Below are 143,580 nucleotides of genomic sequence, written 5' to 3'. Positions count from 1 at the left end.
CAAGACGGCACCCACTGGGCCCAGCGCTTTGATTGCCTAACCGACCCTTGGACGACCTTCCCTGTCCCCACCCTGCCCCCATCACCACACTCTTCCTCCCCTTCCTGGGAAGATTTGGGATTCTGTCCCTCTCTCGCACCACCTACCCACCACTCACCTATTTCACAGCGTTTCCCTGAAAACCCTTCAGGACACTCGCAGACAAAATCTGAGAAATATAGAGCCTGCCGGCACGTCCCCCCATTGAAGCACCTCGGTTCGCTGCAACCTGCCAAGTACAAACAAGGAATTACTTCAAAGCAGTTCCAAGGATAAAGGAGTTAAAATTTTAAGAATGCGCTCTACCTGCCAGACACTGTTCTAGGCAGTTTACAAAAATAACTCATTTAATACTCACTGCGCCCCATGAAGTAGGTACTACTTTCTCCCCATTTGACAGACAAGGAAGCTGAGGCCGGGTGAGTGAAGGCAGAGCCCCAGGCCCCAGGCTTGCTTGTTTGCTCAGCACGTTCACATTTGCCCAAGGCAAGAGGAGGTCTGGACAAGCCAGGGACGTGAAATACAGGATTTGGGCCCAGGAAATTGGACCCAAAGCTCAAAGCTTCCACTGGCAGTCCATATGTACATTTTTAAAAAATATACTTTTAAAGTTTATTTATTTATTTTGAGAGAGGGAGAGAGTGTGTGTGTGGGAGTGGAAGAGCAGCAGAGGAGAGAGGGAGAGTGAGAATCCCAAGCAGGCTCTGCACTGTCAGCCCTCGAACCCAGAAATCGCAAGATCATGACGGAGTCAGGATCGAGAGTCAGAGGCTAGCTGACTGAGCCACCCAGGGGCCCCATACGTACTTCTGACGGGCACCGAGTGGCACAGCGAGCGACCGCTGTTGCACCAGCAGTATTCCAGCCGGTTGCTTCTGAGTACGGGGCGCAGCCACGACTCATTCTGCAGGTACAGCATCTGTGTTTTTTCATCCCTGCAGGTCACTGTAACGAAAGACAGGCTGGCCTCTTGAGGGCACAACTCACCAAACACTGACATCCCGTCCCTGGTTCCACTGAGAAAATCCCTCAGTTTTGTTTTGTTTTTTGTTTTTTGTTTTTTTAATTTAAATTCAAGCTGGTTAACGTACAGTGTAGTATGGGTTTCAGGAGTAGAACCCGGTGATTCATCTCTTACATAACACACTCAGTGATCAACCCAACAGGTGCCCTCCTTAATCCCCATCACCCATTTAGCCCATCCCCCACTCCCCTCCCCTCCAGCAGCCCTCAGTTTGTCCTCTGTCTTTTAAGAGCCTCTTCTGGTTTGCCTCCCTCTCTCTTTTTATCTTATTTTTCCTTCCCTTCCCCTGTGTTCATCTGTTTTGTTTCTTAAATTCCACATATGAACCTCACTCACTTTTAATACAACCCATCCTTCATGCCTTTTTTGCCCTCGGCCGGAAGATAGCAGATACCTAAGAATTTGTCACCAAAGACCACTTTAATTACTTTTCTTCTGATGGGCCTTCATCTTGGAAGAATTTATCGATCAAAATACATTTACAAAGTAAGACTTTAATTTTTCATATTAATTCATCTAAAATATGCACATGTATACGTATAAATTGCCTGCAGTTTTTGATCCACATGAGTATGACTGCACTGAAATGATGCATTGCTAGCCCAAGAGAAAGAAAATCCACATTTTAGTCTGTGTGGGAAATGTGCTACTCCTGCCAGTATTTTTTGTATAAATGAAAACAGTCTAAGTGCTCGCATTGATATTCTCACCCTTTGTCTCTGTTCGCAAACCAGAAAGCCAACTTCACAAATCTTTAACTTTTCATTAATTAAAGACGTGACAAGCACTCATTGTACATAATTTTTCTGTTGTTTCTTTGGAGGGTCCCCTGGGGCCAGGACACCCTTGTCAGAAACGCTTATCCAATAGCAAAGGCATTAAGAGTAACTGCCATGACTCACTCTGAGGAAACTTCCACTTCAAAAGAGGTGTTGCAAAGCCTCCCAGACCCGAAGGAAGTAGGTCATGAAGGACAGAGATGAAGTGCATTTCAGTGCAGTCATACTCATGTGGATCAAAAACTCTGCAGGCAATTTATACGTATACATGTGCATATTTTAGATGAATTAATATGAAAAATTAAAGTCTTACTTTGTAAATGTATTTTGATCGGTAAATTCTTCCAAGATGAAGGCCCCAGGTTGGTGGCTTCAGACTTGAAGCTGGGCCCAGAGTTCTTCCAACAAGAGTCAAGACAATCCGGCTGCTGGCATATTTTATTTTTGGAATCCTACCTAATGCTCATGGGGATGTTCCTCAGGTTTCTAGAGTCGACTCTAGACTCGGTCTTATAGAGAGAGTCTTTCCACAGCTGTGGAACTCCTGTGAGACCACCCAGCTTAGTTACCCCATTTTTACCAGACAGAAGAAATGGAAGCACAGAGATGGCAGTTGACAAAGATGCCACATGGACTCAGGTGGGAAGGGGATTGCAGCCCAGGAAAAAGACCCTGGAGGACCAGCACAGCTGCAGCTGGCCACGGGGTGACCTTAGGCAGGTCACCGCTCCATCTCCAGCTCGGTTTTCTCACCTGTGTCACAGGGTTTCAGGCCACTGAGCTGGCAGGTTCCCACCAGCTCTGTGACTCCCTGAGGGCCACCTGCTCTGGCCTCTCAAACCTGGCCTCAGCTAACTGGGTGGATGGCTGAGTGATGGGCGGGGGGGGGGGGGGGGGACACAGGCGCCTTTGCAGAATCACCCTGTGAAATCTCACCTTCACACAGCTCAGGTAAGCTGGGTGTGGTGGCAGATAAATTCCCCGACAGAGCGCCCGGAGCCCCTAAGCCCTGACTCTGCCTCCCGCCTCCACTGACCCCCTCCACTGATCTCAGCGTCATCTTACCTCTGTAAGATCTGGCTCCTCTTCTGAATCGTGGGTGGATTTCCTGCAAAGCCACCAGAGGTGGAGGAAGGGTCAGCACATATTGGGTATCTTAAGAACAATGGTGGTTGATCCAGAGACCACCGGCGCACCTGCCAATCAGATGCCACCTGCCCCAGGAGCCCCCCCTCAGGTAACTGGCCCCAGGTGCAGTGTCCACTTCTTGCCTTCTTTTCTAATTCTTCCTCCCCTTCTAGACCAGTGTCGCCAGAATAACTTTCTGAATGATGAAAATCTTTAATACCTGTGCTGTCTAATACCATAGCCTGAACCGGATTTTTAAATTTTATTTAATTCTGAATTTAAATAGCCACAAGGGGCGAGTGGAATTGTAGTCACACACACACACATACACACACACACACCCGCCGATTCCCTCCATGTAGCCATCCCCAACTCTCTCTCCTCTAAAATCTCGCTGGGCCTTCCATGATGGTGCTCTTGTTTGCTGGGCATTTTTAGACAGTATGTCTTCAGGACAGCTCCCATCCCAGTTAGATGGCGAGTGGCACTGGTGGCTTCCCAGCTTCCACGGCTCACTGCGTAGGCACTATCTTTCCCAAATACTTTATGGATTAATTCAAGCACATTCTTTAAAAACAGCTCCAGGGGCGCCTGGGTGGCGCAGTCGGTTAAGCGTCCGACTTCAGCCAGGTCACGATCTCGCGGTCCGTGAGTTCGAGCCCCGCCTCAGGCTCTGGGCTGATGGCTCAGAGCCTGGAGCCTGTTTCCGATTCTGTGTCTCCCTCTCTCTCTGCCCCTCCCCCGTTCATGCTCTGTCTCTCTCTGTCCCCAAAAAAATAAATAAACGTTGAAAAAAACATTGTTTTTTAAAAACAGCTCCAAAGAAGGCAGTCAGAGGCAGGGGGGTAGAATTAAGAACTGTTTACTGAGGTCAGCAGAACTGCCTAGAGTTCTGCCCCCTGGAACCCTGAATCCCAAGCATCCCACACAGAGAGGAGTATGTGCACTATACTCTGCGAATGCTGGCCTCTGCCTCTCCACTCTGACGTTAGCCCACCCTGGGCTCCCGAGGGCCTTGAGGGTCCATAGGCCCGTGGAGGAGGGCACAGACCTGAACCGCACACCCACCTGGCTGGGCAAGGTGAGGGCTGCCCCACAAAACAGCAGGGTGAACACCAGCTCTTTCCTCAGGTTATTCATCGTTCCTTTGGAGCGTCCCTTAAATTCTGGAAGAAGAAGGGAAAAAAGCTCAATAGTGTGATTGAAAGATGAAAGAATATGACAAAACTCAAGAACCCATGACTTTATCATGGCGTCTCCCCCTCCAGCATCCGCTCCCACAGAGAGAAATGCCACAAATATCTGGAAGATTCCTTTAATTGTGCATATTTACCATCTTAACCATTGATATATGTGTATAGTTCAGTGGCATTAAGCACATTCATCCCCACCACCCATCTGCAGAACTTTAGCATCTTCCCAAACTGAATCTCTGCACCCACGACCCACTAACTCCCCACTCCCCCGGCAACCACCATTGTACTCTCTGTCTTTATGAATATGACGACTCTCAAGTTTCCTCACATAAGTAGAATCCTACGACACACATTCGTTTGTGACTGGCTTATTTCATTAGCATAATGTTCTCAAGGTTCATCCATGTGGTGGCCGTGTGTCAGATTCTCCTCCCTTTTTAAAGCTGAAGAAAATTCCATTGTGTGTATAGACCACAACTTGTTTATCCGTTAGTCCATCAATGGACATGGGTTGCTAGAAGATCATGTTGCCCAGGGATGTCTGTGGGCTGAATAGCGTAGGCCATCCCTGGCACTTCTTGGTAGCCTGGGTACCCCAGGCCCTGGCTTGATTTTCCTAGAAGTGAATTCCTGCCCTGGGAGATGGAACCACAGAAATGTCCCCTCTCTGACTTTCTTGGAGGACACCGTAGGGATTCTATTGCGGGCACGTTACAGAGCCAGCCTACCTCAGATTACCTGGGTTCTTAACTGGCATGCCTCCTGGTCCAGCACAGGAAATGCTCCCCTGCACCAGCTCGCACCCTCCCCACCGCTCCCTCTGATTTTACAGACGGGCCCGGCAAAGTGTAGGTTGGCAGAAAGGAACAGAAGCATCTGCTTTTTGGTTATTACACTCAGATCTTCCTGGACCCAAAATTCCCAGTTTCCATGTGCTGTTCCCCAGTGATCTTGCCCTCAGCAGCTTAAAGTAGGTTAGTTGGTCGGGGTGTTATTTTGTGGTCTGGCAGACCCGCTCGCTCCTTTGTCCACAAGAATTAAATCAGGGCATTTCTTCCCTTGACTCATTTCCTTTCAGTCACAACAACTTTTGGTCCCACCCCTCCCCCCCATCCCCAGGGTCCTCAGGGCCCTGTCAGATCAGGGGCTTCCAGGACTTTCATCCTGGGCTGGCTCTGGCTCCTTCTTTGTTTCTTTGCAAAAAGCTTCCCTGTTGGAAGTGCTCTTCCCCTCACTGGCCACAGGCCCCCTTCAGAGCAAGGATGACAAAGAAAGAGCGAGTGGGGCGGTGGGAGGACTCTTTCTGCCCCACTACTTCTTCTGGGGCTGCCGGGACAGGCAGAGGAGGGAGAGGGAGTGAGACGGCAGCGGGGGCTGGTCCACGAGATTCCCACACCCAGGCTCAGAGGGCGTCTGCCAACCAGCACGGCCCTTCCCCAGCCCCTCCCCCACTGGGAAGGAAGCCAAAAGAAGGCAGGATCTGGGCCTTTGTTCTAATCTGGTGTGTCAAGCAAGGCCCCCCTCCCGGGCAGGGTAGGGCAGGGTAGGGCAGGGTAGGGCAGGGTAGGGTGTGCTCTTGGAGGAGGGGGGCGGCTTTCTCACTCTGAGGAGGAAGCTCTCTACTGTTCACAGGTTTCCCGAAGTTTGAAGTTTCGGAAGAGAGCAGTTAGGGAGTTGAGGCCATCAGAAACAAGAACACTCAGTATAATCTTCTGACCACAAGGATCTGCTCCGGACTTTCCTTCTCAGCTTTCCTTACCTTTCCCCTTTCTTAAAATGGCCCAAAACCCCTCTTAAATTTCCCTTCTTCATTTCATCCCATTTCTTTATAACCTTTTAAAATGGATCTTCTTGGGGCGCCTGGGTGGCTCAGTCGGTTAAGCGGCCGACTTCGGCTCAGGGCATGTTCTCGCGCTCCGTGAGTTCGATCCCTGCTTCGGGCTCTGTGCTGACAGCTCAGAGCCTGGAGCCTGTTTCAGATTCTGTGTCTCCCTCTCTCTCTGACCCTACCCCGTTCAGGCTGTCTCTCCCTGTCTCAAAAATAAATAAATGTTAAAAAAAAAAAAGTTAAAATGCATCTTCTTACATGCATCCCCCCTCTTTCTTCCTGATGTTAGTCCTGATTCTTGTAGTGTATAGATTGTCCCATACTTTATTATCTGGGCCAGGCCTTGAGGTTAGGGGGACCTCTAAACTCTTGGGACTTTATGAAGAACCGTTGAATGAAACAATGCATGAATTAGTAAACGAGTCACCAATCAACAAAGAACTTAACCCTTCTTAGTGTTGCATGTCAAACCAACCAGCCCTTTGAATAAACTCATTAGCCTAAGCCCAGGGCGTTGGATGCCCACCGGGATACAGGGATACCGTTTTACTTCAAGAACTCAGGGGCCTAACAACAACCACAAACTCTGGTTCCTCCTAAATGGAAAACCATTCTAGATGTCAGAAAGTTGCGAAGTGAGAAATGGAATATTAACACATTTGCATTCTCTGGACAAATGGGAGAGGGGGACCAGATCAGGGAGGCACAGCGCAACTCAGGGCTGGAGTGGCGGCTCCCACAGCTGCATCATGTTAAAACCCTTTTGGCGACTAAGGGGCGTAAGGGGCAAAGGGGTCTACTTTTGTCTTCCGTTCCTGGGAGAGTTCGAGACCATCTCTGTTCTATCTGTCCTTATCTTCCTCCACTCTTCTGGGCCTTGCCGGGCCTTGAGCTGACCCAGTGACAGTCTCCAACGAGGCAACAGCTCCATCTCGCTGCACAGAGGCAATGAGAGCAGCTGGACAGGCTGAACGGGGTAAGAGGATGACAAAGAAGTGAGTCATCCTGCAAGCAGACCAGGAGTGTAGTCCAAAGACAAGGGAGAAAGAGGAGAGGAGGAAAAAATGTGTCCTTGTTTTGCCTTCATTAAAGAGGTGGCTGTAGCGATCTGGGGGCAGTGCCTGGACAAAGAACCAAGTGAATACCAGAAACGGGGGCTCAGACTCTGGGTGCATGGGGCCTCTGCCAGGGCAGACTTCAGCAACATGAACCACAGGCTGCCACCAAAGGCAGAAGCACCATGTGGCAGTCAGATGCGAGGTGTAAAGGTAAGAAGTCCTTTGGGGTTCATTTTATAAATACAAAGACTTGTCATTTTTTTTCCTGTGTTCTCTTCCTTTTGCTATATTTAAGTTTCCCAGAGTCAGAAAACTAAAAAAGCAAGGAAGTAAGAGGAAGGAAGGAAGGAGGGAGGGAAGAGGGAGAGAGGGATGGAAGAAAGGAAGGAAGGAGAAGGAAAAAGAAAAAAGACAAACCACTAGGATGTCTCACTTTGGTTGGACTGGAATCCCTGAATCCCTGAAAGCATCACTGTATGAGAGTAATGGTAGAATGGCCATAAGGCCCGTGGTCCCCGGGGTCCTAAGGACCCAGCCCCTGCAGGTCCACCCTAGCATACAAAGTTGATTTTGGCAGATTTGCAAAAGGCACCCTCTCTGGTGGATGGACTTCAATAGACATGGAGCTTGGCAAGTTGACAAAGAATCTGTGCAAACTAAAAAACAAGCACACAAAAAAACAGGACCCATGGCCTGGCAAATAAAGCATGGCCTGCATTTCAAGGATGTGTGTGGATGGGCACCCTTGTGTGGGACTCAGCCTGCACATCTGTGTGCAGCAGCCTCATCTGCTCCTAGAGCATCTCTGACCTCCCTGCCTCAAAGCTGCATTGGGTCCTGCCGGCTACAACAACAGAGTTAACTCTGTTCACTGGCCCTTCTGAACAACAGTGAATGATGACTGTTCCAGGGGAAAAATGGGAACAGTGGACTGGTAACCAGGGAGGGGGTTACTCTCCTAGAGGCAAGGAAGTGTGCCATTGTGGCTGAGAAATCAATGATCCTGCCAGCCAGAAACTCAAGTGTTCATTTCTGCAGTGGTAACATGGCAGAGTGCTGACTGATAGGCACCCAGCCAGAGGAAGGGCCTGGGGGTCATTCCTGAGGGTGACCTGTTGTCCTCAGTGCCTTTGCATTTCCCTTTGCACTCTCCTCCACTGTCCTACCTTCTCCATGCTAACCTCTGAAAAATCTGTCCTCCGGAAAGGAACCACTATCCTCATTCACAGAAGGTTAGAGTGACTGAATAAAAATTGATACGCTGCCCTTCGCAAAAGCATCTATATTTTGAGACATAAAATCTGCTCCCTGGGATGCAAATCCAAGTGGTCTGGACTCTGGAGGTTTCCTCCAGGGCTAACACTCTGTGGTCTTCACTGTTGTCAGAACAAATGACGTAATGGGTGTAAACTAACACACTTATAAATGAGTATAAGTATTTTATTTAAACACAACCACATGCTTGGAGGTGACCGGCAATAAAAGAGCTGCATAAATACAGTCGATCAAGTTCTGGGGTTCTAGGAGCAAACAATGCAATTGCTCCAGCAGGTATAGAACTGGGGGACTTGTAGTTGCTACTCTTGCAAGAAAAAGGCAGAAATATGAGCAAGCTAGACAGAAGATGGAAATTGCAAGGGAAAGACAAAAGTAAGTTGATACTATGATCAAATTTTACACTGTGTGCAAGGTTTGCTACCTTAATCTTTGGTAGAGGAGATTCCTGAGTTATTATTGCTTTGCAAAGCTTCTCTCTGGAAACCTTAGTAAGAGAGAGTCAGTCTCCAAGAATACCAATACTCTAAAATGACTCATGGCTTTAAAACAAATAACACCCTCCCTCCACCCCCCAACCATCACGGCCCGGAATGGAGGCCAAAAAATTAGAAAAAAAAGTAGTCCAAGGAAGAACTCCTTGGAACAGCAAAGGCACGTCTGTAGGGTCAGGGCAAGAGAGGGGGTGCGATGGCGGGAGGACCCGGACACAGGAAAGGTGGTGGGGCCCCCACAAAAGCTCACCTTTGCAAGTTCCAGAGGGAGCACAGAACAGGGGGCAAGTAGCCTGGTAACCCTGGTCCCGCGTATACAGGTCCTGCTTTTTACAAAGGCCCTGCTCTCAGAATAAAAGCCATTTTCAAAAACTGACAACATGTAAACAATTCTTAACTTTTCAATTCTTCATTTTCTGTGTGTCCACGTTTTTCTCTCTTCTTGAATAGAGCTCTTTTACAACTGGGGGACAAGAGAGGAAGGGTTTGTTTCTTATCACCTTGATCCATTCCAATGAGGCGATAGAATAGAATCCTCTCCTATCTCTCACCCATCTCACTAGTCACTCAAGAGCAGCATTCTTTCCAACCATCTTCAAAATATAGGCATATGACCTGGGTCTAAGTTAACCTGGCAACTCAGAAAAATCTACACTGAGCACTGTCATCTGCTTCGCGTCCCATGCTTTGCCAGGTAATTCTAGATATTTGGAAGGAATGAGGACGTGTTGGATGTGGGTCTTGGAAAACAGAAGTCCATCCTGCCTCCTTTTACCATAAAAATACAAGAAACCCTTCCCTAATAAACTTATAATCTTGTGAAGAAAAAACAAGCATCTGCTGGCAAAAGCTGACTCCATTAGTCAGTGCAATAAAATGTTAACCTCGAAGTCTGAATCTAAACAATCTGATGTTAATCTAAAACAGTATCTCATTTTAAGCACGAAGGTAATTCCTCGTATCCCTTCCACTCCCTAAAGCCATCATCACTGCAAGGCAATTAAATATGCGATACCTTGATAATTCTTCATTTTACCTCCAGAATTCAACACACATGAATGAGAAAAATGATCGGAAGCTTTCACTGTATCATTACTGAGTTTGTCCACATTTCACTGGGCTCACCTGAAAGGGATGTTCTAGTATATTTTTGAGAACTGCATGTGGATTCATGCCACTTGCTCCACAGGCACTTGAGTATCTCCCACTTGCCAGGCAGAGGGTTTACAAACTTTACAACCCTTTTATAACCGTTGAATCATTTAAGGCAATATTATTGTCTTGTTTTTACAGGCAAGAGAATCTGACTTCAAAAAGGTACAAGGGCTGGGGCACCGGGGTGGCTCAGTTAGTTGAGCATACAACTTCGGCTCAGGTCATGATCTCTCGGTTTGTGGGTTAGAGCCCCGCGTCGGGCTCACCGCTGTCAGCGCAGAGTCTGCTTGGGATCCTCTGTCCCCATCTCTCTCGGCCCCTCCCCTGCTTGCACTGTCTCTCTCTCTCAAAAATAAATAATAACGTTTAAAAGTTAATAAAAAAGGTACAAAAGCCTTGGCCCTAAGGTGAGACACTTTGTGAGAAGTGGTGTCAGGACTCAAATTCGACATGCTTTCCACCACTCCTTACTGTGTCCTGATGCTGGACTGTAATGTTTTTTAAACCTTAAAAAAAAAAAGTTTATTTATTTTTGAGAGGAAGAGAGAGGAGAGTGTGTGTAAGAGCGAGTGGGGAAGGGGTAAAGAGAAGGGGGTACAGAGGATCCAAAACGGGTTCTGCACTGACAGCAGTGAGCCCGATGCGGGGTTTGAACTCACAAACTGTGAGATCATGGCCTGAGCCAAACTCGGACGCTCAATGGACCGAGCCAACCAGGAGCCCCTGGACTGTAATGTTTTTAATGTGCTCAGAGTTGATATATGAGAAGGGTAGCATGTAAATGCAAGGAGCGTAGCATTTACTGGAGCAAGACTGGAGTCTTTTTTTTTTTTTAATTTTTTTTTTAATGTATTTATTTTTGAGACAGAGCATGAACGGGGGAGGGTCAGAGAGAGGGAGACACAGAATCTGAAACAGGCTCCAGGCTCTGAGCTGTCAGCACAGAGCCCGACGTGGGGCTCGAACTCACGGACCGCGAAATCATGACCTGAGCCGAAGTCAGCCGCTTAACCAACTAAGCCACCCAGGCGCCCCGCAAGACTGGAGTCTTGACTTCAGATTCCTACTACCACTTACAGGTTGTGTGTGGTTTCCTGGATTTTCTAACGGGCGAATCGTTCCTGCCTTGCTGAATTGTTACAGCAATTAGAGAAGAAGCAGGCAGAGGCCCTCTGAATGGCCAGTGGGCAGTAAAGTCAGCTATGCTTACTGTCACAAGTGTCCTTCAACAATGGGAGCACCAAAGTCTCCAACTTCTTCCTGGAAAAACAACTGAAAACTACCAAGGCAGGAAAGATGCCACCCTCTGTGGGGTTCCCAGTGTGGTCAAGCATTAATACCGAAATCCTGTTCCCTGGATCATGTGGGCATCTTGTGAGAAGCTGCAACCAAATTCCTTACGACTGGAAGAAAAGTTCACACCTTTCATGTACGTGTGCACAGAACAGTATTAACGGGAGCCCTTATTTCCTGGATATGAGGTGGTATCTTTTATGCTATTTTTAATCTGTGTTTTAATTTGCCTTTCCCAGACCTATTTACACCACACAAGCCAGGACTGCTGTGGACTCTCAGAGGAAGCAGGAACTGGTGCCCAAGACAGCTGGAAGATCTGGGCTGTTGCTCCTGATAAGGGCTGTCTGATGCCGACCACATGAGATGTTCAAAAACCAGAGACATTATGTGATAAAAATAAGGAAACTGGAGCTTCCCAGAAAAAGGAAAACAAAACAAAACAAAACCTTCCCTTTTTCTCTGCATCCCAGGTGGCAGACACCAGCTCTTGCTACAAGAAGGCAAAATAAAACCAGTTTCTCTTTTCTATGAATGTGACAAAAGATCTAGTTGACCAGTAGTCTTTCTCTTTTAGATTATTCATGGTAGGCTACTAGGTTTAGTTTCCCTACGTCCTGTCCTCTACCTGCAAAAAATTCAGCTGACATCAAACTGTTCATGCAAAGATCTCTAACAAAGGGACTTGAGAACCTCTTTGAGTGTCATCCTCGAATGCCATCTGTCAGATCCCCCACCCACCCATCTCTCCCTCAAGCCCCAGCTCAGTCTCATTTCCTCCTTTCTTGAATTCACAGGTGAAGATTTACCAACTGTATGTATTTACCATCATACATTTCTTGAGCGCCAACCATGTACCAGGCACAGGCTCCGTGGTATAAAGACATATATACTGTATCCTCAGAAACTCATAGTTTAGGAACGGGACAGACAAGTAATTAGGTAATCACAGTACAGTGTGATCAGCACTGTGATACGCAGGGATGTAGGGATAGAAGGTGGAAATGCAGAGGAAGAAAGGGTCTTGCTGGAATGTGGAGGAAGGAGATCTAGTTCAATCTCATTGAGGTAGGGGGCTGGTCAAGGTAGGCTCCTGGAATTGATACTATAGAAGCTGTTTGTTGAACAAAATCAAGGGGCGTTCCTGACACAGCATATCCCCAAGATGACACCACTGTGCGGGGTCCAGGATAACAGCAGCAAGCAGCCAGAGTTGCTTACTCTTCAGCACAAATACCTTCCATTGGGTAAAAGAAGGTGATTCACAAACCCCGGCCTCTGCCTTCAAGGGCATCCCTAGGAGGAAGTGTGGTTTGGAAAGCCCAAGAGTTCCAAGGACATAAAAGCCTTTGGGGCATGTTCAGTTTCAATTCCCTAATGTCTAGTTGTAAATTAATGGAATATTTGGGACCATATAATAAACAGAAAAGGCTTTGAATACAAAGGTATCCCAGTATCTGGGTTCAGCCTGACCTTGAAGTGGTTATTTCAGAGACTCAAGTTGGAATCAGATCTTATAGATCAATCCCCAACCGACCTCTCCAAGCCACTGATGCATGCATCTGGAGCACCAAATAGCCAAACCGTCCTTTGCAACTCAGCTGGGTGTGCCAGCCAAGAGTCGCCCTCTGGGTCATGGTTGTTTGCACAGATAGTGCTAGGCAGCTGCTAAGGACACTCCGTTGCATTAGCTTTAGAGAAAGACCATCTAGTTAGCATCTTCTGGGTAATCATGATAAGTACCAGAACCTGCCCAAGGTTCATAGCCTGAAGCTACAGACAGAATTTTTCTCCATGCAAAGCTAATGACCCAAGAAGGAATGGATGGAATATTCTGGTCACCCGTTGTCCATTCTAACCATCTTACCAGAGCAGTGCTGCAATTCACTCACAGAGAATAAAAATATTATTCTGAGGCTGCAGGTGCACAATGCCAGATAATCAAGTGAAATTGAACATTTCAACCCAAAACCCCAATTTTTCCTCACCACCAGATACTCAGTATCTCTGAGAAGTGTATGGACTTTGTATTTTGACTAGAGGTAAATTCACTACCATTGCTATGAACCATGTTGCCCCCTCATCTGGCTGATAGAAAATAACCTGCATACATACTAGAAGCTTTGGAAGTCCTGAAGCTAGATCTTAGCCAAAGGGCCCCTTCAGTTGCTATAAAACCCCATAACCAGAAAAGCTGTTGCTTGCAGATTTAGTAATAGGCCTCCCTCGGAAAGTAAGTTTCCCCAAATGTTCTGTGGTCCCAGCCACTCATTTACAAAAGCCTTAGATGGGTATGGTCACTAGGTGTGGCTGGGATGTTGGCTGCAATAGTTGGAAAGGTACTGAGCATAGTCTGCTCAACATGTTAGGACCCAAGGAAATAAAAGCCAAGTCCCAGAGCCCATCCTCAATGAGGACAAAAAAACAGCAACACTGCTGTCCCTCAGCTACTCCCTGGCTGCAGGAGCTGTTCCGGTGAAGCTACTGAGGAGTAGCACAGATGCCAGGAGTATCTGATAAGAGGCATCACAAAATACACTGAGTTGGTCTTAGGGAGTCTGGACAGAGACTGAGCTATTGGGCAGTGGGGAGCTACTTTTGCTCTTGATGAGATCCAGAGCTTTGAGACTGGTGTCTCTGAGAATATTCTAGGTAGAATAAATTGATGGGTGGAATGGAGCTATTTCTGTTTCAATATTTACAAATCCCTGCTGGTGCCTCGAGTCTGGCTCTGTGCTTACAGGAAGCACTCACACTGACTGTCATATATTGATTCCGGACAAGTCAGTGTTGAGATCCCAGGATGAGTCCTCCTGCCCCCACAGGCAAGAATTGCTAGGAAGTTACTTTTGAGGGGACTCCCCATAATAGTTGTATTTGCAGAATATCTTCATGGAATTGCAAACATACACACACAGAGACACACACACAATTTTTTTCTGTCGTCAATCCACTGCAGGAGACAACCATTATTATTCCAGCTTGGTCACCGGCTCAGCTCAATCATTGGTACCACAGTTCTTTGCATTTGAGTTTGTCACTAGTTACCTGGGAGCTCAGCATGTTTTTCTGCTTTCCTGGCTCTCTCCTGTCCTCCCTCCCAGTGAGGTTAAGAAAATAAAGATAATAACAGTGAAAATCTAGAAAGCTTTGATATGCTTCCTGCAGAATGCTCTTGAAAGAAAAGCCATTGATGTTATCCCCCCCTGTAATTGAGAATCCTTAAAGAGGACCTCACACTTGCACACTGGGCAAAACGCCAGAGGACAAACTGACCAGTGGAGATGGGGAGGGGTCGTGGGGGGAGATCAGAGGCCTTTCTCTGACGCGTCCTTCTCTTTCCCAGCACTTCCCACCTAATTAATCATGCTCGGAGGCAAGTTGACCATCCCGCATCCCTAGCCCCGGTTCCTTAAAGTTCTTGATGGGCTCTGTTGGGTGCAGGGAGGGGGGGGGGGGAGTAGGGAGGGCAGCCCGACATGGCCAGGGACCCTCCAGGCTCAGATAGCCCCAAATCCCGGAGGCAGCTCAGTTCATTCACATTTCTTGCCCGTTAGTCATGAGGTGCTCCCATTGTCTATTCACAACATTTCTCTACAATTCTTTTCACTTTCCCCTTTACTCTGCAAGCAGAGATTTCTTCTCCAAGACATAATCCCTCCTATTCTCTCTTCCCCTGACCACCTCGCCCTTCAAAACAGCTTCAGCCTATCCCAATGAAATGCAGACACAGAACGAAGGCTCTGTTTGGGCACTGATTCTAACTAATCCTCTTTTTGCCTGCATTACAAAGTCAGTCCCTCATTAAGGTATTCCTCTAGTGGCTCGGCTTGCCAGAAAGACTTTTAAGAGAGAGAAGAGGAGATGGGCAGACAGAGAGTCACAGAATTCGACCTACCGTCACTGTCTTCCTTCCCTCCCTGGGAGAGGCTTTCTCTTCAGCCCTGGGCTCCTGCAGGACCTCAGCTCCAATCTCCCTGCACAGCTCCGGCCTCCTTTAAATTTCAAGGCAGGGGGTGGGGTCGGTGGCCCTGGGTGGGCGGGTTTCTCTGCAGCAGCAGGATGCCCAGTGGACAGGGCCACGAGGGAGCCAAACGGGGCGGGCCTGTTTTTATAAAGAGGGGGAGGAAGTTTATGATGGAAGCAGCACAGCCCAGCCTGGCTTCGGGCCAGCCTGATTATTCACAATCCTGATGTCACCGAATCACAGGAATTTGGGAGTTGGACAGAACCTTGACGATCATCTTCCTTTAAAGCGCTAGTCTATGACCTAAAAGAGACCCTCGGGGTCAGCTGGCTGCAAACCTATAATGGAAAGAGGAGTTTGCTATTCTTAGAAAATATACACTGCCGAGGCTGACTGGTTCTTCAGGAATGTCCAGCAATGACTCTGCCCCTCTGGACACAAGACATTGGAAGGACTGGACAGGTGGACCAGTTGCCTCCAGGCATAGAAGTGCCAAAATTGGAGCACTTGGGAAAAGCGGGGCAGTAAACAAAGGCGGGCAGGGCTCCTCTACAGTGGAAAGTAATTTCCAGCCTGGAATATGCGTCAGGTACCTGTCCTGCCACTCATTTCTCTTCTCTGCAAAGAGATGGCTGAGGTCTTTTCGGCTCCAGCATTCCCTGAGTGGGGCTGTGGAATAAAGGCAGGGGGTGGGGGGTGGGGTGGGCCTGAGCCAATGGTCTGTCTAAACACTTTTTCTGCACAGCCTTGCCTTGAAATTCTATCACTAGCCATCCATCTCTTAAACGAAGGGAAGCTTTCCCATGTTCTGGAGTTTGCTCTTAAATGTGAATGCTCCTGGAAATAGACAGCCTGTTTGACTTGTTAACACCTGCAGATGACTGATAAAGCAAAGCAGCAGGTGTGAGGGAAACGCTTAGGCTTGAATCAGTTGTACCAGTAATGAGGGATGTGACCTCAGTCAGGGTTTGCAATTATGCTGAGCTCTCCCATCAGAGGTCACGTGCGCAGATTAGAGAGCGACAGTGTACATAAGATCCCTGGCACGGCACAGGGCTCGATGCGTAGTATCTGTATTATTGGCTGGTATCTGGCTAGACAAGGCAGTGTGGAAGAAAGAGAAGGAAGAGGGATGCCAGGAGAGGGACCAGAAGGCTGAGGTTGGCAGAGGAAATTGAAGGATGACCAATTCTTCTGGGAGAGGCCAGGTTGCATATATTCCGATCCTAAATGTGCTCACATTTGTCAAGCGATGAGAGCTGATTTTGAGGTTGGAAAATAAGGCAGTTGTGCTCAAAGTCAAGCTGTTTTTCCATATTTTTATCAGGCTGTAGCTCTGCCAATGGCCATTATAGGAAAGGGGAAATACGAGGGCCAGGTTAGCTACAAAGGAATGGAACTAGGACATCAGCTAAGCTGTAGCAAAGCGTGGCCCTGTCCCATGGAGACGTGTCTACTTCCCTGTAACATGGGAAGCCTTGATAAGGATCGGAGGCTTTTTCTGGCATTTTGGTTCAGCAGGGATGGAGGGGTGGTATAAAGAATCTTTAATCTGAACTCCTGTAGAGGATGATTTGCTCCCAAATGATTACATTTAAATCCTTAGCTCACATACAGTCTGCGGTCTGGGTATTGGGTCCTTAAGCCTGAGCGGTGGGGCAGGATATATGTGCCAGGATCTATATACCAGGGTGTGATCTGGCAGTGGGGAGGGAGAGTCCTTTCCCACCACACATCAGGACACCTACAATTCCACCTTTAGAAATGCATTCTTTTAGATTTTTAGCCCCCAGTTAAAATGCAAATTTAATTACAACCTTCGAGGTAGTCTCTGGTGGGAGGAGTTGTCTCTTGGCCCCTAGGGTGCTGCAGACCTGGGGTCTTGAGGGAGGGAGGGGTAGACCAAGAGCAGGAAATTGAGAGGAGAGGGTTTCTGGTCACCAACAGGTGCCCCTGAGCTTTGCTGAAATATACCCAAATGACTTAGACCTGATAATACCCTGCTAATAACCTAGGAACAGGGGCCTTTGTGTTCCTATTAAATATGAGATTGTTTTCCTTTTCACAGACTCTCGGGAAGCCTAAGGAGGAGGTGGGTATAGGGAAGCTGATACAGCAACAAGGAGGGCTTTGATTTTAATGAAAGGACTGCTGCAGACTTGTAGGGAGCAGGGAGGCAGGCAGTAAAGAAAACTCTTGGTGAAATCACTTCCTGGGAAAATTGTATCAAAACCCTCTGCTTCCAAGGAAGAGAATAAAATGCAGTCCCAGATAACACGGAGACACAGTGGGCACAGAGAAGCTGGAAGGAAGTATTCATAGAGCGCTTTCCCAGCCTGGCGCTATTTCTGCAGCGTGGCACCCTCCCCTGCAGAATGGGTGAGTCACCAGCAGGGACCCCTTATCGCTGGAGTGGGCGCAGGGATGGCCTAGGAGAACAAGGACCCCGCCGAGACCCCAATCGGCTGACTAAGAAATGACGTGGTATCTGTGGAAACTCCAAGAAGAGAGGGATGGACAAGAGCCAGAGGATGAGACGGTCTGGGGCCAGAAGACAGAGATGTTGTGTAGTCGAAGGAGGTTTGGTTCTGTTAGCTGTCGGACTTTGTAGGGAGTGGGCTAAATACCATAATGGATGTTAGGTGGCACTCATGGTGGAGGCCTTCATCTCAACTAGAGACTCTCATATCGCTCAGCCGTATCAGGAGCCTGAATTCCACACAGACACCGCAAAACATCACATGGTCAGGCTGAATACCTGGGAAGTCCCCTTAAATGTGGCTGCTTTTGTTAAGAATCATTCACCAGGCGGCACAGGAGTTCTTTGTACTGTGTTGGCAACTCTTCTGTAAGTTTGAAATTACTTCAAAATAAAAAGGTAAAAACTAGGTTATTCTATTCGAGAAGTAATTTTACTTCTGAATAGGGGTGCCAATCCCCACGCTGTTGAAAATCCATGTATACTTTTTGACTCTCCCCCCTCCCCCCACCAAACTTAACTACTAATAGCCTACGGCTGACTGAAAGCCTTATGGATAACATAGACAGTTGATTAACACATATGGTGCGTGTTATATGTATTATATACTGTATTTGTACAATAAAGTAAGCTAAAGAAATGTTATTAAGAAAATCATAAGGAAGAGAAAAAACATTTACAGTACTGTATTTATAAAAAAAAATCCACATGTAAGTGGACTCATGCAGTTCAGACATGTGTTGTTCAAGGGGCGCCTGGGTGGCTCAGTCAGTTAAGCATCCAGCTTCGGCTCAGTTCGTGATCTCAAGGTTCATGGGTCTGAGCCCTGTGTCCGGCTCTGTGCTGATAGGTTAGAACCTGGAGCTGCTTCAGATTCTGCGTTCCCATCTCTCTCTGCCTGCGCCCCACCCCCAACGCCCCAATCGCACTCTGTCTCCATCTCTCTCTCTCAAAAAATGAATAAACATTAAAAAAAACCTTTTTAATGTGTTGTTCAAGAGTCAGCTGTATTTAGAGCAATGAAATGAATTTTTTTAATTGCCATACAAGAAAACACAGGTGTAAAACATTATTTTGGCTGTCTAAAACCTGAAAATAACATATGTCCAAAAATAGGGGGATAGTATTATAAAGCATGTTAGTATATAATGCAATATTACATAGCCATTATGATGATTGATAATATAATTACATAAAATATCAAAACTGATCATAAATTACCTTACCCAAAAGACATAGAAAACAAATATGTATATGTGTATGGATAAAGATTGGAAGGGGAAATCAAGTGTTGGAGTGCTGTACTTTTTGGTGAAATTTTTTTCAATTGCTTTTGCAATACTTTTAAATTGTTTTCATAAAAAGAGACTTACTGACTCCACTGCGGATCCAGGCTTGTGTGAGTATGTCTAGCAGTTTGTCTCTGACACAGGCACCAGAAGGGCAGGCTTGTCTATGACAGTGTGTTGGAAGATTAGAAATTTTCCTTAACCTGTTATAAAATTATCCATGTGTTTATTCAAACTCTTCTTGAATACATCTCACTTTCAATCAACTCCTTCTTGGAGGGAATCGAGTTTCTCCCTCCCGATTCTCTAAAACAACTTCCTGTCCTTGGTTCTAAGCTACCCCTTTGACCTCTGAGGCGTGACCTATGGTTTCAATCTTCTAGAATGGGTAAACACAACCTTTTCCACCTGTGCTCGCTCCCTGGTGAGCCTAGAGGCTGCTGGAGAGAGCCTGCGGCTCTAAATCAGGAAGTTTGTCTTTTTTCCCCGAAATTCGTTGGAGGACTCTAGGCCAGTTTACTTTGTGCTGTTAGCTTCCTTGTGCTTCAGATGAGAGCAATAAACCCACAGGATTATTATTTGGCCCAAATAGGATAACACAGGAAAGAAAACACTTTCAGGCAGATGACATACCACTGGAGAGTTAATAAACCGTCTTGTAAACGTTATTTTTCAGCTCTGTGCCGTTCCCATGTCTCTGGTCAACTGGAAAGCCCTTTGTGGGAGAAAACTTCTCACTCTGTTTGGAGATGCCAAAAGGGACCTTAAAGAGCATCCACCTCAAATTTTCTCAAACTGTCTTCTAAGCAATATTAGTGTCATGCTTGTGAAAAAAAAAAGTCAATGCTAATAATCTTTTTTCTGTGAAAAACAATTTTACCGCACTAAACACAAATTCATGATGGGGGAAACTGGGGCGGGTGGGGAAGAGAGGGGTATATGGGGAAATTCCATACTTCCCGCTCAATTTTTCTGTAAACCTAAAACTTCTCTAAAAAACAGTGTTTATTAATTTAAAAAAGATTTACTTGAACATGCAAAATACAGGCATTTCCGATATTATAAAGTTGTATTAATATTACATTTATGTATACATAAGAATCTAGTTTTCATGGGGCTTATTTTGCAGAGATCAGTTAGTCTGTGACACCATCCCCTGCCATTTGCTTATATGTAGGCATATCTTACTTAATCAATATCTATTAAGTAGTCTACCAACATCCTATGATTTCAAAGGTGTCTGTGATCAGTTATATTTAGGTGAATTGGGCTGTTCAAATCCCTTACTTTGCACTTGAGGACACTGAGAAGTGACTGCCCCGGGTCACAGTGTGGGTGCGGCCAGGTCAGTGACGGAACGCTGGTTTCCTCCGCGTCCTATGTCCTTGTCCTACTGTATCTGGTGCCACCAAACCTGGTAGCCTCCTTCAAGTATTTGATTTGTCTCCTTTCAGCCTTTCTGGTCATTTCTTTTTGTTTTAAAACAGCGACAGCAGCAATAACCAAAACCAAATGGGCACAGAACACTCAATCAGTTCTGACCTCGTGCTGACCCCAAAGTGTTAGTTAGGTCCTTGCCGGGTGGGGGGCAGGCTCCTTGGAGACAGCCACCGAGACCTCTTCACCTCTGCATCATCGCTGATCGGGGAGGTGTGCTGACTTGCGCAAGGTAGGTCCTGCATCAGTTCTGGTCACCAGCTGGGGATTGGCACGTGTTCGGGGCGACAGGAACATACTGTTTACACTGGATCCACCTTCCCACTGCGGCATCACCGGACTGTGCTCTGGTGGCCCTTCTTCCTGAGTCAAGCATTTTTGCCCAGTGAATACAGTTCTGATGTAGCTTTTCACAGTTCCCTGCTCCTCCAAACTCCACCCCGGGGAAATGATGCATATTTTACGAGATGCCCTTTTAACTCTTCCTGACTGAAATGTACTTTTTTTTTTCCCGTGAGGGGTTTGCACCAGTCTGAGCCACTCTGAGATCAAAAATTTTTCCCTATCTTTCCTTTATCTATGGGGCACAGGGTTTCCTGTTTGATTTTAGATTGATAGCTGTAATCACATTCCAAATGTCACTCGTCCTATCTCACTGTGTTGGTTCAGGGGTGGGGTGGCTCTGTCCACAGCTTTTATTAGAAATTAAGGGAGGGGCACCTGGCTGGCTCAGTCTGCTGAGCATCTGGCTCTTGATTTTAGCTCAGGTCATGATCCCAGGCTGACCCTGATGTTGGGCTCTGAGCTTAACACAGAGACTGCTTGGGATTCTCTGTCTCTGTCCCTCTGCCCCTCTCCCCCACTTGCATGCCCTCTCTCTTTCTCTCTCTCAAATAAAAAATTAAAAAAAAAAAAAAGGAATTGGGAGAAGTTGCCAGACCTCAGAGCACTGAACAAGCTCTTCTTGATTTGAATATGCTGACATGATCTCCAATTTAAAAAAAAGTCTTTGTGAACCCTACTTACCTACCTGACGTGATCATCACAATTGTAACAGGTCAAGGTCACAGACCCACTCGTCTCAAGTCAAGTTGCTATTTTGGGGCTAATATAGAAATTACCTTAGAATGTGAAGAGCTACATCAGGTTACAAAACACTGTGATGCTGACTTATAACAAAACATGCTCCCCAAAGCGTTAACAACATAGGAGAGGTTGTAGCTAAAGATTTGAGAAGCAATTGCTCTGAAATCATATTTGAAACCAAGGAAGTAGGTGAGCCTCTCAGGAGAGACAGCCAACGTCTGAACCTTGGATTCAGAATAAAATTTTCTAGCATGAGAATTTCTAGCACATAATGGTCCCTATGTCCAGGCTGGTGACAGCAAGGAGGGTCGGGGACAGGGAGTAGGGTGCTGGTGCTGAAGAGCAGTGGGGATCCGAGGACCAGGAGGTGGGCAACCGCAAGGCTATGGGGGCAGGTAACACGAAACTGAGAAGGAAGGCAGTCATTGGGGAAGTGAAAGGCAATCTGAGTCATAAAGGAAAGTAGAAATTATTTCTGAAGAGTGATGTTGATCACGCGGCCCTCCTTGTTACCATGGCACAGCTATGGTACCCATGGATGGTGTCTGTTTGGAGAGAAGATAGAGAGAGGACGGATACTTCAAACAAGGAGAAGCCAGAATCTTCCAAGTGAGCCTGCCTTGACCCGCCATGTGGCTGTGGCTAATAGCTGATTTTTCGTAGTGCTTGGTCCTTTACGAAGCTCTTTCATATATCCCTCACATCTTTTCTTCACAAATGCGATGTCCTATGAGAGGGACAGAGAAGGTGTTCTACCCAATTCACAGGCAAGAAACTGAGCCCAGAGAGGACTTCCCTCTGGCCACAGAACGGCTCACTCATAATGAAGGGGCCCAACGAGTTCAACCAACATAAAACCAGAGCTCCATCCCTGACCCCACGCGCAGAGCTGCTGTCATCCTTTCAGTCACCTGTCAGTGGCCAAATAGGGAACCTAACATCAGCCTCCCATAGGAGGCAACTCAAGTGACCACTGAGTTTGTTGATGTTTTTGTCTGTCCTGCAACCAGGAGAACCCACGCCACATCAGAAACAGGCTCTCATGGCATGTTGGCCAGAGGGATCCTGTTGTGGTAGGTTTGCATGCCAAGTGGCTTCCTGTAGCACACACCACCCCTAAGCTCTTCATGTCCTCGAGGCAGAGCCTTCTAGCAGGCTCTTGTCTCCACCGAATGTCCCTGAGACTGTCTGTTCCATTTCCTCCTGCTTGTCTCCCTCACTAATGGGTATGACTGCTCCACATCTCCTCTGGGTATCTCAGATCCCAACCCCTAGTCGGGTACCCCCGGGAAACCACTGATCTGAACCCGCCACAGCCTCCTGGTCAGGGGGAGGGCATCAACACCCAGAAGCACCGCAGGGGTGCTTTGCCCTTCCCACCTGCCTCCGCCCTGTCGAGCCTGGGACAGATCACTCTTTTTCCATCCCTAGAGAAGCCAAAGCCATGCCCTTGCCAGAGTCATTAAAGTTGTCCCTGAAGATGTGACCTCCCATTGGGCACAAGCCTCACCATGGTGGTGAGGCTCCTCCTGGCCTGTACTCAGCGAGCAGCCAGAATGCGGGAGCCAGAGGATGCTGTGTTCTGTCTGCCTGCTGCCTTGGGGCCAGGCCGGGGAAGCTGCTCTCTAGCTGAGCGAGGCAACAGGAAACGAGTGGGATGAACGGGCTCACATCTGGAACATATCCGCCCAATGGCTCGTACAGCCTGTAATAGCACCAACACGGTGCAGAGGACAAGCGCCTAAGTTCTCAGAGCCAGTTTCCTCATCTGTAAAATGGGAACGAAATCCAACACTGCCTACTTTTTAGAGAATTTTTGGAAGATCAAATGATAATTGGTGAGACATTGCTGCGTAAACACAAGTCAATTTTTTTTTCTTAAGTAAGCTCTATCGTCAACATGTGACTTGAACTCATGACCCTGAGATCAAGAGCTGCATGCTCTACCAATTGAGTCAGCCAGGTGCCCCAATAAGTCAAATTATTATTCCCTATGAAGTACTTTCATAAAGGGTACAGACCAAAAAGGATGGTAGGGGGCAGGGAAGGTGGGGAAGGAAGTTCAGCTACCTTTGCACACTCCACCTGCCAACCCTGGTGCATGGGACCCGCTTCAGGCCACCCTGTCACCCTGGTAGCTATGTAGGTGGGGTTGTCTGTCCTGGGGGGCAACAGTACAGGGAGCAGAGGATTAGAAAGGCCACCTGGCACCGTTTCCTTTAAGCACTCTGCTTGTCCTAAACAGGAAATGATGCCTGAATGCTGAGTTCATATAAATAATTCAAGGTGAAACTATAAGCAAAAATACATCTGAAGTGGTTCTATCCGGCTGGGAGCTGGACAAAAAGTTAAACACAATTGTTTACTAACGTACTCACGCCCTCCATGCTGAAGGGAGACCATGTATCAGTCGATGGTCTAACTTTTCTCAGCTGTGGCAGAGGCAGCAAGGGCTCATGACCCCCAGCAGCACCCATCAGCACACCTCGCTGGAAAGGACGCTTCAGAAACCCAGGAACCTGCATTTTTATGTTCCAGTGGTTTTAGACCATGGCACGACTCTGCCATTCGCAAATGCACAGCTCTGTGATTCTGTATGATCTGTTGTGTCCCCGCTTGATGATGTGATGAGGAAAGACTGCCTCTGGGGTCCTGCCGCTTGCTAGACCCAACAGAGTGACTACTGATGTTCCTGCTGTCAAAGTTTCAAACATTTTGCCACCTCTGGCTCCTTTGATCTGACCATAACTTTAAAAACTGTTTTTACAGGTTTATTAAAAGGAGGATCGGGGGCTGCCTGGGTGGCTCAGTCGGTTAAAGCGTCGACTTCAGCTCAGGTCATGATTTCGTGGTTTGTGAGTTCAAGCCCCGTGTCGGGCTCTCTGCTATCTCTGCCTGCTTTGGAGTCTCTGACTTTCTGTGTGTCTGTCTCCCTCTCTCAAAAGTAAATAAACATTAAAAAAATTTTTTTTTGCAAAAGGAGGATCCGGTTACTATGGAGAATATTAATCACTACCTCTTATATAACACTTTCCATCTTCAGGCACTTCACAGGTATTTAATTCTGTGAGATTGGTGCCGGATTGCCCCCATTTTGCAGACAAGAAAACCAAAGCACTGAGAGCTGCAGTCTCTTGTCCAATGTTATACAACTAGTAAGCGACAGAACCAGGATTTAATCCAGCCTGACTCCAGAATCTGCCTGTGCAACCACAGTGCAACACAGCCCAGTAAAGACAGGAGCTCCCAGTTGAGACCTGCCCAGAGAGAAGGGAAAGGCCACTAAAAAGGCAGCAAGCACCAAGCACTTTGCGCCTACGGTAGACAGATGCCTGGCGGGCTGTGGGAAGGCCAGGACTCTGCCAGGTGCTGGTGAGGTCTGGTTCCCCTGAGCTATCTTGAGCAGCACAGGGAATTTACCCTCAGGGGCAACCAGTAAGCGGGCTTGATGGGCAACACACCCTGGGTTTTTGCTCACCATCTCTCTCTGTATGACAGCTCCTCTCGGGCCAGCTCCAGGGGACACAGATGTGACAGCTAACTCAAATTCTTACAATCCATTACCTAAGAAAGATTCTGGGGACTGGCTCAGCCTGGGTCCTATGTCTGTGTCTGCTCAGGGAGTGGGGTCTGTAACCAGAAGAAGCAGAATGGGGTGGGAGAAGACTAAGACAGTAGACACAACATACTACCGCTTGAGACTGTCGGTGCTCAACCAGTTGGAGGTAGAACAGGGATGTCAGTTGCCTTGACCCAGCCCCTCTCTCCAGAACACCATGAACCAAACCTCACTGCCCCAAAGAAATGAAATTAGATGAAGTTAAATATGGCCACTGGCTAAGAGCTGCTGTCTATCTGAGCAAAGGCTCAGTTATGACCCTCCACAAAAATAGGTAGAAAAAGCCCCAGTTTAATACATGAAGCCACTATCACTTCATGAGCACCTGATTTGATCATTTGCTTTCTCTCTTTATAAAATCTGATGATATAACTCTTCCTCAGACAGAAGAGACAGGAGAAGGTGCCCACAAGTGCCGGTCACCCTCCTGTCCTTCTGTCTGTAGAGTCTGTTTTACACTTCTGGGGTATCCTAGGAGCTATCTTCAGGAGCACTTTGCAGAGAGTGAATCTCTTTTATGTGCTTGAGCTTTCTGTGATCCAGATAAACAAAGCTATTTTATTTCATCATTTCATTCTGATATACATACTGAATCTGGGAAACCTCAGGTCAAACAAGCCCTGTGACTCTAAATTCAAGCCATGCAGTGGGTCCTCACTAAACCTAGGGATCAGGAAGACAGAAGAAGTCCTGTGCATTCTTTTTTTTTTTTTTTTTTTAACATTTATTTATTTTTGAGAGACAGATAGAGACAAAGCATGAGCAGGGAAGGAACGGAGAGAGAGGGAGACACAGAATCCAAAGCAGGCTCCAGGTTCTGAGCTGTCAGCACAGAGCCCGACGCGGGGCCCAAATCCATGAATCGCGAGATCATGACCTGAGCCGAAATCGAGTTGGACGCTTAACCGACTGAGCCACCCAGGCGTCCCTGTGCATTCATTATTTTAAGTGTTCAGTCTTTCACCTCTCGAACATTTACTGGATTCTTTGCTCTGTGCCAGGCGGTGTGCTGCATGCTGGGGTTATAGAGGTGAGTGACACTCACTCTGCCGTCAGGGAGCTACCAGTCTAGGGACAGGAGACGAGTTTGTATGGTTGACTCTTGCACAACACTGGTTTGAACTGTGTGGGTCTACTTAGACTCGGGATTTTTGTTTTTTTGTTTTGATAAATAACAGTACAGGACTGTAAATGTATTTTCTCCTTCTTACAATTTACTTATTTATGTATTGAACAATGTTTTAAATGTTTTTTTTAATTAAAAACATTTTTATTTTTTTATTCATTATTTATTTATTTATTTATTTTTAAACGTTTATTTATTTTTGGGACAGAGAGAGACAGAGCATGAACGGGGGAGGGGCAGAGAGAGAGGGAGACACAGAATCGGAAACAGGCTCCAGGCTCTGAGCCATCAGCCCAGAGCCTGAGGCGGGGCTCGAACTCACGGACCGCGAGATCGTGACCTGGCTGAAGTCGGACGCTTAACCGACTGCGCCACCCAGGCGCCCCTAAAAACATTTTTAAATGTTTATTGTTGAGAGACAGCAAGAGAGAGAGACAGAGCACTAGTCAGGGAGGGGTACAGAGAAAGGGAGACACAGAATCTGAAGCAGGCTCCAGGCTTTGAGCTGTCAACACAGAGCCTGACATGCGACTCAAGCCCACAAACCTTGAGATCATGACCCGAGCTGAAGTTGGGCTCTCAGCCAACTGAGCCACCCAGGCTCCCCAATTTTTAAGTAATCTCCACACCCAACATGGGGCTCAAACTCACAACCCTGAGATCAAGAGTCGCATGCTCCACCGACAGACCAGCCAGATGCCCAATCTTCTGACTTTCTTAACAACATTTTTTTTTCTAGCTTACTCTATTGTAAGAACACAGCATGTGATAATATAGCATGCAAGATATGTGTTAATCAACCGTCATGTTATGGGTAAGGCTTCTAGTCAGCAGTAGGCTATTGCATGTTACATTTTTGGGAAGTCAAAAGTTATGCTCAGATTTTCAGTTGCATGGGAGGTCAGCGCCCCTAACTATACTATGCCATTATCATTTTATGGTATGCTAGAGAAGTCGGCAGAATTTTTCTGTAAAGGGCCAGGTGGTAAATACTGTAGGCATTACAGGCCAAACAATCTCTGTCATAATACACAATGTTGTCACTACAGCATGAGAGCAGCCAGAGACAATAGGTAAGCACAGATTTAGCTGTGTTCTGGTAAGACTTTATTTACAAAATCAGGCGGTGGGCTGGATTTGGCCTGAGGGCTGTGGTCTGCCGATGGCTGGACAAAAACAACGTTGTACAGGATAGAAGGAAGTCCCTGGCACAGCGTGGCTCACAGGAGGGAGTTGTCACTTTCACTGAGGAGACATCAGCATTGAACAAGGCCTCGTGAGAGAGGCGTTGCACAGGAGGAGTATGGGTTTGCCATATGGGCTGGGGCGAGGGGCAGCGTTGGTGGAAAGGGTAGCACACAGTAAAGCAAAGAGTAGGCAGCCACAACCAATTAGTGTGACTGGGGGGAAATGGGGAGCCAGCGATGAGGCTAGAGAAGGAGTTGGGGCCAGCTCGGAGAGGCTCCTGAGCCACACTGGGGACTTTGGTCTCTGTCTTCAGGGCAGAGGTAGAAGAGGAGCAAACGTGTGGGAAGCTTCTTTCAACTGCTCTTCTAGATAGTTTACATAAATGATTTCGTTTCATCCTCACAAAACACAGTGAGGTCTGTATTATATTATCAGCCTGGTATTATTAATTATTAATAATCCAGTATTACTTATTAATTTGTGATAGGAATATTTGTCCCAAGTTCACTGCTCCCCTGAAGCAGCAGAGTCAGGATTCAAACCCAGATCGATTTGGTGCCACACTCTTGGCTGTCTCCACACGCTGCCCCTTGGGGGACCCAAGCACGGAGGAGCCTTTCCTCCCTTGCTTCACTGCCGGGGGCCTCCCCCTGTCTGCAGGAAGGGTTTAGAGAATGCCACTGGTGTCTCAGAGTGGGACAGGACTTTATGGGAAAAAAAGTTAAACCCTAGGTGGTGGAGGAAATCTCTTGGGTGTGGAAAATAAAACGGATCTCGAGAAGGGGAGGCGTTGGCCAGTCATCCCGACAGGCAGGGACTGCAGCAGGTTCCTCCTGGCACTGAAGGCTGGCTGGGAGCCAAGGAAAGCCTGGGTCCCTGGGGAGAGAAGGGAGTGCCTTCATGCAGAGTGTCTGAGCCCTGGTAGGGACGCAGCTCCAAAGGCTCTTCAGCGCCTGAGGTCATGAAGTGAGAGGGATTCCAGAGATTCCTGCTGAGGCATCATCCCTGGCTAGTCTCCTGCTCCTGCCGTTTACTTGGTTGCTTAGTTGCTGAACATTTTGGTTCTTTGATTCCACCCTCTGAAAGTTAGGGTAATTCAGCAGAACAGATCCCTTTTTCCCTACCATACAAGCCAAGCAACAAAATAAATATTTGTATTTCATTTCTACAAATGTCTTTTATTTAATTTTTCACGCTTGCTCCACACCAAGACCTTCTGAAGCCATTTTGCAGAGGGTTGTCCTTTATGGAAGTCTGGCTTCTTGCTACCCCAAGAAGCATGGACACCAGCTGGGAGGGTCCCAGGCTAAATCAGAATCTTTAGCCTAATGAGATCCCCAGGTGGTTCATATGTGTAGTTCAGTTTAAGAAACAACAGTACTTGATTTTGCCACTGTACCTAAAAATGGTCTCTCACCCATACTTTGACCTCAAAAGCAATATTCTTTGTATATTCGGAATCCAGCTATAGTCTGAGTCCTCTGAGTCCAGAAGACATATTAACCCCCACAAATTTGTCCCCCTTCATGATTTTTTCCCTTGCATGTATCTGCCCCCTCCCTGCTTCTGGTGGCAGTGATAGGTGGCTAGGTAAGAAGGAAGTGAGAGTAGAAAAATTTTTAAGTGACACATTTGAGGGGCAGAGCCAAATACCACACCTCTGAAATTCCCATCTTACATAGCTGCGGATATCCTGTGTTCTGTTTCTTCATTCCTTCGCCAAGCCTTTAAAGGTTTAGAGTGAAAAGTGAGGTGACTTTTCCAATGTCACACAGCTAATAAAGTGACAAAGGCTGGACAGGAGGAAGAGAATCCTCTAGTCACAGCACTGTCCCTGGAAAGACAGCAGAAATCCTATGGCCCTTGGGCCTCTACTCAGCTGGCGGGCTTCTATGCACAAAAGGCGGGGTCTCTTCATGGCCATTGCCTGGGGTAGAGGAAAGAATATCAATCTCAAAGTCAACACACTTGTTTCGAACTTAGTTTCACAATTTGCCAGTAGTGCAGCCTTTGGTGAGATACATGCTCTCTGAGCTTGTTCCTCATTTGTAAAACAGGGACGATGTTCACTTTACAGAATAGCTGTGAGGCTCAGAGAAAGAACATGCACCTGGCCTGCAGAGAGCCTGGCACATGTAGGATGCCCCAAATTAGCTGTTATCATTTCTTCAGACACTTGTTCCCACTCATCTCCCAATGATGCCTTCTTCAGATTGTCACCATGCTCCAGAACATTCACTGTCTCCCTGCTACCTATGGAATAATGTGCAAACTCTTTACAACTCAAGCCCCCCACTCCCCCTGCCTGCTCCCCACCTCACCTTTCCAGCCTTCTATTCTACTTCTCCTTTAAAGTTTTGTGGTTTTTTAATGTTTATTTATTTATTTTGAGAATGAGAGAGCATGATCAGAGGAGGGGCAGAGAGAGAGGGAGAGAGAGAATCCCAAGCAGGCTCTGTGTCCCCATGTAGGGCTCAAACCCACAAATTTCAAGATAATCACCTGAGCTGAAATCAAGAGTCAGACACTCAACCAACTGAGCCCCCCACACGTCTCTATCCCACTCCTTTAAATGAAGGTTGCTTAAAAATCCGATTTTCTTATTTCTAACTTATATAAGTATTATTTCTTCTTTAAAAAAATTTTTTTAAGTTTATTTCTTTATTTTGAGACAGACAGAGAGAACACAAGCAGGGGAGGGGTAGAGAGAAGGGGGGGCAGACAGAGGATCCCAAGAAAGCTCTGTGCTGACAGCAGAGAGCTGGATGCAGGGCTCAAACCCATGAACCATGAGTTCACCGCCTGAGCCGAAGTCAAATGCTTAACTGCCTGAGCCACCCAGGCACCCCTAGTATTATTTCTTCTACAAATGTGTCCAGTAGTTTGTTAAAGAGGGCTGGTTGATTATCAGAATTAAGCCACTTCATTGATGCCTGCTATTAGGTCTACCAGGAGTTTGGGGCAGTTTTATTTACTTAAAAATAATATTTCCTATTTCAAAAGACCTATACCTTCTTTTTCTATCAATTTAGACTTGAGGTTATTATTGCTGAAAGTGCATTTAAAGTTTAACCTGAATACCATTTTGGACAGTTGACTATCTCCAGGCGGAGTTGGCCTCTCCCCCTTACTAATAACCCCTCTCACTATATTGCGACATAGATGACTTCACTGTATTAATTGTTAATGAGTTGTTCATTTAGTTACGGGATTTCAAACCGGTGAGATTTGGGGTATATGGTTCTGGTTAATGTTTTATGCCGAAGATGTAAGTTTTAGCTTTTTCTAACTTTCACAATCCCTTTGCTTATCATTTTCTTACAGCTCTTTCTTAAAATCCTTGATTTTTTTCATTTGTATAAGCAAACGTGAATGTTCGAGGAAGTGCTAAGCACACTTTCATTTACTTAGGAGAGGACTAGGGTGAGTTCAGAGTAATTAGGGGTCCCCTAGATAAATATGGTTTTTGGATTGAGCTTACAATTGGATTCATTTAAAGGTACTTTCAGTCTGCTTACCATGCTCTGACTCGACTCCTCTCCAAGTCCCAATCAAATACATGATATTATAAATTATACATTTTTCATTGAGGACAGAGTGAAGTGGTGTATGAGTGCTTTATACAGTTTTTATTAATTATTATATCCTCCTTTGGACTGTTTAACCATGGAGACTTTCATAAGTACTGTGCTCTAGAGAATGTAGTTTATTTATTCTTTTTTTAGTTTTTAATATTTGAGAGAGAGAGAGCACCAGTGGGGGAGAGGGGCAGAGGAAAAGAGAGAGAATCTTAAGCAGGCTCCACATTCAGTGCACAGCCTGATGCGGGGCTCGATCCCATGACGCCGGTGTTAATGACCTGAGCTGAAATCAAGAGTCGATGCTTAATCAACTGATCCACTCAGGTGTCGCAGTAGCATTTGATTTTTAAAGAACACATTAATTTTATAGTTGACCTCCTTCCCAAAAAAACGAGGGGACTTAACCCAAATGCTGCACCTTTTCCTGCTGGTTTTATGACTCTGCATAAGTACAGCCTGCTTACTCTTCTACTGAACAAAGGCTTTGCTGATATAGGGGTAAGAAAAGCCGAGGTGAAGGACACTACCAGTTACAGAACAGACTCTCACAGACCTATAAGAAGCACACATTATTTGAGTTTTAAGCCATTACTAGCAGTTCTTTAGCAAAAAATGCTTTGTGTTAGTTTAGGATAAAGCATGGTAAAGTATCTAATTCTAATCAGGGCCTTGGCTTATGTATTCTCTAATACTAAAGTCATTTTCTTAAATCACCAATTTATACCCCCAAATGTAATAATTTATTCAGTCAATGATCATCAATAGACTCTGAAACCATTAGGTGGAAGATTATTAATGAACAGAATACTTTCATCATCCCAAAATCCCATCCCCAGATTAGTTATGAATTGCAAAGAGAAAATGTAGCTTTATTATGGAGAGATCTGGTGGTCACCACTTTGTTTTTCTTAAAAGATTTTTCTTTAAGTAATCTCTACACCCAATGTGGGGTGTGAATTTACAACCCCAAGATCAGGAGCCACGTGCTCTACAGACTGAGTCAGCCAGGCGCCCCTGGTGATTACCATTTTATTCTTTTTTTCTCTTATTATTTTTTTAATGTTTATTTATTTTTGAGAAAGAGAGAGACAGAGTGAGAGTGGGGGAGGGGCGGAGAGAGAGGGAGACACGGAATCTGAAGCAGGCTCCAGGCCTGATGTGGGGCTTGAACTCAAGAATCACAAGATCATGACCTGAGCCAAAGTTGGAAACTTAACTGACCCAGGCACTCCTGGTGACCACCACTTTAATCAAGTGATCAAAATCAGCCTCACAAATTGTGTGACAATCTGGGTATGTGTCTCCTAACATAATGCAAAAAGCACACAAAATCGACACAAAGTACTGCCTAGAATATTCATCCTGAGTCTAATCAAGGCTGTGAGCCTAACTTCCAGTTCACAGGAAGTACAGGGGAGGGGGAAAGGTTAAAAAACATCCAGAAGTCAATTAGACAAATCCAGGCAAATCCTGACTATGGAACATTCCACAAGACAATTGTCCTGGACTCATCAAAAGGTCAAGGCCGCTGAGGCAAAAAAAAAAGGGGGTGGGAGAGCTGCTGGGTGGAAAGAGATCAAAGAACATGTGACAAGTAAGTACAAGGCAACAAAAGCTATAAAAATATTCTTGGGACAATTTGGAAATTCGAATATGGATTGTATAGAGATGCCATTATGGAATTATTTCTAGTTTTTCAGGTGTGATAAAAGTACTTGTAGTTATGTAGGAGATTGTCTTTATTCTTAGAAGACTCATCTTGGAATATTTAGGGTTGACCTGTCATCCTGCCATAATGTCTACAACTTACTTTCAAATGACATAGCAAAATATAAACATACGTTATGTAATTGTACATCTATCTATGGATGTACTGATCAATCTAACTATCTGTCTTTGGATCTATCAGTTGATCTGCCCCTCTATCTAGAGAGGCAGAGGCAGAGATTGAGACAGAAACAGAGGGCACACAAATGTGGCAGGCAAAATGCTAGCAGTTGTTTGATCTGGGTGGAAGGGATGAGGATTTTCACTGCACCGCGCTTTCAACTTTTCTGAGTGTTTGAAATCCACCCCCTTCTCCCCTAAAAAAAAAAGGGAGAAAATGAAGTATCTTCTTTTATATTTTAGCTGGAACTATCCACAGTAGTTCAATTTTAACTTCACTTTTAAATCTTAGACACGCTTCACACAAGGAAGTATCGGTTTAGTTTAATTACAGGAACCCAATTGCTAGCATAAAATCGATCATTTTTTTTAATGTTTATTTATTCTTGAGAGAGAGAGAGACAGACAGACAGAGCGTGAGCAGGGGAGGGGCAGATAGAGAGAGAGGGAGACAGAATCTGAAGCAGGCTCCAGGCTCTGCGCTGTCCGCACAAAGCCGGATGTAGGGCTTGAACTCACAGACTGTGAGATCATGACCTGAGCTCAAGTTGGATGCTTAACCGACCGAGCCACCCAGGCGCCCCATAAAATTGGTCATTTTAATGACAGCTTAGTCAAACTCTCATTTACTGTTTGTTTTCTTTTTAAAACTCACTGCTGGTTCCCTGGGGACATGGTCAAGCATGGTGTGGTGAGCTGCCTTGTGGTGTTCTGGGTGCTACGGACTCTCAGTGACCAGTGAACTAGATGCGCTTCGCATTGGCGTGCTGGTGTTTGCACGCGCAGTCCTAATGGTGAACAACTGACAATGAAGCCAGGCCTGCCCTCTATGTTTATGAGCCTATGAAAGCCCATCTGTGCATTTCCCTTGCCCAGCTTTAATATAAGCTAAATTAACTCAGGGGGCTTTTGCCTTCCGTGCCCACAGTGAAGCATAAAATCAGGTGATTTACATAAATGTCAAAACAATGTTTTAATTTTCTACTTACTTCTGTTTTTTTGAGAGAGAGAGAGAGAGAGAGAGAGAGCATGAGAGTAGGAGAAAGGGGCAGAGGGAGAGAGAGAAACTTAAGAGGCTCCACTCTCAGCGTGGAGCCCTATGCAGGGGCCAAATCCCATGACCCTGGGGACATGACCTGAGCTAAAATCAAGAGTCAGACACTCAACTGACTGAGTCATGCAGGTGCCCCATTTTTTTAAAATGCAGAATCTGAGGTTTCACCCCAATATTGAGACTCTGCATTTTTAAAATATTTATTTATTTTTGAGAGGGGCAGAGAGAAAGGGGGACAGAGGATCCCAAGCAGGCTCTGCGCTGACAGCAGAGAGCCCAATGTGGGGCTTGAACCCACAAACCATGAGCTCATGACCTGAGCTGAAGTCGGATGCTTAACTGACTGAGCCACTCAGGTGCCCCAATTTTACACTTGGGTATATATGGGTGCCTCAATTTTAAACTTACTTCTAAGTATAAACTATTTCTAGTTTATATTTAACTAACTCATATGCATTTATGCCCATATCTTCATTACACATTAATTTTCACAAAATAAGGATTTATTTTATTTTACCTCACAAGCATTCAGTAAATAGCATTTATAGATTACATGTTGCAAGTTCTTAGATTCTATTTAGGTTTTTATGAACATAGCTGGATTATAGCATCTCCCTCATTTAATAAGATCCCATGTGATCTGAGTGATGTCAAGCTGTCCTCTTATAATTTATGTGCTTTTCTATATGTGTATTAAGGTTACCTTAAAACAAAATAAAACAAAAGATGAAAACACTGTTATGTGTGACTGTGAACCAATTAGTCATGAATTCATTGTCATGATGTTTTATTTAAGAGGAATTAAGGGCAGTTTTAAGTTGTATGATCTTGAAAAAAAGCTATGCATAGCTCAGCTTAGAAACTGCTTTGAAGGGCTCCTTGCTGGTTCAGTCAGTAAGTAGAGCATGTGACTCTTGATTATGGGGTTTTGAGTTCAAGCCCCATGTTGAGTAGAGAGCTAACTTTAAAAAAGGAAATTAATTGGATTTGATACAGTTAAAGAAAAAAGTCTATGGTGTTGAAAGGTGCCTGGCTAGCTCAGTCGCTGGAGCATGCAACTCTTGATCTTGGGGTTACGAGTTGGAGCCCCACGTTGGGTGTAGAGATTACTAGAAGAAGAAGAAGAAGAAGAAGAAGAAGAAGAAGAAGAAGAAGAAGAGGAGGAGGAGGAGGAGGGAGAAAGGGGGAAAGGGGGAGGAGGGAGAAGGAAGAAACTGCTCTGAACAATGGGCCAGGACCAAGAAGAAAGATCTTCTCCAACAGGGTTGCTGTTTTTTTTTTTGTTTTTTTGTTTTTGTTTTTTTGTTTTGTTTTTTTTATGAGTTTACTGATTACAGAAAGAATGTAGAGATGATATGCATGGTGATAGTATGCGATAGGACCCATCAAAAGAGTAATCATACTTTGCCTTTAAAAAAAAGCTAATGCAGGGGTGCCTGGGTGGCTCAGTAGGTTAAGCATCCAACTTTGGCTCAGGTCATGATCTCACAGTTCTTGAGCCATGATCTCACGGTTCGTGAGTTTGACCCCTACATCGGGCTCTCTGCTGTCAGCACAGAGCCCACTTCAGATCCCCTCTCTCTCTGCCTGTACCTCTCCACCAAAATAAATAAGCATTAAAAAATATATAATTAAAAAAATAATTAAAAATGCTAATGCAACAAATATGGCAAAATGTTAACATTTGTGTTTAAACTAGTAGTGGATATACAGCTGTCATATTATTTTCTCTACTTTCTGAAGGTTAATATATGTTACAATTTATCGTTTAAAAATTATACTAGAAAAAGCATTCCACTAAAGTGAGGTACTAAAGATGAGCAATAAAGAGGAAGGATGAGATTAGGCTTCCCGTCTTACAAACGTCTTGTTGATCATTAAAAGCTGTGATTAATAGAGCTCAGGTATATGAATAAAATTGCTTTAACATAAGCATTGTTTAGATGTAAAAGATTTTTAAGTACTTTGCTTAATTCCAGTTGGTATTATTATTACTTCTAGCAGGTACAAAGTTGAAATAGGAACAATTTAAGAAAAATGTTTTAAAAACAGACTTTACTTTTAGGTTCATAGCAAAATTTAAAGGAAGATATAGAAAGGTCCCACACACCCCCTGCTCCCCCATCTAGTACAGTCTCCCTCTACCATCAACATCCCCTACCAGAGTGCTACTTTTGTTACAATTGACAAAAGTACACTGACATGCCATTATTGCCCAAAGTCTATTGTTTTCATTAGGGTTCACTCTTGACTGTTATACATTCTATGGATTTGGACAAATGTATCCAACATTATTCACATACAAAATAGTTTCACTTCTCTAAAAATCCTATGTGCTCCACCTTTTCATCCCTCCCTGCCCCCTAACTCCTGGCAACCACTGATGTTTTTATTGTCTCCATAGTTTTGCCTTTTCCAGAATTTCATGTAGTTGGAATCATATAGTCTATAGCATTTTCAGGTTGCCTTCTTTCATTTAGTAATATGCATTTTAATTTTCTCCATGTCTTATCGTGGCTTGATAGCTCATATCTTTTTATTTTATTTATTTTATTTTTTTAAAAAAGATTTTTTTTCAACGTTTTATTTATTTTGGGGACAGAGAGAGACAGAGCATGAAGAGGGGAGGGGCAGAGAGAGAGGGAGACACAGAATCGGAAACAGGCTCCAGGCTCTGAGCCATCAGCCCAGAGCCCGACGCGGGGCTCGAACTCCCGGACTGCGAGATCGTGACCTGGCCGAAGTCGGATGCCCAACCGACTGCGCCACCCAGGCGCTCCGCTCATATCTTTTTAGTGCTGATGTTAGGGAAGGTCATCAAAAAGCATGACTGCCAATTGACCTACGAGCTGCAGGTGGTTATCAGAGTTTCCTTACCCCCTTCCCTGTCCTAGAAATGTGAGTTCCTCTCGCCTTTATTGATCTCAGAGCCTGCTCCAAGGACAGAGCATTGAGATAGTGATGTGGTGTTGAAAATACCTGCACAGTGTACATGGCTGAACCCAGTTATAAAAAGATATGAACTTTTAAGATTCAGCGGGGCGGTAGTGGGGAGTGGTACAGGGATCCTTCTGTCTTGCTGCCACCCAAGCCTTGTGTGTAAGTTCCCTCTCTTATTAAAACTCCCACCTCCCAACCTGGAGAGGACTGCCTCTTTCCTCGTTCTCTCCCTGCCCTCTGACTAGAGGGGCCAGTCTCAGGTTGTACCCAGAAAGCTCCCAGGAGGGCTGCAAACCAACAGCTGAATACATTTCCATTGTTTGGATGTACCACAGGTTATTTGTCCCTTCATCTACTGAAGGACATCTTGGTTGCTTCCAAGTTCTGGCAATTATAAATAAAGCTGCTATAAACATCCGGGTGTGGATTTTTGCGTAGACATATGTTTTCAACTCATCTGGGTAAATACCAAGGAGCAGGATTGTGGGATCATATGTAGAGTATGTTTCCTTTTGTAATAGATGAAATAAATAAACTGTCTTCTAAAATGGCTGTGCCTTTGCATTCCCACTAGCAGTGAATGAGAGATTTCTTGTTGCCCCACATCTTTGCCAACATTTGATATGGTCAGTATTCTGGATTTTGGCCATTCTAATAGGTGTGTAGTGGTACCCCGTTGTTTTGATTTGTAATTCCTTAATGACATATGATGAGGAGCACCTTTTCATATGCTTATTTACCATCTGTATATCTTCTTTCTAAGTAGGTTTGATTAATTCCAGTTGGCATCATTGTTACTCCTAATAGGTCAAAAGTTGAAAAAGGAACTATTTTTAAAATACAGTTTTTTTTTTTCAACGTTTATTTATTTTTGGGACAGAGAGAGACAGAGCATGAACGGGGGAGGGGCAGAGAGAGAGGGAGACACAGAATCGGAAACAGGCTCCAGGCTCTGAGCCATCAGCCCAGAGCCCGACACGGGGCTCGAACTCACGGACCGCGAGATCGTGACCTGGCTGAAGTCGGATGCTTAACCGACTGAGCCACCCAGGCGCCCCTAAAATACAGTTTTTTAATAGATTGCTGTAAGTAGTATTGTCTGGGCTCATAAACAGAGGATTATGGTTTAATGTTTTGTTTTGATTTGTTTCCTTTTGTTTTACTTTCCTTAGGGGATATTAGATTCAGATAGTGTAAATAAACCCTGTTCCTACTTTTTTCTGGGAATGAGGTAAGGTTGTTAAGAGTGGAGAATTCTACAGTAGAAGGCAGTCATGACCAGAGGCCATACTGGGGTGATTTCTTAGGTGCTTCAGGTAATCCCGAAATGGGTCCCCAAATAGTGTTGATTCTAAAAATTAGCTAGGGGCGCCTGGGTGGCTCATTCGGTCAAGGGTCCGACTTTGGCTCAGGTCATGGTCTCGAGGTCTGTGAGTGTCAGACTGTGTGCTGGCAGCTTGGAGCTTGGAGCTCAGAGCCTGCTTTGGATTCTGTCTTCTGCTCTCTCTGTCCCTCCCCCACTCATGATGTGTCTGTCTCTCAAAAAATAAACGTTAAAAAAAAATTAGCTAAAAGCTTATGAAGTAGAGTTGGTTATAAATTTTTCAAAACATTCAAAGCTGACTTCTTCAACATAGTTACAGAGAACTTCTTGGAGGAGATGCTGTGTTTGCATCTGTTTGACCATAATCATTAACCAGTTAATAACATGACATAATTTCTATGCTTTCTTAGTCCATAAAAAGTCTGATAATATTGTTAAGAACAATTATATACAGTGATTATAAATAAGGGTAAATGTTTAAAGTAATTGATTAATACTTAAATAAGTATGTACTAATTTTTGAAAATTTCAGAATTGACCATGTTATTAAAGGGGAAGGAATAAAGGTTACTGAAATAGAATTAAACTTAACACTTATGATTAGCTTAAATACTTGGATTATTGATTGATACAGGTTTGAAATAGAAGTCATCTGTTCTGCATTACTAAATATAAGACCAGGGACAAGACTGGTTATAAAGGCATGGGGGAATATATATTTAAAGGTAATGTGAATATTAATATAACTTATTCAAACGTGTGGATAATGTAGAAAAAGCAGTCATCAGGTTATTACAATTAAAATGGTAAATATAATAATACTTTTTAATTTGGAGTAGCACCTAAAATCAAAAAATAACTACCATTATCTAAAATCTGAAGGACCCCCCCCCAACCCCGCCACAGTTATACAAGTAAAAGGAATTGGAAATTCTTAAAAATCTTTCTTAGAAGTAATAAACTTCTCTTAGTGAATCATAATCCAAGGTTTAATTTAAATTGTATTTGTAGTACTTGAACCCGAGAATAGTTTTAGGATTAAGTTACAGGAGTACAAGAGAGATTACATGTAAATTTATGTATGTTTATATATAAAAGATGGGTTAGTACAATTAAAATGGTATATAGATGTGCTACATTCTATTTTTTTTTCAACGTTTATTTATTTTTGGGACAGAGAGAGACAGAGCATGAACGGGGGAGGGGCAGAAAGAGAGGGAGACACAGAATCGGAAGCAGGCTCCAGGGTCTGAGCCATCAGCCCAGAGCCCGACAAGGGGCTCGAACTCACGGACCGCGAGATCGTGACCTGGCTGAAGTCGGATGCTTAACCTACTGCGCCACGCAGGAGCCCCTGCTACATTCTATTTTAATGACGCTGTACAATTGTAAAGAGTTCTAATAACTAAATTTGGACCTATCAGTAAAGCAGTAATGTTTAGTTTAAAAAAAAAAAAAAAGAAGAAGCATTAGTTACAAATTTGCTCCAGTTAGATTAACAGGAGGAAAGAAGCTAGCTTATTAATTCAGCTGATTGTAATGTTCATAGTCCTCAAATAAATACATAGTACTCCAATGAGTTTTCTCATGATTTCAATTACCAAATAAGTAATATAGAAGTTCAACCATGAGAGGGTATAAGAGTTTTTGAGCCTATAAACTTTCATATGCTTGAATTAGTGCTGCAGCTAGTATTACTGATGAAAAAGCCATTTGTGATTTTAAATCTTGTTATAAATACATCCCTTACAGGAAATAGTAAAAATGGGTAAGTTCTTCTGCTTCTGGGAAGATGGTGTAGATATGCTCTTCTCTATTCCTCCTGCTAAGTACAACTAGAAACCGTGGACATTACATATAAAATAAACTTAAGATGGTGCCTGGGTGGCTAACTTGGTTAAGTGGTCAACTCGGGTCATGATCTCATGGTTCGTGAGATTGAGCCCTGTGTCGGTCTCTGTGCTGGCAGCATGAAGCCTGCTTGGGATTCTCTGTCTCCTAGCTCTCTGTTTCCCCCCCACTCACAAAGTCTCGGTCTCTCTCAAAATAAATAAATAAACTGAAAAAAACCTTAAGACTCTGAAAGGTGGAGAGAAGACAGATTGTCAGGAGCCGTAAGACCCAAGAAACAACATGGTGGTATTTTTCCTGGGCTTTCTTTGTGCCTCACATATCCCACACGTGGAGCTGAAGAAGTGAGCCACTTAGAAATGCCAGTGGGGTGCAGACACACACACAAAGTCCTTAAGAAAAGCCTGCTTTCTGTAGCCAAAGGATCAAGGAAGGGGCAGCCTAGCAAAACAGAAAACTTGTAGACAATAGCTCTACCCTCTCCAAACATTGCAGAAAAACTGGACCACACTCACCCACACCAGAGAGACTGAGCAGGGAGCCTAGACCATCACTCTCTCCCAGCTGGAATGAAGTGTTCCTGCCATCCGTCCTCCTTGGAGCCTAGTGAAGAACAAGGACTTTCTCCACCACTAGCAGTAACAAGGTTCCCCCCCCACACACTGGGTGTCAGTGGAGACAAGATGGGGGGCTGGAACTCCTACAGGGCTCTGCAGTAAAGAGGAGCCCCCACCCCATATCAACATTGGCTCAGTGGGAAAAAATTATAACTACGTGTGAGGATGAATGTTAACTAGACTTGACCCTTGAACAACACTAGGTTAGGGACGCTGACCCCCACACAGCCAAAAATCCATGTATAACTTTTGACACCCCCCAAATTTAACTACTAATAGCCTAATGTTGGACAGAAGACTTACCAATAACATAGTCACTTAACGCATATTTTGTATGTCATACATATTGCATACTGTATTCTTAAGGTAAAGCTAGAAAAGCTAGTAAGCTAGAAAGTAAGCTAGAAAAAAGAAAATGTGATTTAGAAAATCATAAGAAGACAACACATTTACAGTACTGGAGTGAATTTATTTTTAAAAATCCACACGTAGTCAGCATTACCTTGATTCCAAAACCAGAAAAAGACCCCGCTAAAAAGGAGAACTACAGAACAATTTCCCTGATGAACATGGATGCAAAAATTCTCAACAAGATATAGCCAACCAGATCCAACAATACATTAAAAGAATTATTTGCCATGATAAGTGGGATTTATACCTGGAACGCACAGCTGGTTCAATATCTGCAATCAATCAATGTGATACATTGTATTAACAAAAGAAAGAATAAGAACCACGTGATCCTCTGAATAGATGCAGAGAAAGAATTTGACAAAATAAAGCATCCTTTCTTCATAAAAACCCTCAATAGGGGGGCACCTGAGTGGCTCATTTGGTTGAGTGCCCAACTTTGGCTCAGGTCATGATCTCGTGGTTCATGAGTTCTAGCCCCACATCAGGCTCTGCACTGACATCGCAGAGCCTGGAGCCTGTTTCAGATTCTGTGTCTCCCTCTCTCTCTCTCTGCCCCTCCCTTGCTTGCTCTCTGTCTCTCTCTCAAAAATAAATAAACATTTTTTAAAAACCCTCAATAAAGTAGGGATGGAAGGATCATACCTCAAGATCATAAAAGCCATATACTAAAGACCCACCGCAAATATCATCCTCAATGGGGAAAAATTAAGAGCTTTCCCCCTAAGGTCAGGAACACAACAAGGAACACTCTCACCACTGTTATTCAACATAGTGTTAGAAGTCTTAGATTCATCAACCAGACAACACAAAGAAATAAAAGGCATCCAAAGTGGCAAGGAGAAATTCAAACTTTCACTCTTCGCAGATGACATTATACTCTATGTGGAAAACCCAAAGATTCCACCAAAAAACTGCCAGAACTGAGCCATGAATTCAACAAAGTCACAGGATATAAAATCAATGCACAGAAATCGGTTACATTTCTATACACCAACAGTGAAGCACCAGAAATAGAAATCAAGAAATCAATCCCTTGGGGCATCTGGGTGGCTCAGTCGGTTAAGCATCCGACTTCCGCTCAGGTCATGATCTCACGGTTCGTGAGTTCGAGCCCGGCATCAGGCTCTGTGCTGACAGCTCAGAGCCTGGAGCCTGCTTCGGATTCTGTGTTTCCCTCTCTCTCTGCCCTTCCCCTGTTCATGCTCTGTCTCTCTCTGTCTCAAAAATAAATAAAAACATTAAAAAAAATTAAAAAGAAAAAGAAAAAGAAATCAATCCCATTTACAATTGCACCAAAAAACATAAAATATATAGGAATAAACCTAACCAAAGAGGTGAAAAATCTATACACTGCAAAGTATAGAAAGCTTATGAAAGAAATTGAAGAAGACACACACACACAAAAAGGAAAAATATTCCACACTCATGGATTGGAAGAACAAATATTGTTAAAATGTCGATACTACCCAAAGCAATCTATATATTCAATGCAATCCCTATCAAAATAACACCAGCATTCTTTACAGAGCTAGAACAAACAATCCTAAAATTTGTATGGAACAACAAAAGAAGTCAAATAGCCAAAGCAATCCTGAAAAAGAAAACCAAAGCTATAGGCATCACAATTCCAGTCTTCATGTATTATAAAGCTGTAATCATCAAGACAGTATGGCATTGGCACAAAAACAGACACTCAGATCAATGGAACAGAATAGAGAACCCAGAAATGGGTCGACAAATGTATGGCCAACTAATCTTTGACAAAGCAGGAATAAATATCCAATGGAATAAAGACAGTAAGACAGTCTTTGGGGGGGGGGGGGTGCAAAAAAGGTGATTTTATTTAATTAATTAATTAATTAATTTATTTATTTATAAATTTACATCCAAGTTAGTATATAGTGCAACAATGATTTCAGGAGTAAATTCCTTAATGCCCCTTACCCATTTAGCCCATCCCCCCACCCACAACCCCACTAGCAACCCTCTGTTTGTTCTCCATATTTAAGTCTTTTATGTTTTGTCCCCCTTTCTGTTTTTATATTATTTTTGCTTCCCTTCCCTTATGTTCATCTGTTTTGTATCTTAAATTCCACATATGAGTGAAGTCACGTGATATTTGTCTTTCTCCGACTAATTTCACTTACCATAATACACTCTAGTTCCATCCAAATAGTTGGAAATGGCAAGATTTCATTCTTTTGTGTATATATATATATATATATATATATATATATATATATATATCTCATGTCTTCCTTATCCATTCATTCATTGATGGACATTTGGGTTCTTTCCATACTCTGGCTATTGTCGATAGCACTGCTATAAACATTGGGGCACGTGTGCCCCTTCGAAACAGCACACCTGTATCCCTTGGATAAATACCTAGTAGTGCAATTGCTGGGTCATAGGGTAGTTCTATTTTTAATTTTTTGAAGAACCTCCATACTGTTTTCCAGAGTGGCTGTACCAGTTTGCATTCCCACCAGCAATGCAAAATCCTCTTTTCCACATCCTTGCCAACATCTGTTGTTGCCTGAGTTGTTAATTTTAGCCATTCTGACAGGTGTATGGTGGTATCTCATTGTGGTTTTTTTATTTGTATTTCCCTGATGACGAGTGATGTTGAGCATTTTTTCATGTGTCGGTTGGCCATCTGGATGTCTTCTTTGGAGAAGTGTCTATTCATGTCTTTTGCCCATGTCTTCACCGCATTATTTGTTTTTTGGGTGTTGAGTTTGATAAGTTCTTTATAGAGTTTGGATACTAACCCTTTATCTGATATGTCATTTGCAAATATCTTCTCCCATTCCGTCAGTTGCCTTTTAGTTTTGCTGATTGTTTCCTTTGCCGTGCAGAAGTTTTTATATTGATGAGGTCCCAATAGTTCATTTTTGCTTTTGTTCTGCTTGCCTCCAGAGATGTGTTGAGTAAGAAGTTGCTGTGGCCGAAGTCAAAGAAGTTTTTGCCTGCTTTCTCCTTGAAGATTTTGATGGCTTCCTGTCTTACATTTAGAGTTTTGAGTTTATTTTTGTGTATGGTGTAAGAAAGTGGCCCAGGTTCATTCTTCTGCATGTTGTTGTCCAGTTTTCCCAGCACCACTTGCTGAAGAGACTGTCTTTATTCCATTGGATATTCTTTCCTGCTTTGTCAAAGATTAGTTGACCATTAGTTTGTGAGTCCATTTCTGGGTTCTCTATTCTGTTCTATTGATCTGAGTGTCTGTTTTTGTGCCAAAAACAGTCTTTTCAGCAAATGGTGCTGGGAAAACTGGACAGTGACATGCAAAAAAATGAACCTGAACCACTTTCTTACACCACACACAAAAATAAACTCAAAATGCATGAAAGACCTAAATGTCTTTCATGAGAGAGCTGGGGAGGGGCAGAGACAGAATTCCAAGTAGGCTCCATGCCGCCAGTGTAGAGCCCAACATGGGACTTGAACTCCCAAACTGTGAGATCATGACCTGAGCCGAAGTCGGACGTTTAACTGACTGAGCCACCCAGGCATCCCAGTTTTTCATTTAAAAAAATTTTTTTTCAACATTTATTTATTTTTGGGACAGAGAGAGACAGAGCATGAACGGGGGAGGGGCAGAGAGAGAGGGAGACACAGAATCGGAAACAGGCTCCAGGCTCTGAGCCATCAGCCCAGAGCCTGACGCGGGGCTCAAACTCACGGACCGCGAGATCGTGACCTGGCTGAAGTCGGACGCTCAACCGACTGTGCCACCCAGGCGCCCCCCAGTTTTTCATTTTTTAAAAAGGTATATTTATTTTTGACAGAGTGCAAGCATGGGAGGGGCAGAGAGAAGGCGGGGACAGAGGATCTGAAGCAGGCTCTGTGCTGACAGCAGCAAACCTGATGTGGGGCTCAAACTCATGAACCACAAAATCATGTCCTGAGCCCAAGTTGGACACTCAACAGACAGAGCCATCCAGGTGCCCCTCTTTTATTTTATTTTTATTTTTATTTTTTAAGATTTTATTTTTAAGGAGTGCCTGGGTGGCTCAGTAGGTTGAGCATCTGACTTCAGCTCAGGTCATATGCCACATTTTGGGAATTCAAGCCCTCTGCTGTCAGAGCCTCCTTCGGATTTTCTGTTCCCCCCTCTCTCTCTGACCTTCCCCTGCTCATGTTCTCTCTCTCCTTTCAAACTGAAAAAAAAAAAGATTTTATTTTATAATTTTAAAAGTTTTTATTTATTTGAGAGAGACAATGTGAATGGGGGAGGGGCAGAGAGAGAGGGAAAGAGAGAAGCCCAAGCAGGCTCCTTGCTAGCAGCAAAGCCCCATGTGGGGCTCGAACTCATGAAACCGAGAGGTCGTGACCTGAGCTAAAACCAAGAGTCAGACACTTAACCGACTGAACCACCCGGGTGCCCCCCTTTTGCGTCTTTTAATCCTCCTTACTGTACTACTGTGTTGGAATAAGAATTATTCAAAAAAGGAATTTATAATTAAGTATCTGTATTAAATTGTCACCTATGAATGGATTATCCAGCCACACAGGGCTGCTCTCTGTAACTGGGCCAGGGACTGGAAGGCAGTATCCAGACTAAGGAAATGCAGTGAGGATTATTCCCTAAACTGTACCAGGCTGGACTGTGCATCAGGTCTATCCCTGTATTCTATTTTATACCCTGTTGAGGAAGGTCTTTTGTTGCATGATCCGACATGCAACAGAGACTGATCCGAGTGTGTGTTGTTGCCAAAATGATTTATTTTCAGCGTTCCTCAATAATAATAATTTATATTTATTAACTAATTTAAAGCCGAGTTTGTGTGTGTTCTTCATTTCATCCTCATGCCAACCTAGTGGGACAGTTACTATCACCCCCACCTTAGCAGGTTAAAGAGGTTGACCACAGGTCAGAACCAGGCTGGCCCCAGGTCAGCCATGCACAGGGCTCTGCTGGAAGGCAGCATCCTCAACCTCCAGGTGAAGGTGGTGAAGACAGGGAGCCCGCTGCTGACTGACCAGGCCCATGCTGCAAACACAAGATGACTTTGTGGTTCGTTTTGCTTTTATTCTTTTTAAAGATTTTTTATTTTTAAGTAATCTCTATGCCCAACACGGGGCTCAAACTCACCACCCCAAGGTCGAGAGTCACGTGCTCCACTGCCTGAGCCAGCCAGGCGTCCCTTGTGGTTCACTTTGATTTTCAAAGTCCCAGCTGTTACTCTGTCCCGTGCAGAGAAGTGTGTATAAGAAAGCTGTCTGTATCGGGGCACCTGGGTGGCTCAGTCGGTGAAGCGTCCAACTTCAGCTCAGGTCATGATCTCACCATTCGTGAGCTCAAGGCCTGTGTCCCACTCTGTACTGACAGCTCAGAGCCTGGAGCCTGCTTCAGATTCTCTGTCTCCTCTCTCTGCCCCTTCCTTGCTTGTGTTATCTTTCTCTCTCTCTCTCAAAAATAAACATTTTTTTAAAAAAATTAAAAAAAAAAAAAGCAAGAAAAAAGAAAGCTGTCTGTATTCCCCAAGCTGGTCACTTGGTTGTAAGACAGTGGTTCTCCTAACAGTGGGCTAAGGAATCTTCTGAATTTGCCTCATGGCAGATTCCTGGGCCCCTCTTCCTGGAGTCCGATTCCATAGGCTGGGGGTGAGGCCCAGGAACCTGAACTCTTAAGAAACGAATGGTCTGCTGGGTACACTTTCGAGAAACAACATAGGCTCTACATTGGAGAACTAGCATGGACTTTGAAAAAAATGTTTAATTGTGGTAAAATACACATAACATTAAATTTGCCATCTCAGCCGTTTTTGAAGTGTACGTTCAGTGGGATTAAATATATTCACAATGCTGGGCAACTGTCACCAACACACATTTCCAGGACTCTTTTCAACATGCAAAACAAAAACCCTGCATTCATTAAACAATAACTCCCCACTTCCCCTTTCCTTAGCCCCTTGGCAACCACCATTCTACTCTGTTTGTGTGACTTTAGCTACTCTAGGTACCTCATATAAGTGGAATCATGCAGTTTTGTCTTTTTGTGACTGGCTTATCTCACTTAGCATAATGTTCTCAAGGTTTGTCCATGTTGTAGCACGTGTCAGACTTTCCCTCCTTTTTAAGGGTGAGTAATATCCCATTGTGTTCATGTAGCACTTTTACTCATCCGTTCATTTGTCAATGGACACTTGGGTTGCTTCGATCTTTTGCATATTGCAAATAATGCTGCTATGAACATAGATGTACAAATACTCTTCAAGTCTCTGCTTTCAGTTGCTTGGGGTATGTATCCAGAAGCTGGATTGCTGGATCATATGGTAATTCTATTTTTAATTTTTTGAGGAACTGCCATACTGTTTTCCACATATACTTCACTGTTTTACATTCTCACCAATGGTGTACAAAGGTTCTGATTTCTCCACATCCTCACCAACACTTGTTATTTCCTGGTGTTTTTCTGTAGGTTTTTTTTTTTTTTATAGTAACCGTCCTAATAGATGTAAGGTGGGATCTCATTGTGGTTTTGATTTGCATTTCCCTAATGATTAGTGATGCTGAGCACTTTTTCATGTACCTATTGTTCATTTGTGTGTTTTCTTTGGAAAAATCTCAGCTCAGGTCCTTTGCCCATTTTAAAATTTGATTATTTGGGATTTTTTTGCTATTGAGTTGTATATGATCCACCTTCAGTTAATTTTTATATGTGGTATAAGGTAAGGGCCCAATTTCATTTTTTATGTGTGGATATCCAATTTTTCCAAGACCATTTGTTGAAAAGACTGCCCATTCCCTAGTATAGGCTTTGGAATCATTAAGACCTGGGTTCAGATACTGATTGCTCAGATACTGTCCACTCCAACAATACATAGGAAGTCCTCAAGAAAATCTCCTACAAACGAACGAACTTGCCCTCTAAATGGAAGTCAGTCAGATACACAGGCTGGTGTCTGTCTGTTTTCCTAAACCAGCCCTACTAAGGTCTGTGAGCCTTTTCCCAGACAGAGGGCACATCTGCAATTTAGGGGATGATTAAAGGACATCAAGAAAGCCCTGGCCTAAAGTGTCTCTTAAGCATTTGTTTAAAAATCACACTTTTTACAATTCCCTGCACATGAGAAATAGCTCTCCATTTTCCTCTCCTCCCCCCAAAGAAGTGAGAGCATTGTGATTGGATGTCACCAGAGGTCTGCAGCTTCTGGTCTAAGGAAAGCAGTAAAACAGGTCAAGAAACCTCATCCCCTCAGAACCTCCAATTGACTGGGCGCACAAAGGCTCAGCAGCAGGTCAGGTCGCTGGCCACCTGTCAGCAGTGCCCAGGGGCCACCTGGCTCTGGGGCGGAGAAGCTGTTGGGTGGTTGACAATCACACAGGCAGGCAGAGAGCAGTGTGGGCTTTATGTGCACACCACTTGCTAAGAGTCTGACAGAAAATAAAGAGTGATACCCTGTCTCCAGGATCCTGTAGTTTCATCTTACTGTGATCACAAGAGAATCAAAGACTCAGGCTGAAAGGGGAAAGACATCCCTTAGTTTACCAGACACAAGAGCCCTCCCACAGAAAATGCCTGAAAGCGTAAACATTTTAGAAAGCAATTTGGCAATAACTATTACAACATTTATGTCTGCATACTTCTTGAACTCACAATTCCACTTCTAGGGATTTTATGAAACTCTTGACATGTGTGCAAAGATACACACACAGGGATGTTTACTGCAGTGTGTATAATGGCGGATATTTAGAACAGCCATTAGTGGGTAAATGGTTAAGAAGTGATATGTCCATCCGATAGGATATTAAGCTGCTATTAAAAAGAACAAGAATGGACAGAGATATATTTTCAAGACATGGTATTATGTAGAAAAAGATTGCAAGGGAGTATCTCTGTGCGTGGTCCCGTGGGCGTTTTCACTTTCTGTACTATACATTGCTGTATTGTTCTGATTCCCCCCCCCTGAAATATATTGTAATACATTTAAAAATGCATTTAAATGGGAAAAATGTATGTAATGAAAAGTATGTATAAGGATCCAATTTATAAAGGTATAGATTTATATAAAGCCCCTAGCACAGATCAGCCATGGAGTGATGATGCTCACTAAATCCAAGCTCTGCAATATCAGTAAACCTCTCTGTGCAATAGACACTTTTTTGATCTTGTTGCAGAAAACCACAGCATCTCAGTGAGGAGAGCCAGTGGAAAACAGTTTCTCCAGCAGTTTTCTGCCCTTTGGCTGTCCCTATAGCAGCAATTGCAAGTTTCCTAAGGAAGATAAACTGGTTCTTTAGACCACTGATACCATCATTTGTCCCACTGGCCATTTTTGCCAGACAAGTGTTCAGTGATTATCAGGTGCTGGTGAAATAGAGAGGATGCTCCCCAGAAACCCTGATCTATACCTTATTGCTTCTTTCTTTTTTTTTTTTTTTTAATTTTTTTTTTCAACGTTTATTTATTTTTGGGACAGAGAGAGACAGAGCATGAACGGGGAAGGGGCAGAGAGAGAGGGAGACACAGGATTGGAAACAGGCTCCAGGCTCTGAGCCATCAGCCCAGAGCCTGATGCGGGGCTCGAACTCCCGGACCGCGAGATCGTGACCTGGCTGAAGTCGGACGCTTAACCGACTGTGCCACCCAGGCGCCCCCCTTATTGCTTCTTTCACAGATGTCTTTGGTCTTACTGCACACTAGCCATCATGTGTGGGGTAGGTATGCCTCTTTTTAAGAGACCCAGATATCCTCTCCAAATATGAATCACAAAACAGATAAGTGTAGAGGCCACTTTTAGGCAACCAACTTGAACAACGGAAATCTGAGTTAAGATAGAAGGGCCCACAGTGACCTCAAACCCCCTGGCTGAGTACAGTCAGGCCCATGAGGTGACCCACTTCAAAATATCCATAAGCCCTAGCTGACCCATGGGTTACTTACACCCGGACACAGGTATCAAGAAAGGAAAATGCCTTATGTTCCCATACCTCCTCACCATCCCCCTCCAACTATAGACCCCCATCACTGCCTCATGACAGTCTCTCCCACACTGTCCTGCCCGCCACTTCTTGCAATGTATTCAGTAAACATCTATCTCCTTTGTTCTGCTTTGGGTCAATCCTTTCACTGTCCATGCCACCAGCCTCTACCCAATCGGGTCACCCCACATTTGGTAACCCCCATCTGATCGGAAGACCCCTGCCCCGGCCCATGAAGGAGCAAATTTTACAATTACAAAAAGACTGCCCTAAGAGAAGATCTTTAAAGAGTTCTCTTCAACAGAGACTCTTTCTGGTTCCTATGAAAAAGGATTCACTTTATAAAAATTGGTTAATTCAACCTTTCATAAACATCTGTTACATAGAGTGAGGAATATCTCCATTAACTGGGGCTAAGATTAACTGCAAGACTTTTACTGTTGAGGGGGGGGGGACAGTCAGGGTGCAGGGAGCAGCTCTGACAACTCCTCTGAAATCCTAGTGAGATGTCAGGACCTACTAGGCCCTGCTGTTAGGCAGTGCGTTCCAAACAAGTCCTGAAGAGGAAAGGAGAGGCTGGTGTGGGGAGAATGCAGGCATTCTCCTACTTCTCTGTAGTCTGGGGTGAGCTGCTTCATCCCTGTTCCATTTCCTCATTAGCAATGACGGGAGAAATATTTTCATGTATTATCTTCCACGTATTATCTTTTCCACTTATTATCTTTCATATATTATCTTTCCATGTATTAAAACATATTATGAAGCTACAATAATTGCAATAGTTTTCTCCCCCCTGGAGAATAAGAGAGGACTGAACTAAACAAAATAGAGTTCAGAAATAGACTCAAAACAAATGAAAATGATAAAGGTAGCATTTCAGGGCAGTGAGAAATAAGATGGATTTTTAAATAAATGGCTGGAACAATAAACTAGCTCCTTGGGGGAGAAAAATAGTGCAGAAACCCTACCTTATTCTTCACACCAAAAGAACTTCTAAATGGATCCTTAACCCCAAGGGCCCCTGGGTGGCTCAGTCAGTTGAGCGTCTGACTCAGGTCATGATCTCACAGTTTGTGGATTTGAGCCCTGCGTCGGGCTCCACGCTTGACAGTGAAGAGCCTGCCTGGAAGTCTTGCTCTCTTCTCTCCCCGCTCCTCCCCTTGTCTCTCTTTCAAAATAAATAAATAAACTTTAAAAAATGGATTGTTAACCCTAAAAAAGAAAGAAAGAAAGAAACTACAAAATACAAATAGAAAATTTGATTTTTTTATAATTTTGTAGTAGGAAGGTGTTGTCTAATCAGAACATAAAGCCCAGAAACCACAAAACATCAGGAAATTGGCTATAGCAAATGTTTTAAAGTTTTTCACAACAACAAAAAACCATACTAAGTAGTTTCAGAAAAGAAGTTGGGAAAAATTTTGTCGAAAGGCTAATTTTCTCAGTTTGTAGGGAAGACATATATATCAATAAGAATAAAGAAAATATATACTTGTGAGAAAAAATGTGACCAGGCGGTATGAAATACATATAACCTATAAACCAATAGAAGACATTCAACATCACTTGAAACACAAGAAACCAAAGTCAAATTGACAAAATTTAAAAATTTTGATAGTATTTACAGTAAGTAAGATTTGGATTAATGGACATTCCCATACCCCCTTGTTGGGAATATATGTGAATCAGTATAACTTTATAATATTTTTAAGTAAAAATTGGAAACATATCATATTTTTGAGTGTATAAACTTGATCTAGCACTTCACTGCTAGAAATTTGCTCTACAGGGGTGCCTGGGTGGCTCAGTCAGTTAAGCCTCTGACTTCAGGTCAGGTCATGATCTCACAGTTCGTGGGTTCGAGCCCCTTGTTGGGGTCTGTGCTGACAGCTCAGAGCCTGGAACCTGCTTCAGATTCTGTGTCTCCCTCTCTTGCTGTCCCTCCCCCATTCACACTCTGTCTCTCGCTCTCTCTCTCTCTCTCTCTGTCTCTCTCTCTCAAAAATGAATAAACATTGGGGCGCCTGGGTGGCTCAGTAGGTTAAACATCCAACTTCAGCCCAGGTCATGATCTCACAGTTCGTGAGTTCAAGCTGCGTGTCGGGCTCTGTGCTGAAAGCTCAGAGCCTGGAGCCTGCTTTGGATTCTGTAGCTCTCTCTCTCTGCCCCTCCCCTACTGGCACTCTCTCTCTCTCTCAAAAATAAATAAACACTAAACAAATGAATAAACATTAAAAAAAAAAAGAAATTTGCTCTACAGACATATTCCCAAATGTAAGCCAAGATATATGTGCAAGAATATTCACAGCAGCAAACAACTGGTAGCACTCCAAAAGTCCATTGAAGGTGACTAGTTGTATTAATCATGTTACATACATACCATAGAATAATACCCAGCTGATAAATCAATTAGGTGAAAATGTATGAGCTGCTAGCTGCCTGCTTTTGGTTTCCAAACATCATTCTCCACTAAAAGGAGCCAGGACTCCTGGGAGAAAAGGCTGATTCCAGGGCTGTCGCATAGAAAGCGTAAGATGACCCTAAAACATCTGTTGCACCAGAATGTAAGGAAGAGCTCAAAGAATGATGGGGACATACCAAAAGGACCTTTAAATTTCAAGTGGCTTTCACTGACCAGCTGGGACAGTGTGATTCTCAAAATAAGTAAAAATAATGGCATTGGATTATAACTCATTGAATCACATAAGAATTTATGAGTTTACACTAATATAAACAAACACATAAATAAATAAATGGCAGAGAAAGGAAACCTCTTTTTTTTTTATAGTACAATGCCAGCTAAAAAAATCAGCTTCTTTACTGTAAAATTCCAACTATAAGAATGATGGTAGAGGGGCGCCTGGGTGGCACAGTCGGTTGAGCGTCCGACTTCAGCCAGGTCACGATCTCGCGGTCCGTGAGTTCGAGCCCCGCGTCGGGCTCTGGGCTGATGGCTCAGAGCCTGGAGCCTGTTTCCGATTCTGTGTCTCCCTCTCTCTCTGCCCCTCCCCCGTTCATGCTCTGTCTCTCTCTGTCCCAAAAATAAATAAATAAATGAAAAAAAAAAAAAAAGAATGATGGTAGAAAACCATCCATGGATGCTGAATTGAATGGACGAAAGTTTGATGAAGATTGGACATTTCCACAAATCACCTTAATTACAAAGGGAAAATAGTAACTTTACAAGGTAGAAATCTGGCAGACCTTGCCTTAACCAAACGATCAAAATCAAGGGCACCAGAAATGGGTGCGATGCAATGACATCGTGTGCCCCCTGAGATGCTACTCTGAGAAAGACCCAGCATCATGTCAGAGGAACCCATATTCTACAAAATAACTGTCATGTGCTCCTTAAAAAATGCTAAAATGAAGGAATACAAAGAAAGGCTGGGGAAACTTTCCAGAATAAAGGACAGTAAAGGATAGGAAATCAAATGCAGTATTTGATCCTGGACTGGATCCTGGACTGAGGGAAAACAGCTAAAAAGAATATTACTGGAACAACTGACAGAATTTAAGTACGCACTGCGAATCAGTTTTGTATCAGTGTTAAGTCTCCTAATTGTAATAATTGAACTGTGGTTATGTAAAAGAAAAATCCTGTTCTTAGCAAATACACACTGAGGAAATTATCGGGTAGGGGTACAATGTCTCCAACATACTTGAAAATGGTTCAGGAAAAGTAATATGTAGATAGATAGATACAGAAAAAATGATTCGGTAAAAGGAGTGAGGTATAAATAATTGGTGAATCTGTGTCATGAATTCTTTCTATTATTCTTGCAGGTTTTCTTTAAGTTTAAAATTATATCAAAGTTAATATATATGCTGGCATGGAAAACACTCCAAAATGAATTATACGGCGATAAAAGGAAGTTGCAAAGCCAAGTCTATATTATGTTGCTTTTAAACAATCTCCCCCCTTCCCCCCCCTGCAAAGGACATACAATAAATGTTTGACAATGTCAGCTCTTGGGGGACAGTCTAGGAATCAAGACCTGGAGAGAGAAGTTTTTACTTTTCATTTTGCATCTTTCTTATTGTTTGAATTTTTCCTGCCTCTGGTAAAAGATGTTCAATACATATGAATTTACTTCCTTCTTTTCCTTCTTCCAACTAAAAATCAAATGCTCCAACAAAGGGCCCCACTCATAGAAAAGGTCCTGAACTTGGAGACAGGTCCAGAGGAGAAAGGAGCTAGATGCACTGAGTTAGAGCCCCCAACACCAGAGCTGGGAAGGGGTGGTGACCAGCGGCCCGAGACACAGTTTACCTATTTGGGGATTTGGCAGCCCTGAGTGGCCTGCAGCCTCCCTCAGAAAGGGGAAGTTGGGACTGGCAGGTAGGTGGGACAGAGCCCTGACAAGGGGAAGTGCTGAGGGCAGCCTGAGCACTCAATGGATTTGGGTCTGACTGTTGAATTGCAACACAGCCCTTGGCCTGTAATTAAATTTCCCATCTTGACTGGCTGTGTGGCCTTCTTCCCCACCCAGACTGTGCACTGTCTTTTCCCTTTCCTCTCTGTTCCTCATTCTTGGCATAAACATGGCAGCCTCGGTGATTAGCAGTCCTTCCCGCATAGGCTAGCTCAGCCTTGCGTTATTCTGAAACCCTTCCCTGCTGGGTCAGTTGTTTGGTCATCTTTGGCCTCTGACTCTTCGACATGAGAAATCCAGCCCAACCCAGCAGTCTGGCCACAGCTTAGCAGTTCTCTAGAAATGGTTACTAAAAAGTTAAATTAAAATGGAACAAACTGTAAAACTACAATGACTGTATCAGTGGTTGCCAGGGGCTGGGGGAGGGGGTTTATGGTGAGGGAGTATGGGGTGATAGATATGTTCTATAGGGTGTTTCTTACGATAGTTACTAGGCTGCATACAATTGTAAAATAACCCATTAAGTTGTACACTTAAAATTGGTAAATTTCATTATATGTAAATTGCATCTTTATAAACCTGATTTTTTTAAAAGGACCAAAATGAAGTAAAGGAATTGTCCGTGTATTTAAATTATATGACATCCTCTGATAACAAAATGAGTAGGAGTCTATAGTTCTTTCTCCCCAAGGAATCGACCTTGGGAGTCATGCCATTTTTGCCCACTTTGCAACCTGCCCAGTGGACCAGTGTGAACTGATTCGGTTTGGCGTTTCTGTCTTCTAAGGGCAGGCATGATTCCTAGGAAATCACTACAGATCCCTTTTTTCTTTTTTTTTTTTTAAGTTTTTTTTTTTAATGTTTATTTATTTTTCAGACAGAGAGAAACAGAGCAGAGAGAAACAGAAACAGAGAGAAACAGACCCTCCCCTGACGGGGGGAGGGTCAGAGAGAGGGAGACACAGAATCCAAAACAGGCTCCAGGTGGTCAGCACAGAGCCTGACGCGGGGCTTGAACTCGTGACCACAAGATCATGACCTGAGCCAAAGTTGGACGCCTAACCAACTGAGCCACCAGGCGCCCAGATCCCTTTTTTCTTACAGAAAGTAGTGCTGGGCAGGGACACAGAAAGAAATTAGACATAGCATAGATGACCTGTTGAGCTCAGAACTTGCTCACGCCAAGGGGAGGCTTTCAAGGGGTGGCAGAGGGTCTAGAATGGGTCATGTCAGCCTGAGAAGCTGCAGCTTGTGAGCTGGTGGATGTGGCATCAGCAGGAACTCCGGGCAGGCTTTGGGCTGCAGCCCAAGGCAGTGGGAACCATAATGGAAGGCAGAGGCTGTGCTGGGCATCTCACAGCCCCTGGTTGCAAGCTTCTATTCAGGACCTCGCTGAGGTTGGGGGTTGTGGCTGAGGAGAACTGCTTGCTTTTTGTGAAAAACCAGGAGGGATCTGTTCTTTGTTCAAGAGCAGAAGGTCTGGGAAGCTGGGGGTGGGGAGAATTGGGAGGGGCTAAAATCCAGGTGGTGGAAATGGGAACTTCTAAAGAGAAATTGTCTGATGTTTAATTTCAAATTTTTGTGGCACTGTGATGTACATCTTTCCATCTTGCCAGACGTTTGGTGAAATCTGTGAAATACCAAGTCCTTCTGTGAATGATCATTGAGAGGAATTTGAAGAAAAGGGTTGACTTCCATGCCTGGGCAAAGAACAGGATTCACAAGCCCAGGATGGCAAAATGATCCAGAAACTGATGACATTCTTTTTATTTTTTTAACATTTATTTATTTTTGAGACAGAGAGAGACAGAGCATGAACGGGGGAGGGGCAGAGAGAGAGGGAGACACAGAATCGGAAGCAGGGTCTGGGCTCCCAGCTATCAGCACAGAGCCTGACATGGGGTTCGAACTCACGGACCACGAGATCATGACCTGAGCCAAAGTCGGATGCTTAACAGACTGAGCCACCCAGGCACCCCTGATGACATTCTTCCAATACAGAAAGAATCATAGAGCACCCACCACACAGTCATAAATGTTTGCTATTATGATGATATTATGATGATGTTGTTGTTATTGTAGCCCCTAGTAGGTGATGTGGGGAAGAGAATAGGCAGGCAGGAAGCTGCCACCAGGAGGTGGGCAGTAAACAGTAAACTAATATTGTGTTAAGTATTTCTGTAGTTGTGGTAACGTGCTCAGTCCTTCCAAGGAAGGCTGAGCTGGAGTAGGCCCTTACTTCACATGGTAACTAACTAGCATCACGGCAGGCACGCGCTAGCCTGGCACTCACTGGCACCATGGCCTCAATCGGAGTTCGCCTCTGTCTATTCAGCCCTTGAAGGGGATTGGAATATGTAACCCCAAAGTATGCCACTTTGGCTTGTGGATTATTTGCAGCTGAAGGCCATCAAGACCCAGCAGACTCAAGAAAAACTTTTACCTCCTTCTTAACCACCTAAAAGAATTTAGATGGGAAGTATGGCTCAGAGAGAGTGCTAGTACCAGAGACAATTTTATCTGAATGACCTATCTGGATGGCAGGGTAAACCTCTTTTTACCAAATACTTGCTCTTCTTATTGTCCTGTGACTCATCCTGGCCAATGTCAATATTGGGAACTTGAGCTGCAATGTAGGAGCCGGTGCCCTGCCCCAGCAGGAGGTCCAACCACCTCCAAGGCTGCTGCCTCAGCACAGAAGAGACTGGATGCAAAGAAAGAAGCAAGGAAGGGTCCAATGATGACTTTGGTCTTTACAATTAGATCTCTTTTGTAACATGTTCCATTAAAAGCTGAACTCTCTAGGGGCTCCTGGGTGGCTCAGTCGGTTAAAAGTACGACTGGTTCAGGTCATGATCTTACAGTTAGTGGGTTCGAGTCCTGCATCGGGCTGTGTGCTGATGGCTCAGAGCCTGGAGCCTGCTTCAGATTCTGTGTCTCCCTCTCTATCTGACCCTCCCCTGCTCATGCTCTGTCTGTCTCTCTCTCTCAAAAATAAACATTAAAAAAAAGCTGAACTCTCTAAAAAAGATTAGTAGTGCTCTGAAGGACTAGACTAGAGGTGTAGGGATGAAATAGGGAGTTACGGTAGAGAGAAGGACTTATTTTATTTTTATTTATTTATTTATTTATTAAAAAATTTTTTTTAATGTTTATTTATTTTTGAGAGAGAGACACACAGTACAAGTGGGAGAGGGGCAGAGAGAGAAGGAGACAGAATCTGAAGCAGGCTCCAGGCTCTGAGCTATCTGCACAGAGCCCAACACTCGGCTGGGAACCAGGAACCACAAGATCATGACCTGAACCAAAGTCGGATGCTTAACTGACTGAGCCACCCAGGTTAAAGTTTATTTATTTTGAGAGCTGGGGAAGGAGTGGAGAGAGAATCCAAAGCAAGCTCCACACTGTCCTTGCAGAGCCCAATGCGGGGCTTGAATTCACTAACCATGAGATCATGACCTGAGCCAAAGTCAGACACTTAACTGACTGAGCCACCCAGGTGTCCTGAGGACCTATTTTAAAAGGGTGATTAAGAATTTTGCAAAAGTAGGAGCTCAGAATCTGAGGTTAACTAAGAAACATGCCACCCACCTCACCCACCATCACACACCACCACCTCTTATACCAAATTTATGGAGAGATGCGAAAGGTGCAAGGACTGGAAAGCTTTCACTGTAAGGGGCAGAGGGGGGTTTGAAACCCTTTCATTTTGAACCACAGAACACAGGGACCTCAGCTGACTTTGGGATTATTGCATTTAAAAAATAATAGCATTAATAACTACGACTCAGAGGGCTTAATAAGCACCAAACTCTATATTAGACACTTTGTATAATCTCATTTATACCTTAGAACCATGGGGAGTAAATTTTATCGGCCCCCATTTTACAGATGAGAAAACGGAGGTGCAGTAAGGTTTAATAAACTGCCTGAGTCTTCAAAGCCAAGAAAATGCAGAGCTACCATTAGAACCTATGTCTCTCAGGGGCACCTAGGTGGCTCAGTCGGTTAAGTGTCTGGACTTCGGCTCAGGTCACGATCTCACAGTTCATGAGTTAGAGCCCCATATCAGGCTCTCCGCTGTCATCGTGGAGCCCGCTTTGGATCCTCTGTCTTCTTCTTTCTGCCCCTCCTCCATCTCACACGTGCTCTCTCTCTCTCAAAAATAAATAAACATTAAAAAGAACCCGTGTCTCAGACTCCAGATGCCATGTATAACCAAGTACTAAAGTATACAGTATCTTCACATTGGCTGATTCTTTCATTCATTCAGTCAGTCAGCCAGTAAATTTACATTGAGTCACATCTCTACCATGTACAGGAGTTGGGAATGTAGCAGTGAACGAAATCTCTGCTTCCATGGAGTAAAAGCTCAGAACAAAAGTGAAAGAAGAAACATATCTGCCAGGAAACACATACACCCAGCCCATATTCACGGTCTCCCTGCCATCATTGCCAAGGGGTGGGCAGCTGTCCTTTAGTTACTTCTTTCTCTTTAGTTTGATTTACTGGAATAAACATATGTGTGTGTAAAAATGAGGGGAACATGCAAAGTGTTTTCCTCCCTCAAGCTATCTTTCTCCAGAAAGGGTGACTCAGTGCCCTAAATCCTCAGCTTTCAGTGCTTCATGCAAGATTTGAGGCACAGTGGCCCCGCAGGGTCTGCTTCTCTAAAGTTTCACTATTTCACTATTGGCCCAGATCTCATTCACAGAGATGGAAGTTAGCCACGTTTTCTTTTTCTTTCTTCTGCAGCTAGTTCAGCGCTGATCCCTGAGGGGTCCTGGCTGATGCTCCTGTTCACCCTCAGTCTCCATCAGCCCATCCCCATCTCCCAACTCCCCTGGAAGAAAAGCCGTTCCTTCAAGTCTTCCAACTAACGAGTTTTCCAACTTTTCTGGCAGAATTTTTGTTTGTTGAAGGAGCAAGTCCTGACTTGCAGTCTTCTCTCTGCAGGGCTGGGGTAAAACAAACTTGGAAAGATAATGAGAGTTGCTGAAATCACTGAACCACAGCTGACTCTCTGGGGTGTGAGGGAAATCCTTCTTATTCCGAGTGGTCTGTTTTGTCACCTTCCTATCTGTTAAGCTGGCTTCTCTTATTATGACTCAGCTTCCAGATTGTTCAGAGAACAATTCTTTCCTCATTCAAAAGAGCTCAGTACTGCTTTGCCTGGCTGCTATCAGGTGAGAGAGCAGAGTTTTCTCATCTGATGACACAAAAAGACTGCGTAAGAAGATAGTTATCTCTGACTTACCCTCGGAAGAAGAATTTATTTTAAAATAAACCCCTTAGAAAATTTATCCTTATCACTAGTACTGTGTACTGCCTCCACAGCAGAACAAATTAGCACAGATTTTTTTTATTGCCTGGTCCTAATTACTCATCACTTGATGGGTCTCCGTGGGTCTTATGTCCTTAATAAGATTCTGGGTGCCTCTGATGAGAGTTACGTTGCTTATATCCCCTGTGTTGGTGGTGCCCGGGGACCGTGTGAAGCACTCAGGCTGCTCAGTGTTTCCTGATTACCCTATAGTCACTGCTAAAACAGCATTAAGCCCCAAAGCAGGAAGAAAAAGGAGTATTTTTTTTTTTTTTTGCTGCATCTGAAAATATTTTTTTAAACAGTTTGCTCACGTCTCTCTAGAGCAGGATAGAAAACAGACGTAGGCAGTGGACATGTCTTATCTGGACGGAAAATGGGGCTTAAGATGATAAATATCATGGGATATGATAAAATCTGGAGGCCCTTTCTGGGCCATCATCAAATTTTTAAAAATCTAAATATATGTGATCTTACCAGAGGGATATATGTTCAGTTGAAAACCAAGTTATTTTGAGCTTAGCAACTGAGAACTCTTTTTTTTTTTTTTTTTTAAGGATTTTGTTATCATGCAATCTCTATACCCAATGTGGGGCCCAAACTCACAGCCCTGAGATCAAGAGTCACATGCTCTACTGACTGAGCCAGCCAGGGACCCCCAGAACTCTTAAATTATAATGATGCAGAGTAAATTTTTGCAGATCTGTGGATCTGCAAAGTTTCTCATAGACAGTGATTTGCAGAAGTGACAGGACAGAAGAGAAATTATTTTATGATGTCATATAGGAAATAGACTTTACATAGAGCCAGCATATATAGGTGTTCAATAAATGTTTTATGTATTAAATAAAAACTTATATTGCACTTAGAATGCTTTACAGCTATTTACTTATGTCTATTTCTCTTCTTGCTTTGAAACTGAATGTGCTAATTAGCAGTGAGGATAGGGTAAATTGAGAAATACCAGGTGGCCCTGGGTACCGATGACCCATCTCATCTGTTTGGGTTGATGTATGTGCAGACACGAGTGTCCTCTGTGTCAGGCATAACTATGGCCATGAACTCCTCTGTCTACAATAACCCTGCTGATTCCTTGCTCTGACTTGTGTGCCCTCTTGTCCTCCAGTGACTCTTAGGCTGAACTGGATGAAACCACTTATGTTTGTTGCTGTTTCAACTGTTTTTGTTTTTTTGTTTTTTTTTTTATTTATTTTTTTATTTTATTTTATTTTTTAACGTTTATTTATTTTTGAGACAGAGAGAGACAGAGCATGAACGGGGGAGGGTCAGAGAGAGGGAGACACAGAATCCGAAACAGGCTCCAGGCTCTGAGCCGTCAGCACAGAGCCCGACGCGGGGCTCGAACCCACGGACCGCGAGATCGTGACCTGAGCCGAAGTCGGCCGCTTTACCGACTGAGCCACCCAGGCGCCCCTCAACTGTTTTTGTTTTTTGTTTGGCTGTTTGTTTGAATTTTTTATGTTTATTTTTGAGAGAGAAAGACAGAACGTGAGTGGGGGAAGGGCAGAGAGAGGCAGCGAGACAGAGAATCCAAAGTAGGCTCCAGGCTTGGAGCTGTCAGCACAGAGCCCAATGCAGTGCTCGAACTCACAGACTGGACAGTGAAATCACTATCTGAGCCGAAGTCAGACACTAAACCAGCTGAGCCACCCAGGCATCCCTGTTTGTTTGTTTGTTTGTTTTAAAGTTTATTTTGGGGCGCCTGGGTGGCTCAGTCGGTTAAGCATCCGACTTCGGCTCAGGTCATCATCTCGCCGCTTGTGAGTTCCGGCCCCAGGTCGGCTCTGTGCTGACAGCTCAGAGCCTAGAGCCTGCTTTGGAGTCTGTGTCTTCCTCTCTCTCTGCCCGCCCTCCCTGCCCCCACTTGTGCTCTGTCTCTGTCTCTCTCAAAAATAAATTTTAAAAAATGTATAGTTTATTTTGAGGGGGGCATGGGTGGCTCAGTCAGTTGAGTGTCCGACTTGCCCTCAGGTCATAATCTCATGGTGAGTTTGAGCCCTGCATGGGGCTCTGTGCTGACAGCTTGGAGCCTGGAGCCTGCTTCGGATTCTGTGTCTCCCTCTCTCTGTGTCCCTCCCTTGTTTGCACTCTGTCTCTCTCTCTCTCTCAAAAATAAATAAACATTAAAAAATTAAAAAATATAAAGTTATTTTGAGAGAGACAAAGAGTTGGGGAGGGGCAGAGAGAAAGGGAGAGAGAGAATCCCAAGCAGCCATGGAGCCCAACACCACGCTCAAACTCACAAACCCCAAGATCAGGACCTGAGCTGAAACCAGAGTCAGGCACTTAACCAATTGAGCAATCCAGGCGCCCCACAACTGTTTTTGTTTCATTAAAGAAAGCGACAATTTCATGTGATTCAACCTAATGTTGTCCACGTTTTAAAGAAGAGTGGTTACCACCCCATGCTTGGAGTGGTTCAGTAATTGGCCCTAAAACCTCAAAGTAGTCAATAACAGTGTATTAGGATTCAAAATCCAGTTTACCTCCTTTTGAATTTCTTAGTATGCCCCTTTAAACCAAATAGTAAAAGCTTGGACCCAAGAACTAGCTGCTTGGGTTGGAATATCAGTTCATCCACTTACTGGCCTGTGACTTTGACATATTTTCCTCTCCCTGCATCAGTTTTCTCTTCCGTGTAATGGGGTTAACAATAATGCAGTTACTGTCCAATTTGTAGGATTGCCTTGAGGACTGAACGACGAATTCTAGGTACAATTTAGACAGTGCCTGGCCCTTGGTAAGCACTCTATAAATGTGAGCTATTATCTTCATGTTTCCTTTAATAATTTTTTTCCTGCTTGAGTAAACAAACACACAGACACCTTTGTGTGATAATATAATTCCACAGAACCAAGAAACTCAATAGCAAAGACCTTATTTTATGTCAAGTAGGTAGGAGTTGAACCATAAACCTCAGCGCTGCGAGTTTCTCTCGCAATTTCCCTACATCACTGCGGCTGAAACTGCAGTTTCGTGTGAACACTACTAGATTTTCCCCCCTTTTTCTTTATTTTTTTCTTAAGCGGGTGGGGGGGGGCTGTCATTTCCAGGGAGTACAGCTGCGATTCATCATTCTCGATACTGAGCCAAAAATCCTCCAGATAAGGGGGATGCAGCCTGAGGAGAGGAGGCCCGCGGCAATTCTTGTAAACACTCTCTAAATCAATCCTGGCGGGGGCGCGGGAAATTCCACCTAGTTAGAAGTCTAGGAAGCGTGTCAAGTTCACCCCAGGAGGGCTCCAGTGAGGAAATCCCCATCTCCCCAGTCCCAGAAACCGCTTCAGGTTAAAGTCACTGTCTAAAAAGGGCGCGGGCGTATTCGGGTTCATCTCAGGGCCGCTTTTATCTCAAGGAGCAATGCCTGTCTAAGTCCGACCGGGGCCGTCTAGAAGCCATATGCTGCCCCCCTTGAATCACCTGGGTCAGGGACCCGGGGTCCAGCCCGATGGCGTGGCCTAGGACCGCGGGCAAGGGGCGTGGCCTAGGCTGGCGCCCCCCGCGGCGCCTTTAAGGGCGGGCCGCGGCCCACGTGCTCTGTGACGTCAGAGCAGGAAGTGTTTGAGGAAGTCGCGCTGGGCTGGGAGGTTTAAGATTCCCGCATTTTAATGTCTTTGGGGAGGTGCCATAGCCCCCGGTTTTTTCACCTCAGCCCCGCCTCCCCCGCCCCGGGGAACGGCTCCCCTGCCCTGCGTCCCTGACGACAGGTGAGTCCCTTGGGCGGCCGCGGGGACCCCCTGGTGCCACCTGCAGACCCTGCGTCTCCTCTGCAACGGCGAGCTGGCACCTCTTCACTTGAGGCTGCTGAAGAAACTTCTGTCGAGTTTAAAAGTCGGGGTTTTCCGGTCGTAGAAGCCTTTCTCTTGTGCGGGTTGGACTTGGGAGGTCCAGAGCAGCCCTGGGCGGGGTGGGTACAGGTGGCCGCTTCGAGGTGGGTGGCTTTGGGAGAGAGCCGTGATTCATTTGGACTGAGTGAAGACAACACGTGACCATGACCATGGGGAAACTCAGCAACAGATTCTGTCCCAGCCACCCTAAACAGAATGCGCGCGGGGCAGGGCGCCCCTTGCTGGAATCCAGGCTGGGATGCCCTTTCGAGGTGGGGGTGGGGGTGGGGGGGCGGAGTATTCTCTCTTTCCAGTGACTTTCCTGCCTGTCTCCTTCTACAACAGCCCAGGTGGGGGGAGGGGGAAAGGTGAGAAAAACAAGTTTGCCACCAAAACCCCGAAATAAGCTAGACAACATGGTTTATTTATAAATGAAAACCAGCTCGTTTTTTTCTTCTCTCATTGAAGGGCAAGGGTATCTCTTACCTTCTCCCTCTCTTTGAGTTACATTTTTTCTTAACTTTAATCTTTTATCCCCCACACCAAATTGCTTACAGAGTTAGCACATCCTCAGTATGAGCTGGTCACCTTCGCTGCCAACCCAGACATGTGGGGCCTGGGAGATGAAAGAACGACTTGGGACAGGGGGATTTGGAAACGTCATTCGATGGCACAATCAGGTAGGGGCTCTGGAGCTGGGAAGAACCAAGGGCGACCAGGGGTAGGAGCTGGGGAAGACAGGCTCCCCTCAAATTGCCTCTCCCCAACACTGTGCTGGGTGGGAGAATGGGGCTCACCTTTGGTTATAGACTTGTTGAGTGAGAAAGGGGAACTGGGAAGGGGCTTCAGGGCTGCTGAGCTGACTCTAAGTGGTCTCCAAGCTTTACTGGCTATGCCCCCGAAATAAATAGTAAACATTTTAAGTTTTCACCTCCAATTATATATATTTTATTTTATTATTATTGTTTTTTAATATTTGTTTTTGAGAGAGAGAGACAGCACCAGTGGGGGAGGGGCAGAGAGAGAGAGAGACAGAATCCCAAGCAGGCTCTGGGCTCTGAGCTGTCAGCACAGAGCTGGAGGTGAGGTTGGAACCCCTGAAGTGGGATGCTTAACCGACTGAGCCACCCAGGCGCCCCTCAATTATATATATTTTAAATTAGGATCTGTGTTGCCATTATACTATCATGTACTGATATGTTGTATACTAATATATTACGTGTTCTAAAACATACAAAAATAGAAAAAAATAGAAAAATTTAAAGGATGAGCATAGTGAAATATACTTAAGTGTTTAAAAATTAATTAGAAAAAATTTTTTAATGTTTTTATTTTATTTTTCAGACACAGGGAGACAGCATGAGTGGGGGAGGGGCAGAGAGAGAGAGGGAGACACAGAATCTGAAACAGGCTCCGGGCTCTGAGCTGTCAGCACAGAGCCCTACGCGGGGCTCGAACCCACGAACCGTGAAATTATGACCTGAGCCGAAGTCAGACGCTTAACTGACTGAGCCACCCAGGCGCCCCTAAAAAATTAATTTAAAAACATTTTAAATATGTATCAATTATAACATCTTCCCAGTATTTGCAGTACTGCACAGCACACAGTATACAGATCCATATGAAAGAATTACCATTAGAGATAGTGGAGGAAAATCCATAATTCAAACAATTTTTATAATTTTGAATTATTTGGACTAATTTCTTAAAAAAAATTTTTTTAAATGTTTTATTTATTTTTGAGACAGAGAGAGACAGAGCATGAGCAGGGGAGGGGCAGAGAGGGAGACACAGAATCCGAAGCAGGCTCCAGGCTCTGAGCTGTCAGCACAGAGCCTGACGCGGGGCTCAAACTCATGAACTGTGAGATCATGACCTGAGCCGAAGTCGGACACCTAACCAACTGAGCCACCCAGGCGCCTGTGGACTAATTTCTTTTTAGATCTGATTCTATCCTTAATCGTTTTTACTCCTTATGTGTCTGAAATTAGTTTCTCATAGAAGTGTTAGTTCTTCCATATTCCTGTTTGCTTATGCTGATGTTACATGTACTAAATAAAGTTCACTACAGGAATTTCTTTAGCCATTTGTCCATTTTATGAGAGTCATTTTATTGAAATTGGATAATATAATCCATAATCTACCTAAGCGGGGCATTTGGAACCTGCAGCATGCCTCCATAGGCCCCTGTCTGTACCATGCGTGATATGTGCGTGACCTCCTGAAAAATTATCTGAGAGTGCTATAAAGTTAATATCAGAAAAACTTAACCAAAGCGTAACCAAAAGCTTAACCAAGTAGCTAAAATTAGCTTCCTGACCCCAAAATCAGACCTCTGAAGTCCTTGAAGGAGGGCACCTGCTTTTTGATCAGGGGCTGCGGAGCACTTTTTTGGATCAAAGGAATGGCAAATTGTGCACCACTTCCCAGGAGCCTGCTGTGGCAGCCAGTGCAGGGGGGTGGGAGTGGGGGTCCTCAAGGCTACTGGCCAGCCATGTCAGAGCATCATTCCAGACAGCCACCCTCCTTTATCAGTAGTTGGAAGACATTCTAAACCCTGCCTGAGTCCTATCAGCTCTGAGTGGATGAAACGGCCCATGGAGGAATGTGGGGGGTCGGAGCTGGAGGGCAGAGTACAGTTCTGTAGGTGGTAATTTCCACATTCAACTAGGAAACCAGAATTCCAGCAAACCCTCTGGCTGAGGAGGCCTTAGAAACACAACTGGCTTGGGGCGCCTGCATGGCTCAGTCTGGTTAAGCATCCAACTTCAGCTCAGGTCATGATCTCATGGTTCACAAGTTTGAGGCCTGCATTGGGCTCTGTGCTGACAGCTCAGAGCCTGGGGCCTGCTTTGGATTCTGTGTCTCCCTCTCCCTCGCTGCCCCTACCCCTCTTGTACTCTTTCTCTCTCAAAAATAAATTTAAAAAAAAGAATCACAACTGGCTCAAATATATTCTGGTCTGAGTATAGCTACGGATTTAACATTATAACAGAAGACTCAGACTGTTCTGTGGCCCACAGATACCTGGGCTGGGCTGCTCTAGACAGGCCAAGGCTTTTGGATTCTTTTGACTACAGCAAGTATCTCGCAGCAGCTGACCTAGAGACGTTTGGTTTCCCTCAAAAGGAGTTCTGTCCAGATGCGCCATGTGTCTGTCATCTCTAGCTCAAAATGGCCTCCATCTGCTCCATGAGTTTGGAAAGCTATTGTCAGTTGGAATTTGTTCCTGGCCTTATAGATATGGGCCTGAAAATGTGTAAATGTGTGTGTATGTGTATGGATTAGTCTTCTAAGATTACTACTTTCAAGTTTCTTCCCCTGTTCAAAAAATTAATTTGTTTTTCATTTTTACTTAATGTTTAATTGAAGTATAGTTGGCATACATTGTTATAATAGTTTTAGGTGTACGACATAGTGATTTGGTGATTCTGTACATTATACAGTGCTCACCATGATAAATATAGTTACCATCTGTCACCAATGTTATCACAGTATTATTGACTATGTATGTGTGTATATATGTGTGTATATATATATATATATATATATACAATGCTGTACTTTTCATCCCCAAGATTTATTGTACAACTGAAAGTTTGTTCACCTATTTCACCCATCCCCCAACTCCTTCCCCTCTGGCACCCACCAGTTTTCTGTGTTTATGAGTCTGTTTCTCCTTTTTTTGTTTATTCGTTTTGTTTAGATTCCACATGAAGTGAAATCGTACGACCTTTCTTTCTTCTAACTTATTTCACTTAGCATAATACCCTTTACATCCATCCACGTTGTCATGAATGGCAAGATTTCATTCTTTTTATGGCTGAGTAATATTCTTTATCCATTCCTCTATTGATGGAAACTTGGGTTGCTTCACTGTGTTGGCTGTTGTAAATAATTCTGCAGTAAACACAGGGGTGCATTTTTAGTGTTTTCAAATTAGTGTTTTGTTTCCTTTGATTAAATACATAGCAGTAAAATTACTGGATCATAATAGTATTTCTATTTTTAAGTTTTTGAGGAACCTTCCTACTGGTTTCCACTGTGGCTGTACCAATTTATATTCCTACCAACAGTGCATGAGGGTTCCCTTTTTCCACATCTTTGTCAGCACCTGTTATTTATTGTCTTTTTGATGTTAGCCATTCTGACAGGTGTAAGATGCTATCTCATTGTGGTTTTGATTTGCATTTCCCTGATGATGAGTGATGTTGAACATCTTTTCATGCTTCTGTGGGTCATCTGTATGTCTTCTTCGGAAAAATGTTTTCACCTGTCTTCTGCCCATTTTTTTTTTAATTTTTTTTTTTCAACGTTTATTTATTTTTGGGACAGAGAGAGACAGAGCATGAACGGGGGAGGGGCAGAGAGAGAGGGAGACACAGAGTCGGAAACAGGCTCCAGGCTCTGAGCCATCAGCCCAGAGCCCGACGCGGGGCTCGAACTCACGAACTGTGAGATCGTGACCTGGCTGAAGTCGGACGCTTAACCGACTGCGCCACCCAGGCTCCCCCCTTCTGCCCATTTTTTAACAGGATTATTAAGCTTTTTCATGTTGACTTGTGTAAGTTCTTTTTACATTTTGGATATTTGCCCCTTATTGAATATATCATTGGCAAATAGCTTCTCCCTAGGTTGCCTTTTCATTTTGTTGATGGTTGTTCTTTTTAAATTTATTTTTATTGTTCTTTGTTTTATAAAAGCCAAAGCCAAACTCCCCAGTCTGCTGTTTGAGGCCTCTTCACAGTCTGGCCTTACCCTGTCTTTGTAGCATCACCTCCTCTTATTGGCTCCCAACAAGATGGTTGGCTGAGCCCTCTCTGGAATAGGCCTCTGTCTCCTGGACAGCTGTACATAATTCTGGCCATTCCTTCAGGATCAGCTCCAGACCACCTCCTCCATAAACTTGCCGCAGATTTATTCATGCAGTGGAAATTAGTTCTTCCATTGAATGCCTTCAGCTCCACTTGGCATGCTTCATACACTGCCTTTTCGTCTGTGTGTAGGAATGTGTCTTGTCAAGGCTCTAAGTTCCTGGTCAGCCAGGGCCCTGTCTCGCTGTGGCTTTCTTTCAGTTCCCCCATAGCAATTTCTTTACATTATACATGTTTGGGGTGCATAAAATAATTCACTTTCTGTAAAGATCTTTTTGGAAAAGGGAAAGAGCCATTGATCAATAATTATAAATGTAAACTCCCGACTCATAGGTGTGACATGGGAGAGGGGCCCAGAGCAGTGATACCTTATACCAGGGGGTGGGATCCGTCAGGAGGTTGGGGTAGGCTTCTTCAAGGAAGTGGCGCTTAAGCAGAGACCTGAGTTATTGGTAGAAGTTAGCTGGGCTGAGAAAGTGGGAGGAGGGACCCAGGCAGAGGGAGCAGCCTATTCAGAACCCCTGTGAAGGGGGCAGATCTAGGCTAGCAGGTGGGACTGAAAGACCAGCATGACCAGAAGGGAGGACAAGGGGAGCCAGGTGCAAGGGAGGCTGGGGTGTAGATGGTGACAGTGAGATGTGCTTTTGTTTTTATCTGAAGGGCACCAGGAAGCTGGTTGGAGGGGGCTCCACTCTGACTGGAAGGGGCCCAGGCAGTGGTGTGCTGGGACATCAGCTCTCTGAGAAAAACGTCCCAGTTCATAGTGTTTACCAGTTTCCACAGGGTAACTACCCCTGCTGTGACTTGTTTCAAGCCACTGACAACTTAATAAGCAGGTCTCACTGAATTCCTTAATATTTAACAATCCGCCCTCAGAAGAGTTGGTCCCAGGACACTACCGGCACTACCCTGTCACGTGGGGACACCAGTTAGGGGGCTTTTGGAGGAGTCCAGGTGAGAGAGTGGACTGGGCTGATGATGGTGGAGATGGAGAGAAGTGGGCAGATCTGAGAGCTGTGTGATGGGTAAAGTTGGCAGGACTTATCGGTGGAATAGCAAGCGAGGGCCGAGGGGGTAGGAGGAGTCCACTCTCACAAATACGTAGTGAGCCTGGCTCCATCCTGGAAGCTCTCCATTACCCTCCTGCATGGATCCTCGGGTGGGGAAATCCTTAAGGCTGCTGTGGGCGCTCAGGAGGCTCTTTAGTTGATGACCATGAATAGTGTGTTCTCTGGTGGCTGCCCCTGTGTTCAGAGCCTCTCGAAGAAAGCCTCTGGGTAGGGTGGTTTTGATATTTAACTCCAGTCTGGTATAGTGATTACACTTTGCAGCCATGTACGTTTCCGCATACTCTGTATACTTTATCTTGTGTATAAAAGAGAGACTTTTTAGTTTATCACAAGAGAAATTGCATAAAAGAGTCTGTTGGTATCCCTAGTCACAGATGTGATGCCTAATACTCGGACCCATCATTTATCGAGAACTTACCCTGTGGCAGCATTGGGCTAGGCATTTTACCTGCTTTATCTCCTGTCCACACAATAGCCCTAAAGGTAGAACTGTTGCTTTTTTTTTCTAAAGTTTATTTATTTAAGTAATCTCTACATACAACGTGGGTCTTGAATTCATGACCCCGAGATCAAGAGTTGCATGCTCCTGTGACTGAGCCAGGAGGTGCCCCAAGAACTGTTGTCTTTATTCCTGTTTATTACTGAGAAAATTGAAGCACAAAGAGGTTAGGTCATTCACCTAAAGAGCCTAAGCTAGTAAGTGAAGGAGCTGAATCTGAACCTACATCTATTCAGTTCCCAGCCTCCTGCCTTCTCCACTGTGGCTTGTGGTGTTGCCATGGTGGGTGATCCAAGCCTAGGGACATTGTCAGTTCTCTACAATCAGTCTAAACCATTTTGAAATACTACAGGAAAAAACCCTCCTTTGGAGGACAACATGCATAAAACTTTCTTGTTTAACAGAGAACTCTAAGATGAATTACTTCTTAGTGAGGAAGGGCAGTATATCAAATATTCCTACCCTTGTTTCCCTGAGTTTTTGGATTTTGTCACCAAGCATGGGCGTTGGCAGTCCTTGCTGTGTCTATACTCCTTGAGCCTCAGCTCGAGGGTCAGCACAAACCATTTATCAGTAGTCTAGAGAGGCTGATATTTTCAATAAGACCTTTGTTAAATACAGAGGAAGAAGAAAAAGAGATGACTGGAATGACCTGAGCCTGTAGCACTTATGGGACTAAAGGGGAAAAGCCACATGACTCCCAGTCACACATACCTGGGTTCCAGTCCTGGCTCTGTTACTTGCTGGCTTCATGACTTTGGGCCACAACTTCCCCCCATGGATTTTTGAGGATGCTAAGATATTGAGCTCCTTGGCTCTCAGTGTGTCTGGGCATGAAATAGGGCAGCTGCTTTCTGGAAGCATCTGGGAATGTCCCAGGGTGCCTTGTAAATATATTATCTGTGCACGTTGCTGGGAAAGAGACTGGGAAGTGCTACCTGGGGTCCCAAAGGATGCCTGTGAAGATGACATGAGGTAATATACGCACTGGCTGTTGTAAAGATATAAAAGGTAAGGTGTTATTACCACGTTTATGAAGTAGTACTGCCTTTTACTTGTCTCCTCACTGGACAAGATTAAACTCACTTCAGCTTATGTGTGTGTTTTTGTTTTTTTAAGTTTATTTTTGAGAGAGAGACAGAGCGTGGTGGAGGGGCACAGAGAAAGGACAGAGGATTGGAAGTGGGCTCCGCACTGACAGTAGGCAGCCCAACTCAGGGCTCAAACCCACAAACAGCGAGATCATTACCCTAGCTGAAGTTGGATGCTCAACCACCTGAGCCACCCAGGTGCCCCTATGTGTGTGTATTGAAGTCTTAAAGACTTCAGTGAGTTCACTAAGAATTTATGGAGCAGTGACCTAAGCTCCATCAGGGGAAAAAAGAAATGACCTTGTCTTCAGTGTGCTTATGCTCTTATGGAGGAGGTAAAGTGAATACTTAGCAATATACTAAAGGAGTCTAAATATAAGCACCAAGTTGTGTAGAAAAAGTGGCTGCTATTTATTGAGAGTGTCCTGTGCCAGCTGTGCTGGATGCTTTATCCATATTATCTCTTGCATGCTCAGGGAAGAGGGAAGGCTTCTTGAGGAAATGGAACTTGAGCAGAATCTTGAAGGAGATAGACTGGAATAGTCTGAAAAGAAGACAGATCAAATAGGTCGAGTAACATCTACATGGGACCAGAGAAAAGAAATCATGCTACTTAATTGACTTAAGGCTCAGTCTGTATCAGACACTCCATCTTGTTTTGACTGAGGGATAGAGTCCTCTTCTTATGGACAAAGACCTAGAAGCTTAAGTAATGGACTCATTGTCACACATTTACCAGGTGAAGGATGAGGGAATTACACCTTGACTTGTCTCACCCCTCAAGCCCCTGTGGGTGAGTTTGGAGGCCACTATGTCTGTTGGGTGTTTACACCAAAGGGAATTGGTTGAACTCAGAACCTTCTCAGCATAGGTGGGTCAGCATGGTTGAGTCAGGGCTGAAGCTGCAGCCAGACCTTTTAACTCTCAGGCCTGGGTTCTGTCCCTAGGATCTCTCTAGGCCTAGCTTTGTACTTTCTTTCTGAAGCATTCATCTTGGAGGGCAGGGCCTGAGAAGGAATGAGTTGGTTATTACTGATTACCCCCTCTTACCACAATGGCCGGTTGGATGGTTGCCATGGTAACAAGAGGCACCTTTCTGAGTTAAGGGTTTGAATGTACCCTTTGGCTTCCTGTGAGTTCCCCTAGTCATGAGAAAAAGGCTAACTTTGGGAAGCTGGGCCAACTCCTGTATAGACTGGCCTTCAGCTCACTTGTACTGTCACACCTTTTGGTATCTCTGAGCCATCTGAGGAAGTGCTTTCCTCCCCTTCACTTCATCCTACACCCCATTCTGCCACATTTTATGTTTCCATGTGCACAAGATTCACAGACTTGAGGGACCTTCATGATAAACTGCATTCAACATGGGTAACACTGTTGACACCTTTCTCCATTTTCTCAAAATACGAATCAATTTTAAATTTTTCCCTGAGGAATCCATTTACCAGAAGGTGGATGCTGACATGGTTTGGGCCAAGTCTAGTTTTCCACAGGACTGAGCTAAGACTCTAGAAAGCTCCAACCCAAATAAAGATAGTCATCCACTGCTCGTTGAGTTCCATTGCTAGTGAAGAACAAGCTTCCCAGGGTTTCAAAAATAGTATTTTTAGTCTGTTTCTAAACTGTTGAGTTGAATTTTGCTTTCTAGAACAGGTATGTTCTTAGCAACAGAAAGTCAGTCTGTTTTTTTGTATCAAATGAAGTATAACGTGTAGAAAACTGGAATGTTTTAGAATACTGCTTAGAGGGCCACTGTGTAAGAAAGTTTAAGTGTGTCTGTGTCTGTATGGGACATTCCCAAGCCTAGGAATTTAGGATTTCCCCTGCCACCATAGGACTAAACTGAGCTGTCCACAAATAGAAACTGCATTCTGCTCTCTATGCCCAATTATTCCACAATGTGTTCAGTATTCGTATTGCTAAGTTCACTGTCTAGTTTGAATTAGGATGTTGAGGCCAATGTCAAATCAAATCTTCAATCTTTAATATCAGTCTTCAATATCAAAATCTATTTCTGGACTCTGGGTCGGGCCAGGTGACAGTTGTGTGTTAGTTCCAATGTTTGTGTTGAACAGAAGACTGCAGTTATGTACAATTATCCAATGTATAGATAGGTTACCTGAAATGTTTTCTAAATCACTTAATAAATCTGCCTTTGGGGTTTGATGTATTTATCAGCTTTATGAAGGAAGCATACTGTTTGTGGTAGGCAGAATAACCCCTCCCGAAGATGTCTGTATCCTAATCCCCTGGACCTGTGAATATGGTAAGTTACCAGGGCAAAGGGGAATTAAGGTTGCTGATGGGCTGACGTGATATGGGAAAATTATCCTGGATTATTTAGGTCATCCCAGTGTAATCACAGGGGGTTAAAAGTGGAAGAGAGAGGCAGGAGAGTCAGTGGCAAAGTGATGCAATGTGACAGAGTCAACTGGTCCTTGCTGGCTTTGAGGATGGAGGGAGGGGCCAGGAGCCAAGGAATGCAGGCAACTTCTAGAAGCTAGAAAGGTCAAGGAAATTTATTCTCCCCTAAAGCTTCCAGAAAAGAGCACAACCCTGATGACATCTTGATTTCAGCCCAGTGAGATGTGTGCCAGACTTGTGACCTCCAGAAGTGTAAGGAAATAAATCTATGTTGTTTTAAGCTGCTAAGTCCATGGCATTTTGTTGATAGTAGCAGTAAAAAAACTAAGTTCGTGGCAATTTGTTAATAGTAGCGCCTGGGTGGCTCAGTCAGTTAAGTGTCCAACTTCGGCTCAGGTCATGATCTCATAGTTTGTGAGTTTGAGCCCTGCATCGGGCTCTGTGTGTCGGATTCTGTGTCTCCCTCTCTCTCTGCCCCTCCCCTACTCACACTCTGTCTCTGTCTCTCAAAAATAAATAAACATTAAAAATTTTTTTTTAAAAACTAACATGTTGCTCTATATGTTGAAGTTAATATAGGTGCAGATCTTTAAATATCTTGAATTATTTATTATTTATTTTTAACATAATTTATTATCAAATTGGCTAATATACAGTATGTAAAGTGTGTTCTTGGTTTTTGGGGTAGATTGCCATGGTTCATTGCTTACATACAACACCCAGTGCTCATCCCAACAAGTGCCCTCCTCAATGCCCATCATCCATTTTCCCTCCCCACCCCTGCCATCCATTCTCAGTTTGTTCTCTGTATTTAAGAGTCTCTTATGGTTTGCCTCCCTCTGTTTGTAACTATTTTTTCCCCTTCCCTTCCCCCATGGTCTTCTGTTAAGTTTCTCAAGATCCACATATGAGTGAAAACATGTGATATCTGCCCTTCTCTAACTGACTTATTTCACTCAGCATAATATCTTCCATTTCCATCCATGTTGCTGCAAATGGCATGATTTCATTCTTTCTCATTGCCACGTAGTATTCCATTGTATACATAAACCACATCTTCTTTATCCATTCATCAGTTGATGGACACTTAGGCTCTTTCCATAATTTGGCTATTGTTGAAAACGCTGCTATAAACATTGGGGTACATGTATCCTTATGAATCAGCACTCCTGTATCCCTTGGGTGAATTGCTAGCAGTGTTATTGCTGGGTCATAGGGTAGATATATTTTTAATTTTTTGAGGAACCTCCACACTGTTTTCCAGAGCGGTTGCACAAGTTTGCATTCCCACCAACAGTGCAAGAGGGTTCCCATTTTTCCACACCCTCACCAGCATCTGTTGTTTCCTGAGTTGTTCATTTTAGCCACTCTGACTGGTGTGAGGTGGTATCTCAGCGTGGTTTTGATTTGTATTTTCCTGATGATGAGTGACATTGAGTATCTATTCATGTGTCTGTTGGCCATCTGGATGTCTTCTTTGGAGAAGTGTCTATTCATGTCTTCTGCCCATTTCTTCACTGGATTGTTTGTTTTTTGTGTGTTGAGTTTGATAAGTTCTTTGTAGATTTTGGATACTAACCCTTTATCTGATATGTCATTTGCAAATAAATGTCTTTTCCCATTCCATCGGTTGCCTTTTAGTTTTGCTGATTGTTCCCTTTGCAGTGCAGAAACTTTTTATATTGATGAGGTCCCAATAGTTCATTTTTGCTTTTAATTCTCTTGCCTTTGGAGATGTGTTGAGCAAGAAATTCCTGTGACTGAGGTCAAAGAGGTTGTTGCCTGATTTCTCCTCTAGGGTTTTGATGGTTTCCTGTCTCACATTTAGGTTTTTCATCCGTTTTGAGTTTATTTTTGTGTATGGTGTAAGAAACTGGTCTAGTTTCATTCTTCTGCATGTTGCTGTCCAGTTCTTCTAGCACCATTTGCTAAAGAGACTGTCTTTTTTCCATTGGATACTCTTTCCTGCTTTGTCAAAAATTAGTTGGCCATACATTTGTAGGTTCAATTCTGGGTTCTCTATTCTATTCCATTGGTCTATGTGTCTGTTTTTGTGCCAGTACCATACTGTCTTGATGATTACAGCTTTGTTGTAGAGGCTAAAGTCTGGGATTGTGATGCCTACAGCTTTGGTTTTCTTCAATATTACTTTAGCTATTCGGGGTCTTTTGTGGTTCCATAGAAATTTTAGGTTTGTTCTAGCTTTGAGAAGAGTGCTGGTGCAATTTTGATTGGGATTGCATTGAATGTGTAGATTGCTTTGAGTAGTATTGACATTTTAACAATATTTATTCTTCCAATCCATTAGCATGGAATGTTTTTCCATTTCTTTGTGTCTTCTTCAATTTCCTTCATAAATTTTCCATTGTTTTCAGCATACAGATTTTTTACATATTTGGTTAGGTTTATTCCTAGGTATTTTATGGTTCCTTGGTGCAGTTGTAAATGGGATCAATTTATTTCTCTTTCTGTTGCTTCATTATTGGTGTATAAAAATGCAACTGATTTCTGTACATTGATTTTGTACCCTGTGACTTTGCTGAATTCACATATCAGTTCTAGTGGTCTTTTGGTGGAGTCTTTTGGGTTTTTCATGTAGAGTATCATGTCATCTGCGAAAAGTGAAAGTTTGATTTCTTCTTTGCCAATTTTGATGTCTTTTATTTCATTTGTTGTCTGACTGCTGAGTCTAGGACTTCCAACACTATGTTAAACAACAGTGGTGAAACTGGACATCCCTGTCGTGTTCCTGATCTCAGGGGGAAATCTCTCAGTTTTTCCCCATTGAGGATGATATTAGCTGTGAGCTTTTCATGTATGGGTTTTATGATATTTAAGTATGTTCCTTCTATCCTGACTTTCTTGAGGGTTTTTATTAAAAAAGAATGTTGTATTTTGTTAAATGTGTTTTCTTCATCCTTCATGACAGGATCATATGGTTCTTATTCTTTCTTGTATTAATGTGATGTATCACATTGATTGATTTGTGAATATTGCCCTGCAGCCCAGAAATGGATCCCACTTGATCATGGTGGATAATTCTTTTTATATGCTGTTGAATTTTATTTGCTAATATCTTGTTGAGAACTTTTACATCCATATTCATCAGGGATATTGGCCTATAGTCCTCCTTTTTTGTGGGGTCTCTGTCTGGTTTGGGAATCAAGGTAATGCTGGCTTCATATAATGAGTCTGGAAGTTTTCTTTCCATTTCTATTTTTTGGAACAGCTTGAGAAAGACAGGTATTAACTCTGTAAATGTCTGGTAGAATTCCCCTGGGAAGCCATCTGACCCAGAACTCTTATTTGTTGGGAGATTTTTGATAACTGATTCCATTTCTTCACTAGTTACGGGTCTGTTCAAATTTTCTATTTCTTCCTGTTTGACTTTTGGTAGTGTGTGGGTGTCTGGGAATTTGTCCATTTCTTTCAGGTTGTCCAGTTTGTTGGCATATAACTTTTCATAGTATTCTCTGATAATTGCTTGTATTTCTGAGGGATTGGTTGTAATAAATCCATTTTCATTCATGATTTTATCTATTTGGGTCCTCTCTTCTTTTTGAGAAGTCTGGCTAGGGGTTTATCAATTTTGTTTATTTTTTCAAAAAACCAACTTTTAGTTTCATTAATCTGTTCTATTGGGTTTGGGGGTTTTTTGGGGTTGTTTTTTTTTTTTGTTTTTTTTTTTTTGTATTTTATATTGTTTATTTCTGCTCTGATCTTTATTATTTCTCTTCTTCTGCTGGCTTTGGGGTTTCTTTGTTGTTCTGCTTCTTAGCTCCTTTAGGTGTGCTATTAGATTTTGTATTTGGGATTTTTTGTTTGTTTCTTGAGATAGTCCTGGATAGGCCTGGATTGCAATATATATTCCTCTTAGGACTGCCTTTGTTGCATCCCAAAGGGTTTGGACTGTTGTGTTTTCATTTTCATTTGTTTCCATATATTTTTTAATTTCTTCTTTAATTGCCTGGTTGACCCATTTGTTCTTTAGTAAGATGTTCTTTACCCTCCATGTATTGGGAGGTTTTCCAAACTTTTTCCTTTGGTTGATTTCAGGTTTCATAGCATTGTGATCTGAAAGTGTGCATGGTATGATCTCAATTCTTTTATATTTATTGAGGGCTGTTTTGTGACCCAGTATGTATGTGATCTATCTTGGAGAATGTTCCATGTGCACTCGAGAAGAATGTGTATTCTGCTGCTTTGAGATGCAAAGTTCTAAATATATCTGTCAAGTCCATCTGGTCCAGTGTATCATTCAGGGCCATTGTTTCTTTATTTACTTTCTGTCTAGATGATCTGTCCTTTGTTGTACATGGAGTATTAAATTTTCCTGCAATTACCACATTCTTACCAATAAGATTGCTTATGTTTGTGATTGTTTTATATATTTTGGTGCTTCCAAATATGGTGTATAAACATTTATAATTGTTAGCTTTTCTTGATGGATAGACCCTGTAATTATGATATAATGTCCTTCTTCATCTCTTGTTTAAAATCTTTAGTTTAAAATCTAGTTTGTCTGATATAAGTATGGCTATTCCACCTTTCTTTTGACTTCCAGTAGCATGATAGTTGGTTCTCCATCCCCTCACTTTCAATCTGAAGGTGTCCTCTGGTCTAAAATGGGTCTCTTGTAGACAGCAAATAGATGGGTCTTGGTTTTGTTTTGTTTTGTTTTTTAATCTATTCTGATACCCTCTGTCTTTTGATTAGAGCATCTAGTCCATTTACATTCAGTGTTATTATTGAAAGATATGGATTAAGAGTCATTGTGTTATCTGTAGGTTTTATGCTTGTAGTGATGTCCCTGGTCCTTTGTGATCTTTGCAACATTCCATTCATAGAGTCCCCCTTAGGATCTCTTGTAGGGCTGATTTAGTGGTGATGAATTCCTTCAATTTTTGTTTGTCTGGGAAACCTTCATCCTTCCTTCTATTCTCAATGACAGGCTTGCTGGATAAAGGATTCTTGGCTGCATGTTTTTCCTATTCAGCACATTGAAAATTTCCTGCCTCTCCTGGCCTGTCAATTTTCAGTAGATAGGTCTGCTACTCCCCTTATGTGTCTACCCTTGTAGGTTAAGGTCTGTTTATCCCTAGCTACTTTCAGAATTCTCTCTTTCTCTTTGTATTTTGTCAGTTTCACCATGATATGTCATGTAGAAGATCAATTCAGTTACGTTTGAAGAGAGTTCTCTGTGCCTCCTGGATATCAATGTCTGTTTCCTTCCCCAAATTGGGGGAGTTCTCATCTATGATTTGTTCAAGTACACCTTCGTCCCTTTTCTCTCACTTCTTCTGGCACTCCCATGATATGGATATTGTTCCATTTCATTGAATCACTCAGTTCTCTAATTCTCTCTTTGTGGTCCAGAATTTTTTATCTCTCTTTTTCTCAGCCTCATCTTTTTACATAATTTTATCTTCTATTACACTTAATCTCCCCTCTGCCTCTTCAGTCCTCACTGTCACCACCTCTAGTTTATTTTGCACCTCATTTATAGCATTTTCAAATTCATCATGACTATTTTTTAGTTCCTCGATCTCTGCAGCAATAGATTTTTGCTGTCTTCTATGCTTTTTTCAAGCCCAGCGATTAATCTTATGACTATTATTCTAAATTCTTGTTCAGTTGTATTGTTTATATCTTTTGTGATCAGTTCTTTAGCTGTCATTTCTTCCTGGAATTTCTTTTGAGGAGAATTCTTCCATTTCGTCATTTTGACTAGTTTTCTGTCCCTTATAAGTTTTTTTTTTTTAATTTTTTTTTCTAATTTTTTTTTCAACGTTTATTTATTTTTGGGACAGAGAGAGAGCATGAACGGGGGAGGGGCAGAGAGAGAGGGAGACACAGAATCGGAAACAGGCTCCAGGCTCTGAGCCATCAGCCCAGAGCCTGACGCGGGGTTCGAACTCACGGACCGCGAGATCGTGACCTGGCTGAAGTCGGACGCTTAACCGACTGCGCCACCCAGGCGCCCCGTGTCCCTTATAAGTTTTAAAAGCTTGTTATGTGTCCTGCACCTGTGAGCACTACTTTATTAAAGAGGGGTCATACACTGTCCAGGGCCTGGCCCTTCAGGAGGTGTTTTTTGGAAAGTGTTACTTGCCCTCTGTTGTTGTGACTTTGGTTACTTTATCACCCTACTTGTAGTGATGTTTTGGATCCTCCACCAGGTGTGCTTTGATTTGTTCATTGAAGTAGCCCTGGAAAGGAAAACAAATAAACAAAAACAAGCAAACACACAAACAAACAAAAACACAGAAACACCAGCTACAAGTAAACAGCCGGGTGGAGGTGTTGCTGATGAAAGAGGTCTTATTCTATACAAAGAGAGAAATGACAGGGGCAGGGGAAAAAGAAAATAAAATAAAAATTGACCAGACAGAAACTATACGGCTTAATCCAGAGTGAGAGAAAGGAAAATAAAGAAGGAGGTGTAGAACATGTATCAAGAGAATGGATTAAGTATGTCTGCTTAAACAAACCAACAACCAAAGTAACCAGACTAGAGGAGGGAAGAGATAGGAAGGAGAAAAGGAAAGAAGAATATATATAATAAGAATTGTGCAAGAATTAAACTAGGCAATGCAACAGCGCTGGCCTGGAGGAGGGGTCCATCTGGTTCCACAGCATCTATCTCCAGTAGATACGCAGTTACCCATTGTGGAGGGGTGTGGTTTGGTGTAGGTGAATCCTGCCTCCACTGCCGTCCCGCTGTCCAATCCCTGAAGCCCTGCCTTGGTGGTGGTGGTGGAGAGAAAAATGGGATACCCCAATGTCTCCTACCCGGACTTGGTATCCCAAAGCACTCTGTTCGAGCCGTCCTCACCGTGCCAGGGGTGCAAACGAGGCAGTTTGTCCTGCTCCACCGACCTCCATGACTCCCTGGCTCCCAGCTGGGACTTAAACCCCAATGTCTTTAAGGTTCCCATTCCATCCACCCCAGTTTTGGGGAAGTGCTGCTCCTTTGAGCGGATATATACTTCCCACAGCACTCTAGGGAGGGGATTGCTTTCTCCCACTGCGGACTGCACTCTGAACTAGTTACCAAGCCTGGGGCTGGCTCCCCTCCTCCCCTAGGTGCACGAACAGGGCAGCCCATCCCATCCAGTGAAAGCCCTGCAGTTAGGGCTCTCTCTGTCCCGGTCCATGGTTTTCTCTTGTCCAGATATAGTCCTATGCTTCCCCAGCCTTTCTTTTCCCTTTGTCTCTCTGCAGGAGGAGATCCCTCTCCTCTGTTCATTTTATCTCTCCCAGTTCACAATCACGCACGTATGGCCCGGTAGGTTGTCCCGGTGGGTCCCTGGAAGCGTCTCTGTCACTTCACCACCCGGACTCTTGAAGTTCAAAGTCCTTTGGCCTCAACACTGCTTTTTTTGACAGGCAAGGGAACTTCGGATCCCCCTACTTCTCCACCATGTTGGCCCCTTCCCTTAAATATCTTGATTTAAACTCTGAGTCATTCTGTGGTAACAAACCATGAATTGCAAATCTTCTACTAAACTGTTACTTATCAGACTGTCCATCAAAACATTACATGCTAAATGGACTCCCTCAGCATTATTCCCTTGTTTTACATTTGGCCCATCATTTGTAGAACTGTGGTGCATTCCACTCTCAGTTTCCATGGGGATCCCACGTCACCAGAATCAAGCATCTCTAATGGCATGTCAGCACTTCTGTTGATGAAGTTACTGTAGAACTGGGCAAAAATGTTTGAGTCTCCATGCTAAGGGGAAGTGACACTTGAAAATAAATTAAAATCAGTTTGAGAACAGACAGAGAAACCGGGAAGTTCATGATGTAGAGAGTATAACATTTTGTGAGATTAATACAGTCTGTACATTGATTGAAGAAATGGAATTTTCACATGTTCCCTAACTAATGAAAAGTATTAGATGGATTTCTACCCAAGTGCACTTGTACAACTGTACTAATTTGTTCAGTAACAATAGGATTTACGAGTTTTCAAAGAGGTGAGCTCTTCTTCAGAGAACCTCGGGATCTAGACCAAAGATCAGGGTCTAATAGCAACGTGTGAATAATACGGCAGAATCTGGTTATCCATGTCTGCTACCATGGGCGGCACCAAGGAGTGTTTGTTGTTGCAAAGTGAAAGAAGCCATCACAAAAGACTACGTATTGTGTGATACCATTTATATGAAATGTTCAGAGCAAGCAAATCTATAGAGATAAAAGGTAGATTCGTGGTTGTACTTGCTCAAAGGGCTGGGGGAAAATGGAGAGTGACTGCTCATGGGTATAAGATTTCCTTGGGGGATGAAATTGATTGTGGTTTTAGTTGTACTACTCTGACCATACCACAAACTGTTACACTGCATACTTTAAATGGATGAATTGTGTGGTATGTCAATTATATTTCAATAGCGCTGTTAAAAAAAAAAAAAAAAAAAACTAGGCAGGTGAGGTAACTGCACAACACACAGCTTAACCACAGCAGTAGTGGCATTTGACAGAAGCAACTTCAGAGAGTATTGTGGAGGTGTTGTAGTCAGAAGACGCTTCAACCTTATTTCTGAATCCCTTTTAGGGATTAATCTAATGATCAGTGATTCAGTGGTTTGGTTAAACAATTTCTGCTCATGTTTGGAGACTTCCATTTTTCGTTTTCTTACTGGGTGGGCCTGTGTTCCCACCAGGGTCATTGCCAGTTTGGTAAATGTGTGGCCACGATGCAGTTCTGCTGCCCTAAGGACAGCCACGTGCACACCAGGAGATCTTGCTACAGTTTTCCATGTGTCTTAAGTCCCATTCAGTGTCATATGAATCGCTGCACTTACAAGAATTATGGTTCTTTTCAATATGCATTTTCATAAAATGGCAAAACTGACAAAATGGACTGTCAGGGCCTCTAGAATATCCTTCAGTTGGGCAAATAGTAGAATTTTGCTACCGTTCTAAAATCTTTCTTGTTGAGGGATTTCCTGTAGCCATCATGCAGGCTGTGGCTCTCCCCCAGTACTTAAGGCTGTTGGGGAGGTTCTCCCTGCAGGTACACAGAACACACAGGATACTGGTGTAAGTCAGCTTGCTCACTGACATCGGGACCAGCTTTCAGGCTGGTGCCACCAAAGGCATAGCCAGAGGCACCTGCTGTCCCTCAGCTATCCTGGAGGCCTCCATATCAGCCTGAGGAGGTGACAGCAGTATAGTGGTGACCCCCCTGTGGTGGTGAGAGCACCTGAGGCCAGAGCCGCTGTCCCTGCTGCTGTCAGCCGCTTAGCCTCCCCTTTCAGGTTGTCCCCTGGGGCTCCTTGGTGCTGCCTAGAGCACCAAGGAAAAGGAATGAGTTAATCCTCAGGACTCCAGCAGTCAGTTAATTATTCAAAAACATTTTATTGATTGCCTTCTTTTCCATTCACAACCCCCCAGCTGAGGGCATTGTCCTAGTTCCCTGGAAGAGGTTAAAGTGCATGAAGATGGAGAAGCCTATAAATAACCCTATGACTCTACAGAAAATAAGTCTTTGGTTGGTATGTGCAGTGAAGGAATTGCGTGTTTGGAAAGCCGGGTAAGAGCCCCTTGAGGTGGGCTTGTATCGTGCCTGGGCACCCACATGAGCAAGAACATAGACTAGAAAAGCACAGAGTTGGATAGGTGGTCTAATCCAGCTACAGTGTCAGATGCCTCTGGTGGAGCACTCTTGGGAGAGTGGCTGGGAAGGGCAGGGTAGAGCCAAGGTTCAGAGGATTTTAAATGCCAGGAGCACTTATAAGAGACACAGGTCTGCTCCTCGTGTTATTGAACACCTACTAAGGGCTGGGCACTGCTAGGTGCTCAGCTTCATGATAGCCCTGAAAGGTGGATATATGTATTGTCATTTTACAGATGAAGAAACTGAGTCAGACCAGGTACTCTGCCCAAGGTCACAGAGTTAGTAAATGCTGAATTGAATCATCCTGCGTTCCAGCTACTATGCTAGGCTTGCCTTTTCTCTGGAGAGACAAGACTTTTTTATTTTTTAATTTTTTTTAATGTTTATTTTATTTTTGAGAGAGAGAGATAGAGACAGAGCTCAAGCAAGGGAGGGGCAGAGAGAGAGGGAGACACAGAATCCAAAGCAGGCTCCAGGCTCTGAACTGTCAGCACAGAGCCCGATGTGGGGGCTTGAACTCACAAACCATGAGATCATGACCTGAGCCAAAGTTGGCGCTTAACCCGCTGAACCACCTAGGCACCCCTGGAGACACAAAAGTCTTGCATGAAATAGGACGGCAGTGTGGCATTAACTGTTAGGTTGAATCATGTGGAAATGCCATTTGTGTAGGTCAAAATGGTCAATACTAGCAATTTCATATGGTTCCATCTAGCATTTGGGGCTCAGAGGAGTGAGAAAGAAATCTCTTCGGCAGGAATGGCCAGCAGAGGTTTCATGGAGGAGTTGGGAACCAAACAAGGCCTTGGTTTAGACTCTGGATGGGTAGAAATGAGAGAGAAACATGGGAGAGGTGGAAGTATGGAGGCCAGCCTAACAGGCTGGCAAGTGACTTGGGGACATCTATCAGTGGGTACTCAAAGTGGGCCTTGGGATCCCAGAGGTGATGTGATCCGTGCTTTGGGCCCTAAGGAGACAAATTTAGATTTGACTCATGGCTTTGTGGGTGAGCTTGGATGTTAGTGCTGCTAATCTTGTCCCTGTGCACATTCTCTCTGCAGGAAACAGGTGAGCAGATTGCTATCAAGCAGTGCCGGCAGGAGCTCAGCCCCCGGAATCGAGAGCGGTGGTGCCTGGAGATCCAGATCATGAGAAGGTGAGGGCCTAGTGCACCAAGCCAAGGTAGGGCCATCATTGTAGGGGGACCAAGAGACTGCAGGAGCTGAGGAGCCCTGGGGCATTGAAGTGACATCTGGAGAGAGCCCTCTGGAGCAACAGCTGCACCTGCTGCCTCTGGAATAGAGTCATAAATCTCAGTCCCTCAGTTAGGATAACAGATGACTTCTAGAGGAGTGGCTGCTAGGTGCTTTTAGTCAGTTGTTTCTTCTTTAATTTTTTTTTTTTTTTTTAATATTCAGTTTTGAGAGAGCCCAAGCAGGGGAGGGGCAGAGAGAGAGGGAGGGAGGGAGACAGACAGAGAATGAGAAGCACACTCCAGGTTCTGAGCTGTCAGTGCAGAGCCTGATGTGGGGCTCGAACTCACAAACTGCAAGATCATGACCTGAGCTGAGTTGGACGCTTATCTGATTGAGCCACCCAGGCGCCCCTGGTCAGTTTTATTTGTTATATTAAATAATTTAAAATAGCAGTTACAGTGAATTTTCCTTTGTCAGCAAAGATGCTTTTTCCCCCTTATATTTCCAATTCCAAGATGGTGTGTGACTCTCCACCGTTGTAAAACAATCACCAATACTTCTTCCTCTAGTGTGGAGACAGGGGCTGTCTGTCAGTCCCGGGATGATTGCTGTCCTCCCAGGTAGTGAGGGGTTTAGGTAAGCATTGAGGTATACTCGCAACCCAGTCATTTTGCAAGACCTCAAACAGGTGCTCCCTCCATGAACCTCTTAAAAAGGGGAGGCATCACCTTGTTTACACACACACACACACACACACACACACACACCCCATCCCCACTGGAATGGCATGAGATTGGAAGTCCCTCTACCTTCTCTGCTTTTAGAAGCAGTTTTGAAGTACAGTGAGAACTTGATATGGGGCACTCTAAAGAAAATTCAGTTGCACATGTTGCACTCACAGTCCTTGCGCTCGTGGTGCTGAAAGTAGAGCTGGGTAGTTGCTAACTGACCGGGCACCAAGGTGAATAGCCAGTTCCTGACCTCTATCCTCCTGCTAATTCCTGAGGGCCCTCAGCCAGTCCAGGCCTTTGTTGTAAAGCTTTGCTGATACATGGGCAGAGCGGGGAATGGGTTTGAGCCCGAAGTCTGGGTGTCTCCCTCACTGGTTTCTCCTTCCTAGGCTGAACCACCCCAATGTGGTAGCTGCCCGGGATGTCCCCGAGGGGATGCAGAACTTGGCTCCCAATGACTTGCCTCTGCTGGCCATGGAGTACTGCCAAGGAGGAGATCTCCGAAAGGTGAGACTTCAGGGTGGCGGGACACAGCCTGTCTGGGCAGGAAGTGGTGGAGAGGCCTTTCACCCCTTTTATCACCAGGAAGCTCAGGCAGCCACGGTGACTCTGGCTTGCTTTCCCTTCTCAGATCCCCCTCATCCATGCTCAGGGTGGGGTGACAAGCGTGTGATGTGAATCAAGAGACTGAATCAGAAGCTCTTACGAGAAAGGCAGGGAAGGGCTTGCTGTATGTCCTGCACAGTGATTACTAAAATGACAAGGAAAAGATCACCAGGTTTTGAGGATGGGGAAGGACTGGACAAGTTCCAAAACAAACTTTTCTTCCCTAGGCATGTCAGAGCCACTGCAGTCCTTTAGTGTCAGTGTCACCACTGTCCTTATTAGGAGGGATTTTCTCCTACTGATGTGGTGCACTGCACACGGGGTCACAGAGTAGAACAGGAAGGGGCTGGCTTAGTAATCAGGGGACTGGGATGAAACCCCAGAGCCACCACTGACTCATCTTCTGGGCATTTGTCCCTCTAGCACATTAACTTCTCTTTGCTGGGACGTACACTTCAGGGTGCCTGACCGCATCCCCTTGTCTCAGGGACGGTCGTGTCTGCCCACCGCCCCAGCATTGTCTGAAACACCACCTGCTTTTATATGTTGCCTCGTTTGATTTTCAACAGCCCTGTGATGTTGGTAAAACTATGATTCCCATGTGAAGGATGGATGTCATGGCCCAGAATGTTGAGGCCGATGACCAGGCCTCACATGGCTGCAGTGGCAGAGCTTCTTTGGTCACAGTCTGCGGGAGCCCCACTGTGGGCCACCTCTCCATCTGTGAAACCAAATGATGCTACATAGTATGAGGAAAAATAAAAGCTCTGGACAACAGAGTTGTTTTTGTGCAAAAAAAGAGATCGCTCTGTTAGTGTACTTCTCCCCTAACTTTTCACTCTAGAAGAAGGGCCATTATATTGTAACAGGTTGCGGGGGGGGGGGGGCGGGGGGGTAGGCAGGATACCCAGGCATTTCTTCTATCTTGACATGGCAGTTTCCTGGACCCAGCATCATGGACTGTTCTCATTACTTTTCTGACCCCTTCCGCCTTCTTTTTGTGAAGGAAACTTTCCATGAGTGTTGATCTGCTCAAGTGGCTTTCTCCTGCCATGGGAGGTGGGCAGATCCTGGGAGTGTGAGAGCAGGATGTGAACAGTCATTGGCATGACCTACAAGCAGGGAACTGATAACGGATGAGAAATGGGGAATTTGACAATGCTTCGATTTTCCTCTTTATTTTCGTAACCTTTGACAATCATCCGATTACTAAATGAGTTATTTAAAATAGGGATAGAGTCATGTTGTTACAGTTGAGTGGATGGTCCTTAGAGGGCAGGGGGAGAGGGGTTGGTGAGATATGACCAGATTATGGAGGGCTCTGAAGCCCAGCAGAGAACTTGAGACTTGATCGTGTAGGCAGCAAAGAGCCAGTTAGCCATGGAAGAAGATGACGCACTTCAGTGTAAATGACCTGGCATGGGGCACGAGATGATCTGTGGGAGGCAGGAAGCCCTTGCACTCTGAGGGGCCTTTGTGCATGCTGCTCCCTCCTAGGGGGATGCGCAGGGAGGGTGCTGTTGCCCAAAGGGCCTGGGATCTCTGTTCTCTCTGTTCTCCAAATGAGGTAGCCTATCTTTCCCTCCTCTCAAGAGTTCAAAACCTACTGCCCTGGGCACAGAAAGGCAAGCTTGGCCAGCACATGAGCAAATGTGGAAGCAGGAACTGATTAGAAGACTGAAGTGTGTATGCCCAGCTCAGGCAACAGACTCTTGGATGTTCTTGGATATAAATGCTAGTTAATAACTTTGATCCTCGAGTGGGAAGTTATTTTCTCCGCTGCCTTCAATTGAGGCCAGCTGCCAGCAGCATATTGAGCCAGGGCCAGGAGGGCAGAGAGGACAAGTGTTTGGGCTTGGGCCTCAGATAGACATGGCTTTATATTCTAGCACTGCCCTGGAATGGCTATGTGAACAGATAGATCACTGAACCCCTCCAGTCTCAGGCTCCTCACCTGTGAGGTACTCACCTCAGTGGCAGTGGGAGGATGAAATGAGACCGTGTAGGTAAAGCTTTACTGAGCTAATCTGTGCAGAGGTTAGCCAGGTCCTGGGCATGTCGTAAGTGCTCATTAAATATTCCCCACCACCACCATCATCCCGCTGGCAAGGCCACGTTGGAGGAAATGGTCAGAGGGTGGTTTTCAGTGAGTGCCTCCACCCTGTCCTCTGTGGGACTCTGGGGAGTAGTGGTCCCATTGTCGCCTAGTGTGGCCTCTGGCCTGCCTCCTTCAGAATTGCAGCTCAGGTGAGAAAAATCTCTCATCTTAGAATGACTCAGACACCTCACCGATGAGTACGGGAGTACTTCTGGGAGTTGCACTGCTGCTTCCTCCTTCCTCCACCTGCTGCCCAGGCTGTCTTGACAGCCTTAGGTCCTCAAAGCCCAGGGCTGGGGTTAGCACTCGCATGACTTCAGCTGGGAAGACACACTGTGAACTTGGTGGTGGTAGGGGACCGCTCACTCTGATGCTTCTTTTCAACTTCTTGACAGTACCTGAACCAGTTTGAGAACTGCTGTGGCCTGCGGGAAGGAGCCATCCTCACCTTGCTGAGTGACATTGGTAAATCCGGGCCCTGGAAGTCAGGTCATGGTCTCCACGGAGGGTGTGTGGTGCCCCTGTGAGTTCTTGCGGAGCACAGAGGGGAGATATTTTGGTCCTCTGTTCTTTACAGAGGGTGGGGTTGTCACCAAGGGGCTAGTCAGGCAGGCGCTGAACTCAAATAGATTTCCCTTCCTTCCGGACTAAGTCATGAAGTGAATGATGATGTATATAGAATAACAGATTTCCTTTCTCATTGAAAAGCTCCACTCCCTGCTTTCCTGGAAAGGCCAGCAATAGAATAGGTTGTCATTTGAATGAATTTCATCCCTTGGCAACTAATTTTTCCACTTCCACGTTGACAGCATAGGAAAAACTGCTCTTGTTCAATCCTTTGGTATTGTTAGTGTCCTCAGATGAGGGTGTCTGCTACACTCTGAGGGAGTGTAGAGTGTAGATCAGGGAGAAGAGTGACCTCAGACCGCAGAGGTCAGATACTATCTCCTGGAGCCTGGTGCCCGCTCTAGGTCAGCACATGGTTCCAGCCTATGGAAACAGACATCAGGGATGCCTGGGTGGCTCAGTTGGTTAAGTGTCTGACTCTTGTTTTCGGCTCAGGTCATGATCTCGCGGTTTGTGAATTCAAGCCCCACATTAGGCTCTGCACTGATGCATGGAGGCTGCTTGGGATTCTCTCTCCCTTTCTCTCTGCCCCTCCCCTGCTCTCTCTCTCTCAAAATAAACATTAAAAAAGAAAGAAAGAAAGAAAGAAAGAAAGGAAAGAAAGAAAGAGAGAGAGAGAGAGAGAGAAAGGAAGGAAGGAAAGAAAGAAAGAAAGAAAGAAAGAAAGAAAGAAAGAAAGAAAGAAAGAAAAGAAAAGAAAGAAAGAAAGAAAGAAGAAAGGCAGGCAGGCCCTAAGCCTCCTTTTTTTCTTTCTTTCTTTTTTTAATTTCCAAGATTGTTGGTACAGATTGATAATTTATAAAGTTTAGAGTTATCCAGAGTTTGTCACTGAGTGACTAGTTACCCCTAGATATGGGCATTGATACCACTTTTCAACCCTCTCCATCTCAGCCTCTCTGAAGCTACATGCTTTTATCTTTTCGTTTACTCAAACTTTTTTTTTTTTTTTTAGAAAAATATCAAATATATAGAAAAGTTGAAAGAGTAGTACGGTGAAACCCACATACCTTTCAGCTGGATTCACCTGTTGCTACGATTTTGCCACATCTGTAAAGCTGTGTTTTCTAACTCTTTCCCTGGAAGGGTAGGTGAGCCTCTAGTCTCTGAAACACTCTGCCTTCCTAGTGTGGGTCCACCTCTCCCTTACCCTCTGTCACTCTTCATAGAGGGTGGGCAAGAAGGAAATGAAGGCGGGGAGAGTCCAGCAATGACATAAAGTTAGGATCCAAACAGTCTGACATAGAAAATTCCATCTCCCTCTGAATCCTGTGTTTGTCCTTTGGATGGAGTTCACAGTGGGGACAAGTTGACATTGCACCAGTTTTATCTGACTTGAGTGGGCGTCCACCACTAGCCAGACTGATTCCTTCATGAGTTGGCCTGTGTGAGTCTACTGGAAGGGCCCTCTCTGTCTATCTAGAGGGTCTAGTCTATCAGTTGAGAATCCCACCTGTTTTCTTGACATTTTGCTTAGACAACACTTGATTGTCTTGTTACCCCAGTGGCCAAATTATTAATTTATTCTGTTGAGTTGGGCCAAAGGCTGGTTAGTAGTTTGAGGAATATTCTTTTGCTCTTAATGGGAAACTTATTTTATTTCTCTCTGGTTAGAGCTTTAAGTCATTTTTTAAAATTAATTTATTTCTTTTAGAGGGAGAGAGAGAGCACATGAGCAGGGGAGACAGAGGGAGAGAGAGAAAATCTTAAGCAGGCTCCATGCTTCGTGTGGAGCTCGACACAGGGCTTGATCCCACAACCCTGGGATAGTGACCTGAGCAGAAAAAAGAGACCAGTGCTTAACCACTGAACCACCCGAGTGCCCCAAGCTTTAAGTCATTTTTTTTTAAGTGTTATCCTCTCAAATATTTTTCTTTCACTGATTATATTAGCAAATAGTTATGAAGAAAGTCTTTAATTTCTTGGCTAGAGTACACAGAACTTTCTACTTCCTCCTAAAACTTTTACTTCCTTAAGTGATTCTGTAGTGATGTTAATAAAGCATCTACTGATTGCATATTCTTTGGTCTGGGCACATTTTGTATGCCGTTACCATTGGCTTGTGTGATAGCTTTCATATTATCTATTGAAGTTGTGGGTGTGTGTTTAAGTTATACATAAGTCAGAATAATGAAGATTGGTAAACTCCCGAGTGTGCATGCAATTCAGCCCTCCTATAGGTGGATGTATATTAAAATTCTTTAGGTCACTGGTTCCCTATCTTTCCTCTCTGTGACCCAAAATTGGAAATAATGAGGCTATGAAGTACTAATACTCTAGGATGAAATTCTTGAAAGCAGAGATTTTAGTCATTGCTGTGTCTCCAGCATCTAGAATAGTGGTATCCTATATAGTAGCCTCTCTGTAAATATTTGTCAAATGAATGAAATAAATCGGAAAGGAAATTAAAATAACTAAGGACCTATTTATTTATTTATTTATTTAATTTATTTTTTTTTATGTATAATTTTCTGGGTTTTTTTTCAATATATGAAGTTTATTGTCAAATTGGTTTCCATACAACACCCAGTGCTCCTCCCAAAAGGTGCCCTCCTCAATACCCATCACCCACCCTCCCCTCCCTCCCACCCCCCATCAACCCTCAGTTCTCAGTTTTTAAGAGTAAGGACCTATTTAAAAAACAAAACAAAAGATGATGTCCACATTTTATTAACAGTCCCAGGTCAGATACCTGCCTTTACACTTATTGGCATTGTGACCTTAGTCATGTTACCTAATTTTTAAGAACATCTGTTTTATTAGCTGTAAAATGAGACTGTCACTCACCTCATTAGAATGGTTATGAGGACAAAATGAGATGATATACAAGAAGCTGCCAGCACAGTGTTTTCTGCTCCTCGCGTAATGTACGGTCAGCAAATATTCATTTCCTTCTCATTTCCTTCCCCCTCTGGATTTGGATTAATAGCATCCCTTTTGAAAAACCTCAGTCACCCTTATTTGGGATCCGGTGAGCCGGGCAGGGGGTTGCCTTGTGAGACTTCCCTTCCTGGACATGGTTCATCTTCAGACCTATTCCTGTGTCCGTCACCTTTTGGAGCAATCCCATCCCCTGATGTTGTGGTTGTGTTGTGGTTGTGGTTGTTGATAAGCTTCTATTTTACTTTCATTTCCGTTTCTGATTTGTGTACAAGATTCATCAAGTTTATTTCTTTTGCAAGGATCTCGTCACTGAGCCAGAGTTCAGAAGCATCTCCCGGAGCTCATATAACATAACTCTTTTGTATTCTGAAACATTTCCTGAGCATATTTTGTTCCAGTTTGTTCCAAGTGCTGGCCCCATGTTCCCTTTGTTGGAGTTGCCACTGCTGTTCTCTGCCAGGTTGACTTTAGATAAGTGGTAGAGCCACACCCTTGACCACTGGGTCCAGAATTCATGGCCTTCTTTTCTGGATTAAACCTGTTTTAACCAAGCTTCTTCTGAGCCACTAACCTTACAGAGATGCCCACTCAGAGCTGTATCATGGTAATAGATAGACATAGAAAGGATTTTTCCAGTGAACTTTAAGTTGGCCCAGAAGATACTGCAGAATACATAGGAGAAAATGAGCAGTTTCCTGGTGAGCACAAAGGCCAGACAGACCTATTAGACAGTTTCTCCTATGCTGGTAAGTGATCTGGGGACAGGTGCAGAGGCAGCTGGAAATGATCTGGATTTCCGCATAATGTAACCCTAAAATAGCTCAAGGAAGTTATATCTAAGTGGAGTCTATTTAAACACTCTTGCTCATTAGCCTTTGGAAAACATTGGAGTGTATTTCCTTCTGCCAGCAGAGGCGCAAACTGCTGAGCGCTCAAGGTTGAGGGAAAGACTGACACTTTCTGGACGCCCGTGTCTCCACTGTCAGGCAGGGACCTGCCCGTGCCCTGGCCAGTTGGGTGGGCCAGTTGTGTGATCGCCATGGCCTCATCAGATCTTAAGTCTGAGTAGATCTTCCTTGATTTTCCAGATGGCCAGTTTACTGTGGGGACTGACCATCTTGTCCTCTGAACCTTCAGGAACCCCACTCCCCATTTTCATCTGTGCTTCATTCTCTGAGTCACCATCTCTGTCCCTGTTTGAGCTGCTCCTTATAGGCATCAGTACCTCAACACTAAAAAGCAGAGAGGATTTCAAAGAGAATACAGGGCTTTAGGGAAGAGAACTTATCCTAGGAATCAAAATTTATTTAGTGTTTCTCTGATTGTGTGGATTTATAACACAAGGGGACTACTCGATGTCAGAAATTGAGACCATTTGTATATAAAGTATGTTGGGAAGCATAAATGAACATAATAATAATAGAAGAGAAGACAACTGCCTTTTAGTCCTGGCTTCTCCATTTTCTCAGAGCTGTTACCTCAGGCAAGTATCTTATGGTCCATTTATCTTTTCATTTCTTCTCTGTGGAAAACTGGGTAACTTTCGGGGCTTACGTTTTCTCAAACTTAAAATGAAGGGTTTGGGCTTGGTGATCTCTAAGTTCCCTTCTAACTAAATATTCTATTTTCATTATTCAGAGGGCAGGTTTTCAGAATGGGCATCCCAGAATGTCTTTGACATTCCATCCCTCATGGCCCGGTTTCTCTCACTTCTCCCCTAGTGCATTTCCTTTCCCCAGAGCTTTGTCTTGATGCTTTCTGTTCATTCCTGCTCCATCCCCTCTGTCTCTCTCTGCACCTGAACTGATTGCCTACTGCTTTTTAATATTCTGTTTGCCAGGCTGTTCTCATCACATCTTTATCAACGATATTCTCTCCAAAGTCTGTGTATCCAACCCTGAGCCTTATCCTCAGCTCCATACCCATGTCTATTTACTTCTCCGCAAATCATTACCAAATGGAAATCCTAGACTTCTTCCCTAAGCCAGATCCCTTCCTGGCATCCCTTTCCTGTGTCACCAGCCCATCTTCCCGTCAGTAACCTAGCCATGAGTGCCAATTCTGAATCTCGTCTCTTAGAACCTGCCCTCTTCCTGCTCCATACCCTCCCATTTAAAGGCTCCAGAGCCTTTCAGCCCTCCTTCATGCCACATATCCTGTTTTCCCTCTCTGTTCCCACTGCCCACACTAATTCAGTGTCATAACAAATCACTGCAACGATCCCTCACCTGACCTCCTTAGCCCCATCTTACTCGTCCATCTTTCATGCTTTTGAAAGGACACTTTCATCATAATCCTTCAAGGCTAAACCTCTTTGCTTCACATTTCTCTCAATCCACTGTCACCAGCTTAGCAGGTATGTGGCTCTCAAAACCCCCTTTTCAACCCTCCTGCTAGCCTTTGCAGGTGGCACTTCCGAAAGGGGGGCATTCTAAAGAACGCTGCTCCTGCACCTGCCCAATGACCCGAAGCCTTCCTGTCTTTCGGGACACAGCTTTAGACCCACCCTGACCCATCACTCACAGTGGCTCTCCTCATGGTGTTCCTCTCCCCTGCTGCCTCCTGCGCTCACTTGATACTTGGTGTCTCTGCTGTTGTTATTGGATCTCTGCCTGTGGCTGACCTTGAGGACTGACTTCTGGCTTTGGGGGCTGCTGACCAGACTCTGCAGTGAGTGAAGAAAATGCCTTGATTCGGTGTCAAATTTCCCACAATACCTAAGAAGCACAAGACACTTCATTAGCACTTGTCGAACAAATGAGAACGATTGTGCACTTTTCTCTCAGCAGTTGGTGTGACTGCCTCGCTACCTTCCTGGGGGGCTATTTTAGCTGAGAAACCTTCAGCCAGATTAAATCTTTTTCCACATGTTCACACTTGGCTTTCTAATCTGTTTTGTTTGGAAAGTCCAGTACACCAGAGTGACTGGCACATAGTAGTGTTAAATGTTAAAAAAAGAAATCTCAACTGAGTAAATTTTAAAGATCTTACTGGCTTTATTCAACAATTCATGAATTGGGCAGCGCCCCATCTAGCAAACAGAAAGGCTCTCTGAGGAGCTGCACAAAATGAAAGACTTTGATAGGCAGAAGGGGGCAGGACAAGGAAGTCACTAGCAAAGAGTGGATTGTTTCAGGTAAGGTCACCTTTCTTTGGAGGATAGCAGGGGCCCCATCAGGCAGATTACTTCATTAGTGCAGACCAGGTAATTCCAGACTAAGATTACATTCCTGGCAGAGGCTGAAGCTACAGTTAGGTTAGATGCCCCCCTTAAATTTCAGTTTTGTGACATGGGCTTAGCACAAGTGACTGACTCCATTTTAGGCCTGTTGTCTCTTTTTTACAGTTCCTCCCTTTTGATCAGACTTTGAGCTTAACTGAGAGATGTGATCAAAATTTAAGGCATCAGTGTCACTCCCAGCTACTGCTCTGAAGTTCTAACAGGTTTTGCTGATGCTCTGTGATTATTCATAGGTCATGACTTCTTTTTGCTGAGTCTATGTGGAATGCACAGGTCATGGCTTCAGGTTGACATTTTTTTCAGTCAGTAATTCTCCTCATTCCTTTTTTGACATTCCAGTCTTAGGGCAATCACTTGATGATTAGTGGCTGTGAACATGCATTTACAACTTTTTGAGGAAATACAGCACGCTAGGGAGATTGCTATGATTTTTACACACAGGGTCATTCCCAACGTCTGGAGTGTGCTTCAAAACCATGGCCCCCAAGACCTAACCCAATCAAAATCAAATAAAGACAGACCATGTTGAGTCACTTTCTTAAGTCAAGTGGCTTAGTTCAGTGATTTTATGTAGCTGAGTATCAACTTCCCTGAAGTGTTAATCCAGGCACAGTAAGTAGTGTTGGCCGTAGCACAGACACCTTGCTCAGCTTAAAGATAATCAAGGACTGTCCTATTATCAGGAACAACTTTGCCCAGAGAGTCTAAGGATTTTTGTTGGGCAGCTATTGCTTTAAGAGTTAAGGAGAGTTTCTTGATAATAGCCTCATATGTACTCCTAGCCAGGAAAGCAAGGACCTGCCAAAGGGAGCTAATACTGAATCGTGAATGCTTCCTGGTAATTCCCATTTGGATCCTTGGCACAGGACTGGAATGAAGGCCAGTAAAATTTAAGGGTCTGTATACCACACAGGTGGTTTTATTCTGGTTACCTTTGCCTTGTGTCCCTTTCTTTGTGTAGAGCCTGGATGCAAGGTTCCCTGGGTACCCTGCGATTGTTAACCAGAGAATGGGAAATGGACCCCCAGGGTTAGAGAGTCTGATGCAATAGAGATGGAGCAGAGTTTGTTCAGAGAAACTGGGACATTGGAAATCAGAAGTTTGTGACAGAGTTACAGAATCACCAGCATTGTGGTACATCCAATAGTTGTTTGGAGGTTAGATTACGCCCTTAGCAATGGCCTGGGACATACAGATGATGGTGTTATCTTTCCAGGCCAATGCCAGAGTAAAGGACAGAAAAGGAGGAAGAAAGGATTTCATGTTTAAAGTATGAAGTCTTGCTCTAGTGACTTGGGTGGCAGTAGTCTACCTTGGTGTTAGCTATTTCTCTTCCTGGTCAGAGAGCCTGGCTGCCATCTGGGAGAGGAGGACCTGGTGTAGTCTCTTCCAAGGAAACTGAAGGGCAGTCTTTGTCTTTATTGATTCCAAATTAGAAGGGTGGAAGAAAATTAGAAATGTTAGTTTGGAGAATCATAGCCAAATATTTGAAGAAACTAGAAGAATTTAGAATCCAATCTAGTTTATGGGTATATAACAAAACCTCAAAGAAAATTAACAGGACTAGAATCTATCTACAAAAGTGTGAACAGTTTTTCTCTCTACAGTTATCCCCATTTTTTAAATTAAAAATGATCACAGTGAAACTAATGTGTTTGCATTAAACTTGGCCTGATTACTTATGTCAATGCAGCAAGAATAGTGATTAGCCATATAAGCTCCTTTTAAGACTGCTTTGTGGACCTCTTCATAAAGAATGAGATTGAACTCTTCAATCTCTGAGGCCAGGAAGCCAAGCCAAGGATTTATCATCAGATTTTACCTGCAGTAGCTATAATTTAGGTGAATTTTCTCTTCTCAAGTTTCCCCTAAATATCCTGGGGTTTCTGGGGCTGCCAGTAAGTGACCTTTCTTAGTCATCTGGTAAGACTGCTAGGAACCTTTTATAAGCAAGGTACCCAGTGATTTTTCCAAGCAGTTCCTTGAAGCTGTCTGGCCATATCTGAGTCTACACACATCTCTCTTAAATGTAACATTTCAGTCAAGGCCTCGATAATATAGCCCAAGTTTTTTTTTTTTTTTTTTTTTTCAACGTTTATTTATTTTGGGGACAGAGAGAGAGAGAGCATGAACGGGGGAGGGGCAGAGAGAGAGGGAGACACAGAATCGGAAACAGGCTCCAGGCTCTGAGCCATCAGCCCAGAGCCCGACGCGGGGCTCGAACTCACGGACCGTGAGATCGTGACCTGGCTGAAGTCGGACGCTTAACCAACTGCGCCACCCAGGCGCCCCTATAGCCCAAGTTTTTAACTGTGTCTTGTTACAAGGAGAACAGTGTCTTATTGGACTTATCAAATACCTAGTTGTATTACCATGAAAAGAATACTCAAGAGTTTCTGGATTCTGGAGGGACCAGGTAAGGAGAAAAAGTAGATGTTTCATTCATACCTTTGTTACAAAGTTATGCTTTATAAAATTGCTGTAAGTCAGGCGTAGCTTAGAAGGTTTCCTTAGGGGTGCCTGGGTGGCTCAGTCTGTTAAGCGTCTGACTTCAGCTCAGGTCATGATCTCATGGTCCATGAGTTTGAGCCCTGCGTCGGGCTCTGTGCTGACAGTTCAGAGCCTGGAGACTGCTTCAGATTCTGCGTCTCCCCTTTTCCCTGCCCCTCCCCCGCTCACACTGTCTCTCTCTCTCTCTCTCTCTCTCTCTCAAAAATAAATATTTAAAATTTTTTAAAAAAATAAAAAGAAGGTTTGCTTAAATCTGGAAAGGAAAACAAAACATCGAGGAACCAGCAGTATTTCAAACCAAAAGGCATAATCCTCCTCCTCAGGTCATTCAATCCCATTTAATTAATGTTTGTTTTGCTTGAATCCAGTTCTCCCATTAATTCGGGAAATTTTTACTGAGGACAATTTTATGATCTTAAAGTTATCAGAAACCTGTACTTGGCAAAGTTCTTTCCCAAGTACAAACCTATTCTCTTTGAAGTACTTCTGCAGAAACACTTCCATAAGAGCATCAGAGTAGGAGAATAGAACAGTAACTTTCTGCAAATGATGAAGACTTAAAAATGATGAGAGTTTATTTGATAAGGGAATTGAGTAATTTCTGTGATATACAACATTTTAGTATAATAACTGGAATTATTATTGATAACATTATTATAGGAAACATAGAGATCCAGGAATTTCATACAGTTTCTGGAACACTTACATACCAACACAAATATAATATAAAGAAAGCTTAGTATTATGCCTCATATAACAATGCTTCCCATATAATTTAACATAGCAAATAAGCCCAATTAGTTTTACATACCCTTTTGTATAAAGAGAGAGAATAAATCTTTTGAGATCTTCCAGGAGCCCTCTGCAAAATTCTAGTTAGTTCAGGGTCAGAAAGACTTTATTTAGATCAGTAGTCCAAGAAAGCTTTGCCATTTTATTTTATTTTATTTTATTTTATTTATTTATTTATTTTTTTAATTTTTGGGACAGAGAGAGACAGAGCATGAACGGGGGAGGGGCAGAGAGAGAGGGAGACACAGAATCGGAAACAGGCTTCAGGCTCTGAGCCATCAGCCCAGAGCCTGACGCGGGGATCGAACTCACGGACCGCGAGATCGTGACCTGGCTGAAGTCGGACGCTTAACCGACTGTGCCACCCAGGCGCCCCTAGCTTTGCCATTTTAAAAGAGAGAAACCAAATTCAAATTTTGTACCATCTTATTTTTGATATTGAAACTCCTTTTTTATTCAAATAATTTTTTTTTTTTTTTGAGAGAGAGAGGGAGAGAGAAAACCCTAAGCAGGTTCCACACCTAGCACACACGGGGTTCAATCCCACAATGATGAGATCATGACCTGAGCCTAAAGCAAGAGAGATGGGCGCTCAACTGACTGAGCCACCCAGACGCCCCTCAGATAAATTAATTTTAATCTTAGCCAACTTGACCACACATAAAATTCCTTTCCCAATATTCCTTTTTTACAAACATTCTAGGTCTTTTTTACATTCATATTTTGTCCTGTGTTTTTCCCACTTTCCCATTCTGAAGTAGCCTCACTTAAGGACAAAATTTATTTTCCCTTAACAAAAATGCCTCTCTGTTCCTCATAGCTTCTCTTACACACATGCTCCTTTCCTTGTGTACAGAGATGTTTCTCTTATTATTTCCAATAGCTTTTACTGCATATTATTTAGAATTTTTAACCCTTAGAAACTAATTTCTAGTGAAAACTGAGATGTAAGCTGTTGTGAACTGCATGTTAAACCAGCATTCTTCATGTTGGCAAATGTATGAATGAATATATTTAATAATTTTTAGAAGCATACACTTTTGTTTAGACTACCCGCAGAGACTTTATGAGACATTAGACAAAGACAGCCATCATCTGATTATTTTTCCTATTGATGATATAATATAGATAACATATATTCATATCATATTATCATATAGATAATATGAGTTTATTTGATTAGTAAACCCATGTAGAATAAATGTTGTATGTCTGCATTATATTTAATGCTGATAATGCTGAAGACATGTCTATTTTTTTTATTTTCTAGTAAGACTAAATTTATTCAATATCCTAGTAAAACTTTTGATTGTAAATCTCCAACAGTGTAAAAAGTACAAAACACATTTGTAGATTTCTAATATATTAATACAAAGTGCATGACTACATACAGTACATCCTACAGGCAAAGAGGTGGAAGAGGAAAAAGAAGGCTGTGATTGAGGTCTAGTAATAAATCAGAAGTATGGATGATCCATATTATAATATATTCTACCACCAATACTGTAGCCAAAATGTACAAAAAAAATTTTTTTGAAACAACAGGAGGAAGATGATAGTGGCTGATACTCTTGGAATTCACCGCAGAGGCTGTGGGAGAGCCAACCCAACCCACGGTGTATTCTGTGCATATGGTGGCTTGTTTTTGCCATAAGGAAGAAATATAAAATTTCAAATTTAGATTAAGAACTATAAAACTATAGGGTACCCATAAAAAGTGGCTCACTCCTTACTGTTACTTATACTGTCTAATTTTTAAAATCCAGTTTTAAAAATAAACACAATGTCATGTTATTATAAGGTAGGCAAATGATCCTCCCTAATTATGAAAAGTCTGAACCAGTGATAGGTTATTCCTGAACGTTTAGAAAAGAGGCAATGAGAGTACTTTGGTTTGGGTTCAAGTAAAAAGCCTTCTTTTTTTTTTTTTAAGTAAAAAGCCTTCAAATGAAGATTTTAGAATTGAAGAGCTTCGTGTTCAGGATGCATCATCTAACATTTCAATGTTAACAAAGCCTGTTAACAAAGAAGTCAAACCTAAACCAGCCCACTCAGCATTAACACACACCTCTCTTTTCTTTTAGTATAATTTTACTTCAATATAGAGTGGGGGAAAAAAGAAAACACCCAAGCCCTAATAGATTAAAACCAATCAAACAACCACTCTACACAGACAAAACCTTTGCAAAGGTCGACTGAAGTAATCCAGAGCTAAAACTGAATTGTGCAGATTTTCAATGAAGTCACCAGTCATGTAACACAAACAAAAGTCAATTATTTACACACTAGGCAGACCGTCTAAGAAATGTGCCCAAAGAAACATTAACCTTTGTTTTTGTGTGTATGCCATTCTGAAGACTTGCACAATTTTTTAGGTAATTTAACATTTTTAATAGACTGTGATCTCTACCATGCGGTAATGCTTTGGTACTCTTCATTTAGGATTGCTCATCCTAAAACTTTACATTTCCCCAGAGGAGCTTTGATTCTGTTTTAGCAGTTTCAATATAGATTAAAATCTTTATCAAAAATCCGTATGGAGGGAGGTGGCAGAGGATGCAACATACACACTCAAGTTACCTCTCTGTATGTTTAGAAATTACTCCTTCAAGGTATTTGCACCAGAGAACTTAGTCTGTCCTGCTTAATATTCAGTAGTACAGGTTTGAATCATCAGAACCTTGGCAAGACCTTAAATTATTAACAACTACCTCTTGGGGCAAGTCCATGTTACTGAGTTATGACAAATTTATTATCATGAAGGAAAACAAGGACAGCCAGCCATCTTAAAAATGCCCCAACCACTGCTTCTTAATATAGAAAGAGTAAAACTACATACGTTTATCATACAACAAATCCCATCTCTGTCCCCTGAAATTCCCCTAGTTTCATTCATTAGAAGGGGATTAAAAAAAAAAAAAAAAGTCTTAAAGAGCTCTTTACAGCAGCATCCAGCTTTCCTATGAAATACTCAACATCTTAAATATTATGTATACTTTTTTCTTTTAGTAAGCTGGACACTGGCTTCAGACTTTGTGGAATTGGAGGAGAAATAACAACCCATTCAAAGCTATTCTAGAAAGTGTCTTTTGGCAGAATAGCAGGTATCCAAAGTTAAAAATAGGAGGGTTTTGTTGCTTTGTTTTCTTTCCAAAATTTAAATCGTTTTCTTTTTTGTTGTTGTTGTTGTTGTTCCCTTTCTGCCTAAACCTCAGTCACCACTCCTGAGTGGAGATGGGCAGAGGCGCTGGCCCCCGCTCCTCCGGCTTCTCAGCAGCTGCTTTCTTATTGTTGCAGCAAGGCTTAGGTGTGTGACAATGAGGACTTCTCCAAAATGGCCTTTATAGATAATCCTACAACATATTTTCTGTCTTTTCCAGTATGTAAGGTCTAAAAAGGAAAATGGGCGTTCTGTTGGAGCCAGGAGCCATCTCTGTATCTGAGCCATCATCTGACTGGTTACCATAACAAGGAGACTGAGCTGGGGAGGCACTTGAGGTGGTACTGTGAGCATCAGAATTGTGACGTTTAAATTCCTTCTGTAGTTTACTGATCTGGTTGCTTTTTATCCTGTTTCCAGATAGAGTTTTCACTGTCTTTGGTTTCAGTGTTGTCTTCAGACGGGGTCCTGTCCTTGCATCTGCTACATGATTCCAGTTGTTTGTTTGTTTGTTTGTTTGTTTGTTTGTTTGTTTATACTGCTGGCAGTTTCTTCCATCTTTTCACAAACAGGACACAGGCATTCCAGATGTCTCCTCAGTGAGTCTCATGCAACCCAGGACAGCTCTGGAAGTCTTTTTCATAGCATTTACTGTCAGTGAATCAAGAACTGGAGGACTTAGCTCTGCAAATACAGCAGCCCTCTATACTTGGTTACATCCTTGGGTTGTGAAAACCAAATATCTTTCCTTCTGGGCAACAGTCTTCCAAAATCAGCAGATCTATGCACAATAACGTTCCCGAGGTCTGGAGTGCACGCCAAGCTAGCCTCCCCCCGCTTCCAATTGCTCCCTCCTCCTCAACTGCCTTGTCTAGGACATGTCTATTTGTTTATGTTTATTTTTGAGAGACAGACAGACAGACAGACAGACAGCATGTGAGCAGGGAAGGGACAGAGAGAGAGAGAGGGAGACACAGAGTCCCTGGGCTCTGAGCTGTCCGCCCAGAGCCCAACCCGGGGCTCGAATTCACAAACCGTGAGATCATGACCTGAGCTGAAGTCTGATGCTTAACTGACTGAGCCACCGAGGCACCCTAAGACATGTCTATTTTAATTAAACCAACAAATTTAAATTAACTTTAATACCAAATATTTTCCCAGATCATGTGAACTTGAAGACCATTTGGGTTAGTTCCTATCATATTTCTGAGTGTTAGGAATACTTAATTCATATAAATGCTTGTTTGTTTTTAAGCCAATTAAATACAAACACATTAATTTTGTCAATACCATTCAGAGGAAGAAAATACCACACATCTATAATGCATTTATGTAAAGATACATGTAAACATGCAGACATATGCAAAGAGAGACCTTATAGCTTTCATTGAAAATTTTAGCAATAAAGGAGCACCTGGGTAGCTTAGTCAGTTAAGCTTCCAACTTCGGCTCAGGTCATGATCTCATGGTTCATGAGGTTGAGCTCCACATCGGGCTCTGCATTGACAGTGCAAAACCTGCTTGATATTCTCTCTCTCTCTCTCTCTCTCTCTCTCTCTTTGTCTCTCCCTCCCTCCTTCCCTCCCTCTGTCTCTGTCCCTCCCCCACTCATGCTTTTTCTCTAAATAAATAAATAAATAAATAAACTTAAAAAAAATATTAGGGTATGATAATTCAAAACTTACTAGTTTGTAAAAGCATTTGGATCCAAATCAAGTTTCTGGTAGATGAAGTGAGGTTATCTACAAAGATGTTGAAAGCTTTTTCTACTAATATTTGTGGGGAAGGCACTTAAGATTTATAGTTGTCCTTAAAAGTAATCTTATAGAAGCCGTGAACCAGATTTGGGACAAGGGACCTTCTGTAGCAATTCGTATTTGTAGAAAGCCTCTCCCCACTTTTTTCTTCATTCCTAGGAATTAGGGATGGTCTAGCTAAGAGTTCCTGGAGACAACCAGATAGAGCATTTACCTCTCAAAAGCACAGGGAAAGAGTGCTAGTTCCTCTAAGAGGTACTTTTGTTCCCTAAGGTCAGAATTTTTACAGTCCTTACAAACCTTTTGAGAAAAGTAAGGGAGGTTTGGGGATTGGTGAAAAGGATAGGTGGACTTTGAATTGTTTCTGGAGCTGCATTTCTGGTTTTGCAAAGATTTGTAAGATAAGGACAGTTGCTTTTAATTTCTCAAGGAATTGGGTTGTAACTTAAATGATAGCATATGTTGGTTGATCCACCTGTTTAAAGCACATTAATTTGCTTTTTTTTTCTTTATATCAGTAAGATTTCCAACTAAGATGAAGATCAAAGATCTCTGTGTTCTGAGTTTAGAGCTGTTTGCCTTTTCAGTGTTTTAGCAAATCCTTCCACAAAGTCTTCAGAAGTTTTTTTCTTTCTGGATACATAATTTTAGCTTAGGGGAGAAGGGCTAAAAAGAAATTCCTATCAGGCTCTGATCCAGTGTGGTCAACTTCTGACCACTGTGTTACTTTAAAAAGTCCTTTCAGGGGTACCTGACTGGCTCTGTTGGTAGAGTGTGTGACTCTTGATCTTGGGGTTGTGAGTTCAAGCCCCATGTTGAGTGTAGAGATTACTTAAAAATAAAATCACACACACACACACACACACACAAGGCCTTTCAAATATTTTGTCAAGTTCAAGCTGGGACAAACAGTAAATATTCCTGGCAGTATTGAACAACCCCTTGGACTCAAGAGGCATCCCCAAAGAAGATGCAAAAGATATTTTCTTTTCCTCTCTCTACTGACTACGACAGACAGATACCAGGAAGAGCTGACTCAGGTAAGAATTCTCACCTTAGCCAGCTTCTGCTAGTCTTTCAGGATCCCATGGGTCGACTCTGAGTGGGGTTTAAAGTAGAGAGTGTAGCTCCAGTGTCAGCCAGGATTTGGTAAGGGTTTTTTCATTAGTTTTAATTTCAGTTTCCGGGGCGCCTGGGTGGCGCAGTCGGTTAAGCGTCCGACTTCAGCCAGGTCACGATCTCGCGGTCCGGGAGTTCGAGCCCCGCGTCGGGCTCTGGGCTGATGGCGCAGAGCCTGGAGCCTGTTTCCGATTCTGTGTCTCCCTCTCTCTCTGCCCCTCCCCCATTCATGCTCTGTCTCTCTCTGTCCCCAAAATAAATAAACGTTGAAAAAAAAAAAATTTAATTTCAGTTTCCCCTTGGCTGTTTAAGGGAATAATGTAGCACTTTATCAGAAAATCCTTCAGTTTCATCTGTGGGGTCCTTCCTTCAGAGGCAGATATGGAGCATTCAAGTTGGTGCTGAAGGATGTGCATGGGACCTTTGAGAAAACCATTTTTCCAGTGTCCCAGTTGATTGCAAATGAAACATTGATTTCAGGGCCAGTTTTTTGATGAGGGACCCCTGAGAGGGTGCGATGTGGGAGACCTAGGTGTTGTTTTATATACCTTTTGTTTGTTTAATTTTTCATTACCTTTTTGCAATGAAACTTTCAATGAAGCTATTTTGGTATCTTGAAGACTTTTGGAAGCTTCTATACATCAATAAAAATAGGTATCCATCCCATTCTGTTTGTTTGATTTGGAAACCCTTGCTGTTTTTAATTTTTAGCTTTTTTTTTTTTTTTTTTTAAGAGAGAGAAAGAGAGTGCAAGCTGGGGAGAGGGGCAAAGGAAGAGAGAGAGAATCTTAAGCAGGCTCCACACTTAGCACAGGGCCTGACATGGAGTTTGATCCCACGACCCTGATCATGACCTGAGCTGAAATCAAGAGTTGGCCACTCAACCAACTGAGCCACCCAGGCGCTTGCTTTTAAGTGTACTTCTTAAATAAAGGATCTTGTTTAATTGGAATGTTCCCATATTGGCCATTGTAATTCTAGGTTGTCTTTAGTAAGATTTTTGGAGATATTTATAGCTTCCTAAACCATAGTTTTTAGTCAATAAATAAGCAGGTGGCTGGAAGATGGCATACTCAACTGTTTGGAATTTAAGGATTTTTTTTTTTTTTGATTTTTTAAGCTAAGGCTTTGATTCTCTTGGAGACAACCTAATAACCTAAGGGAAATGTGTTGCTGGTTTAATGATTATAAGGTGTTTTATGGTGTACTTCATCACATGGAAATTTTCTTGAGGTTGCAGGTGACCTAGTGTCAATCTAGGCTATTCTGTGACCAATTCATTTATTCACTCATTGAGTCATTCATTCATCCATTTATTTTTAAGTAGGCTTCATGCCCAGCACAGAGTGCAACACGGGGCTTGAACTTCCGACTGTGAGATCAAGACCTGAGCTGAGAGCAAGAGTTGGATGCTCAACCGACTGAGCCACCCAGGCACCCCTTTGTAAAAAATTTTTATTATTTATTTATTTTTTGGTAACCAATCTATTCTTAAGTTGGATGACCAGCTTAAGACACAGGAGTCTTAAGAGTTAGCTAGCATATATTCTAACAACTTTTAAGTGTTCATGTATGCTCACTAGTTTTGTGGATTTTGGCTTCTGAGATTAACAATAGCCTTCATCAACACAAATCACATTGAACCTAGTCTGACCCTGGTCAGTAACCACCAACAATTACTAACATGGAACTGGGGACTGGGGAAAGAACTAATGCAGCAGATTCCAAAGAATGGGGACTGTGGGCCGGGATTCTAAACAAATGGGAAACTGTGGACTGAACCACCAGCAGTTCCCAAGGTGGAATCTGAGGACTAAACCAAGGATTGGGGATTCTAATCAAATGGGGAACTGTAGAAAGCCAGTTAGATGGGGAGCCATCTAATTGTCAATTTGTGCAAAGAGCTGAGCTCAGAACCGAGAAGAACTCACCGATGGCCCCTGGAAAACAGGAAGAAAGAGAACTGGAAGGGTTCCCGGGTAACATGCTTGTGTTTCTTGTAGTCCCTGAAGCTGTCAGAAGTTTCCTTCGGATCTCACAGCTGTCACCAAATGTGTTGAAAAACAAAATTCAACTGAGTAACTTTTAAAGATCTTGTTGGCTTTTTCAACCATTCATGAATTGGGTGGTGGTAGCATCCCACCTAGAAAATAGAAAGGAGCTCCAAAGAGCTATACAAAATGAAAGACTTTTTTTTTTTTTTTTTTTAAAAGTTTATTTTTGAGAGAGAGAGACAGAGCATGTGTGGGGTGGGGGTGGGGGGTGGGGCGGGCAGAGAGAGAGGGAGACACAGAATCCAAAGCAGGCTCCAGGCTGTGAGCTGTCAACACAGAGCAGGACACGGGGCTCAAACCTATGAACCGTGAGATCATGACCTGAGCCAAAGTTGCTGGCTTAACCCACTGAGCCACCCAGGCGCCCCCAAAATGAAAGACTTTTATAGGCAGAATGAGAAGGGACGTGGAAGTCACTAGCCAAGAGTAGAATGTTTCAGGCAAAGTCACCTTCCTTTGGGGACTAGCAGGAGTCTGTCAGGCACATTACCCCACTAGTGCTGACCAGCTAGTTCCAGACTGACTAGTTAAGATTACATTTCTAGGAGAGGCTGAAAATGCAGTTAGGTTAGGAATTAAGTCCCTGTTGGTGATGTGGCCTTAGCACAAGTGACTCCATTTTGGACCAGTTGTCTCTTTTTTAACAGTAGGCACATAGTCAATTTTTATTGAGTGAACAGACATCCTGTTGTACTTCTTACCCATTGGTGACTTAAAGCAGTTGGTGACTGTCTTTCTTTTCTCTCTAATCTCTGTTTCAGCATTTCGGTACATTTACCTTCCCGTTTCTTTTCTATGGAATGTATCCAAAACAAGAATGTTCTTTTTTTTTTTTTTTTTTTTAATATCTTTTCAACGTTTATTTATTTTTGGGACAGAGAGAGACAGAGCATGAACGGGCGAGGGGCAGAGAGAGAGGGAGACACAGAATCGGAAACAGGCTCCAGGCTCTGAGCCATCAGCCCAGAGCCCGACGCGGGGCTCGAACTCACGGACCGCGAGATCGTGACCTGGCTGAAGTCGGACGTTTAACCGACTGCGCCACCCAGGCGCCCCAAAACAAGAATGTTCTTAAGGGAGTTTAGTAATCCCTTTAAATCTGGAGTGTGGTAAGTAGGGATTCATGGATACAGCTCTTACAAAACTGCTTTTCTACATGGAAATCTAGCCGGTCCTAGCTGGTCCCTAATTTGTGGTTTGTAATCTGAAGAAAATATATAGGAACTGTGACTTGAAATTCTGGTTCATCAATAAGAACTCCAGGAGTGTCACATTGTTCAGTCATATATTTGTGTCTCATCCTGGGATAAGGGAAAGCTAGGGTAACTACCCGGATGCCATTCCTGTTAGGAATAACAGAAGGAGGCTGTTGTTTTCCTGTGGCAAGTCTTAATCTGGACCCTCTCAGCATCAGCTGTCCTAGGAAATGCCATTGTGTAGCTTAAAAGTTCACATACGGTGGGTGCTTCTTACAACTCCTTTCTACAGTTGGAATGTGAGAAATTAACTTTTAGGCTTTATGCTTGTGGTGTGGTTTTCAATTTTTATATACATGTATTTTCACTATCACTAAAGGTTTAGATTTTTAATAAACTTTCAGATGTAAATGTATTTTTCTTAATCTCAAATTCTCATTTTCCATCCAATTAGGTTCTCTTTGCTTGAGACAATTTTGATTCATTTCGTGGCACTGCTGTTCAAGTACTGTTTTGTAAAATGTAGCACAGTCAGGCTATCTTTTTAAAGACTGACTCTGCAAGGGGAGTTGTTTCAGAGTTGTTGCCTGTCAAAATTCTGTGTTCCTCAGTCCAGCAAACTGCATGTAATGATACCTGAAGAATTCTTTAATTCCACAGTCAATCTTAAGTGGACAAAAGTGTTTGAGAGTAAATGCCTGCCCTGAAATGAGGATTCAAGTTTGTTTCATGTACAGTTGCTTCAATGTAAATAGACCGCTATTAATAGTAATCCGTGGATTAGTTACCAGCTTGCGTGCCTCCTCACTAAAGATCAGATGACTATTCCTCATCAGCCTGGTGTAGAAGATAGTGCTTTTGGTCTGGTCCAAATGTTTTTCTCCAGCACTGGGGGGCTTCTTGGCATGTCTCTCTAGCTTGTGGCCCATGTTATATGCATGGAGATGTCCATATCTGACTTGAGAGGGGTTGTCTCAGCCTGGGCATGTGTTCTTGCTCAAAATACAATGAATCTCAACTTTCATGTATTCTGCTTTTATATATTGTGCTCTGACACTCTTATCATGTACCAAAATGGGCCTTTTGTGAGTCCGTCAGTGAACATACATGTTGAGTTACTGTACGCAGGGCTCCCTGCCAGCCACGAGTTCAGGTTCAGCTGCACCATGCCTGCACGCAAGGCTGTGTTTGTGCAGTTTCTCGAATGTCTTCTTGTACTTTGCCTTGATTCTTTAACGAAAAATTAGTAAAACACAAATGAAAGTGCTGGTCAGAAGCATCAGTCTTTAAAAGTTAATGCAATTGTCTGTCTCAAAAATAAATAAACATTAAAAAAATTATAAAAAAAAAAGGGGGGCGCCTAGGTGGCTCAGTCAGTGGAGTGTCTGACTTTGGCTCAGGTCATGATCTCACAGTTTGTGGGTTTGAGCCCCTCATCGGGCTCTGTGCCGACAACTCAGAGCCTTGAGACTGCTTCAGATTCTGTTTCTCCCTCTCCCACTCGCGCTCTGTCTCTCTCAAAAATGAACAAACATTTCAAAAAATTATTTAAAAGTTAATACAATTGGGAACAAGATAGAGTGGAATGTTTGGGGCACGCATTGAAAGCAGCATGTCTTTCATTTCATTGGGACAGTCATTGGACCTAAGCCAATCTACTGTATTCAATTACGAAAGAAAAGAAAAATAAGGAACAAGTATGAAACACTGGTCAAAGGCTGTTAAAAGGGTAGATGTAGTTGGAGGTTTCATAATTAACTTATATTCTCATCTGGAACTCCCCTACTAAGATGGAAGTCAGTTGTTTATCTGGGTTTGACCTTCTGATGCATTTTTAGGAAACTTTCAGCATTAAAGTCTTTTTATACAGCGTGTCTGACTACTTGGTTTCTGTGGAAGGCCTTCTCCTCCTCCTCTGCAGAGCAGACAGGAAAGGCCGCCCACCTCCCTGGTTTGCCTGCGCTCTGTCTGGTGTGCTGAGAGGGAGAGCATGCATGTATGGGCATGGTGGGGCACAGGGAAGCCTCATTGTTGAACCTCTTAGTGTTGTCATTGCTTATTATCTTTTTAAACAAAACATACCTATCTTTGACATCCTCCTGAGTTATATTGTCTATATCGGAGTTATATTCTCTGCAAACTTAAATGATTTTAAGACAGTTGCCTGCTATAACGTGGATCTGTCATAATTTGTCCAGCCACTCCCCTTTTGATGATTTGTAGTTCATTTTTTTTCATTCTACCTTTTTTCCTTTTTTTTTTTTTTAAATTTAAATTGTAGTTAACATACAGTGCAATACTGGTTTCAGGCGTAGAATTCGGTAATTCATCCCTTACATACAACACCTGGTGCTCATCACAAGTACCCGTCACCCATCTAGTTCATCTCCCATCCACCTCTCTCCATCAACCCTTAATTTATTCTGTATTGTTAAGACACTCTTGTGGTTTATTTCCCTCTCTTTTCTTCCCTCCCCCATATGTTCATCTGTTTTGTTTCTTAAACTCCACATATGAGGGAAATCATACGGTGTTTGTCTTTCTCTGATTTATTTTGCTTAGCATAATACATTCTAGCTCCATCCACATTATTGCAAATGGCAAGATTTCATTCTTTTTGATGCCTGAATAATATTCTTGTGTGTGTGTGTGTGTGCGTGTGTGCATACATACACACACCGTATCTCTATCCGTTCATCTGTCGATGGACATATGAACTCTCTCCATAGTTTGGCTATTGTTGATAATGCTGCTATAAACATTGGGGTACATGTACCCCTTTGAGTCTGTATTTTTGTATCCTTTGGGTAAATACCTAATAGTGCAATTGCTGGATCGTAGGGCAGTTCTACATTTAGTTTTGTTTTTTTCTGTTTGTTTACAAACCACTGTGTCAAAGGCTGACTTTGAATAGATCGCAGTGAGGGAGCTGCTCTGCTGTGTTTGAAACCCCGACCCAGAAGCAGGTCATCTAAGAATGGTTTAGCACCAGGTTCTCCAGGAACAAGTGTTGCTTGAGGGGCGAGGGGGTGGCCACCTTTCTGACTGCACCCCGTTTCTTGGGAGGAAGGGCTCTCTGCACCGGACCCTGGTCCCAATGCCAGGCGGTGGGATGGTGGGGGGCCCAATTATCCAAGGCCAACTGAGTCTCCACCGTGCTGCCATATAGTTCCACCTGGGCTGGATTCTGACTTAGAGGCGTTCAGTCATAATACCATAGATGGTAGCCTTGCCCCGTTGGCTCCTCAGCCAAGCACATACACCAAATATTTTTTGTTTCTTGAGGAACCTCCCTACTGTTCTCCAGAGTGGCTCCACCAGTTTGCGTTCCCACCAACAGTGCAAGAGGGTTTCCCTTTGTCCACATCCTCCACACCTGTTGTTTCTTGTGTTAATTTTAGTCATTCTGACAGGTGTGAGGTGGTATCTCATCACAGTTTTGATTTATATTTCCTGATGAGGAGTGATGTTGAACATCTTTTCATGTGTCTGTTGGCCATCTGGATGTCTTCTTTGGAAACTGTCTATTCATGTCTTCTGTCCATTTCTTAACTGGATTATTTATTTTTGGGGTGTTTGAGAAGTTCTTTATGGATTTTGGATACTAACCCTTTATCAAATATGTCACATGCAATATCTTCTCCCATTCCATAGGTTGCCTTTTAGTTTTGTTGATTAGTTTCCTTTGCTGGGCAGAAGCTTTTTATCTTGGTGAGGTCCCAATAGTTCATATTTTCTTCATTTCCCTTGCCTTCGGTGACATGTCTAGTAAGAAGTTGCTCTGGCCAAGGTCAGAGGTTTCTGCCTGTGTTCTTCTCTAGGATTTTGATGGATTCCTGTATCACATTTAGGTCTTTCATCCATTTTGAATTTATTTTTGTGTGTGGTGTGAGAAGGTGGTCCAGTTTCATTCTTCTGCCTGTAGCTGCCCAGTTTTCCCAACACTATTTGTTGAAAAGACTATCTTTTTTCCATTGGATATTCTTTCCTGCTTTGTTGAAGATGAGTTGACCATATAGTTGTGGGTCCATTTCTGAGATGTCTGTGCTGTTCCATTGATCCATGTGTCTGTTTTGTGCCAGTACCATACTGTCTTGAGTACAGCTTCATAATATAGCTTGAAATCCAGAATCATGATGCCTCCAGTTTTGATTTTTTTTTTCTTTTTTTTCAGGATTGCTTTGGCTATTTGAGGTCTTTTGTAGTTCCATACAAATTTTAGGATTGTTTGTTCTAGCTCTGTGAAAAATGCTGGTGGTATTTTGATAGAGATTGCATTGAATGCGTAGATTGCTTTGGGTAGTATGGACATTTTAACAATGTTTATTCTTCTAATCGTTGAACATGGAATGCTTTCCCATTTCTTTGTTTCCTCTTCAATTTTCTTTTATTAAGTGTTCTATAATTTTCAGAGTACAGATCTTTTACCTCTTTAGTTAGATATATTATTGTTTTTGGTGCAATTGCAAATGGTATCAATTCCTTGGTTTCTTTTTCTGCTTCTTTGTTATTGGTATATAGAAATGCAACAGATTTCTGCACATTGATTTTATATGCGATTTGCAGTTCCTTTCTAAGTATTTCACTCCAAGCTATGCAATAAGCATCCTTATTTGTATGTTATGAGGCTTTTTATTTTTTTACAAGGTAGAGGTGAAAATAATGGGTCAAACAATATGTACATTGTAAGAATTAATAGATATTGCCATATTTCATTCCCAAAAAAAGGCATAGCAATTTTTACTCCTTCTAGCAATGTAGGGAAGTGCCTTTTATTTTCCATCTAAAATCCTTGCCAGTTGAAGAGGGAGTGAAAGACATTTCATTTTGCTTTAATTTACACTTTGTGGACTACTCGGGAGCTTGAGCAACTTTTTGCAGTGTTGTTTGCCATTTGCATTTCTTATGTAAATTACCCCCTTTTCTACTGGAGTTGCTTTCTTACTGATTTGTAAGAACTTGTTGTCCATTAGGCATATTTACTCTTTGGCATATATGTTGCAGATACTTTTTCCCTAGACTTTTTGTCTTTTGACTTTGTGAATGGTGTCATGTTGCCATAAACTTTTAAGACCTTTTTGTGTTGTTTGTATTGCTCTTCTTCATGCCACCTACTTTTCCTCACCTTATGCTACTTTTTCCCCCCTAAATTTCTCCCATAGTATTTTAGAGTTTTTGTTTCTAACACAGATAGGATTTTTTTTCTTTTTCCATTTCAACTGCATGTAGCTGACATAGAGAAAAGCTATTGATTTGAATATAGTTGTGTTGTTTCCAGATTACTAAATTCTTGCCAGTTTTTAGTCTATTGAGTTTCTAAGCATAGAGTCATATCATCTCCAAATAAAGCTAATTTTATCACCTTCCAGTGGTTATTCTGTTTTTCTCTTTTGTAGTACAATGAGCTAGGACTTCTGTTAAAGTTATTAAACCTCTTATGGGTGAAAATCACACCCTGCTTGGAGCCTAGGCTGCAGCTGGAGCCCTGTTGCTCTGTGCCACGGCCCTCCTGTATGATGTCCTCATATTTCCTCCTCATAGCCAGTGTTGTGCAGGCTTCTTCCTTCCCAACTGGATTCTTTAAAGTTGGGCATCATAGGAGCACCTGGGTGGCTCAGTCGGTTAAGTGTCTGGCTTTGGCTCAGATCACGATCTTATAGTTTGTGAGTTCGACCCCACATTGGGCTCTCTGCTGTCAGCACAGAACCTGCTTCAGATCCTCTGTCCCCTTCTCTCTTTCTGCCCCTCCCCTATTCATTCTTTCTCTTTCTTTCTCCAAATGGACAAATAAGCTTTTTTAAAAAAAATAAAGTTGGGGGGCGCCTGGGTGGCTTGGTCGGTTAAGCGTCCGACTTCCTTCGGCTCAGGTCATGATCTTGCGGCCCGTGAGTTCGAGCCCCGCATCGGGCTCTGTGCTGACTGCTCAGAGCCTGCAGCCTGTTTCAGATTCTGTGTCTCCCTCTCTCTCTGCCCCTCCCCTGTTCATGCTCTGTCTCTCTCTGTCTCAAAAATAAATAAACGTTGGGAAAAAAAATAAAGTTGGACATCATATCTCTTATGTCCTTCCTAGAGCTTACCAGAGACTGAGCACATAATTAACACATGTTGAACTGTCAGATGCATGAAATATGCTTCTAATCTCTTCTTCCAAGGCTCTCCACTTCTTCCTTGAAGCTTGCTCTGACATCACTGGACTTTAGATCGGATGACCAAAGTACTCTTTGCCCAGAGAGCCCTTCCCCCTTACCCACCCTGTAGAATTTAGAGTTTTGAGCCTAAAGACACCAGAGACATTCCCCTTCTCAAACTTTTCTCAGCATCAGCATCACCTGGAGATCTTGTTAAAACACTGATGGGGGGTGGGGGTGGTCACCCCTAATGTTTCTGACTCAGTAGGTCTGGGGTGGGATGTAAGAATTTTGCATTTCTCAAAGCTCAGATGCTGCTGGTCTGGGCAGTGCAGTTTGAGAACCGCTCTCTAAACTAATTGGTGACCTCGTGGATGGAAAGCTAAGAGTTCTTTGCCTGCAGAAGCCAGATTCTTGTGGTGGTCCACATTCTGCTCAAGTAACCAGGTCCCCTTCACTTCACCCCACGAACTTCTGCCCCGGGCCTTGTCCCTCCATGTGAGTCTGTGAACTGAAAGAGTGCATGTTAGGGGCACACAGTATTCATCTTTCATGGTATAGGCGATTTTGAAATGAAACACATTTTTTAGGTTTAATGAAAATTGACTCCCCTTTCCACCCTCTCAGCCTCTGCACTTAGATACCTTCATGAAAACAGAATCATCCATCGGGATCTGAAACCAGAAAACATCGTCCTGCAGCAAGGAGAACAAAGAGTGAGTGACCCTCCTGGAAAGTCCTGGGCAGTGCCTCAGGGGAGCTGCTCTGGTGGTGAAGGAACACACTTTGTATCTTTGTTTATATTTGCATTTCCTTGACTTTATATTTGTTTTGATTCTCTGGGAACACTTTGATTTGAAACAGAATTAGCAAAAACTCCTGCTCGCAGATTGAGGCAAGTTTGAATGGATCACATTGTTAGTTGCCGGAGTTGCAGGAATCTGATAAGGAAAATGTTTCTCCTCCCACTTCCACCCCAGCCTTTGGGACCAGCACCTCTGGGAAGTAGGCTTTTTGTTTCCCATGTGTTTGAGAGTGTAACTTTTGATGCTAAGCTGGAAACCAGCTCTAAGAGAGCTGAGAGAAGGCAGAGCGAGCTATGGCAGAGAGGAGGCATTTGGAGCTGGTACCTACATATACAGCCTGGTCCGGCCTGCAGCTTTCCCAGAGCTCCTGGGGACCCTCCTCAGGGGGCCCTCCCGCTTGTGTGTGGCAGTAACCTCCCCATGGGGCTTGGCGCCCATGCCCTTTCACAGCCTTCTTTGCTTAGCTGGGGGTGGCAAGCAAGGACTCAGCTGAGTGGAATGTAGTAACCCAACTTGTGGGCCACTCACTCTCTTCTGATAGAGACATCAGCATTCTGGGCTTGGCCCATAACTATCACAGTGCTCACCTTTGCTCTAGTTCACACTTATTCTTGTAAGTGGTTCTAAGATTTGAGAACTGAAGGCATTTACTGAGAAGGTCTTTCACATCATAAATCCAGTGTAGCAGTCTTGAGGGCTGTTGCATAGTCTGTTCATTTTGACCTCCCTCTGGTGATTAGTTACAGAGCAAGGAGAACATGTGCCTTTTTTTCAGCATTTTTACAGTTATGTCTTCTCTTGCCCTACATCTACCATGTTGGAGGCAGTCTCCTGTGTAATAAATATTTGGTGGTTATTAGGAACTCAGAATCTAATACCACCTGGGAATTCAGAAATATCCTCTGCTCTGTCACCAGTATTCTCATAACCCTCAGATTTCTCCTTTTTCTTTCTTTCTTTTTTTTTTTTCCAGTTAATACACAAAATTATTGACCTAGGATATGCCAAGGAACTGGATCAGGGCAGTCTCTGTACTTCCTTTGTGGGGACCCTGCAATACCTGGTAAGAAATGGGATTTACATGTTTGCTTATCAGCTTTTCCCTGCTGACTGGACTTGTGCGGCTCCTCTCTGTCCTGCTTTCAAGCGTCTAAGTCTTGCCAGCTCTTCAGATGTTCCCAGATGTATAGGAATTGCTGTATGACAGAGACATAATCTGTTCAAGTCAGCACTTTTTCCCAACAGAGGCCCAGTGTAAGGATATGGGCATCTTCTCTGACATTCTCTTTGCTAGTGCGTGCCCTTGAACACATCCCATAACATCTTGGGCTTCAGTATTTTATCTGAAAATAGTTTAAACTAGATGCGTGCTGGTCTGTAGAAGCCACAGTTTCCATGAGGTGTCTCAGGCCACCAAGAAGGAGCTGAGCTCTGAGCTCCCACTCTTTCTTTACATTATTTGGTCTATTTTGGGGTTCTGTTTGAGTCACTCATTCAATTCAGGAAAATGCTGATTGAGTGTAGTCTATGTCTGCGTGCCAGGCACTGTGCTAGGAGCTGGCGATGTGATGGGAAAGAAGACAAGCATTTCCCTGGTCTTTAAAAGAAGCCTAGGGTTTAGTGAGAAAGCAGGCATTACCCCCAAACTTACACAAGTAACTAAGAAATTAAAATTGTCATTAAGTGTTACAAAGAGAAAGTGCGGGGTGTTATAAGAATACATATTAGGAGGACCTTATCTTGTCTGGGACCTGAAGGATGAGTAGAAGAAAGGGGCTGGAGGTAGGGGAAAGGAGAGGAAATTGAAGCAAAGGATGTAGTCCATTGGAGGACTAAAAGACATTGAAGGGTTTTAAGTTGGAGAAGGATCAGGTTTACGCTTTGAAAAGACCACTCTTGATACAGAGTGGAGAATGAATTGCATTGAATAAGCATAAAGAGTGGGCGAATGGTAAGGAGGCTCTGATCGGCAGCTCAGAGCTGGTGGTAGCAGGGGGGAAATAGAAAACTAGTCAAGAAATGCCTAGCAAGAGACCCAGTAAGACCTGGTAATAGATTGCTTGTGGATGGTAACAACCAATAAAATTTTGATTGAATAAAGGGTTCTGCAGTTGTAATAAACAAACAAAAGGTTGAAAGCCACCGGGCTAAATGAGCTTAAGCATTTTATCAAGTTCTTGAAAAAGAAGAAGAAATTCTTTGAAGTCTCTTTGAGTGCATTTATACTCCCTTGGGCTCCATTGATTTATAATGGGCTCCACTGACTTATGACCTGCTCAATGGAGTAGAATTTTCAGAGTGATGACTCATGCGGAGCTGTGATTCAGGCCCTTGTGTCCCTATCATGTAATTATGTAGGTCCTGCTGAGCATCCTCTGGAATCCTCATGGGCTCAGCAGAGGTTAAGTCGGGGCACCCCATGCTCTGACCAGGAGGCTCAGTCAAATCCTTCACCTTCAGGAACTAAAACTTCTGTCCACATAACCAGATCCAGAGCTTGATCTGATCATCCTCCCACTTTTTCCTCTTGGCTTGCACTCCTTGGCCCCTGCAGAAGTGTGACACTTCTAGCCAGACTGCACACAGTCCTGTCTCCACGCCTTTGCTTGTGATGGTCCTTTCTAGAACGTCTCCTCGCAGACACTCATGTGAGGAGCCTTTTTCAGAACCAAGTTCCATGCCCACCTAGTTACTCCAGCTGTCTCTGCTTGGGCAGCAGTCATTCATCTGGCTTTTTTCCTACCTGATTATAAACATCCTGTCCCATTGTACGACCACATGTCCTAAATATATGTATTATGCATTTGGTGTATACAGCCTGGTATCATTTTCCTTGTTGTATGTAACTTCCCACCTGGACACTGCCCTCAAGAGGTATATAATGTACTCTGGTCTACCTAAAAATACCTCTAGGGACCCTTGTGTTAGCATCGGGAGTGAATGAGGTAGAGAAAAATTCTAGATACCACTGGCTACACAGGTGGTCACCCCCTCACCCTTGAGTGGACATGCCAGTACCCTCTGGATGGAGTCGGGCAGGTGTGGACACACAATTAGAAGGGCTGGTTGCCCCCTCCTGTGGTGGCTCCTCGGAAAAGGAAGCAGCTCAGGTGTTTCCCCACCTCATGTTCTTCTACAGGCCCCGGAACTCCTGGAGCAGCAGAAGTACACAGTGACTGTGGACTACTGGAGCTTCGGCACCTTGGCTTTTGAGTGCATCACAGGCTTCCGACCTTTCCTCCCTAACTGGCAGCCCGTGCAGTGGTGAGTGAGGGACCGGGGCCTGTGGGTGGGGCCAGGAGTGCCACCTGAAGGGAGGAGGGTGTCCCTCTACCTTAGACATGTCCTTCACCTGTTTCCATCTCATGGGACACTCCAGCCTGGGCCCGAGACTTCAGTGATCTGTCTCCCAAAGAGGAAGTCCTGTGAGGACCCAGCATGTGGGCAGTCCAGGCTCCAAAAACCTAGAGAAGTAGAACAATTGTTAAGTATGATACCGTATAAAGGATGTTTGTCCTGTGTTTAGTAGCAACATGCCAGTACATTTATAGACTGTTGCATACATGTGTGCACTTTCACTGAGGATGCTGTGGATTAGTAGACAAATAAAGGAGATGTACACATGACAAAGGAGAAGTATTTACATGGAAATGTATTGTCTGCAAATTTTATTATGCTTAAATATTTATTTATTTATTTATTTATTTATTTATTCATTCATTCATTCATTTATTATTTTTGAGAGAGAGAGTGACTGGGAGGGGCAGAGAGAGAGGGAGAGAGAGAATCCCAAGCAGGCTCCATCCTGTCACTGCAGAGCCCGACACGGGGCTCGAATGCACAAACAATGAGATCATGACTTGACTGAAACCAAGAGTCAGACACTTAACCAACTGAGCCACCCAGGCACCCCTAAATTTTTGTTTTAAAAGCATTAGGGGCGCCTGGGTGGCTCAGTCGGTTGAGCGTCCGATTTCGCCTCAGGTCATGATCTCACAGTCTGTGAGTTCGAGCCCCATATCGGGCTCTGTGCTGATGGCTCAGAGTCTGGAGCCTGCTTCTGATTCTGTGTCTCCCTCTCTCTCTGCCCCTTCCCTGCTCATGCTCTGTCTCTCTCTGTCTCAAAAATAAATAAAAACATTAAAAAAAAAAAAAAAGCATAAGTGCCTTAAAATGTAAACCAATGTGTACACAAATAAGTTACCAAAAAAAAAAATTTATTAATAAAAAAACCAAAGGACATACTTAAGTTTTAAAAGAATTACTCTGTATCTTAACATTTTTTATTACAAAAATAAGTGTTCATTGTATATGTGAAGGTTAATCATCATCAAAATACATAGTTTAAAAATTAACATGCCCCTAAATCAGGTTTCATTCAGAGTGTTCCTTGGGAGGCCACACCCTGATGTGAATGATGCTACTGTTGTTTCAAATTTTGTTTTTATTTCCAGTTTTTGTGTGTCTTTTTGGAGCAGTAATAAGTTCACATGGTTCAAGCTTCCAAAGGTATAAAAAGAGTATGCACTGAAAAGTCATCTCTTACTGGCCTCCCAGCCGCCTGGCTTCCTTTCTGACAGGCACCTGATACCACTGGTTGTCAGTATGCTTCCAAGGGTGTTCCATACGGGTACGAATTGACCTGTTTCTCTGTTGGCTCGTTTATGTTTCACCCCTTTCCTACATCAGTTGATGGCACAGTAGGAACTATCCTGCATGTGCTCTCAGAGCATTTTTACACCATGAAAATTAGCTTCACAAAATCCAGAAACAACCACTATGAACATTTTTGTGCATCTCCGGGTTCCTCAGTATATGTGTTATACTTCAAAAAAAAAAAAATACACAAATAAATTATTGTACATACTCTCCTATAACCTACTTTTCAGTCTTACTATTGAAAATGCTTTATGTTTTTCCGTTATTTGTAATAATTTCTGTTTGGTATTCAAATGAGTGGCTATACTGGAATTTATTTAACTTATGCACCGTTATTGGAAGCATGGGTAGTTTATAATTTTTACTTCTTAAAATAAAACCAAGAATAACGTCCTTATAAGGAAATCCTTGTATATCCATGATTATTTCCCTAGGATAATTCCTAGGAGTGGAATTTACTGACCAAAGATTATACACATTTTAGAGGTTTTTGATATGTATTGAGCATTTGCTCAACAGAAAGGTTGTATAAATAATGTTTTTACCAGGAACATACAAAGCTGCCCTTTTCACCACACTGTTGTTAACACTGGCTACTATCATTTTTCTGAATGCTTTTCTGGAAGTAGTGAAAACATTAAGTTTTTAAAAGGGTAGGTATTTACATCATGAATTATTTATTTCTAAGATATAACCTTGGAAATCAATTCTAGAAGAGTGTTTTTATGTGTTGGCAATCCAGTTCAGTCAGCACGTATAAGCCAAACACTGAAAATTTCAGCAGAGGTGAAAGAGGCCAGGTCCCTGCTCTTCAAGAGTCTGGTGAAGTGGCAAAGTACGCCCTCCTGTGGTGATTTATTTTAAAACAAGCAATAATTGGGGCGCCTGGGTGGCTCAGTCAAGCGTCCAACTTCAGCTCAGGTCATGATCTCACTGTTTGTGGGTTCGAGCCCCACATTGGGTTCTGTGGAGCCTGCTTCAGATTCTGTATCTCCCTCTCTGCCCCTGCCCTACCGTGCTCTCTCTCTCAAAAATAAAAATAAACATGAAAAAAAAGTTTTTTAGAAAATAAAAAAATAAAACAAGCAATACTTGATCTGCACAGGTTCTGGAATATTGAGGAATTAGCTCATTAATTTACAATCATACCATATACTGTATATCTATACATCAATAGTGTTTTTAACTAACCAAGAAATTGTTGCATTTCTTTAGTTCCAATGTTGAGCTTTTCCATTATTTTTAATAAGATGAGTTAAAATCCATTAGAACCAGAAGAACAAGTACTATTTGAAAATGTAGGGGCGCCTGGGTGGCGCAGTCGGTTAAGCGTCCGACTTCAGCCAGGTCACGATCTCGCGGTCTGTGAGTTCGAGCCCCGCGTCAGGCTCTGGGCTGATGGCTCAGAGCCTGGAGCCTGTTTCCGATTCTGTGTCTCCCTCTCTCTCTGCCCCTCCCCCGTTCATGCTCTGTCTCTCTCTGTCCCAAAAATAAATAAACATTGAAAAAAAAATTTTTTTTGAAAATGTATCCCTGATGTCTTGGCGTCTTTATTCTAAGTCTGTTGTCTGCAGAATCAGCTTCTTAGAACTCCCTTCCCCGGTGCTGGGAGACCAGCTGATGCTTTCAAGTAGGCTACTTGGATGCCCAGTCAGGAGCTGTTCAGTGGACAAGTTTGTGAAAAGTGGCTGTCTCATCTGCTTTGTAATGCCTTAGAGAACCTTTTAAAAATTTCACTCTCTCCTCTCAGATGGCAGATGGATAGTAATTTCCGGACAGATGTGATTTGAGCTTTATAATTCTATTACAATCCTACTTTGAAATACATTACAGGACCTAAGCAATAAGCATTTTATTTACTACAGCTTTTATTTTTACAATTTCCCATGGACAGACTATTCCATTAGAGGATCATCTGTGTCATTTGTATGTGACGACAGTCTTGGTACACCTGCCTTACAGTAATCACTGTTCCAGCCAGAGCTGTGATCCACCAGCCTCTGCCACATGCCAGTTCCAGCTAGGCCCACTTACCCCTTGCCAAGGAGAAGTGTTCAGGACTAAGACATTTTTATCTGAATTTCCCAGGTGTTTTTGGAAAGGAAAGACTTGGACATTCACACAGTGTAGAAAGAACAGCAGACTTTGGATTTGAGTCCCTAGTTCTGCCACTCTTTAGTTGTGTGGCCTTGGGCAAGTCACCTGATCTGTATTTCCTTACCACTGAATGGGGAACTAAAAACAGTGTCTACCACTTGGGGTTATCATGGCAAAGAAGTATGTGTTCAGTGTCCAAGTACTTGGTTATCTATGAAGCATTATTCAAATTTAAGTTATCTTCCTCATCACCAAAAAGATTTGAAACTAGTTGGGTTTAATTTTTTTTTCCCTTCAAATACTATTTCAGATGCATCAATAAGTGCTCTAAATTGGGAAATGTAACAGTTCATTCACCATTAGAGATCATATCTAGCCATGTGCATTTAGAGGGAAGTACACTGTGCACGCATGTATTGTGCGTTATTTCCTGTAAATGTGATCTGCACGCAGTGATCCTGGTTTGGAAGTTCTAATTTTATCCTCTTTCAAAACATAAATGTTGGATTAGATAAGATGAAAAGTAGAGAAAATGATAAGGATAAGCGAAGGATGAGATGAGGAGTCAGTAGTACTGGCTGTGGAACTCTAGGCACAGGATGGTTGATGACTCTACTTCAGGCAGTACAGACTATTGCGCTCGGAAGGAAGCCATCCTAGCAGGAAGCAAATGCACTGTTACCCAAAGATAGAATCACGACCTGGGGGTATCCTGTACAGTTGTAAAGCGGTATGTTACCAAAGTACAATGTCTCCTGCCTGCTAAGTGACTTAAGGGCTGTATTGCAGGCATTCCAAAGTCCGGCAGAAGAGTGAGATGGACATTGTTGTCAGTGAAGACTTGAATGGAGCGGTGAAGTTTTCCAGCTCCTTACCCTATCCCAATAATCTGAACAGGTAAGGCCCAGTGGCACGTCTCCTCTATGCGGTTTTCTTCCTTTTTCAGAAATAGATGTCTGCGGTGACATCTGATAGCTTTTAAATAGATTATCAAGGTATCCTGTGACTAGGAATTTGACATAATCGTCTCAGTCATCAACTTAGAATGGATTCCCACCCCTCACCCCATCTAGAAATCATCTCTTTTCTAAATTCACACAGTAATTTATCTGTACCTCTTACCACCCTTAGTAGTTTCTACCTTGTACTACATTTGGTTTTGCATAGCGTTTGTCTCCTAGTCAACTGTAAGCCTTTTCAGGGTAGGGGATTTCTACTTTACTTCTCTTTGCACTCCTGTGTAGCCTCATACTGTGTCATAGTCAACAAATAAACCTTGGTAGTTTGAACAGCATTGCAATCTCGTCTTAGAGCCAAAATAACAGCAGCAATACCAGCGTTGAGTAATAGTACAAAAGTAAGTGGCAAGGCAGTCACAAACAACTGAGTAGCACGGAAAATAATCACCATAAGTATTTAGAGGATGGGGAGAGAGGTACTGTGTGGATTAGAGCTGTATGGAATGACTTTGGATGAGCTAGAACTTTCTGGAAGGATCTGGAAAGATGTGCAGGACATGGATGGATGGATGAAGAGGAAGGAAATTCAAGGGGAAGAAGTGAGGGGAGCAAAGGCATGTTTCAGGAGGTAGTGAGTAGGGAGTTGGCCTCTGTGGAGGCTGAGAGTGCCTCCATGAGGTAGGTCTGTGCCCAGGAAGGGGCATGAACTGTGTTGTGGGAACCACGAGTGCCTTTGCAGGTAGGGGTGGATTAACAAAATAAATCTGGCAGCATGGGGTCTAGATTGTGTGGGGGCATTGCCTAGAGGTGGGACATGCCTGTAAAGTGTATTTAAAGAGCTTCACAGATCATTCTCATGCAGCCAGGTGAAAGTTCAGTCTATTGAGAAATCCTGAATTTCAGGGGGTGTTGTAGCAGATCAGAGAGGGGATAAGCACCTGAATCATTAGTTTGGCTTTCCGTCAGATTAATTCATCTTCAGTCATCACATGTTGGTTGCCATGGGTGTGAGTATGGTGAATGTACGTGGGGTGTGCATGGTAAGGCCACCTGAGGATGGTGTTGGAGCTGTCCCCTCCTGCGCTGTGCTCTTCTTCTCAGCGTCCTGGCACAGCGACTTGAAAAGTGGCTGCAGCTGATGCTGATGTGGCACCCACGACAGAGGGGCACCGATCCTGTGTATGGTCCCAATGGCTGTTTCAAGGCCCTGGATGACATCTTAAACCTAAAGGTGAGTGTGGAGCCAGGTTAGCCTGAAGGCAGTAGGTCCCCAGTGGGCTGTGGCAGGGCTGGGGAAAAAAGAAGAGCTCCTTCAAAAGCAAGTCATGGGCCATCTGAGCTGTGGAAAGGGAGGCCCCTGTGAGAGCATCTGCCCCCATGCTAGTTGACATCGGTTGTAAGGTCACACTGTGAACAAACAGCAGCATTAAAGACCAGAATGTGTGAACTCTGGGCACCGAGACTCCCTTCCTTCCGACTAGCCCCTTTCTTCGTGTGGCTGGGAAATGTTGGGAGGAGCAGACGATCCAGGCAAGTAGGTGGGCCTCTCTGTAAAGATGGGTTTTTGTTTCCAATAACATGTGGGTTGTGTTGCAGCTGGTTCATATCTTGAACATGGTCACAGGCATCATTCACACGTATCCAGTGACAGAGGATGAGAGTCTGCAGAGCTTAAAGGCCAGAATCCAGAATGACACAGGGATCCCCGAGGAGGACCAGGAGCTGCTGCAAGAAGCTGGTCTGGCCTTGATCCCTGACAAGCCGGCTACTCAGTGTATTTCAGAGGGCAAGGTGAAGCCCTGTTCCCTAAGGATGCCCTGCTTTTCCTGGCTTTGCTTCCAGGGGAACTAACTGCGCATTCAGATTTCAGCTCTACTTTGTCACATAATGCAGATAACTGCCTGGTTTTTTAGTTGGAATGTGAGATCCTCTGCATGGTCTAATAGGAGACATGAATCCCTGCACACTTGACTTGGTACTTTCAGACCACTCAGAGCGCCTTTCTGTGGGCTCTGTTGCCAAAGCAGTGCTTCATTCCTCCGAGTCAACCAAAACTGTTGTGTATAGAACAGTGCTGATGACCACAGCAATGCAAGATGTGGTCCCTGCCCCCAAAGAACTGATAAAGTTAATGTGTGAGAAACAACCATGGGATAGGACGGAGAGACCGAACATTTAAATTGCACAGTAAAGATAATAGAGAATAAGACTGTAATAAGTTGTGATTGAGGGATGCGTTTGGATAATAAACGTAAAAGGGGGCTCCTTGGGTGGCTCAGTCAGTTAAGAGTCTGACTCTTGGTTTCAGCTCAGTTCAGGATCTCATGGTTTGTGGTTTTGAGCCCTGCTTTGGGCTCTGTGCTGACAGCATGGAGCCTGCTTGGGATTCTCTCTATGTCCCTCTATCTCTTCCCCTCCCCTCCCTCAAAAATAAATAATAAAATAAACATTAAAAAAAAAGTGTAAAAGGACCAGGAAAGGGACGTGTAGGCTGGAGTCATTAAGAAAGTCTTTATGGGTGCTCAGTACTTGCTGGCTGAAGATGATGCCATTGGGAAATAGTGGGGAACGCCCTGAAATCTCTGTTATTACTTGGAAAAGGAAGGGGTGGCATCCACAAGATCTCATCTTCCTCTTATCCTTTTGCAGCTGAATGAGGGCCGCACATTGGACATGGATCTCGTCTTTCTCTTTGACAACAGTAAAATCACGTATGAGACTCAGATCTCGCCACGGCCCCAACCTGAAAGTGTCAGCTGTATCCGTAAGAAGATCATTGTTTTTGTTTTTGTTTTTATTTTTTAATCACTTATGGGGTGCCTGGGTGGCTCAGTCGGTTAAGTGCCAGACTTTGGCTCAGGTCATGATCTCACAGTTCATGGGTTCAAACTCCACAATGGTCTCCGTGCTGACAGCTCGGAGCCTGGAGCCTACTTCAGATTCTGTGTATCCATCTTTCTCTGCACCTCCCCCACTCGCTTTTGATCTCTCTCAAAAATAAACATTAAAAAAAATCTTTTTTTTAAATAATCACTTACAATGCTTGGAACAGGGTAGGAGGGACAGACATGGACTAGCGGAGGGGTCCACACCAAGGAGATGCGCTTATCCAGTCCCTGGGGCAACCTTCTTTACTTGGGACTTAGGGGTAGCCCAGCCAAAAAAGAGTAAAGGAAGTCTTCAATTTCAACCTCACAAATAGAATTCTAAACCTAGGACAGAGAATACTGCCTGTATGCCTCTGAACTTGATCGAATCAGATGGCCATTTTACTTATTTTTGAAGTTTTATTTATATTTTGTACATGATAGAAAAAAATCAAAAGGTACAAAAGAATATACAGTAACAAGCCAGCCTCTCTTCCCAATTTCCCAGTTTCTTCCAGGGAAACCACTCCTGTCAAGTTCTTGGGTATACCTTCCAGGGGTATTCTATGCATTATAAAGTGTATAGGTATTTTTCCCCCCAACATATGGTAACATACAACATGTACTGTTCTGCACCTGCCTTTTTCACTTAATAATATATTTTAGAAAATTTTTCCCCTGCTGGTGCATATGGAGCTGCCTATTTTTAATACTTGTGTAATATTCCATTGTATGGGTGGTAGATGGACATTTTAATGCATCCACCATTCCTGCTATCACACACACACACACACACACACACTTAGAATAAGCAGATCTAGGGTCGAGAGTCTTAGCTCCAGACTTACTGCTTATTTAATGATGTTCCAGTACTACTGGGTGAAGCTGAATCTGTAGAAAACTTCATATGACTTTAAATATTGTAAACATAAAGGTTTCTGTTGAAAGCATAAGAGTCTGTGTACATGTAATTGATTCCATGTGGTTCGCAAAGTGTTTCTTCAAATAAGTAGGTATTTACTGACTGGTACGTGCTTGTGCTGTTAATGGGATACAAAAAATGTATGTGACAGTAACCAGGCTTAACACCCAAAAAGGTTATGTGATAGCATAGTAGTTTAGTTATATAACTGAAAAATGTAAAAGTGCCAGTGATGTCACAAGGCATGACGTGGTTAATCGCAGGGCAGTTTTTCTCTGACGGTTGCATATGTCTCTGTTCCAGTTCAAGAGCCCAAGAGGAACCTCTCCTTCTTCCAGCTGAGGAAAGTGTGGGGCCAGGTTTGGCACAGCATCCAGACCCTGAAGGAGGACTGTAACCGGCTACAGCAGGGACAGCGAGCTGCCATGTATTATGCCAGGCGGTTTGGGACTTAATTTAAAATCGCGTGGTGGCTTTTTCCACAGGGAGGTGGCAGAGGCAGGGGCTCAGAAGCAACTGCTAGGACAGACAAGAGGGAGACGCTGGTTTGGACAGGCAGGAAGTGGTCAGGTGGGCAGGACTGAGGGAGGCCCTTTTAGACTTTATGAGGTGAGTGAGGTCAGCACATGGAGCTGTAAACTGAGGGGTGGGCTGGCAGAACTAGGGGCAGATTTTGGAATGTGGAAAAGCTCATTGCAGTCTGGGTCAGCAAAGCTCCCCTGATTGTCATGCTGGGGTCTGCCTGACTCTTTCCCCTGGGATATGACTAACTGGGGTTATTGGCCCTTTGTGTGGTACTTTGCCTTATTCCAGTGCTGGCTGAGGGCTAGGAAATTGTATGATTTTAAGTGGCTACTTTTGATACAATAATAATAATTATAGTAGGGATCTGCCTTGGCATTTGAGGTGGTTTTGCTGTTGTACAGGAAATGGTATTTGGATCCCAAACATGCCTGAAGGCTGTTTTTTGTGGTCCCTGCAGGATGAATCTCCTCCGGAATAATAGCTGCCTCTCCAAGATGAAGAATTCTATGGCTTCCATGTCTCAGCAGCTCAAAGCCAAGTTGGATTTCTTTAAAACCAGCATCCAGATTGACCTGGAGAAGTACAGTGAGCAGACAGAATTTGGGATCAGTGAGTGTACTCTCTGTAATGAGTTTGGAAAAACCATTACTGTCTTCCCCCCCCCCCCCTTCCTAAGGTTTCTTTTGCCTCTTATAATTTAGTTGCTTGTGTCTATTTTGGTTTTGTGGTGTTTTCATTTTGTTTTTCTTTTTTTTTTTTCCTACATTTTTTTTTCCAGCATCAGATAAACTGCTGCTGGCCTGGAGGGAAATGGAACAGGCTGTGGAGCTCTGTGGGCGGGTAGGAGACTTGTTTTAGATTCCTATCCTTACCGAGGGGGGTGAGGCTTCGTACAACCTTTTCTCACTCTCTCCTCGAACACCAAATCCATCTTGTACGTCCAAAATCAGGAGGTCTTCGCCATGCTCTCTGACCCTAACTGGGACTTGATGGGAAGAGGCCAGGCTGGTAGCCAGTAAAGGGGAGGCCCATGGTGGCAGATGCAGGAGCTGTGCAGACCTGGTGTGCATTTGAACAAGGCGCAAAATGTGAAGTGTCCTTACGGGCCCAGGCCTCTTCCTATCAGAAAGGGCCTCAGATGAATGATCAACACTCCATCGGGCTGGGGGGTTTGCCTAGTTTTGTTGGGACACTAAATCCATAGGAAAGAAAAAGTCTAAGCATAAAGTTTTAGGACAGCATAAATCAAACACCACTGAAAAACGTTAATTGTGAGGCAAGGGAAGGAAGTATGGCTTAGTGATCCTCACACAAATTGAAGACCGAAGCCTCCAAGACCTTTTCTGGGCTTTTTACTATATCTATATCTATATTATTATCTATACTATTATTATCTATACTATTTACTATATCTATATTTAGATGTCTTCTCTGACCAGAGAGACAGTGAGTGCTCCAGCCCATCCTGGCACTCACATCCAGAATCTCCGATAGAGAGGAGCCCAGGCCTCCCAATGTGGGATGGCATTGGGGTAGACAAATTAAGGGAAGAGAAAGAAATATGCATTGGGCTCTTCTCCATGCCAGGTACCGTGCCAGATACTTTACATACTGTATCTTATCTCACCCTTAAAATGGCCCCATTAGAAGCCTATTTTATGGCAGAGGAAACTGCAGCTCAGGAGTTAGGTGCTTTCCCCATGGGTCACACAGCTAGAAAGTGGTAGACCCGAGATCCAAACCCAGGCCTTCTGACTCCAGAGTCTCTGTCCCTTCTAGCCAGTCACCTGAGAGTCTTCGGTGAGTTTGGAACGTGTCCCCCCCCCCCCAAATCTTGCATCTCAGAACGCCCTTATTACATCAGTTGACATTAGCACAGCTTTTTCATCAGGAGAATGAAGTGAAGCACCTGGTGGAGCGGATGATGGCGCTGCAGACCGACATTGTGGACCTGCAGAGGAGCCCCATGGGGCGGAAGCAGGGGGGAACGCTGGACGACCTGTGAGTACCGACCCGGTGTCCGGCCAAACCCACAGACGCCCCAGCCAAACTTCCATACATGTGTTGAGATTGTCTAAGGATTCAAGTGTGGTTATCACAGAAGCTCTGTGAGACCATTCTATAGAGTGTGATCCATTGGCAAAGCATCTTGGCATGTTCCAGATGAGTTGCAGAGATGAGCAAAGGGCCAGTCACCATCACTGTCAGCCTTCATTTCCATATCTAGCAAGTGTTGAGAAGAATTGTCCGACCTCACGGAGTTGTGAAGATCAATTCAGATGATTCAGATAGAGCAGGAGTTCATCATCTTTAAAGTCTGTGATGCAGGAGCTTTAACCGTGGCACCAGACGTCACTGTTCACGCAGCCCACCCTGATCCAGGTGTGGCTCAAAGAGCAGAAAGTAGAACAGAGAAGGAAACCAGCAGGTCTTAAGATTTTGAACCCGGGAACTGTTCATTTGAGTCTTTATCAGGAATCTGGCCTTGGCTCTGGGAGGTGATAAGGTGCCCAGGCAAAGCAGTCCTACCTGAAGGAAAGCCAGATGAGAGGGAGCAGGCGAGCTGCCTCAAACTCTTGGGAGCTCCCACTTGGGCTCAGCACTGTCCTCCAGTGCCTTTACCAGGATTCTCAGGACCAGAATCTTGAACATCAGAAATCTGATGATTCATTTAAAAAGAAAGAAGAAATCTGATGATTCGTATTCTGTATTTTCTCAAGTTATTTAACCCATTATTCTCCTTTAGTTTTCAACATTTTTTATTTATTTTTGGGACAGAGAGAGACAGAGCATGAATGGGGGAGGGGCAGAGAGAGAGAGAGAGACACAGAATCGGAAACAGGCTCCAGGCTCTGAGCCATCAGCCCAGAGCCTGACGCGGGGCTCGAACTCACAGACCGCGAGATCGTGACCTGGCTGAAGTCGGACACTTAACTGACTGCGCCATCCAGGCGCCCCAGTTCTCCTTTAGTTTTCAAATGAGAGTCACCTCTGAAATGTCAGGTAGTTTCATTGTGTTGAGGTGGAAAAGGGATAGAAGTTTGTGTCTACCCTTGGGCTTGAGTTCTCACGGGGAGCCCGTGTTCTCCAGGCTTAGGTCCAGTGATGGCACTGGAATCACCATTGCAGAAGCCACGTGGACAGGAAATTCCAAGGGACAGAGTAGAACCTCCCTTTCTTAAGATTCTTTCTCATTAGGGATGCCTGGGTGGCTTAGTTGCTTAAGCATCTGACTCTTGGTTTCGGCTCAGGTCACCATCTCGCAGTTTGTGAGTTTGAGCCCCAAGTCGGGCTCTGCACTGACAGCATGGAGCCTGCTTATGAGTCTCTCTCTCCCTGTCTCTCTACCCCTCCCTTGCTTGCTCTCTCTGTCTCTCTCTCTCAAAGTAAATACAAATAAACTTTAAAAAAAAGAGAAAAGAGATTCTCTTGGAGAGAAGGGCGAGGTTTGATAACGAGAGCCATCAGTTCCTCATCATAGGCATCACCTATAGTATCACCAGGAGTAGTAATTTCCTCCAGTCAAGGCATAGTGCTGGTCTTGCTTCTAAAAGTCAGTGATTCTACTGGCAGGAATTGACTAACCAGTGTCCCACATGTGCTTATTTGACCTCACATCTTGACAGAGTTTCTCCTTTGTATATTTCAGAGAAGAGCAAGCGAGGGAGCTTTACAGGAGACTTCGGGAAAAACCCAGAGGTTAGTGGGCCATTCTGTCTGCCACACGTGCCTGGTTCTGTCATGTGTATGGCGTTGACACTCTGCCAGCCACTGGAGGAACTGTGGGACTCTTTGCCTCTTTCCAGACCAACGAACTGATGGTGACAGTCTTGAAATGGTCCGGCTGCTTCTTCAGGCCATCCAAGGCTTTGAGAAGAAAGTGCGAGTGATTTATACGCAGCTCAGGTATCCGCCCCAACTTCCCTTCTCCAGGGTGGAATTCAGAGAAGCGGCAAGGACCCACGTGAGGCCATTTTCTCACTGCCCTCTGACTTGCTTACCCTGAAGGAGATTTATCCGCAGCTGTTGTTGGATTCATAATTACCAGGGATTATGTTCTCCTCCTTTCTCCAACCCAAATGCCACTGGAATTTGTCACATTTACTCTTTACAGTAAAACTGTGGTTTGCAAGCAGAAGGCTCTGGAACTGTTGCCCAAGGTGGAAGAGGTGGTGAGTTTAATGAACGAAGACGAGAAGACTGTCGTCCGGCTTCAGGAGAAGCGGCAGAAGGAGCTCTGGAATCTCCTGAAAATCGCTTGTGTGAGTGAGCCCCATGGCCAGGCCCTCGGCCCCCAGCCCGCCAGCCTCTTTTCCACCTCTGTGCTGCTGTCACCACCCTCCAAGAGAGACCGCAAAGCCACTGACAGACACCACTCAATTGCCACGGCTCAGTTTTCCTTCCTCTTCTCCATGACTTAGAGGGAGCAGGGAGGGGCCGAGTCAGGGCCGCACCAGGTGTGTTTCATTCTGCACGTGTGCATTTCCTGTGGCTGCTGTCACAAAGCGGCACCGCAGAGTTATTCCCTTACAGTCCTGGAGGCCGGAAGTCCGAAATCCAGGTGTTGGCAGGGCTGAGCTCCCGCTGCAAGCTCTAGGGGAGAATGTTTCCATGCTTCTTCCAGCTTCTGGTGGCCCTGGGCAGTCCTTGGCTAGTCCTTGGCTGCATCACTCTATTGTCTGTCCCTGTCTTCACAAGGTCTTCTTCTCCGTGTCTGTCTTCTGGGTGTCTCAGATCAGTACACTTGCCATTGAATGTGGTTCCCACCTCAGTAGTCCAAGTTGATCTCCTCTCAGGATCCTTAACTTCATCTGTGCAGACCCTTTTTCCAAGAAGGTCACATTCACAGGTTGCTGGACTTAGGATGTGGACAGATCTTTTGGGGGACCTTCACGCACCACAGTGCATGTCTGTGTGACCTGGTTGATCCTCCTCTGAGCCTGTGCTGCTTAGTATTGTCGACCACACTTTCTGTGCCCACTGTCTTAATGTAGCTGAGATTCCACTGCATGCTGCTCAGGGAGAAAATGGGACACAAAAAAGAGCCCGGGACAGAGAAGGAAAAGAACCAGGTAAAAGCCATGGAAACCAGAGCTGATGGGAGAAAGACCCACACTATGCCAGCTGCAGCGAGGTTAACTATGATGAAAGAGTGATTTAGCCACTGGTGGTAGTTAAGAGCAAAGAGGAAAATGGGAAGATCGTTGCTTAAGGTGGAGGCAGGGTGCAAGGATGGTGTTTTTAAGATCATGGACTGGAGCGTATTTGTAGGTCAGGCAAGAGACAGTGCACTGGGAGAGTCACAGTATCAAAGAGGTGGGAGACAGTTGAATGTCCAGGTTCTGAGAACAGCAGGGTGTCAGCTTCATGGGCATGCATGGAAGGATTGGCCTGGGGAAGGGATGAGTGACATTTCCTCCTGTAAGAAAGGAAGCAAATTAAAAAAGGAGAGATGACAAGGAGAGAAGCTTTAGGAAGGAGAGGGAAATTGAGGTATTTCCAGTGACGGCCTGATACGCCATCTGCATTCATGTGACATTTACTGAGCGCCGACCACGTGCCCAGGAGCGAGATGAAAACTGGAGGTAAAGGGGGAAAGAAGCATGGCACCCGGCCCAAGAGCTCATAATCAGAGGGGCACACACAGGGAAGTGAATTCAAACGTGGGGCAGGAAGTGTTCAGCAGCAGCAGCTGTGGTGTCATGAGCATGAGCCATAGCATGAGTGTGAAGGAGCAACGTGAGCTTCAGGCCTGGAGGTGAGGGAACCACAGGAAACATTCACAAGGAAGGGTTGTTTCAACTGAAGAACGAGGTGGACAGGTGGAGACGACATTCCAGAACGAAGACATTGCTCTATCAGAGAGGCACGGAGGCCTGAAAGAGTGTGTGTGTTCCAGGTGCTACATGCAGAGTGGCGTAGTGTGGGGCAAAAGGGTATCGTTTGGAATGAAACTGGAGAGGCAGGCGAGGACGAGCTCATGCAGGCCACACATGCTTTCGCAGGCATAGCAAACACTAGGGAATTTGTTTTTCTCTCTCATGTCGAAGGAAGTATGGGAATGGTATGATCACATTTGGGTTTCAGAGAAATCCTTCATGGCAGCTGGAGAATGGATTTGAGACTTTGGCAAACGTCATCACTGAGGGGGGGCGCCGCTTTGGGGGACTGGAGTTGCACAGCCCTTAGGGTGCACAGGACAAGACAGTGGAAGGACTGCTCTCCTGCAGGCCCAGGCTAAGTGGAGGAGGTGGATGTCTGGGTCTTTCCACGGGTGACCATCTGCAGAGCAAAATTGGGTGCTTGACTGACTGGTTGAAGCCAGACCTTGACGTTCAGCTGGAAGGAAGGATGTGGAACCAGGATGGGTCCCATAGCTCGTGAGGCTGAGCAGGATGAAGACCCACGGGCTGCAGCAAGGGCAGGAGCTGGGTCTGTAAAAAGACGTGAGGCCAACAGATGAGAGTTCAGCTGGAAACTTGAAGTGGGGCAAAGCACAAGGTGCTGGGAAGGTTGGCATAGGTCATCTGCGGGCTGCAGGTGTGAGGAGGTGCGAGCCCCTGAAGCAGGAGCCACTGGCTTAACCTCTTGACTGAGGTGGGTAGCTGCAGCAGCCGGGGGGTCAGGACATCTTGGTTTTCTTGTTGGCTGTCCCACAGATGGTGCAATTCACAGAAGGCCACTTACAACCTTCTGGTATGTCTCAGGCTTCTACTTGAGACAGCAAAGATGTCTCCCTCTTAGTTTCCTTACGAGAGTTTCTGAAGCAATCAGACTAATGAACGAAGCTTACAAATGCAGGTACTCCAATCTCCCTATACTTACAATCTTCTATCAAAAAGTACACCTATAGGGATGCCTGGGTGGCTTAGTCAGTTAAGTATCCTACTTCAGCTGAGGTCATGGTCCCACAGTTTGTGAGTTCGAGCCCCTCATCATGCTCTGTGCTGACAACTCAGAGCCTGCAGCCTGCTTCGGATTCTGTGTCTTCTTCTCTCTGCCCCTTGTGTTCTCTCTCTCTCTCTCTCTCTCTCTCTCTCTCTCTCTCTCTCTCAAAAGTAAATAAGCATTAAAAAATTTTTTTAAAAGCACACCTATAGATGCAGAAAGATTTTCTGAGCCTGAATGAAGACTGTGGCCATATGCAGGGATGTTGACTAAAAATTTGTAGGAATAGCTAGTGTATTGTGACCTATTGTTTTGTGAGAAAATACTATGGTGTGAATGCAAAATTGGAATCATCCCTTTGCTCCAAAATTGTGTTGACTCTCTTTTGGTTTTGTCCTTTAGAGCAAAGTTCGTGGTCCTGTGAGTGGAAGCCCAGATAGCATGAATGCTGCTCGCCTCAGTCACTCTGGTCAGCTAATGTCTCAGCCTTCCACTGCCCCTAACAGCTTGCCTGAGTCTGTCAAGAAAAGGTAGGTCACTGTAAGGTGCCGGTGATGGCCCAGTGCACTGGGAAGTCATGGGAATAGACATGCATGTTTATCATTGATCATTTTATGTGTCTAGCAATTTTGTGCATGTATTGAGTTTGTGTTTGTTAATATCCAAGCAAATGTGATATTTTGCTCTCTAGTGCCTTGCAACTTGCTAAGTAGTTGCCTTGTCTAAGGATTGGATTACTAATTGCTTAATGAGGAGATTGAACGTGCTAGTCAGTCACATGCTAGTCAGTCACATGCTATTATATAGTCCCATCAGCCATCATCTGTCATTCAGAACCAGCCTGCCCGCAGGGAGTGCCCTGTTGGCCACGCCTCAGTCATCTCGCCTCCTCCCTCTCACCTCCCACCACTCTGAGTTACCATATTAGGGTTTTCCACCCACTGCCTCTCCTCACCCCCCACTTCTGCCTTGGTTTTCCCTCCTATCGCCTGGGCCACTGCCACCAAGGTGGTGAACAGAGCATTTCAGCCTTTTCTGCGAGGCCTTTGGCCTCCCTACTTCCCATCCAGTTCTGCCTCCAAGCCCTCCCTAGTCAAATTAGTCTTCACAGAATACCACTTGATCAAGTTATTTTTTGGCCAGTAACTAGTAGTGGCTTCCCACTCCCCTGGAGGATTCAACCTGAGCCTTTTTAGACATTTACAGCCACCTCAGCCACCGTCTAGGCTGATCCCCAGTTCCCATACAGACTCCTTGCCCTGGCCCAGTGGTTCTCAAAGTCTGATCCAGACCAGCAGCATCAGCAGCATCTGGGCACTTGTTAGAAATGCAGTTGCTGAATCAGCTGCTCAGGGGCAGGGCAGAGCAGTCAGCCTTTCAGAAGCCTTGGCTGGTTTCTGATGCACTCTGAAGTTCCAGAACCTCTGTGGGCTGGTCCTGGGAGGTCCTTCCACCTACAGGACACATCTGCTTCCCTCTCCTCCAATGCCCTGATCACTCACACAGCTCTCTCTTCTTGGACCGCCTTTGGGTGTTTTTGTTTCTAGTTTAGTCCCATGCAGTTTCTTCAACATCCTCTATGTGTTGGGTCTCAGGCACTGGCAATGGTTAAAATTGTCTGTGTGGGCAAATCTATAGACCAAAAAATAGATTAATGATTGCCTAGGGCAGGTGAGGGGGAGGGTGGGAAGGTTTCTTTTTGCATGATGAAAATGTTCTAAAATTAGATTATGGTCTAGATTGTATAGTTCTGTAAATATACTAAAACTACCGAATTACACACTTTAAATGGGTAAACTTTATGGTGTCTAAATTATAGATAGATCAATAAAGCTATTTTAAAAATCCTGTTCTGGGGCTCCTGGTGGCTCAGTCAGTTAAGTGTCTGACTTTTGGCTCTCACAGTTCGTGAGTTTGAGCCCAGCATCAGGTTCTCTGCTCTCAACAGATCCTCTGTCCCCATCTCTCTCTCTGTCCCTCCTCCGCTCATTCTCTTTCTCTCTCGAACAAACTTTAAAAACAAAACAAAATAAAAATCCTGTTCCTGTGCTTGGGGAATTCATAGCCTATACGTTGTGGTACTTAATTGTACGTGACCTTAGATTGTTAATTCTCTCCCCAACCTACTGTGAGCTTGAGGATAGTAACCAGGTCCTGTGCCTCTTACATTGCCCTTTGGAGCTGGCCCTAAGCCTTCAACCTAGTTGGTAGCTACGTGGAAGAGGCTGAGCAAAAATGTGGCCTGTGTTCCTTCCATCAGAGTGTCATGCTTTGTAAGGTGAGTGGATTTCCAAGGCACTGTCTTCCTGGATTTGGCATTTTCCCTCCAATGATATCCTGGAAGCCCTGGGAAAGTCGTCCTGGGAGCACAGGCTGTCCGTCCATGTCCTAGAGCTGAGGCTAAAATAGGACAAGCGGCTTATTATACCTTTCCCTTTCTCCCCATGGCCATTCACGACAGGTACATTTCTTTTTTTTTTTAATTTTTTTTTTTTTTTCAACATTTATTTATTTTTGGGACAGAGAGAGACAGAGCATGAACGGGGGAGGGGCAGAGAGAGAGGGAGACACAGAATCGGAAACAGGCTCCAGGCTCTGAGCCATCAGCCCAGAGCCTGACGCGGGGCTCGAACTCACGGACCGCGAGATCGTGACCTGGCTGAAGTCGGATGCTTAACCGACTGCGCCACCCAGGCGCCCCAACGACAGGTACATTTCTTATCCTGGAAAAAGAGAAAGCAGTTTAAATGAAATCAGTTCCCAGAACTTGCTTTTTCACAGATCTCAAGGAACTATGGAAATGGTGAAATTACGTGGTCTGTATATTTTTTTTCTATTTCAAAAACTGGAAAACAGGTGATTTGTGAGGTATCTTTAGATTTTGGCAGCTTAGAGAGAATTAAATTCAATTATCTGAAGTAAAAAGAGATCTGCTTGCTCTTTCACATTGTGAATGGTAACACTTATGGCTGAGCGTGGGCTTCTGAAAAGTGCTTAACTAGATGAAGGAGATTACTGGTCAGTGACACGGTGCTTTACGACACTCAGCATCAAAATAATTGTAACTTCATTTTTAAAATCTTGTCAAAATCCCTGTAGCATTATCTCTGAAAATTCACATTGACCATTTTCTAATAATCTGATCATTTTCCTTAGTGAAGAACTGGTGGCTGAAGCACACACGCTCTGCACCCAGCTAGAAAATGCGATGCAAGACACCATCAAAGAGCAAGACCAGAGTTTAAGGGTAATGGCCTGTGTGAATCCGACATATTCCGTGTCCTTTCTCCCCACGGCAAGCCAGAAAAAGAAAATGCAAAGGCAATCCAGCGTTTCCTCCATCTCAGTATATGCTTATGCTTTTCTAGTACAGACTTCTTCTTATTCAGAGTAACGCTAACAATTATTGAATGGGTACGAGTACACTATGTGCATTATCTCATTTAATCCTTGTAACGCTTAATTTTGATAAGGGAGGTAGCATCATTCTGAGAAGGTCTTTCTCTCCCTGTGGTTTTTGTAGCACTGCTGAGCATCTGTGTGCATGGAGGTCTGGGGCTAAAACAAGGACCTGTCACAGCCCCGCCTCTCAGGGACTCAGAGCTTAGCAGTAGGTAGTACTACTTATAGGGAAACTAACCTGATGAAAAACTGGTCAAGATACAGGTACATTTATGGCAAAGGTTCAGAGATGCTAAGCCATTCCTCAGATCTTAAAAGGCCCTTTCCTGCCAATAGGGTGACCTGCTAGCCTCCCCCTAACTTCTCAGTTTCCAGAAGAATCAGAGAGGATACCACTACAAATTGTAATCACTTCTTATTTATTCAACTGTCCGTCTCTGGTTTAGGGCTTTTGCTATCTTTTATTTCTGCCCATCCTCCTTCTGACAGCGTGTATTTTGATCATTTCACTGCTTATTTGCACTCCTACCAGAGAAATAGGAAGTCTTATCAGGCCGTTTCATCTGGTAGGGTTGGAAACTGGTAGCTGAGGTTAGCTCTTGGTACCACCTACCCACGGTCAGAAGTGCTATGAGCCACAGGTGGTACTAAAACTGCCTGTCTAGTTTCCATAGTCCCGGAATCTGAGGGGCTTCAAGCTAGGCCAAAGGAAAGTTCCCTTACGGTTGTGAAAATGTAGCTTTAGCTCGAGAGTACCCTGCAATAACAAGACTGTTACTAATGAGAGGATTTAAATTTCCTTCTAAATTGTGCTGGTCGCCTCCTGAGGAAGACAAACAATCCAAGGTGTATTGGTGGCCACTGTATTTTTAACATGCCTGTTGACTTTCAGTCTCTAGACTGGAGCTGGTTACAGACGGAAGAAGAAGAGCAGAATGGCCTGGAACAGGCCTCTTGACTGTGTGGGTGGCCTTGACCACCTGATGGGACTGCCTGCCCTGAGGCCCTCCCATGGTGGCCCCCGCTGTCATGATGTCCCAGCAGTCTTCGGCACCCAGGCAAAGATCTTCTCACTTCCCCAGGAGTTGTGACATTCACCGTGGGCCAGGGCTGGCGTCCTCTGCAGGCACCGCCAGCAACTTGTCTGCACACTGGAAGTCCTGCATCTTGGAGGCTCAGCAAACACTGCTGCCAAGCATGAGCATTTAGGGAGACCAAGCCACTGCAGCTGCTTCCTCTGGTCTGGAAAAAGTTCTCAAAGTACTTTGCCCCACAGATCACTGGACAAATGTCTAACATGACTCTTTCAGGACAAACTGTGGAGGACACTTGGTGTCAGCCTGCCCTCTCCTGACCCCTCCTGATCTCCAGAGGTCCTGATTCGCCTGTCCTCACAGCTAATGTTTCATCTGGATTTGGAACTAAACAGACTTTTAAATTGTAGACTTGGCATGGCCCCATCCTTTCTCTTCCTCTTTTCATTTCACTGCTGCTAAAATTTCCCTTTTACCCACTACTTTGGTGGTCGTGCCCCCGTTGGCAAGGTCGTAGGTGAATGCCAGCTCTCCCCATCTGTAGCCCTTTCAGCCACAGAGTGACCTGCCAGCACCAGGTCAGAGAGCAGCTTCCTTCCTTCGGGTCCCGGAGACTACCTGCGAATGAGCTCTTGTGCAGAAGAACGGAAGAAGAAAAGGGTATCTGTCAACCATAAGTCTGCTGACCCCTGTGCCCACACCTGTGTCCCTGCTCAGACACATCTATGTGCGGTGGTGCTGGGATGGGGGAGTGCCTGTTTCTCATATCATCTAGCAGTATTATTAAATTGACTTATTTAAAAAATAGTTTCCATATTTTACAACATGACTCAAGCATTTATACTGGGTTCCACAACCTGTTTTTGGCAATATTTATGGTCAGGACTTAGGAACTCAAAAACCAGCTTAATGGAAAATGTTATAAAATTGAATAGTGCCTGGATCTGATGTTGTCTTAGCACCAGCACTGCTTCTTTGACATTTCACAAAAGTTCTTTATGTTAAAAGCAGGAAAACAAAACGAGTTTAGATGATCACAAATAGGCGAGTTTGGTCAGAAAAGGAAGTTGGAATAGGAGGATTTTACAAACTGGCTTCCATGGAAACAGTACAAAGGGTTTCAGGGTCAAGTACATTTAGGAAATGCTTCATGCTTTAATTGCCTCTTGGAGATTCCCATTGTACACTGGCATAGTAAAGTTTCTGAGAGTCCTACAATAATAAACTGGCTTAACTGTGTAAATCTACTGTTTGCCAAATGCCTTTGACAGCAGAGCCGTTTTTCCCCCATGTGAGTGTAACATTTGATACAGCATGATTTTGGAAACACTGGTGAGGAACATAGTGGGAAATAAGACCAGAACGGGAGGCTGCGATGGAGCCAGACTGGGGAGGGAATGAATGCGAGACTAAGGGTTATGGGCTTCACTGAAGAATTTTAGCAAGAAAATGACATCACCAAAGCAATGGTTTAAAAAGGCTAACACAGGGGCTCCGGGGTGGCTCAGTGGGTTAAGCGACTCTTGGTTTTGGCTCAGGTCATGATCTCACGGGTTCGTGAGTTCGAGGCCCACATCAGCTCCACGCTGACAGTGCAGAACCTGCTTCGGATTCTCTCTTTACCTGTCTTCCCCCACCCCAAATAAATAAATAAACTTTAAAACATTTTTTTTAATATTAAAGGAAAAGACTAACTGGAATATGCTAATTGATTAAAAAAAGTGAAAACCGGGAGATAGGACTTGTCCTTCCAAAATGATAAGGTAAATGTACTTTCCCCTATTCCTCCCTTTAAGTATGGCTGAAACCTGTCAACATTATCTATAAACAAATAGAGGAAGACTCTGAAAGGTAGAAGCCAGCAGACCATCTAGGGACCTTGGACCTGAGGAAGGACTTGGTGGGGAGTTCTGTGGGCTTTGCTTTTGCCTCATCTCTCCCCAATCGGGTGCTGGAGAAGCCACCCCAGAGGCACGACTGAGGAGACTGGCTCCCTCTAGCGGTATTAGATTCCCAGGGCTGCTGTAACAGATGGCCACAAACTGCAGGGCTTAAAGCACCAGAAATTTGTTCTCTCAAAGTTCTGGAGGCCAGAAGTCTGGAATCAAGGTGCTGACAGGACAGCGTTTCCTCCAAAGGCTCTAGGGGAGATTCTGTTCCTTGCTTCCTCTAGCTTCTAGTGAGTCCACTTGTGGCTACATTTCTGCCTCCATGGTCACATTGCCACTTCATCTTCTGTCTGTCATCTCTCTCCTGTGTGCCTCTTATTAGAACCCTTGTGATTGAATTTAGGATCTGCATAATCCAGGGTAAGCTCGTCTTCTCAAGACCCTTAATTTAATATGTTTTACCATGTAAGGGGTTTAGGGTGTGGACATTTCTTCTAGTGGGGGGCACCATTTAACCCACTACAATCTATCCCCTCAAAATTCATGCTCATCCCACATGTAAAATGCATTTACCCCATCCCAACATTCTCCAGTCTCAACCCATTACAGAACTAACTGCACAACCAAAATCTAAATGTCGTCAGCTCAGAAATCCTGAATTTCATCATCTTCATCACTTTTGAGGAGACTTTGCATGGTCCATCCTGGCTCCAAAGTCCTCTTATCTGTGGACCTGTGAAACTAGAAAACAAGGTAGCCCCTTCCAAAATAGAATGGTGAGATACACATATAATAGACATTCCCATTCCAAAAGGAAGATACTGAGAGGAATAAAGGAGTTATCAGTCTCAAGCTAGCTTGAAATCCAGTTGGCAAATTCCATTAGGTTTCAAGTCTTGAGAGTAATTCTCTTTTGCTTGAGACTCTGCCCACTGGGCCCAAGCCAGCTCCATAGGCCTCTCGAGTTTGTGCCCACAATGACACATGAGCCTCTGCTTCTGTGCCCATTCCTCCAGCTTCTGCCTTTGTATCCACGGCTTTGCTCTCTGAATCATTCTTTTTCTTGAAGGCTAGCACATGTTTACAACTGAGTGACTCTGTCAACCATTCCTTGCCCGCAGAGTTTCAGAAGTCCAACAGACCTCTCTCTTCATCCTCTCTGCCCCTTTCCATCCAAGCTGGTTTCTGTGATAGTCTCAAAACTTTTGTGGGTCTCCGATGTATGTCCTGTGGGTCCATACCATTAGAAAAAAGGTCCACAGATCTTTCTTGGGCAACCCCGTCTCTGGTCCTGGCTTCTGCTGCAATGATTGAGTGGGTCTCTGAGTCACACACATAATCTCTTCAGCAAAAGTTGTCCAGCTGCACCCTTGGCCTACTCTGCAGAAGATGCTTTCCCAACAGTGAATTTCTTCATTTTAGCACCTTTGCAATCTGGATAGGCTGAGAGCCTTGCAAATCATCCAGTGCTGGTTCTTTTTTTTTTCCTACAGTCCTTCAATTTATTTCCTTCCTTTGGCATTTTACTATGAGCAGCAAGGAAAAATCAGGCTACACCCTCAACACTTTGCTTGGAAATCTCTGCAGCTAAACATCCAGGTTCATTGCCTACAAGTTTTGCTTTCCACATAATGGCAGAACACAGTTCAGTCAAGTAACATTCCTATTTCTACCAACATTCTGTCAATGATATATGTGTTCTCTAAGGTGATAGAAGAATTTTTTCTACCATGCACCTCACCTTCTGAGCCCTCATCAATGTCTTTAATGTCTGTTTTTATCACCAGTAGTCTGTTTAAAATAACCTGGACTATTTCTATAATAACACCTCAGATTTCCTCTAGTCTCCATCCATTATCTAATTCCAAAGCCACTTGCACATATTTAGGTATTTGTTATAGTAGCATTCTACTTCCCAGTACCAAACTGGAGCAAATTACCACAAACTGGGTGGCTTTAAACAACAAAAATATATTCTCTTAAAGTTCTAGAGGCCAGAAGTCAGAAATTAAGATGCTGGCGTGGCTACACTCCCTTCAAGGTTTCTAGGGGAGACATGTTCCTTTCCTCTTCCAGCTTCTGCTGGCTCTAGGTGATCTTTGGCTTATCGGTACATCTGACCAGTTTCTGCATAAGTAGTTATATAGCCTCCTTTTCCATTTATCAAATCTCTCCTGTCTCTGGAGACAGGACCCATTGGATTTAGGACCCGTTCCAATACTTTGGGATAGCTCCTCTTCTCAAAATCCTTAATCACATATTTTGCCATATGAGGTAATACAGGTTCTGGGAATTAGGTCATGAACCTACTTTGGTGGCGGGGGGAGGTCACTGTTCAATCCATTACACTAGTCAAAGAGCTAGGACAGGGGCAGCCTAGGAACACGGAAAATTTTTAAACAATAACCACTCAATTTCAGGTAACACTACAGAAAGAAAAAAAAAATGTCTTACCTCTGCTAGAAAGACCAGATAGGAAGCTTAAACTTCACCAGGTGAGGAACTGGGACTTTCACTGGTGCTAAGCAGTAACAACGTCTCCCCCGCCACCCATTTCCAACATCCCGCTGGGTTAAATGGAGACCAAATGGGGAACAGCAAGGAGGCACCTTGCCCCTTCCAACCAAGTTGGTATTGGTGGAGTAATGAAGAGCCCTTCCCACTCAGGTGTCAGCAGAAGCCAAGTGGGAAGCCTGGGCTTCCACTCGCCCTTGGTAGAAATGAGACAGCACTCTGCTTTCCCCGCTGGAATAATGTCAGAGCAGACCTGCTAACACAAAAGAATTAAATAAAATCCAGAGTCTCATCACCTGAAATTCTGATGTCCAGATTTCAATCTAAAATCACTCATCATACCAAGAATCATCATACCAAGAACTGAGAAAAGATAAGACACTGAGGTGGCAAAAATTTAGAAGCATCTAAGAGGATTTTAAAGCAACCACCATAAAAAAATGCCTCAAACACTTATGACCTTGCTTGAAACAAATGAAAAAATACAAAGTCTCAGCAAAGAAACAGAAGATGCGAGGAAGAACAAAGTGAAAATTTTAGAACTGAAAAAGACAGTAACAAGTAAAAATGTCAATGGGTAGGGTCAACAGCAGAATGCAGAGTAATAAACCAGTGAGCCTGAAGATAGAACGGAAATTTCCCGATCAAAACAACAGAGAAAACAAATTGGAAAATATAACAACAGAGCCTCAAAGGCCTGTTGGAGTGTACTAAAAGAGCTAATATTGATGTCATTCAAATCCCACGAGGAGAGAAGAAAGGGTGTGGTTGAAAAGTAGTCAAAGTAGTAGCTGCAACTTCCCCAAATTTGGCAAAAAACAAAAATAAAACACCTTAAATATTCAACAAGCTGAGCAAACCCCAAACAAGATGAACCGACACAAAGAAAGAAATCCACACAAACACATACAGTCAAGCCTCTAAAAATTAAAAACAAAGGAAAAAATGTGTAAGTCTCCAAGACATGTATTTTACTTTTGAGGGAATAAGGTGGTAGAAATTATTTGAATGACAGTGGATTTCTTATCAGAAACGAAGGAAGCCAGAAAAAATGACGAATTTTTCAAGTGCTAAAAGAAAAGAACGGTCAACCCCGAATCCTTTTCCAGCTGAAATATACTAGAGGTACACTCAAAAATGTCATCTGAATGAAGGACAAGTCATGAAATTCTCAAATGAAAGAAAAGAGAATTTGTAGACAATAGACATGCCCTAAAAGAATGACTAACTGAAGTTCTTTAAATACAAAAAAAACATGATAAAAGAAGGATTCTTGGAATTTCAGAAAAGAAGGAAGAGGGGTGCCTGGGTGGCTGAGTCAGTTGAGCATCTGACTCTTGATTTCAGCTCAGATCATGATCTCATGGTTCATGAGTTTAAGCCCTGTGTCAGGCTCTAACTGACAGTGTGGAACCTGCTTGGAATTCTTTCTCCCCCAGTCTTTCTGTCCCTCCCCAGCTTGTGCTCTCTCTCTTTCTCATAATAAATAAATATTTGGGGGGAAAAAAAGGAAGGAAGAATAAAATAAGGAGTAAAAATATGGATAAATACAATAGACTTTACTTTTCTGGAGTTTTCTAGACTATGTTTGATGGTTGAAACAAATATTATGACATGATTTGATATGGTTCCCAATCTATGGAGAGGAAATATTTAAGACAAATTTATTATAAATAGAAGAGGGTAAAAGGATATAAAGAGAGGCAAGTTTTCTATACTTAAAATGAATTCATAAAGTGACACTTTAAACTCAAGCATCAAGTAAACTGATAAGATTACATATGTAATATGATATC

At 43.9% G+C, this 143,580-nt stretch overlaps 2 protein-coding genes, 1 long non-coding RNA gene and 1 pseudogene across 7 annotated transcripts in view; 1 reads left to right on the top strand and 3 right to left on the bottom strand.

Annotated features, from left to right (window-relative positions):
- Nucleotides 1-15,311, bottom strand: part of PLAT (plasminogen activator, tissue type) — a 24,885-nt gene extending 9,574 nt beyond the window's left edge. The window contains exons 1-5 of the mRNA XM_040448979.1: nt 15,168-15,311; nt 4,039-4,136; nt 2,908-2,950; nt 847-984; nt 158-268 (exon numbers count right to left, since the gene is read on the bottom strand). Coding sequence (XP_040304913.1) covers nt 158-268; nt 847-984; nt 2,908-2,950; nt 4,039-4,110 — 364 coding nt within the window. The 5' untranslated portion in view covers nt 4,111-4,136; nt 15,168-15,311. The remainder of the gene's footprint in view (nt 1-157; nt 269-846; nt 985-2,907; nt 2,951-4,038; nt 4,137-15,167) is intronic.
- A 48,022-nt stretch (nt 15,312-63,333) lies between these two features.
- On the top strand, nt 63,334-138,624 carry IKBKB (inhibitor of nuclear factor kappa B kinase subunit beta). Of its 5 annotated transcripts, none has more exons than XM_040448304.1 (22): nt 63,334-63,486; nt 64,164-64,286; nt 84,188-84,282; nt 85,443-85,560; nt 88,153-88,222; nt 113,850-113,938; nt 115,002-115,091; nt 117,168-117,292; nt 121,574-121,681; nt 122,845-122,974; nt 123,340-123,534; nt 124,393-124,507; nt 125,836-125,959; nt 126,515-126,666; nt 126,836-126,897; nt 127,949-128,058; nt 129,707-129,756; nt 129,864-129,963; nt 130,172-130,319; nt 133,348-133,475; nt 136,102-136,192; nt 137,240-138,624. In XM_040448304.1, exons 2-22 carry the CDS (start codon nt 64,182-64,184, stop codon nt 137,303-137,305), a joined length of 2,271 nt encoding a protein of 756 aa, XP_040304238.1. In that variant the 5' UTR covers nt 63,334-63,486; nt 64,164-64,181; the 3' UTR covers nt 137,306-138,624. The 5 variants fall into 5 exon arrangements, with proteins under 5 accessions (XP_040304238.1, XP_040304159.1, XP_040304309.1 ...); XM_040448225.1 differs by having other exon boundaries at nt 127,937-128,058; XM_040448375.1 differs by lacking the exon at nt 63,334-63,486 and adding an exon at nt 82,904-83,042 and having other exon boundaries at nt 64,182-64,286; nt 127,937-128,058.
- Nucleotides 91,034-93,883, bottom strand: LOC121013053 (uncharacterized). The gene is made up of 2 exons (XR_005782494.1): nt 93,788-93,883; nt 91,034-92,496 (listed from the first exon to the last, which is right to left on the bottom strand). It is a non-coding gene; the product is annotated as an uncharacterized LOC121013053 (long non-coding RNA).
- On the bottom strand, nt 100,947-102,669 carry LOC121044289 (SIN3-HDAC complex-associated factor-like; annotated as a pseudogene).
- Nucleotides 138,625-143,580: the final 4,956 nt, after the last annotated feature.

Source organism: Herpailurus yagouaroundi, unplaced genomic scaffold, assembly GCF_014898765.1.
Source record: "Herpailurus yagouaroundi ecotype Mexico unplaced genomic scaffold, PumYag 28, whole genome shotgun sequence".
NCBI classification, from domain to species: Eukaryota; Metazoa; Chordata; class Mammalia; order Carnivora; family Felidae; genus Herpailurus; species Herpailurus yagouaroundi.
The sequence above is the reverse complement of the archived record's forward strand: the minus strand, read 5'-3'. Positions and strand labels throughout refer to the sequence as shown.

Coding starts and splice junctions, on each gene's coding strand:
- IKBKB (XM_040448225.1), top strand. CDS start 64,182: ATGAGCTGGTCACCTTCGCTGCCAACCCAGACATGTGGGGCCTGGGAG. Junction 115,092..117,167: donor TGGGGACCCTGCAATACCTG/GTAAGAAATGGG, acceptor GTTCTTCTACAG/GCCCCGGAACTCCTGGAGCA. Junction 126,667..126,835: donor GCAGACAGAATTTGGGATCA/GTGAGTGTACTC, acceptor TTTTTTTTCCAG/CATCAGATAAACTGCTGCTG.